Here is a 144,179-nt window from a genome sequence, read left to right on the forward strand (position 1 = left end):
CAGAGTGTAGGAGAGCACAGCAGGTAATTTACAACCCAACAAAGGCTCAAGGACAGACTTACATATGCTAGTGTTATGTTTCTGATAGCTCTTTTTGCAGTGAATGTCTCAGTAGAGTCGATGGCCTTAACAGGGGAACAAAACCAAAGTGCTTCGAAGGAGTCTCAAATGGTGAGCATACACCAAAAGTTGTTCTTGTTTCTTGAGCCTGCCGTTCGGGAGGATCATCTTCTTTGGGTGAGGCTGGGTACATTTATACTTTTTTAGCGCCGCATTTTTGCTGCTTTTTGATGCAAAAACGGCGCAAACTTACAAAATACAATTGTATTTTGTAAGTTTGTGCCGCTTTTCTGTAAAAAAAGGCCACAAATGCATTGCTAAAAAAGTATAAATATGGGCCTAAGTACCTCACAGAGGTGTAGGTCATGGCTGGATCTCAGTGCTCCACAAGCACAATTTTCATTTTTAGCACCACTGAGCAGCATATATTTTCCCTCAGCCCTAGGGAGTGATTTCTCTATAAACAAAGAAAGCTTTTTATTATACCTTTTATTCACAGTTATTTATGTGTGCCAAGCTGAATATGCACAAAACATCACCTAATAATCAGAGTCAGCCCCAAATCATAAAGGTGAATCAATCCTGATGGGTGCATTTTCTTTTCATGTGTTCCACCCTTCTCCATAGCAACATGCCACAGAAGAGCTAGCACATTGCTGTATGGCCAGTCAGACATAGTTACTCTAGCCTTCTCTCTTTGGCAGGGATGAACACAAGATACTGGACATGTATTTAATCTTCTTTCTATTAGAGGTGTAGATCTGGCGATGCCTTTTGTCTACTTCACTATATCTTGCTGGTACTAATTTGGTCCAGGACCAGGGAGCAACAAAGGTTTCTTCCTGCTTCTCTCTCTTTATTGAACTCCAAACCCCAAGAGATGCACATTGTATAACAATTGAGTTTATGTTCTGGTGGAATTATAAGACACATAGCAGGGGGACCTGTAGAGAGACGGGAAGACAGCAGCACTTACTATCTGAAACCCCATGAAGCACTCTTTAACCTTAGTAGATGTATTAATCCATATTAAAGATGCCTTATCTCCCATTTACCCAAGCACTCACCTGCACCCACCATAAAGTCAGGGAGAGAAGGTGGATCACCCATGACATACTGCACATATTTACCATGGAGAGCCATTAAGCTGTCTCCCCACTAGGATTTAGGTGGAGAGGCATGTGCTCACAGCTGCAATCAGCTGTCAGAGGAAACAGCAGTGCCACGGCCTTACAAGGGGGTAGTAGCCAACCAAATCAAATGGATTATTAATTTGCAGTATAAGCATATCACCGAATAGTGTCTAGCACTAGTGAACACCAATCAAAGTCATTATAGAGTGCTTGTCATTAGAGAAGTGACATGGACGATCTCCTGCTAAGAAAATGGCAGAATAATAAGATGCAGAGCAGGTTGTTAAATGGCACAGCATCAGGGCCTTTCAACCCTGCATCTGTGGATACAAAATGTGGAAAAGACAAATGCAAAATGCAATATTCTTTGTAACTCTAGCATATTCAAAGGGACAGCTGCTGAAGTGTTTGTAAACATGCACCAAATATAGAGTACTCAGCACTAATCTTAAATATAAATAAAGGGCCATGACCTAGGTTATAGGTATTGCTATGACAAATCTTTGATTTGACCAGTCGGTAAGCTAGGTCCAGCTTCATGTTCCTCCTCTTCTACCCAAACACACATACAGTACTGTTAGACCTGGCATTCTTGGTGTGGTTTCTCCCTGACCTTTTGCCTATTGACCTCTTGTTTTGCTGACTTTGTTTTTGCTGGCTTTAGGATTATGGTCTCTTCACCACTACTAATCAGTTAAAGTGCATGTGCCCTTTCCCTAAAACACGGTGACATTGGCCTATCCACAATTGGCATACTTACTTTACTTGTGAGCCCTAGTAATGTGCGCAACCCATCCCCAGGGCCAGTAAATTAAATGCTTCTCATGGGCCTGCAGCAATGGCCGTGCCACCCACTTCAGTGGCCCTTTAAACATGTCTCAGGCTTGCCATTGCAGAGCCTGTCTATGCAGTTCTCAACTGCTATGTCGACCTGGCAAGGTAATCCACTTGCCAGGTCCATACCTTTCCTTTTAATACATCTAAATCACCCCAAAGGTAGGCCCTGGACAGCTCCCAGGGCAAAGTGAAGTGTATTTAAAATGTTGGACGTATACTTGTAGGTTTTTCATGTCCAAGTAGCGAAAAACTCTTAAATTCTTTTTTCACTACTGCAAGGCCTATCTGTCCCACAGGTTAATATTGGGATTACATTATTACATTTTATGAGTGACATTTCCAATTGGGACAAGATAGATATTTCGAGTTTGATGTCACTGGACTCACAATTTACAATCACAACGTATGTTAAAACCAGTTTAAATTGTGAGTCTGAAAATGCCATTTTCAGAAAGTGGGCATTTTCTTACTTTGATGGTTCTGTGCCTTCTGCCTGTCTCTGAATACAAGTCTGGGATAGGTGACAGCTGGGCTTTGTGCATTCCCTCTAGATAGTCACACACAAATGGAGCTGAGGTGTACCATTCAAATCCTGATGGCTCATCACCAGGCTGATGGGTCTTCCTGAGCTAAATGGGATGGACTAGCTGCCACATGCACCTGAATAGAGCTGTGCCTGTCCCTGCACAAAGAGCAGCATAACACCCTGTTGTGTGTCTGGAGTCAGGGAAAAATGAACAGGGGTTTTGTGAACATCAAAGGTCTTTCTTTAAAGTCTCCCCCACTTGAAAGGCCCAACTGGGTATAAGTACTGGACCCCAAACCCCACCAAATCAGTACAGTTCTGTACCTGAGGACATTCTGCCAGGAAGAAGGACTGCTGTGCTGCTGAAAGGACTGTCACTCTGTTAGACCCTGCTGGACCCCTGCTTTGCTGTGCATACCCTGCTGCCTGCTGCCCTCCTTGCCTGGCACTGAGCAGAAGTGGACTTGAATCTCTACACCCCCAGAACCAAGTGACTCCAATGCCTTGCTGGCTTGCCTTCTGTTCTTCTGAAATCTCGGGGGCATCAAAAATTGCCTGCAACTCCAGCAGCACCTGGTCTCCACCATCTGTGGGTTCTGCCTCCCAAGTGGTTCCAATCTGGTCCTGGACCCTCGGAAATGGGCTTGGCAGCAGTGTTCTTAGAAAATCCACACATCACCCTCACTGCGCTGATCGGAACTGCTACATCTCTCCTCAATGCTGAAGCATCCCCACTGAGGATGATGACTTTGCATCAATGATTGCGAAGCTCAGGATCAACACATTGTCATCAGCCACGGTGCATCACCTTCGCATCACTGGCTGTGCGGCTCGATGATGACACATTTCCTTCATCTCAAAGGGTTCCATGACGCACCTTGAGGACATTGCATCAAGACATTGCTTGCCTCCTGTTCTTCTGCAATCTCAGGGACATCAAACACTGCTTGCAACTCCAGCAGCACCTGGGCTCCACCATCTGAGATTTCTGCCCTGCCAAGTGGTTCCAATCCAGTCCTGGACCCTCGGAAATGAGCTCTGCAGCTGTGTTCTTAGAAAATCCACACGTCACCGTCACTGCGCCATTTGGAACTGCCCCATCTCTCTTCAATGCTGAAGCATCCCTGCTGAGGACGAGGACTTTGTATCAGCAATTGTGAAGCTCAGGATCGACACATCGCCATCAGCCATGGCGCATCACCTTCGCATCGCCAGCTGCGCAGCTCGATGATAACACATTGCCTTCATCTCAAAGGGTTCCATGCGGCACCTTCAGGACATTGCATCAACGACAGCACAGATTGGAAATAACGCATTGCCTTGGCATTAGCACTCCTGCTCCTCACATCGGATGTTCGACGTTGACACAACCCTCCATACAAGGTACTCTTTCAGTGGGACAAAGTTTGATTCCTGCAGCCAGCTCGGCTCCATTATGATCAGCCTGAACTTTTGGATTTATGATGGTCTACGGTGACCAGATGACCCCGGTTGGTGCTTTAAGCTTTTAAGCAATACCTTTGCATATATACTTCACAGAATCATATCTCAATTTCTATTTATTGGGTTTTTGTCATTTTGGTCTTGTTTTGTCTATTAAATTAAGATCTACATTTCTGACTAGGTGTGGATTATTTCTGTGTGATGTTTCACTATTTTACTGTATTAAGTGTTGCACAAATACTTTACACACTGTCTCTTAATTTAAGTCTGACTGTCATGTGCCAAGCTATCAGAGGATGAGCGCAGGGTAATTTAGGGTGTGTATCTGACTTACCCTGACTAGAGTGATGGGCCCTACTTGGACAGGGTACATACATTTTACCAAATAGATACCCGTTTTCTACTAGGTACTGTACATATTTAGGGGCATATTTATACTCTTTTTGCACCGAATTAGCGTCATGATTTTTAACTCTAATTTGGTGCACAACTAACTCCATGTTTATACTTTGGCGCTAGACCCGTCTAGTGCCAAATTTATGGAGTTAAAGTAATTTTTTGGACGTGGAAACCTACCTTGCATTAATGAGATGCAAGGTAGGTGTTCCCGTGCAAAAAATGACTCTATGGCCTTGACGCCATGTTTATACTCCCGTGCAAAAATGGTGCACAGGAGGGGTAAAAAAATGGTGCAAAGCTTGCTTTGCCCCATTTTTTAACGCCTGGGGCAGGGCATGCATTAGGGGACCTGTGGGCCTATTTCCATGGTGGAACACCATGGAATAAGCCCCCAGGTGCCCTCCCCAGGCCCCTGGGACACTCCCACCCACACCAGAGGGACAGCGGAGGATGGGGAACCCCATCCCAGTTAAGTACAGGTAAGCTTTCATTTTATTTTTTAAAGTGCCATAGGGGGCCCTGAAATGGGCCCCATACATGGCACAGGGTGCAATGACCATGCCCAGGGGACCCTGGTCCACTGTTTTGGCCATTGGGGTAGTGGGCATGACTCCTGTCTTTTCTAAGACAGGCGTCATGTGGTATGGATGGTTTTGCGTCAGAAAATGACCCTAGGCAGGGTCTAGTCATTTGTTTTACTCTATCCTGTCTAACGTCAATTTTTTTGGTGCCAAACCCCCTTCTTCCACACCACCAGCCCCACCCAACTAACGTCATTTTTTTTACACTAGCCTACCCTTTGCACCGGCTTGCACCATTCCATGAATATGGTGCCTGGCTGGTGCTTAGAATTGGTGCAAGCCGGTGCTAAACTCTTTTGGTGCAAAACTGCGTTAGTGCAGTTTTGCCCCAAAAAGTATAAATCAGGGCCTTGGTGGTAGGTAGCCTATTTAGTTGCTGTATTTATTATTTATATATTTATTTATTTTCATAGTGTCGGAAAACCCTATTTGAGTAGCTATGCATCCGACAAAACTATAATAATAATAATAATAATAATAATAATACGTAAGCTATTTTCATACAGTGAACAACCACTCAAGTAGAATCATTATTCGAAAATATTTCTATCAGTATTTTTTTTTAAATGAACGCTGCAATATTAGTAAAGAATGTATATTCTAACACAGGATACTTAATGGGTCAAGGTCCTTGTCAAATACGGCCGTTATCTGTTAGAAAATTAATTTGGCTGGTGGGTGTATTTCGAGCATGAATAATGCATTGTCGTACTTGTAATGTTTGTCAATTCTGCACTTTATATTGCCTATGATGTCTCCATAATCACTGACTATAATCTTCCTTATATCTGCCCATTCAAATCTCTGAAATCTCTATCCGACCTTCCACACTCTCTGCATGCACTCACTTGTTCATGCATACCCTAAAGCAACGCCCATGTATACACATAAAGGCAAAAATTACTTTCTTCGTAAACTTTTGTGCGCTTTTGTGCTGAGGATAAAGTTTTATTTAGAAAGATCAATAAAATCTTTATGCGTAAAGCGCACACACAAATTTTTTTTGTGGCTAAGTGGTTCTTTAAGTAATACATAAGAGCAGCCGAAAATTACAATTTCCGAACAAAACATGTGTTTCATGTTTGAAAGTCTTGGGCAGACAAGGCTATAATAATCGGCTTGACTAACAACTGTACGGAATATATTTTAACAAACCATTGATTAATCTTTTTGATGTCGACTGACAGGCTACCTAGAGTTCTCCTATTAGAGGCAATTCTTGTAGCGTATTTTTAAAACGCTTTCCTAAATGCTAGCACTTACAGGTGCTATAAATGAAAAATGTTTCATGTTTCATTCTCTAAAGTGACATGCACTACAGGAAAGAAGGCGGCAGGAGCAAACAAACTGCATAACTATTTGTGCTGAGTAACAAGGAAAAAACACGGGGAGAGGAATAACTAGGGCAAAGTGATGTTTGGTCGCTTTAGTCACAACTGTAGGAAGGAAACAAGTGCTCTCCAGGCCTAACCGAAAGAGGGAGTGACACTAAAACCCTATAGTTGGGTTTATTTTCTCTAAAATGTAAATTGATATTGTTTAATTACGTATTACTCCTCCTTCCTCATCAATTTCTTCCTTCCCAGACTGAGGCATTTCCTGGGAGTACCATACTCTAAATAAACAAGCATTTGCAATGCAATGGGTCTCGCGTTTGCTCGAGTTAGAGCAATTAGCATTGTAAACTCCTAAACGGACTTTTCTTGCCACATAAATTGAAAATTAAAAGTAAAACAGTTTCACATAACTAACCGGACTTTTCTTGCCATGTAAACTGAAAAAGAAAAGTTTCACATGAGCGAGCCAATGGCCGCCATCAGCGCAAAGCAGACACACAAAGGGAAATAAAAGTTCACTGGCAGTGAAACCTATTGGCAAAAGTGCAATTATCCATGTAACTGGCAAAAGTGCAATTATCTATGTAACAGGGTCAATGTTATGCAAAGCGATCGACTACTCCCCAGGGAGATCGCGCTGCTAAATAAAGAGAAAAAGTAGTCCAGAAACCAGACGGAAAATATTGAGCATTGTATGTTTTATGTAGCTCTCGAGGAAAGCTAAACATCGGAAAAGACATGACGTATGCATGCCTTTCACTATTGAAAGCAAGTGGATTTTAAAAGGCAGGCCCACGAACCAATGAAAGTGACTGACGTGACATGGGTGTGGTTAGAAGCCCAAAGAGAGATTACAACACGGAACGGAGCGCTTCACACTCGCCCCTAAAGAGGGGAGGGAAAATGTAGGGCTGGGAGAAAGAAGAAGCAAAGACTTGGACCAGCGAGAATTGCCAGTAATAAGTAATAATAAGTAATAGAACACTGCCTCCTTGTCATCTTTCTTGGACCATCCAAACTATTTGAGGCTCTTCAAAGCTAAATCTCCCGTAAAGAATTCAGGAGAGTAGTTATGGATGGAGGGCAGTCTTAAAGGTTAACTGCACCCAAAACAGCATCAACAATAAAACAACATTGTCTAATACAAACGTGAAGCTTATAATGTTTTATAAATGTGTTTGGTACAGCCCATAACACCTCACAACATATTTCCTGAAATCAACTTCTTTTGCCTCTGCCCAGCGGTTGGGGAGTCTCCCCATAGAAATCAAAGTGAAAAGTAAATGACATTTATTTAACTAAAAGTATAGTGAGATATGTTTACATTAAATGATAATCTAAATTAATTACACTTTTTTTTAATGTAGAGAAGCAAGAAAAAATGCTACACAGCAGATAAACTTCATTTGAATAAATGTATAATTAATTAATTTAAATATTATAAATGAAATTAAAAAATTAAATAAAACATATATTTCAACCTAAAGTAAAATAAAGACAAAGTAATGTACCATAGTTTAATAAAAATCAATGTAAGATGAATTTGTAAATTCAAAAACAGTTATTAAAATATGGTATAATTAATTAATACATATATTTTATTTGTAAATATTTTTAACATTAATTTATATTCAATTTTAAACTACTTTAAAAACTAATTTAAGTTAACATTATTCCCTAAAGGGTTTTATTTTAACTACCTACCTCCATAATATTTTATGGGAGGGTGTTGGCCATGTGTGGTGCTGGACGTACTCCAGCTCTGAACTGGAGCAATCCACTACTGTTTTGGGACTTTTTTGAATGTAGATGTTTTATTTAATGAAAACAATGGGCTTCCATTTTGGGGTGGGTGCATGCCCTCCCCAAACCTCTCTCTAACCTTCCAACCTTACTTCCCCCTTACACCATCCCATTTCGTAGTAACTATGTCCCTTTTGCAGCCACTCTCTCAGTCTCTCCCAAATTTATTTACTACTTAGTAATAAACTTGCATGTGTAAGGATCTCCCCATGCAAAAGTTAGTTGAGCAGGAGATTTACAGTTGTAGGTTTCTGAATTGCATTTTGTAGTACTTTAGTAATAGTATTGTAGCATTATAATTTGTACTACTAAATGTGTTTTGTGAATAGGCCCCCCTGCATATATTACACATATATGAAATCAGGTAGCTAGAAATACATTTGGTGACACCCTCAGAACAGTTTACGCCCCTAGCAAGCTCTGACCCCACAATCACAATTCTCCCAACCTACACTAAATACAATATCACAGTATAAGGGAGTGTCTGTATCAATTAGGCAGGCTTACCAACTTTTTACCATATTACTAAAAGCATAAAACCATGACATAATCTACCATTGCAATGAATGGGAATAGGACCAACATTCAATACTATTCATTACCTTGAAAAACCTAGCACTGTCAACCATCAACATTGTCAATAAAGTATGTGATCAGGGTTTTATTTCTACGTTCACTATGATGCTATAGCAGATTTAGAAGTAACAGGGTCCCAACACTCCAGAACCTATGTAAAAAATCAGTCTCCCAGACTGCTTTAAATCATTAAAAGAACCTCCTGGAGATATGGATTCAATACCCTTACAGACCTAGGGCGATTTAGGGGAAACATTTCTGGAGGGCTGCTACAATCTCTGCAGCTCTCCAGGCGGAAGTTAAAAATATTGGGCCTGACCCTACCCACTCTCAGGGCACCAGAAAAAGACCAGTATTCTAATTTCAAGCCCTCAACAGGGCTTGTGATGTGCTCATCAGCCTCAGGGTTTAAATAACGGATGAACAAGGAATCTTTTTCTTCTTCTTTGTGAAGCTATCTCAACCACAAGAGGCAACCTAAGGGCCCTGCAACCCTGTTTGGACTGTTGCACTGGGTGTGATAGCCAGACATTTATCTTTCTCTCCCCCACATAGAGCATTGGTGTTGTGCTGGCTCCTGTTGGCTCTTAGACCCCCCCACCACCAGCTATGGTCACGAGGAGGAGGAGGCACACTTAAAGGCTCTCAGGGCTTCAACCTTCCTGGGAGTAGTGTCATTGGAGTGTGGGGGCACTCACTGCTTTGTTCTTCTGTTCTAGGGAGGTGGTGTCCACCGGGACAGCATTCTTGTGAAGAGCATTGAGAGATGGGGTCCCAAGGTCACTCTGGGGCAGGGAACATCATGCATTCCCTTTCCCATCTAAAATAATTAAAGGGAAGTTGTACAAACCTCTAGGGGCTTGGCCTTCTGAGCTTGATTGTAATGCCAATTTGTCAGCTGTGTCCTCTGTTTGGGCTTGTGATGCTTGCTCCTGCTTGGGGGTGGTTTCTGCAGCCCCTCCAAAGGTCACAAGCAGAACACTGTCCCTCTTGCACTGCCAAGTCCTTCAGCCTCCTGGCTGCTTGCAAGGCACCTGTGTTTCAGCACAGTCAAGGGCCAGTCTACAGAAGTCCAAGGAGAATATTCTAGGGTCTCCCAGCAGGTCCATTCCTCCAATTGTTCCTCAGGGGCCATAAGGGGGGGCAGCTTCACTGGCCCTGGAAACTCCTGGAGTCATCCTAGTCCTGGGTTCCAGTGGAGGTAGAGTCCTTTTGTCCATTTTTCTTATTGGGGTCAGGTGTCTTCTCCTTCCATGATGGGCATTCTTTCACAGCCATCTCTCCTTGGTCCAGTGTCTTTTGAAAAATATCTCTTTTGTGCAGGTTTTTTTAATTGGGGGTGAAAAGTTCTGGAACATAGGCACCTCTGCCCAATCCGAGGGTGCCCCATCATCATTTCACCCAAAACAATAAATGTAAGGACACTATGCCACAGACAAATTAAGCAAGAGTGGGAGCCCTACAACATACAAGTGAAGTTGTCAGACAACATCTTGGTAGTTCTGATCTAACTTGTGTGAACATGAAACCCATTTGCATGCTGCATTACCACTTCTTGAAGTAATTGTTTCTATCAAGCTGTATTTATGTGGGCGAGCCACTAAGAGGCAGTTTCTGTATTTACGTCAAATTTTCTTGCACACATATCTCTTCCACTATGTTGTTGTGTTGTCCTGGATAAGATCCTGACACTTGTACACAAATCTGAATCTAAAATGGGTTGGAACTTGCAATGCGGCATCTTCACTGGAAATAATACTGAATGCATTCTTCTTTCTCTGGCATTGGAACTGGACAAATTACGTTTTTCTAAAAACACATTTCCCTGAAAAGGGCTTCCTTTTTTGGGAAGAAAAGTTGCTCTCAAAAGTTTCTTTATTGGGTCCTGAAATTCCAGAAAATATCTCTCTTTTACAGTCTGAAGGACCCATTGATTTCTTATGGAAGTCTGCCAATCTCCAGAAACTGCAATAGTTTTGCATCTGGTGGAGATTCATGAGAACTAGCTTACTAACCAAGCCTTTGTGAGTGTTGGTGGGGCAGAGGTGACAGGATTGCAGTGGCAGATCTTTTTAGAACAGGAGAACTTCCATCCCAGGGCCTGTCTAGAAAATACGTCCTAAACAATTGTTCTTAAAGTTGCCCATCTCAACCAAAAAATCATTAGCTTGTCTAGAAACAGCCAATGGAAAGACCTTGATGAACGTCTTTGTCGTTGAGGTCTAAAAAGCAGAGATCCTAAAAATGGCAAGTGGGACAGTGCATTATGCTCTGCTGTTTGAAGCTTCTAGGACCTTAGTCAAATATGATGCTTTCCAGAAGTAGCCACCTCTGAGGTAACCAAAGTCAGACTGGCTGTAAACAGCTGTTTACCTGTATGGCTGGAAGTGTAGGGGACTGTTTTGTTACTGGGGGTGTGTGGTTTTGTAGCAATGCACTAGTTTTGAAACCACTTCAGAGTTTCTTGTACATCCAACAGTTTTTTAGACAACAATAAAAACTCTGGGATAACTCTGGTGAATAATATGCCTGCTGGAGAGGGATCAGACTTTCTTTTAGTGGCAGTTTTGACTCATCTAAGGTAGTGCATAGAGTTAATATGACTGCTGCAAAGAACATATACCATGCAGAACAGCATTTTATGTGCAGTGCTCAGTGGGATACAGCTTTTGTCACAGAGATCCTTTTGTTACTTTGCAGTTAGAAAGCAGGTCTCTAGTTGGCAGAGGTTTGCACTCTGTCCAGGTAGGGACCACAATCCTAGTCAGGGCAAGTAAGATACACACTAAACGTTTCCCTGTGCTCACCATTTGGTAGCTTGTCACAGAGCAGTCAGACTAAAGTAATTAGGCAATGTGAAAAGTATTTGTGCACACACACACACACAGTAAGACAGTGAAAACACCACAAAAGGATTTCACAGCAGTTTAGAAAAATAGCTAATATTTATCTGTCTCAAACTAGCCCAAAACAACAAAAATCCAACATTTACAAGTCAGGTTATGAATTTTCAAACATGAAATCAAAATGCAGTGCTTAGAAGACAATATCTACAACTAGGGTTATCACATGTGCTAGACCGGGACAAAACCAGAAGTGCAGTCAAAAAGTGATGGAGCGCGGATCGGGTACATAAGTCAAGCGAACCCGCTGGCAGTACCTTTGTTGTGTCAATGCTCAGTGATGATGCAGTGATCCAGAGGAGGGGATGCACTGTGCTTGCAGGAGATGCGTTGTTTCTTGATCAGGCAACGTCATTGATGGGTTGATGTCCAGAAGCGATCAGTACTGGTTTCAATGTGCCGTGCTGCGTCGGCCAAGCCAGGGCTGTGTTGTAAGTCATGGTCACTGGGTCGTGCAGTCAGAAAGTGGTGTCCGCAGCTTCTGCGTAGGCAGCAGAAAAGTGGTGTTTCTGAAGCAGGATGCATCTGTTCCAAGTGACTCACTGGTATTCTTGTGTTGCACCACCACACACACCGCCAAGGGACCAGGACTCAATTGGGCACAACTTGGGAGAGCAGGACACAAGCAGAGGAGCCAAGGTGCTGGTAGCAAGATGCAGGTGAAGTTTTTGATATCCCTGAGACTTCAGAAACAGGATGCAAGCTCAGTCAGGCCCTTGGAGAAACTTTAAATTGCGGGATGTAGAGAGATAGATCCAATCCTCTTACTCCCAGGCAAGAAGAAGTGGGCAGCAGGCCAGCACAACAGAGCAAACAGCAAAGTGGCAATCCCTCTTGAGAGCACAGTGGTCCTTCTTCCTGGTAGAACATCCTCAGATCAGAAGTGATCTGAGTATATGGTGTCAGAGGGCCTGAACTTATTCCAAAAAGTGGCCTGTCATGTAGGGGTATTTCAAAAGAATTCTCTGAAGTGCGCAAGCTCCCTTTCAACCCAGCCCTGTCTCCAGACTACCAGTAGGGGGTAATCGGTCCTTTGGGTGAGGGAAGGACACAGTCTATTCAGATGTCACTGATAATAGCCTCTCCTTCTCCCTGCCCAGGGCGACTATCAGCATGCAGATGCATCTTCTGTCACACCCATCCCTTCTTGTTTGTGACTGTCTGGAGAGAAAGCACAAATGTAATAGCTGTCACCTAAACCCAGATGTGTATTCAGAAACAGGTTGGGTCAAAGAATGGTTAAAACAAGGAAACACCATCTTTCCTAAAAGTGTTATTTTCAAATTTGCAATTAAAAAACCAACTTTACCAAAAGATGGATGTTTAAATTGCGAGTCTAGAGACACCAAACTCCAGTTTACTATCTTTTCCCAATTGAAAATTACACTTAGAAGATATTCCAAGCTAACCCCAGCATTAGCCTATGGGAGTGATAGTCCTTGCAATAGTGAAAAACAAATGTAAGGGCCTTTCACTACATGGACATGTTAAACTTGAATGTACATATCAAACTTCTTTAGTACCCCGCATCCGGCCCTTGAGGCGAACCAGAGCCTACCTTAGGAGTGACTTACATGTAATAAATAGGAAGGTTTGGGCCTGGCAAGTGAGTACACTTGCCAGGTTGAAATGTCAGTTTAAACTTCGCACACAGGCTCTGAAATGGCAGGCCTGAGACATGTATGAAAGGCTATTGTAGGGGTGGCACAACAAGTGCTGCAGACCCACTAATAGCATTTGCCTTACAGGCCCTGCACACACATAGTGCATTTTACTAGGGACTAATTAATACATCAAATATGCCAGTCATGAAGAAGCCAATGTTACCATGTTTTAGTCACAGAGCACAAGCACGTCAGCACTGAACAGCAGTGGTAAAATGCACAGATTCCTAAAGCCAGCGAAAACAAAGTTCAGCACACAGTCAAAACAGGAGGTCAGAAAGTAAAACGTCAGGGTAAACCACACCAAAAGATGTCAGGTCTAACACGTGTCCCCCCAGCACAAAGTGGGCAGAACTACTCTATCCCTTGAGAGTTCTCTTTACTAAGGTGGAAAAACCTGAAAAGACCATCAGAATTGCTGTGTTCTGTCCCAGGACGGTGTTCCACCATAAAGTCCATTATCTGTAGGGAGATTGACCACTTCAACAGTTTAGGATTCTCACCCCTCATCTGCATCAGCCATCTGAGGGGCCTGTGGTTTGTCAGAATCCGGAAGTGAGTCCAAAAAAAGTAGGGTTTTAGATTTTTCAGCACTCAGACCACAGCAAAAGCTTCCCTTGCTATTGAGCTCCACGTCTGTTCCCTGGGAAGTAACCTCCTACAATTGAAGGCTACAGGTTGATCCAGGCCCGCTTCATTTAGTTGTGAAAGCACAGTCCCCATGCCATGCTCTGAGGCATCAGTCTGCACCACCAATTCTTGAGAGAAATCAGGGGCATTGAGTATGAGTGTTGTGCACATAGCCTTCTTCAGGGAGTCAAAAGTGGTCTGGAACATCTCTGTCTAGATCACCTGATGCAGCTTCTTCTTGGAAGTCACCCCTGTCAAGGGGGCAACAATAGTGCAATATCCCTTGCAAATCTCCTGTAATAGCCAGTGAGGCCTTAAATGGTCCTCACTTCAGTCTGAAAATTGAGGGGAGTGTTCCTAAGCCAGAATTATGCCAATCTTGGGTTGCGAGGGCTGCACCTTGCCAACCCCTACTTGGCATCCCAATTAGGTCATAGAGCCCTGCCCTATCTGGCACTAACTGGCCTTGATAGTGAGGCCTGCACTCTGCAGGACCCTCTACACTTTCTGGAGGGAGGTGGTACAAATGATCCTCCCAAATAGAGCTGAAGACTGCAATTTGTCGAGGTAGACGGCACTGAAGTTCTTCAACCCAGCCAGGACCTGTTGACCAACCTTTAGAAGGTGGCAGGGATGTTCTTACCCAAAAGGCATGTGATGGAACTAGTAGTGCTCTTCTTGGTTGAGAATGCTGACCTCTCTTTTGCCCTCTCGGTCAAGGCTAAATGCTTGTACCCAGACTTTAAATCAAACTTGCTGAGGAAGTTGCCAGTTAAAAGCTGAACAATTAGCTCATCAGCTCTGGGGAAAGGGTGTGCATCAGTCTTAGTGACTGTATTCAGCCCCCGGTAGTCTACACAGAATGGGAATTTGGGTGTGATACTGGGTGGGGCAGCCTTGGGGACCAGAAACACTGGACTGTACCAAGGGCTGTTGGAGTGCTCAATAACCCCAAGCTTTAACATCTTGGCAACCTCCTCCTTGTTGCTAGCTCTCACCCTGTCAGACACCTGTAAGTTTTGTGCCTGACAGACAGGCTATCCCTAGTATCTATATCATGGGTGTACCAGTGGGTGACCCCTGGGGTGAGTGAGAACAAAGGCAAACTTTTCCAGCAACTGGTGACAGTCTCTCCCCTGATCTAGGGGCAGAGTAGGGGAGAGGCTCACACCTTCTACTGACCCATCCTGATTTTTGAAAGATAGGTCAGGGAGAGGTTCACTCTCCTCTTCCACCTCATCATTAGTGACCAAGACCATGGTCAACTAAGACCTCTCACAGTGTGGCTTGAGGAGGTTCACATGCAGTTCCCTGAAAAGGTTCCTAGAAGTCTGCATGTGCAGCAGGTGGGTTACATCACTCGTGCTCCTTCACCTCAGAAAGCCAAAAGTCAGAGGAAACCACTCCAAAAGATGCCAGATCTAACAACTGCAATCAAAGAGCTGCATGCAAACTGCAAGGGTAGGTGAGAAAGTTGTGTTCTTTCCCAGTCTTTGATTATTTAAATTTTGCTTAAAAAGATTTGTTTGATTAGAAATAAATTATTAGTAAAGTCAACCCTAACCACTATGTTACATTCTGAATCCTGGGTTTATGCTTCCCCAGACCAAGCACTTTTAAAAAATGCCTCCCAGTAAGAATGACATGTGAATCTTGTGCCTTGCAGTACCCTTTGTCTTATGTAACATTTCCTATACACTGATTTACACATGAATAATTCATGTGTGTGTGTCTAATGTAAAGTACTCCTACACCCTACGCTGGTAAGAGATGAGTTATAAAACAAATGAAACACATGTGAAAGAGGGGCTATGGAGAGATGAGAGGCACTGTTAGTTAGTGATGGGGAGGGAATCATTGACAAGCCCTAATAAAGATTGCCGTATCCTGGTGCACTGTAAGGTCATCATTTACTATGCTTTAAAAATAAATACAATTAAATATATAAGGAAAATTGTTAGAATGCACCGTTTTTGCAATTTTTCCCAAATTTTCTTGGGAGGGAGAACACCCCAAGCACCATTGTAGTGGCCAGGCTCACTCGCTATGCACCCTTTGGGAGCTGGCCTGACAAAAATTTGCCAACACTGCTTTGGGTTCCCAGTCTCTCTCTGGAGGTAACAGAAGCTGAAAAAACTTTGTCAAAAGTGATGTCAGATTTCATCACAGCTAGAACTGACCTGCTCCTCGATATTTGCAAGACATGGAACAGGATCTTCACCCTTCTGTGAGACTTCAAAAATGTGTGAAGTACTCTATCAGTGATTGTATTGTGGAGGTAGCATAGGGAGAAAATGCAGAAGTAGAGAAGAATCATTTTGAAGCCAGATTAACCTTTTTATCAATTGGATATGAAAGAGAAGCGTCCTCTGAGGCTAAAACAGTTTGCAATGAGCCACTTGACAATAAGGAATTCACTTTTGTAGCTGATGGCACCTTCATGTTAAAACCCTCGATTTAAAAATTCCTTGAGCAAGAAGTATGGAAAATGTTTTTTTTTTTTTTTTTTTACATATTCCACTCTTACTCAAGAACTTTTTTGTAAAGAAATTTGGAATTGTAGACTCTGAAACAAGCAAACAAAAACCCTGACAATTTTACTGTGAAGAAGGAAGCCCTAGGGTTATCCATAAATGTTTCAAAACTGCCTGGACATCTGCCCCTTGAGTATATATCCCTTTAAGCAACTCTTCTTCTGCCATTCATAGTTGGCAGTCACTTTCTGGATTAGAAATATTAGGAATCTTTTACTTAACAGCATTGTCAACAATAGATTAAAGATCAGCACGCATAAACAGAGAAATGGTAGCAATGGTAAACAAATGCACTTCCCATAAGACTCCCAACGTACAATGGTGGTAACCTCTTAATTATGAGGTTCACCTAGGTGCTAAATGGCCGTCTACCCTGCTACCAACAAGTAGAAATATGCACAAAAATACATAATAAATTAAAAAATAATACAACCGTAGCACACTGTGGATTGATAGAAAAGGAGTCCACAAACATATCTCTTTGACCAATCCCAATGGTATTGTCAAGTTCTCTGTGTTTCAAAGAAATGTATACCATATGTAGTCAGTCCATATGTAGTTATCTTAAATGAACCAAGTCTTCCCAAAGGTATGTAAGAATAAATGCAAATCAGTATAGTTCAAATCGCACAGGCCATGGTAAGCCCAGTGCTCTGTAATGAAAGAAGAATGAAAAGTAAAAATTATATGGGAACCGAAAACACACAGGGGAATATTATTTCCACTAAAAGAGGGTTTGGAAGTTCGCATTGGGAATGCAGTGAGAAGTAAGGGATCTCAAAGATGTGAGGAATTAAGACTACTCGAAAGTATGTGAGTAGTCCAAAGCTATACTAAAAAAAACGCCCAAAAGTAAAAACTAATACAACATATGTTAAAGAAGTAACGCTAACGAAAAAACAGGCGGGAGGCCCATCATCCGAGTAACAAGGACCATACGAACACGGTACTAACCAGAGGGTTCTAAATTACTCGTAACATCATTATGTTTGATAGATATCGCTAATAAATGCCAGGCCGGAAGCCTTAGTCACAAGACATGGACCGCAAACACAAAGTGCTAGCTGCCGGGTTGTAATATCGCGTAAACCAAAAAGTGCAAGATAACTTATTAAAAAAAGCAGCCGTAGCTGCTCTAGGATGACGTGACTAGTATTCAAATGACTAAATCGATCAACAGAAAAGAGAGAACAAGGCCAATGCTTTCCGCATAGTGCGATTCCCCCATCATAAGTAGTTAGGTGCTGGCTATGTATGATACATGCTAAAGGCTACATGCTGTACCTAATGTGTGTTTAAGTAACAAAATAAACGTAATAGCCCATGACGGCAGAAAGGAGAGGTCCAATCTGACGGCCATCTTGGAGTAGTAAACATAATATGAGGCAGACAAAAAAAGTTAAAATTTAACAAATAAAATAAAAAGGAAAGGATCAAAAAACTGACATAGTAAGTCCACATAAAATAAATTCTATAAAAGGGCCGACTATTTCAAAAAGGGAGTAGTCGCAAGAGAAAAAATAAATAATGTAGAAATACAACAAAATATAGTAAAGAGAGGACAGGAAAGAAGTCAGCCATAGTGGAGTAAAAGTTGGAACTAGAAAGTCAGTCGAGCAAAGTGAAATGGGAGTAAGACATGTTAATTCAAAAGTTGGAGAAATTTGAGTAGTTGAATAATGGAGAGAGGTAGTGAACAGTATACACAGTGTAGGAAAATTCCTAATGCTGGTACTATACTAAAAGAGGGAAATTAAACAACAATTACAATACATATTCACAACAATATGAAAAAGTGTCTGAACAGCAGCATGAGAGCCATGACAATAGTACAAATATGAGGAAAATCCCAACTGCTATATACAAATTAGTAAGTCATCATGTGAAACATCAATCTAAGAAAACATACAGTTCTCTATCCATATTGAGACCATGTTCCACAGCTCGTGGTTTAGTGGTCCATCTGGCTTCTTGTTTTCTAAGTTCTTTGTTTCGATCTCCAGCCCTTGGTTTGTTGTGGATATGTGTAATACCATGAAATTTGATGTTCAGCATTTCCGTGTTGTGATGCTTGTTGTTGTAATGTACAGCTATGGGGCATTTTGCATTAGCATTGAGGATAGCTCTGATATGTTCTTGTATCCGCACTTTGAGAGGATAGATAGTGCTAACAACTTTGGGAGCTGGCCTGACAACATTTGCCAAGGCTGCTTTGGGTTCCCAGTCCAGCTCCCGAGGTAACAGAAGCTGGAAAAACTTTGTCAAAAGTAATGTCAGATTTCAGCACAGCTAGAACTGACCTGCTCCTCGATAATTGGAAGACATGGAACAGGATCTTCACCCTTCTGTGAGGCTTCAAATAATGTGTGAAGTACTCTATCAGTGATTGTATTGCGGAGGTAGCATAAGGAGAAAATGCAGAAGAAGAGAAGAATCATTTTGAAGTCAGATTAACCTTTCTATCAATAGGATATGAAAGAGGAGTGTCCTCTGACACTAAAACAGTTTGCAAAGATCCACTTGCCAATAAGGAATTCACTTTTGTAGCTTATGGCACATCCATGTTAAAACCCTCTATTTAAAATTTCCTTGACAAAACAGTATGGAAAATGTTTTTTTTTACATATTCCACTCTTACTCAAGAACTGTTTTGTAAAGAAATGTGTAATGGTAGACTCCTGCTGTCTGAAACAAGCAAACAAAAACCCTGACAATTTTACTGTGAAGAAGGAAACCCTTTAAATGTTTCAAAACTGCCTGGGTATCTGGCCCTTGAATATATATCCCTTTAGGCAACTTTTCTTCTACCATTCGTAGTTGGCAGTCACTTTTTGGATTAGAAATATTAGGAATCTTTTACTAAACAGCATTGTCAACGATAGATTAAAGATCAGCAGAAGGGAATTACAGGGTCATATATCTCTGGGTTCATCTAGAGTGTGACTAACGGGATAATCTGCCACAATCATGATTGATGGTACGTCTGTGTATTACAGGTGTATTATAGTCTAACAACTAATTTTCCATCTGCCAAACTGTAAATAAGGGCCTCAATGTCTTCAGATTCTTGTACTCATTCACCCAGAGGCTTTCACATTTCTGTACATTTATTTCCACCGCCTGAAACGTCCATGGTAGCAATTTGCAATGAGACACCAAAATCGCGAACAACTGGCTTTTAAATACTTCTCTCTCTACCCAGTTCCTGCATCCTCTGTGTTGAGAGCAACAACAGGGGCTATAGTTGTTGGCTAAATGGTTGGCTGACATCTACCTTGGGTGTAAGGAGGAAACCAAGGGATAGCCACTTTAAGAGTCTATCATACATCAGGGCAAAGATACAGCTCTTCCGAATTGCCCCCATTGTGACGGGCTGAAGATTAGAGGTGGTATGGGTAGGTCGCTCCACCAGCCCAGGTTCCTGAGACCTCCTAGCAAGCCCAGCTACCTCACAGTAAGTACCCCCCCACCGCCCAGCCCCTCACCCTGCCCCGCGCTACTCACCTCCTCTCCTGCTTCTTTTCTTCTTCTCTGTTCTTCCTCTGTGCTCTTCTTCTGTAGTCTTCATCTGCACTCTTCTTTCTCTCCTGCTCCCCGTCTTCTGTCTTCATCTGTGTGCTTCTCTCTCTCTCCTTTGCACCGCGACCTGCGTGTGCCTCTTCCTCTCTGTCCCTCTTCTTGGCTCTTCCCTCTGCTGCTCGTCGCTCCTCTTCTTCTTCACCTTCTTCTGTATTCTTCTGTCTTCTGCGCTCCTCTTCTTCTTTACCTTCTTCTGTGTTCTTCTGTCTTTAGTCTTCGGCTCCTCTTCTTCTTTACCTTCTTCTGTGTTCTTCTGTCTTCTGTCTTCGGCTCCTCTTCTGCTCCTCTTCTTCTTCTTTCACCTGCTTCTGGGTTCTTCCCGCGCCTGTCCTCCTGCTCCTGTCTCTTCTCTCTCCCTCACTCGCCTCCTCCTCTGTAACCCCCCCATCTTCCTATCCTTTCACTCTACCTCTCACCCTCACCCACCTCCACCTCTACAACCCCCCCTCCCCTATCTTCCTAACCTTCCTCCTAACTCTCTTCCTAAACTCTTCCTAAACTCACCCCCCACCGTCCTTAACCCCCCTCCCCATCTCTTCTCCCCTCTACCTGTCCCCCCTCCCTCTGCTTTCCCGCCGCCACCTCCTGCACGCCCCACCCCCCCAGCTCCCATTCGCCGCCCCACTCCCGTCCCCCGCCCCCAGCTGACCCCTCCCCCTCCCTCTTATGGCGGCCCCTGCGCGACAGAGCTAGCGACCCTTGACCCAAGGGTAGGTCGCTCCCCCTGCCGCTGCAGCTCCCCCAGCCCAGGTTCCTGAGACCTCCTAGCAAGCCCAGCTACCTCACAGTAAGTACCCCCCCCCACCGCCCAGCCCCTCGCCCTGCCCCGCGCTACTCACCTCCTCTCCTGCTTCTTTTCTTCTTCTCTGTTCTTCCTCTGTGCTCTTCTTCTGTAGTCTTCATCTGTACTCTTCTTTCTCTCCTGCTCCCCGTCTTCTGTCTTCATCTGTGTGCTTCTCTCTCTCTCCTTTGCACCGCGACCTGCGTGTGCCTCTTCCTCTCTGTCCCTCTTCTGGGCTCTTCCCTCTGCTGCTCGTCGCTCCTCTTCTTCTTCACCTTCTTCTGTATTCTTCTGTCTTCTGCGCTCCTCTTCTTCTTTACCTTCTTCTGTGTTCTTCTGTCTTCAGTCTTCGGCTCCTCTTCTTCTTTACCTTCTTTTGTGTTCTTCTGTCTTCAGTCTTCGGCTCCTCTTCTGCTCCTCTTCTTCTTCTTTCACCTGCTTCTGGGTTCTTCCCGCGCCTGTCCTCCTGCACCTGTCTCTTCTCTCTCCCTCACTCGCCTCCCCCTCTCTAACACCCCTATCTACCTATCTACCTATCTCTCTATCTTTCCCCTCACTCGCCTCCTCCTCTGTAACCCCCCCACCTTCCTATCCTTTCACTCTACCTCTCACCCTCACCCACCTCCACCTCTACAACCCCCCTCCCCTATCTTCCTAACCTTCCTCCTAACTCTCTTCCTAAACTCTTCCTAAACTCACCACCCTTAACCCCCCCTCCCCCATCTCTTCTCCCCTCTACCTGTCCCCCCTCCCTCTGCTTTCCCGCCACCACCTCCTGCACGCCCCCCCAGCTCCCATTCGTCACCCCACTCCCGTCCCCCGCCCCCAGCTGACCCCTCCTCCCTCTTATGGCGGCCGCTGCACGACCGCGCAGCGGGCGTGCGCAGAGGGCGCGCCAAAGGCAAGCCCGTCTGTGCCGGTCCGCGCCTGGCCCGCGCCCAGCGCCACAACCCCTGGTCCTCAGCACTCCAAAACCCCGCAGCACCGCTACGACCCCATCACCCTCCACCCCCTCAACCCAGGGCGCTCCAGCACCTGCTTCCAAGCTAACCCGAAACGTACCCATGGACCTTTCGCATGTCACACCTGCAAACTTACCTTCCACCACGAAACTACCACGACCACCAGCCCACGCGCCATCAACCACCTCAAATGCATCCTGATCAACGCCCGATCCGTCCACAAGCACGCCGTCGAACTCTGGGACCTCCTGGACTCCACAGCACCAGACGTCGCCTTCATCACGGAGTCCTGGATGAACGCCTCTTCGGCCCCCGACATCGCCATAGCCATCCCCGAAGGCTACAAGATTTCCAGGAAAGACCGCACCAACCAAGTAGGAGGAGGAATCGCCATCGTCTTCAAAGACTCCATCAGCGTCACCACCTCCACCGAAGACACCCCCCTCGCCGCCGAGCACCTGCACTTCCAGATCCGCACTGACCCCAGGACCACCCTCAGAGGATTCCTCATCTACCCCCCCCGGACCGCACGCCCTCTTCAGCGACTCCATCACCGACTTCATCTCCCCACACGCCCTCGCCTCGCCAGACTACATCCTCCTCGGCGACCTCAACTTCCATCTAGAACAGAACAACGACCCCAACACCACCGCCCTGCTCGACAACCTCACCAACCTCGGCCTCAAGCAACTGGTGAACACCCCCACCCACATCGCCGGACACACGCTTGACCCCATCTTCTCCGCCAGCAACACGTCTCCTTTAGCCACGCCTCCGCTCTCCACTGGACCGACCACAGTTGCGTCCACTTCACCTTCCGACGCGAGACCCGCCACCTCCGCACTCAACCCATCCCTCGTCGACAGTGGAACAAAATCCCCGAAGAACAGCTTTTCTCCACGCTCATCGACAACCAACCTACCTGCACCGCCGACCCCAACGACGCAGCCTTCAGCCTCACGAACTGGATCACCAACTGCGCAGACAACCTCGCTCCCCTCAGACGCCTTCCCAGACAGGCAAACACCAAAAAACCTCTCTGGTTCTCTGACACCCTTAAGGAATCAAAGAAAACCTGTCGCGCCCTCGAGAAAGCCTGGCGTAAGGACCACACCGCTGACAACATGACCGCCCTCAAGAACGCTACCCGCGAACACCACCACCTGATCCGAGCAGCCAAAAGGAATTTCTTCACAGACAGACTGGACAAAAACAGCCACAACAGCAGAGAACTCTTCAGCATCGTAAAAGAGTTCTCCAACCCCAATGCCAACACCAACGGCATCACGCCCTCGCAAGACCTGTGCAACTCCCTCGCCGCCTTCTTCCATCGTAAGATTACCGACCTACATGACAGCTTCGAACAACAGACCCAGCCGACCAACACTGAACCCACACCCCCAGCCATCACCCTCAATGCCTGGACCCACATCAACACAGAAGAAACCAAAACCACCATGAACTCAATCCACTCCGGTGCCCCCTCGGATCCCTGCCCACACTTCATCTTCAATAAAGCCGACGACATCATCGCCCCGCACCTCCAGACCATCATCAACTCCTCGTTTTCGTCTGCTACCTTCCCCGAAAGCTGGAAGCACGCTGAAGTCAACGCCCTACTTTAGAAACCTACGGCTGACCCAAGTGACCTGAAGAACTTCCGCCCCATCTCACTCCTCCCCTTCCCTTCCAAAGTCATAGAGAAGACCGTCAACAAGCAGCTTACCAACTTCCTTGAAGACAACAACCTTCTCGACCCCTCATAATCCGGATTCCGAGCCAACCACAGCACTGAAACCGCCCTCATCTCAATCACAGACGACATCAGAACCCTGATGGACATCGGTGAAACAGTCGCCCTCATCCTCCTCGACCTCTCGGCTGCCTTCGACACCGTCTGTCACCGCACCCTAATAACCCGCCTCCGCTCCATCGGGATCCAAGACCAGGCCCTGGACTGGATCGCCTCCTTTCTCTCCAACCGCTCTCAGAGAGTCTACCTCCCACCTTTTCGCTCAGACCTCACTGAGATCATCTGCGGCGTCCCTCAAGGCTCCTCGCTCAGCCCGACACTCTTCAATGTCTACATGAGCCCCCTCGCCGACATCGTACGCAAGCACAGCATCCTCACCAAGGACCCCACCAGTGCGAAGACCGACCTGCAAGATGGCATGAAGGATGTCGCAGATTGGATGAGACTCAGCCGTCTGAAACTGAAATCAGACAAAACGGAAGTCCTCATCCTCGGCTACACCCTGACCACCTGGAACGACTCCTGGGGGCCCACGGCCCTTGGCACCGCACCGACCCCCTCAGACCACGCTCGCAACCTCGGCTTCATCTTGGACCCTCTCCTCACCATGACCAAACAAGTCAACGCCGTGTCCTCCTACTGCTTCCTCACCCTCCGCATGCTCCGGAAGATCTTCCGCTGGATCCACGCCGACACCAGAAAGACCGTTACCCAATCCCTCGTCACTAGCCGCCTGGACTACGGCAACACCCTTTATGCCGGGACCACCGCAAAACTCCAGAAATGTCTGCAAATAATTCAAAACGCCTCCGCCCGCCTCATCCTCGACAAACTTCGCAACAGCCACATCTCCGCCCACCTGAGACACCTGCACTGGCTTCCCGTCAGCAAAAGGATCACCTTCCGACTTCTCACCCACGCACACAAAGCCCTCCACAACAAGGGACCAGAATACCTCAACCACCGCCTCAGCTTCTACGCCCCCACCCATCTTCTCCGCTCCACCAGCCTCGCTCTCGCCGCCGTCCCCCGCATCCGCCGCTCCACAGCGGGTGGGAGGTCCTTCTCCTACCTGGCGGCCAAGACTTGGAACACCCTCCCCACCATCCTCAGGACCACCCAGGACCACTCCATATTCCGGAGACTCCTCAAGACCTGGCTCTTCGAGCAGCAGTAACCCCTTCCCCCTAGCGCCTTGAGACCCGCACGGGTGAGTAGCGCGCTCTATAAATGTTAATGATTTGATTTGATTTGATTTGATTATGGAAAGCGGGGTAAATAGAATACCATTAAATAATTCACCACACAGCGAGACTACGATACAACTTCCCTGAATCACGGCTGACTTATGAGTGTGTTCTCTGCACCCCCTCTGTCCCCTCCATCAGCTAAAGCATGACATCTGGAGGACCGACCACAGGTTCCTGAGTTAAATCTCTAGGAAAGTAAGTCTTCTGTGGGATATGGAGGTAACATATCATATATATTTATTAAAAAAAAAAAAAAAAGGAATTGCCTGTAATCTAGGTAGAAACTATTGCTAGTGAATGGAGGAGTAAAAATAAAAGGGGGACATAGGAAGGGTGCAAAAGAGGGAGGCCTGTCTTTAGGGAAAGGATCGTCACTCTCAGACTTAACGCACAGACATGGCTGACGCAGTGTGTCCGTGTCTGTGCAGGAACGGGGTCATCATCGAAGTACATTGTTGAAATGTGAATGGTTTCCTAGATAGACCAAATTTTTTTGGGCCTCAAAATAAAAAAATTGTGCTCGAGATGTCACAATGTGCTGTCATTTTGTGACAAGCCCAAAATATGTCTATAGTAAAAAATGCTGTTGCCCAGATATAGAACCAGCAAACCAGCAATACACAGCAGGAGTGAGCTAGGAAGAGAGATGACTGGCAGTGCTTAATTTGTAAATACTGTGCCAGTGCCCAAATCTCTCCTCTATAACACGCGGCTGCTGCAATTAAATGTGCAAGAATGGAATACTGAGGCAGTATAATCCTGAAGCTATCTCGGGCCTCTTTATTCCATCTACAGTCACTCCCCGCTCCTTCAACTCAGTCTTGCAGCTTCCTTTTTCCTTTTTCTCTTCCTCCGTCTTTCCCATATGTGTCTTTTGCTTGCAGCAAATGCTAGAGGCAGAAAAATAAGTGCCGGCCCTCAAAAATAGTTGCTGGTGCCCCGCATCGGAAACCATTGGCTCAAATTAAGTCCTGAGGACGCACAGAGCGTAGATATCAATTTGTGGCACCACGCAGACATCTTGCTTCCTAAGGTGAAATACATAGTGCTGGGGGACATTTACTTTCCTCCAACCTCCTGTCATCTTAGTATAAGGTAGCAGTGCTATTGATGAATGAGGCGGGTGCAGGAGGGTAGGAGTGGGGTGGGGGAGAGCACAGCAAATCAGGGAAGGAAAAATTGCCAATATGGGTACAGTGGGTAGGAGGATTACTTCCACGGAGGGTGGAAAAACAAGTGACAGATTGGGAAATAAATGACATGGGAGGAGTGGAAAACAAGTGACAGGGGAAGATGTGGAAGACGAGAACAGGGTGACCAGTGCAAATGAGGTGGAGGTGCATTGAAACAAGTGCCAATGTGGACGGGTCGGTCGGGGGATGATTGTTACTGTGAAGGAGTAGGTAGAAGTGTGCCTTAGTGAAGGAAGCCAGGAGAATGACTGTTAGGGAAAGCCAGAACATTGATATACCTACTGAGTGCCAGTGCACATGGGTTTTTTCCTGCAAGCTGTACTGGCAACAGCTTTTGCGCTTCCCAGAGACAGGCTCTGCCTCCTCAGGATGCTTGTAGTAGCATCACATAGCATAGGAGAGACAGGTAGAAAACAAATTCCTCTGCACAACCCTCTTTTACCAACCCACCAGCAGTGCAGGATCACTAAAATGAGAGTTGAAATTTTTGGGGGGGATTTTGGAAAGGCTTCTCCAAATTTCCCAATTTGTTACAAGCCATGACATTTCTGAAGTGTCTTTCTAAATGTAATAATTAAGTAATATATGAGATATTTTACCCCAATTATATTTTATGAGGATATTTTAAGTCAACAACGAGTTCCATGGCTATGTCTGTCTGTCTTTATAAGAGCATAAAACACTAAGGTGACCTTGGAGATGTGTTATTCCATATGGTAAAGTAGACCCACCACTTATGGACTTCTTGTCAGACTTCAGGTAGCTGCATTGTGCCCTGGGCTGGGAATGTTGCTGCCCTGTGTCCTGCAGAGCTATGCCCCATATCCTTGAAATCTGGCTTCTGTTGGCAAGACAGACCAAATCAAACAATAGATCATACAACACAAATCAAGGATACATTGAAAACCCAAGAAAGCTTCACAACTAACCCAGTAGACAGTCCTTCTCGAATGAAACCAGGCATTAGGGGTGGCAACCTTGGGCAACTATTATTTCAAAAAGGAATTCGGAGGAGCCTAAAGCTTCGACCATTTGTACTGAGGCTCAGTGTTGAGTCTTCTGCTGTCATCATGCACCACTTCCCCTTTGCTTTATATCCAACATATTATCAATATGATATACTCACACATCACCTAGAGAGGAGTAAAATAGTTAGCACAAAGAGCCAGACATCACATGGCTCAGGTACACAACAAAAATGCTACCTAAAAACGAAATACAATATGTGCATAACAATGGAGTTAATGAACCCGAGCCACTTGCCGTCTATGTCCACAGAAGGAAAAGTTCAAGAGGATAATGAATGGTAGAAATCCTTAGCAGCAAGTTCTCAAGTTTGTGTTAATTCAAAAAATGCACACTCTAATCACTGTTCTTAAACCCATGAACAATATGCCTTTAAATTAAGTAAGAAGAAATACCAGCATTCATATTTCCGCATGCGAACTACATTCTCATGAGAGCACCTGCACAACACACAATGACAATCCCTAAACACTGAAAGCACTACAAGCTTCCCAGCTTCACCGCTGAGATGCCGACTGACGCAGTTTGTGTAGATGTGACCTAAATATTTCCCTCACAGCCCACCTCATGAAATCAAATCTGTTGTGGGCTTCCTTCTTTTGTATCTAGGAAGTTAACTGAAAAGGCTGGATCAGACAAGACCAAATGCAGCCTTCCAGCGGGCCACCTTACCACTGCCAATGTTGGCATAATTTGCATTAAAAGTGCTGATAGATGGATCAGGGCAGTATGTAGGTTCCAAAGGATGAGAGCCCTAGACATAGAATTACAGTATAACCCAGAGAACCTTCATAGAAAAATCCATTCAATCCCCTTTGAAAAATGTACACAGAACAAGGTTCTAGTACAAAGAAAGACGGTTTATTTAGAATTTAGAGATCATTACAGAAGGCAATAATGCAAATGGTTACTCAATTCAAAATACCCAAAACTGTAAATAAACTGATACCTTTTACTGGTCAATAGCAAGTACCAAATATAGTCCAGCAGAAAACAAATAATAAATCAAAGAACAAATATTCATAAGGACTGCTCAGTTTAAAGACAGAAATAGGAATACATTATAATTGCAAAATGAATATGAATACCAATATAAGGTCTACCTCTAGAGAACCCAGTGACATGATCTTGGCTCTCATTCCAATTACGGAATTTATATATGTTTCCAGACAGAGAAATCATACGGTCAGTGTGGAGGAAAGCATAAGCTAAATTGTGTGGTCCAATAATAAAACAAAAAAACACAGTATATTGAAAATTACTCTTGCTTTAATTTTATAGAATCATCCTGTACTAAGTCCTACAATGAACAAAAGCACATTCAAATTATATAAACAACCTTTGTTGAGCCACTGGAAATGGCCTACAAATGATACAATAGAGTTCTTTCTTTCTTTGAGGAACATAGTAATACTAGTTGAATTAATAATTTTTAATACTGAAGTATACCAGTGCAACTCTTGATGTCCAGAGAAGCAGAAAGCATGTACACTTTAAAATAATAATGTAGTCAAGTTATTTGCAACCAATTCATCACAGTAAATGCATGCAATTAATTTTTTTTTAAATTCACTCGGCCAGCATACTCACAGAGGTAAGCAAATATAACTCCAGCATCAAACAATTGTATGTTCAGGCTGCAATTCACGTAAAACATTTCTGCAATCAAATTACTTAAGCTTACTCCAAGTTACTGTGTTCTGGGTATGTTTTCTGAAGGTTACCAATGGCTGGGTAGTCTGCTTAAATCCACAGGTATTAGTGGAAGGTTACATGGGACTTTAAACCGTCCTTTGTGTAACCACTTCACTGTCTCTTTGCCCCATCCTCTCAACCCTAACTTCCCCTCACCCCCTAAAATAGTGTATGGTCACGTTGCCACCTTCACCCCTCTGCCAGGTGCTATATGGTGCCAGCTTGCTTGTATGTTGACTGGGACAATACTAGTTCAATTTCTTCACAAGCATTGACAAAGCAAAACCATTCTAAAATGGCCGCTGTGTTTAAGCATGCATAAATGGTAGCCATCATGCAAAGGTGTTTCAATTAGACTTAAGAATCTCCATTATAACATGCTCACCATGCATATGTGTGCATATGGTGTTATATACTGTTTCCCTCAAACAGCAGAAATTTGAATCAACTTCAGGTTTTGTAATCATTGTTTTGTTCCCTCAGTGTTATCAGAATATTATAGATGTACCTTGTTACTTGTCTACGTAGGTCCTTTTGTTAAAATGGGGACCACGAGGGAAAAAAATTTCCCTTCTGAAATTTTTAAACAGTTCCCTGTAGGGTCTTAATAAGATACTTACACTCCATGAGCCACTAATTTTGTTATTACGCTAATTTATCGTATATTCCTATTACAGATACACTTGTTCTATACAATTTGGATTTTTGCAGACTAATCTATTTGAGTTGTTATAAGAGAGGTAAGCGATTTTGACATGGGGATGATAATGATAAGGCAGCATGTACATTACATTATACATATTATCACATTTTTATATTTAGGTACTTAGTCAGTTTATTTTTTTTCATTGGATTTTAGTGATACTGTTCTGGAAAAGAGCTTTATGGATAGTTGATAAACAGGTGTTTTCTTTTATAGTAATTCCTATAAAATACACTTTAAGGGAGGATTTTTGGACTTCACATGTGTGTGCATGTTTGTAACACATTAATTGAATTAAATGTCACTGAGGTGATGGTATATACTGGATACTCATTAATATTAATTTATATTGTTTATATACTTATCGAGATTTCCACTGAGCAATTATTTTATATATATAAACACACTTTACAATTTGTGGAATAAATGTTTTGCAATTAATGGAAGCATTTAGAGTTGAAAAGAGATTGTTTATAGAAGGAATAGTTATTATTGTTTATGTTGTTGGCAGCCGTTAGGAGCCCTGAGGAAGTCAATGGGGGAGATTCAACCCTGATGAAACTCGTGCTGGCTTGGCTGGATCTGTCTTTGAAGAGAAAATAAAGAAGAAACCTTCTTGATACTCATTCATGGGACCGTTGATTTGTTATGATACTTGCCATTATACATTTTAGTGAACAAGAGTACTGTTTTTGTTGATGTTTATGATAGGACTAATCTTTTGATTGTCCATTTACAAGGTTTTTTAGGGGGGTACCTTGTTTAGCACCGTTCATGTATATAAGAGGGACCGTTGTGGTGAGCGCGAATATCTCCTATTAACCACCCCTGTCTGTATTTGTACCCTGTGGGGTCTACCCTACTAATAAGATGGTTTCTAGGGAAATATTTGTGTCCTTAGTAGGGATCCTGCAGCAACTGTCCTCTAATTTGCTTTTGCTTGTACGTGACCTCAGCTTCATTTATTATATTTCAATTGAGAAAAGAAAGGGTATGCAACTGAGTAGTCACTCTGCTTCCCAAGACAGCTACTCAAACCTTTCCAAATCACCTCTTCAGTGATTATTTTGTGCCAGTTGGGCCCCACCAGCATTTATTTGAGGGTGTAGGATTCTTTGTCCTCCCAATAGACTGCAATACATTGCTCAAAGAGACTGGACCACCTGTCATAACAGGCAAATGGCCTGACCATATAGCTCATGCATGTATTTGTGCAGCTAAGGCTCTATGGGTGTCACTCAAAGGTAACATTAGTCATGTCACGTCATTGTGGGAGCATCACCCACACGCCAATGTGCCATACCTTTGTCATCTGAAAGTGTGTGTCAATCCCTCCATGGTCAAGACAGTCTTTACTGCCTAAGGCAAGACTGACAAGGACTGTAAGTTGGTGAGTCTGGTAGGCAGAAAGCAAGAAGTGCATACCAACCCCTGCTCAGCAATATGCAGCTGTTGTCTTCCAGAGCTTTGTAACTACAGGTTGAGCTTAATTTGAGTGAGTAGTTGCAGGTGGGGATCACCAGCACTTATTTTGGGGGACCAGCACATAGTTTAATTCATCAGACCATGAGCTAGAGCAACAGTGGGAAAAGTGCAAAAGGGGGAAAGAAGGAGGAAGTGAAACACAGAAAAAAACAGTGAGAAAGAAAGAAAGCACGTATGAAAAATAACCTGAATTAGTGAAATAAGGAGGCTGAGAGTATTTGGTGGTGGGGGAAAGAGGCATTTGGGGGAATCTGCGAAGTCATGGTATTCAGCACCACTAAATTCAACAGCACCAGCTGCAGGCTTCTAAACATTTTGGTCCCCAGCACTGATTATTTTACAAATTAAGCTTTGGCTACAGTACAGGGAGCCATGTCTGTAGGAAAGATGAGGTTCATGACACCACACCAATCATGGAACACCTAAACTTCAAAATCCACACTGATGGCAAAACAACTATCAGAGGCACCCTCACCTACAGATCCCCAGGACCATGCCCCGGCTTCTGCAATGCCATCACTGACTTCATCCCTTCACTAGCCATTGAGTCCTAGCACTACATCTTCCTCAGCAACCTCAACTTCTACCTCAATGGCCCCACAGACACCAGCTCTGCTAACCTCCTGGAAAGCATGAGCAACATTGGCCTCACCCATCCAGTCACTGTTTCGCATACAGTGCAGGACACACGCTTGACCCAATTTGTACGTCCTGCAACAGGGTCAAATATAGTTACATCACAGAACTCACCTTGACCGATCACACCATTGTCCACTTCACCATCATAGGATCACCGTGCACTGCCACCAGGCCTCCCAACTCCTCCCTCCAGAGCTGGAGCAAAATGACACAGAGCCAATGGACAGAAGCTCTCTACCTCACTGAACTCCACCTTGCAACCAACCTAGAACAGGCCTTCAAGAACTTCACCACCTGGATTACCAACTGTGACAACCAAGTTGCCCCCATCAAACCAGCTAAGACCTACAGCCTCACCAAACAAACCAGCTGGTACTCACCAGAACTCAGATAAATGAAACGCAGCTGCAAACAACTGTAGACAAGATGGCACACCAGTAGAGTCACCATAGACTGAGCCACCTTCAAGTCAGCACTCAACGAATACTACTGACACCTCAAAAAGACAAAACAAATATCCTAGCAAATCACATCAAAACAAGCACCAACCACACCAAGGAACTCTACAGCATTGGTAGAGAGTTCTCCTGTCGGGGTACCACAGAGAACCCTATACCCCTTTCACACTCTGCGACAAGCTGGCAAACCATTTCCATAACAAGACAGTCACCATCTACAGGAACTTTGAACCCCAACCCTCCGACCTCTACAGCCTCCTCAGTCCTACAGATGCCACCCCTGACCATCCGCTCATCAAATGGGAACAGCTCACCACACAGAACACCACAGCCATTGTGAACTCCATTCACTCAGAAGCACCCAAGGACCCTTGCCCCCACTGCCTCTTAATTCTTGGAAGCAAGGAGATCAGCTTCCAACTCACCACCATCCTTAATGCCTCCACAGACCTTTTTCCCAACACATGGAAACAGGCAGAAGTCAGACCTCTCCTCAAGAAAACCTCAGACGACCCCAGTGAACTCAAAAAGTACTGCCCCATCTCATTGCTTCTTTTTCCTGCCAAAGTATTTGACAAAAGCCATCAATCATCAGCTCACCGAACACCTGGAGAGAAACAACCTGCTTGATGCCTTCCAACCCAGCTTCTGTGCCAAATACAGCACTGAGACCGCTCTGATTGCCACCTCTAATGAAATCCGCACCCGCCTCAACAGGGGTGAATCGGTAGCCCTGATCCCCTTAACACTGTATCCCACCACACATTCATCAAAAGATTGCACCACATCAGGATCCAGAGAGACACCCTCAGATGCATTACATCATTCCGCCTACCTCCTAGCTCATCCTCTCGCTCTTGGCAGACCCCTCCACAAAGAGAACCAACTTTCACAAATGCATGAAGTCTATCACCGACTGAATAAAGACCAACTGCCTGAAGCTAAACACTGACAAAACCGAAGCGCTGATCTTTGGGAACAATGTCCTCCCTGTGGAATAATACCAAGTGGCCTGCTGAACTCAGCCCCACTCCCACACCAACAGACCATGCCGGTAACCTCAGCATCATCCTGAACAGAAAACTCACCATAAAAAATCAGACTAACACAGTCTCCTCTGCCTGCTTCCACATCCTCTGCATGCTCTGAAGAATTTTCATATGGCTCCCCATCAGGAACCAGAAAACCGCCATTCAAGCCCCTGTCACTAGCCAGCTAGACTATGGCAATGTACTGTACACAAGAATCACCACCCAACTCACTCATGAGGGGAGTTCAGATGATACAGAACTCTTTGGCCAGACTCATCCTCAAACTACCCAAACTGACCCAGATCACCCCCTACCTCAGGAAATTGCACTTGCTCCCCGCCAAGGAAAGGTGCCAATTCAAGATGTTGACACATGCCTACAAAGTCCTCTGCAACCAAGGGCCAGCATACATCAACCACTGCCTGACTTCCCACTAACCCTCCAGTGACCTTTGCTTCGCATCCCTCGCCCTCCGCATAGGCACAGCACATCTGCCTAAGCCACAGTGGAGGCCGTTCCTTCTCCTACTTTGCCACCAAGACCTGGTACAGCCTTCCCCTTCACCTCCAGACATCACCCTCCCTGGCAGAAGTTTGAAAGAAACTCAAGACCTGGCTGTTCGAATGATACCTACAACCAAATGCCTGGATACCCTCACAGGTGAATAGCAGCACTGTACAAATATGTATTGATAAATATGTATTGAGATGTTGTGTGTGTCAAATGCGTTCAGTGACACTTGCCCATATTGAGGAGTCATTTGCTGCATACTCTGGTTTCTATCACTGTGTGTGGCTCTGGTTGTTTTTGAGCATTCCCTTTGGTGTGTGGCCTTGGTCCTCTGGTCTGCAGTGTAAAGGTGTACTTCAGTGTGTCATGCTACATTAATTTCAGTATTCGGTGACTGATCACGGCATCCTTACTGATTGCTCTGAATTCGGAATTCAGAGGTGAACGTGCAGCACTGTGACCATGCCCTTGAGTGATCTGTGGCGATCACTTTGTGCTGCAAGTGGCAACTGCGTCCAGCTGTGCCCCTGAATACCTGCTCAGAGCTGATAACCATTCTCTGTTTTCTTTTAATTCTGATGCTGCTGTTTTTCTTTATTACTGAGACACAGTAGGGTCCAAAGTTTTTAAGCTCCCAGTTCCCACTTTCTCTACTGGGGAATGTTGCCTTTGTTTTATATAAGAATATGACCCTCATTATGACATTTGCGGTAAATTCAGAATTCTGCCACGTTGACTGTCACCAACATACCGCCGTAGGGGGCGAACATACATCAGCCATATTATGACACACAAACACACACAAAACTGACAGAAAACAGCCACAACCACAAATCCACCAGACCCCCTGAACGTGATAAACTGACAGAACTAGCACCCATACCGGTATGCCACCAATAGTACTCCTTCCAAATAATGACCCACGAATCACCACAGCAGACATTTAACAATGGTAAACCATTGGCGGTGATCACCACTGTGGCGGATATGGCCACACAAATAGAAAACAAGTCAACTTTGGCCAGAACAAAAAATCCACACCTGACACAAATACACCCACCCAACACACCCACCAACAGCACCATAAAACAGCCCCCCACATCACCCACAAACCTCTGCAAACATGACAAGATGGCTACAATTTGCAAAGACAATCCAAAAGAGAACTGCATACACATCACAACTACCAATTCAGCCGACACGCACCACACACCCCACCACATCATACATCACCCCTACACAACCTACACACACCACACAACACCTATGTCCCCACAAAGGCTCCCCTGTTTCACCGATGAGGAGTTGCAGGTCATGGTTGAGGAAATGGTCAGGGTAGAGCCACAGCTGTTTGGAGAAAAAGGCACAGCAGATATCCATTGCCAGGATGATGGAGCTAGGGAGTAAGATCATGGACAGGGTGAACGCCATGGGACTACATCCACACACAAAGGACGAATCAAATCAAATCATTAACATTTATAAAGCGCGCTACTCACCCGTGCGGGTCTCAAGGCGCTAGGGGGGAAAGGGGGGGTTATCGCTGCTCGAACAGCCAAGTCTTTAGGAGTCTCCGGAAAGCGGAGTGGTCCTGGGTGGTCCTGAGGCTGGTGGGGAGGGAGTTCCAGGTCTTGGCCGCCAGGAAGGAGAAAGATCTCCCACCCGCCGTGGAGCGGCGGGTGAGAGGGACGGCAGCAAGTGCGAGGCCAGCGGAGCGGAGGGGGTGGGTGGGGACGTAGAAGCTGAGGCGTCTGTTGAGGTATTCCGGTCCCTTGTTGTGGAGGGCTTTGTGTGCGTGGGTGAGAAGACGGAAGGTGATCCTTTTGCTGACTGGGAGCCAATGCAGGTGTCTCAGGTGTGCGGAGATGTGGCTGTTGCGGGGTACGTCGAGGATGAGGCGGGCCGAGGCGTTTTGGATGCGTTGCAGGCGGTTTTGGAGTTTGGCGGTGGTCCCGGCGTAGAGGGTGTTGCCGTAGTCCAGGCGACTCGTGACAAGGGCGTGGGTCACGGTTTTTCTGGTGTCGGCGGGGATCCAGCGGAAGATCTTGCGGAGCATGCGGAGAGTGAGGAAGCAGGCGGAGGACACGGCGTTGACTTGCTTGGTCATGGTGAGAAGAGGGTCCAAGATGAAGCCGAGGTTGCGGGCGTGGTCTGCGGGGGTCGGTGCGGTGCCGAGGGCCGTGGGCCACCAGGAGTCGTCCCAGGCGGACGGGGTGTTGCCGAGGATGAGGACTTCCGTTTTATCAGAGTTCAGCTTTAGGCGGCTGAGCCTCATCCAATCTGCGACGTCCTTCATACCCTCTTGTAGGTTGGTCTTGGCGCTGGCGGGGTCCTTGGTGAGGGAGAGTACAAGTTGGGTGTCGTCGGCGTAGGAGGTGATGATGATGTCGTGCTTGCGTACGATGTCGGCGAGGGGGCTCATGTAGACATTGAAGAGTGTCGGGCTGAGCGATGAGCCTTGAGGTACGCCGCAGATGATCTTGGTGGGTTCTGAGCGAAACGGAGGGAGGTAAACTCTTTGGGAGTGGTTAGCGAGGAAGGAGGCGATCCAGTCCAGGGCCTGGCCTTGGATCCCGGTGGAGCGTAGGCGGGTGATTAGGGTGCGGTGACAGACGGTGTCAAAGGCAGCCGAGAGGTCGAGGAGAATGAGGGCGACTGTTTCACCGTTGTCCATCAGGGTTCTGATGTCGTCTGTGACTGAGATGAGGGCGGTTTCCGTGCTGTGGTTGGTTCGGAATCCGGTTTGTGAAGGGTCGAGCAGGTTGTTGTCTTCCAGGAAGGTGGTCAGCTGTTTGTTGACGGTCTTTTCTATTACCTTGGCTGGGAAAGGTAGAAGAGAGATGGGGCGGAAGTTTTTCAGGTCGCTTGGGCATAAGGAAGAGTTGGAATGACCTATGGGGAAAGGTGCGTTCCATTGCAGCAAGGCACCAGCTTACGATCCATAGGACTGGCGGTGGACCCCAACCTCCTCCCATAAGCTGACAGAATGGGAGGAGCAAGTCTTCGCAATCCTGCATCCTGAGGGACTCACTGGAGAGTTGCCGGAGGACTGGACACTGGTGAGTCAACGTTTACTACCTATCACCCCCCCACATTTGCATGCTATCTCGACCCCCACCCTGACTCTTATCACCAACTCCATCCCACACAGTACACCACCACAATCAACAAACCTAAATGCCAAGCCCTGCATGCCATATCGACTGCATGCACATCCCTTCCAGGCCTGCATGTACACCCACTACCAATGCATGTACAGCATGGAGAACTAACAATCCCACAATCCATCACCATTCACAAACAAAGGTGGCAGGGCAAAAGCAATAATATAGGGGAAGCTAGACATGTAGCATAAGACACCACTTACATCCCCACAGGTGCCCCAGCCAATCTCAGTGGCGAGGAGGAGCCACAGCTACCCAGTCCCCACCAGAAGATGCCCCGAGTTAAGACAGCAACTCTGGAGTTCTGGGTGAACTCCCTGGTCCACCAGGGACCACTAGTCAGTCGGCTACCCCAGCCCACACCCAGTCCATCACAGAGCCTCCCCCCTCAGTATCCAACACCAGAGCAGCCACCCAATGTCCCCAGACCTCTGTCCCCATGCCACGTCAATCAGCAGTGTGCCCACCTCTACAGGGACCCCAGTCCACACCTCACAGACAAGACAATGAGGGTCCAGGGGTCAGTGGCAGTGTGCACACCGTTCAGGGGACACAGGCACAGGAGGCCAGGGATGATCGGAGGAGAGCTGTGCACCAGGGGGAGGACAGGCCCAGGGAACCAACTGCCCAGGAGGCACTCACTAATGTCCTGGGGACATATCATCAATCCCAGAACAAGATGAGACAGGTGATAAACATCATGCAGGAGAACCATTGGCTGCAGGGGGAACACCACCAGGAGATCAGGCAAGAATTGCAGACTCTGAACACCACAATGGCCTCCATTGCAAGGTTGCTGGGTGATATGGCCAACATCATGAGGGACTACTCATCACACAAGCGGGCCCCTTCCAGTAGCCAGTGTGCTGACCAGCCCTCCACATCTGCTGCAGCTAGTGGACAGGAGGGCCTGCCACAGGACCCACAAGCCACCAGCACCCCTTCCCCTGCAGAAGGTGAACCTCCCCACAAACAGTCCCTGCGACCCAGACAAACACCAGAGACACTTGCCAAGACAAAGACCACCACCAGGAAATGAGGCCCTCCTGAATGTCCCCCTTGTGTTCCACTGAGGCACCTTGTCCAGTTTGAACTGCCATTGCTCCGCTTCCTATGGCCCCTTGGACACTGGACCTGAGCTACAAACAGACCGGCTCACTGCACTGGACTCTTCCCAACCATCACATCACCCCATTCTATTGCACTTCCCATTGTATACCAATTTTCAATAAACACCCTTGGACACAACTTGAGTAATATACAGTGTATTGAACTGTATTGCACTGCATGATCCTGTGTAAATGTCCAGTGACATGTTGATCCATCCTACAAGTGTGTCTCAGCAATCTGCACACATCACAGCAGTACACTGTTGGAACAACACCTACGTCTACATTAAGGGAAGGCATAGGAGACAGGTGGGATGCAAAGGTAATGACGTACATTTTGCTGCAGTCACACAGCACAACACTAAAATGTAGAAATGTCTAGTTCAACAGTCTTACCTGAGTTTCATTGAAAGTACTGCAGGATCATATGTGACCTGTTGTCCACATCCTCCTCCTCTTCCTGCTCCTCAATGTCCTCAGTGTCCACTGCTGCCACAGCTGCATTGTCACCCCCCTCCACCTGCAGATAGGGCACATGCCATCTGAGGGCCAAATTGTGCAACATGCGGCACACAAAAACAATTCTGCAGACCTTCTCAGGGGAATAGCATAGGGATCCACCTTTCAGAGGTAGGCCCCTGAACCTAGCCTTCAGGAGCCTCAAGGTCCTTGCAACAATCCTCCTGAAGGCATACCCTGACATATTTGTGTGGGGACACAAGCACACCTATAAGACACACTCTTTGCCTCTGTAGTTGTGCCACCAGATGTGGGACACTGCTATTCCTCAGGACAAAGGCATCATGCACCGACCCTGGATACTTGTGACGTGGGAGATGTATTGGTCAGCAAGGCACACCATCTGGACATTGAGTGAGTGGAAACCCTTCTGATTCCTGTACAATTGTTCATTGGCCCTGAGGGGGGGGTGGTAAGGCAATATGAGTCCCATCAATGGCACCAACTACATGTGGTATATATCCCATTGCATAGAATCCAGCCTTCATAGCGGGTAAATAATCTACCTGGGGGAATGTGATGTAGCTGCCCATGTGTTTGAGCAAGGCTACCAAAACCATTGCAAGCACAAAAGAGAAAACAGGCTGTGACATTCCTGCAGCCCACTGTCACCTGGAAAGAATCAGTTGCTAGGAAATGGAGCACTGAACGTACCTGCACAAGAGGGGGTATTACTGTGGGGCAACGGATAGCAGGTAGCAGATCAGGCTCCAATTGTGTGCACAGCTCTGTGATTGTGGCCCTGTCCAGATGATAGGTGAGTATGATGTGCCTGTCCTCCAGTGTAGCCAAGTCCACAAGGGGTCTGTTCACGGGTGGCTGCATCCTCCTCCTATTCCTCCGCAGTGGTTGGTACCCAAGGGACCCAAAGTAAGAAGGGAGTGACAACAGAAACCATGAACACACTACAGCAGTGTACACAGAGCATGCTTGTTTGTTGGACACTGGAATTGTATAGGTGAGTACATTTGACTACAATGACACACTTACCAATCTGTACTTGTGTACCAGCATTAGAAAATGGCTCCCGCCTGTCCTGTATTCAGGGACAGGTGGAAGCTACCTCATTCCACTGGCATTTGCGTCATGGCAGCGGGCGGTCTGCACCTCAGTGTAATTCCTCATTGGCTAACATAGCCCTCTGTGGAGTATGGGAACCAATGATGATCAATGCTGGCAATGATGGTGTTCACCGCCGCAGACGTGACTGCCATTTCATTTCTATCACTTCACTTTATTTCTGACTTTCCAAAGGACCACATCCCCACTGCGTGTGCTGCTGTGACCTGTGTCTGGAACCTGCCATGGGTTGTGCAAAAGGGGAAAGTGCCCCAGCCTTCATGTCAGAGGAGTTGGAGAGGCTTGTGGATGGGGTCCTACCCCTGTATGGGCAGTTGTATGGGCCTCCAGACCAACAGGTGAGTACACCATGGGTATGTTGCATGCAACATGGCTGCTTGGAGATGTGTGTGTGTGCTGGCAGTGTGTCATATGGGGGGGTATGGCTGGTGGCAGCGCTAATTCAGGGGTACAGGTCATGTGTGTGCCTGATGAGGGGATAATACATTTTGTAGGCCATATGTGTGACAGGCTGGATTTTCTGGTTAATGTTGTCCCACTATTTGGGTTTCCTCTGCAGGTCACTGCCGATCAGAAGAAAGGGTTGTGGTGTGCCATCGCCAAGGACGTGCGGACCCTAGGGATCTATAGCAGGTGGAGCATGCACTGCAGGAAACCTGAGATGATGGGCCCGGAAGTCCATGGAGGCCCAGCTGGGAATGGCCTCCCAACGAGGGAGGGGTGCCCATCAGAACCTGACCCCCCCTAATGGCCGCGTACTGGAAGTGGCCTACCCACAGCTGGATGGGCACTTGGGGGCATCACATCACCCACAAGGGGGTAAGTACAGTGTGTTTGACAACCATCTCTGATGCCGGGCATGGGATTTGGGTGCAGGGTACTAGTCAGTGGATGCCCCAATATGCCAGTTTAGACATTGCTGCGTGGTCCAGCTTAGGTCGATATGGCGAAATGGATGTTTTTGATAGCTTGGTAGCTGGCTTCCCATGTCAGACAGGACTTAGCTGGTCCCAGTTGGTGTGTAGCTAGTAGTGTTGGCTCCTACCTGCTGTGGTACTTAGCCAATGGTCTGCCAGTGTGGTCCATACTGCACATTCTCAGTCTCAGTGTGTGACATTGATGTGTATGGCATTTGCGCTCTTGGTGCTGCGATTGACCTTCTGCTCCCTTTCTTTCTCCCCCCTCTCCTTTTGTCATCCTGTCCATGTTTGCATCAGAATCAGCTGATGAAGGAGAAAGGGCACCGGCCCACGGGACCCAGGAGGCAGAGACTGCCGACGCCGAGGGGACCAGTGGGAGTGAGGGTGAGGAGAGCACCACGGTGGGGACAGGAAGTTATACCACTGACTCTGATTCCTTCTCTGATGGGAGCTCCCTGGTGGTGGTGGACTACTATGGGACCACTCCAGCTACAGGTTCTGCTGCCACCACTGTATCAGCACCGGCCTCCCAGTAGCCCCCCACCGAGTTGCCCATGCTCGCTCACCCAGTAAGGTGGGCATCTCCTTCGCTCCAGGCACCTCAGGCCCTGCCCCAGTCAGCCCTGCTTTCCTCAGTGAGGAGACTATTGACCTCTTGAGATCCACCTCTGTAGGGCAGGCAACCATAGTGAGTGCCATCCAGGGGCTGGCATCCCAGATGCAGCAATGCCATGCCTTCCTGGAGGGCATTCACAGTGGAATGGCAGCCCTATAGAGATCGTTTCAGGCTCTGGCCCCTTTACTGGCAACAGCCAGTGTCCCTGTTTTATCCATCCCCCCTCCAACTACCACTTCCAAGTCCCAGTCTCCTCACCCCCAACCCATCCCATGCACACATTCTGACAAGCATGCACCCAAAACAACACACAAGACTCACACAGACAAACACAGGCAGCACACAACATCATTCACTGACTCCACTGGCTCACCCTGCTCCTCCTCCCTCACAGTCACGTCCTCACTCATACCTGAATTCCCTGCAACAACAGTCCAAGAACCTGCCACCGGCGCAGCCTTGCCCACTGTCACCACAACAGCAGACCCGCAGACATGCACCCCACACACCACATACACAGTCATCACCATCACCACCTCATGCAGCACACCCACCTCACTTGTAGACACCACCCCAACATCCATCCACACATCATGTTTGCCCTCCCCGACCCTATCTGAGCCCCCTCCACAGACACACAAAATCTCACACTCAGACCCCCAACAGGCATCCACCTCACACATGCACACTGTCTATGCACCTGCACTCAAGTCCAGCACACCTCCTCCTCCTACAACCACTCCCTCTACCTCCACTCCTATCCCTTCTCCCACATCCCGCCCCATTGGCCCTAAGAAGCTTTTCCTTGCCCGCGTTGACCTCTTCCCTCTCCCCATCCTGCCCGTAAGAGGAAGGTCCCACCCTCCAGCCCAGTACTTCAAGCTTTCAGTCTGACACTGCTCCACCCCCAAAGTCTCCATCTGCCACTAAGGAGCACATGACTGAGACACCAGCCCCCACCCCAAGGACACCCCTCCCAAAAATGGAGGGCTAAAGTGCCACCCCCTCCCGAACAGTCTACCAAGACCATGGGGCCACCTCCAAAATCCTAGGGACAAGGAGGCCCCACCCAGATCCAAAGCCAAGGAGGCCCCACCCAAATCAAGGGCCATGGAGGCTCCACCCAAAACAAAGGCCAAGGAGGCCCTACCCAAATCCAAGGCCAAGGAGGCCCTACCCATAACCAAGGCAAAGGATGTCCCACCCAAACCCAAGCCAAATGAGGCCCTACCCAAATCTAAGGCCAAGGAGGCCCCACCAAAAACTGAGCCCAAAGACGCCCCACCCAATTCCAAGGCCATGAAGGCCCCACCCAAAACTGAGCCCAAGGAAGCCCCTCTCAAAACCAAGGCCAGGGAGGCCCCACCCAAATCCAAGGCCGAGGAGTCCCCACCCTAAACTGAGCCGAAGGAGGCCCCTCCCAAAACCAATGACAAGGAGGCCCATCACAAATCTGTGCCCAAGGAGCCCCATCCCAAACCAGAGGCGAAGGAGCCCCCTCCATCACCAGTGGGCAAGGAACCCCCTCCATGGCCAGTGGGCAAGGAGCCCCCTCCATCACCAGTGGGTAAGGAACCCCCTCCAGAACCAGTGGACAAGGAGCCCCCTCCATCACCAGTTGGCAAGGAGCCCCTTCAATCTCCAGTGGGCAAGGAGTCCCCTCAGTAACCAGTGGGCGGGGAGCCCCCTCCAAAACCAGTGGGCAAGGAGCCCCCTCCATCACCAGTGGGCAAGGAGCCCCCTCCAGAACCAGTGGGCTGGGAGCCCCCCTCCAGAACCAGTGAACACGGAGCCCTCTCTATCACCAATGGGCAAGGAGCCCTCTCCATCACCAGTGGGCAAGGATCCCCCTCAGTAACCAGTGTGCAGGAATCCCCTCCAGAACCAGTGGGCAAGGAGCCCCCTCCAAAACCAGTGGGCAAGGAGCCCCCTCCCAAAGAGATGCCCCCCACCCCCGCGCCCTGAGGTGCCTGCCCATTTCCAACATGATGCCCCTGAACAGTGGAGTCTCTATGTTGTCAGGAGTCAAGTTGGGGCTTGGACTTTGCCCTGTGGGCATTTGTGACTTTGTGACTTTGGACTGGCCCTTGGGCCTGTATGTATATATATATATATATATATATATAAATATATATATATATATATACACAGTTGTGTATCTTTTTGCATTTTGAATATTCATGCAACAGGAATACAGTGTTGGAACATTGTATGTGTCCTGGGTTTCTTTGCTCAGGGGTTCTGTTACTGTTGTTTTACTCTGAAGATGGTTCTGGGTGTGTGGTGTGTGTGTGTATGGTGTGTGGTGTGTGTGTGTGTGTGTGTGTCACTCTCTCCTCCGCTACCTCCCTCCCTTGTGTCCCTTGTGTGCTAGGTGGCTGTACTTACCGTTGTCATCTTCGTCGGCGTTGGTGCTCCAGGACAGCCATGGCATGGTACAACATCAGGAAGACTTGCAGTTTGGGTTCCTTGGCCGCCGACGACTCCTGTGTGGCTATTGGTGTCGTTGCTATCGCCCTGGAAATCCTGGCGGTGTGCTATGTCATAATATGGTGGGCAGATCCTTGTCTTCATTCTGCCTGTAGATGGCTACCACCATGTTCAGTGTTCGTTCCAAGCTGGCGGTTGGTGTGGTACATTGGCTGTCTATGGGAGGGTTCACCGCCATGGTCATTATTTGGCAGTCATTACCACCTATATGTCAGAAATCACTCAAGTGTACCTAATCTGGGGGCACCACACCTGTCTTCTGCGCCTTGTTTTTCATGCAGAAAAAAGGGGACGTGTGCTTCATACTATTTGTAAATGTATGGATGTAAGAGGATTGCAGCGTTACCATGCTGGTCCTGATGGTCATTGACAGGGCGCCACAGGTGATATAATGCGCTTTACAAATGCACATAACATTTCAACACATGGGAATCCACTTATCATACAGAAGGTGGCGATGGCACCATGTAAACCACATGGCTATTTCATAAGATGTTCCTCATCGCCTCAGTACTTACTTTTAGAGCCTTTGGTAAGTTCCTCAATGTTAAAGAAGTCACCATGGCGCATGTTAGGGGCAATAGAATACAAATGTTTATGCTATTGTAACGCTATACTGGAGTAGTGTAAAAAAATTACGCTAATCCAGTAGAGTGTTAAGATGCCCATTAAAATCAATGGGAGTCTCATTTTAACGCCTGCTTTAAGGCGGCGTTAAAAAGAATGGTAGATATGGCGCAATGGAATCCTGTATATTCCATTGCGCAATGTGTAGCGACCCTATACCGAGGGAACGCCCCCTTTGCATACATTATGCATATATTATGCATGATGTGGCTCAAAGGGTTTAAAAGGTGGCACCAACCTAGTTTGTGCCACCATGTAAATATGATGCAATGGTAGTGGCCCATTAGCGTCACATTTGCGGCAGAAATTTTGCCGCAAATGTGACGCTAAGGGAAGCAAGTGCCTTGTAAATCTGGCCTCTAGTATATTTATCGATGTCCTGAATAATATGATTCCTATTATAGCAGGGGTGTCCAGCAGAGGTCCAGGAGGGAGGATCCATGCCGTGTTATCAATAAATAAATTTGCAAACAATAAATCAGAATTAAAGTTTAGTGGTTATTTTGAAAATCAGAAATGAATTACCCATCTAGATTTATGTTGAACACACATGGATAATAGATATACAACAGTATTAAAGCTAACAGTGGGACTTAGAACACTATTTGAAAAAAAGCATCCTAGATCTTCTGGATTACATATTTTGTAGCAATTGTGTCCCTTAGAAATAGGGTGCAAATGTACACAGCTGGTTTGTCAACGTTGTATTGAGATGTTACTTATTTGATCAGTTGCATAGGATTATATGAATACATGTGCTTGTTGCAGAAGGGTGTCAAAAAATGAGACCAAATTCCCTATTGGTGAGAGAGATGCATCTTGTGAACAGGAGTGAATAATCGTAAAACAAATGTGTAGTCAAACGGTGGGGAAATGAGAAAAGTCATACCCTGGAAATGTTTTGATATCCTTGGACTTTTTACCCCTTCTGTCTGGAATGGAAATTGAAACCATGAGAGCAGGAGTACAGGGCATCCTCAAACATTTATTTGTGTAATCAGTGTATTCATGCTGCAAAGACTCAGAGCTTGTAAAAGCCTCACATATTATCTCCTTGGTGTGATCAAAACAAAATGCATGTCAAGTGCGAGCCTGGAAATAATTTTGGGTGGTCTACAGGAAGTTAACCCATGGACTTCACCCCCTACCCCTGGTCCTTGACTACCATCCAGACTGGGAAATGAAGTTTTGAAAATGGGAAAAACGAGATAGGAGAGGGTGTGTGGAAGATTAATAATGTATCTTGGCACAAGGCCGGAAAGAGGAAAACATTTTATATGGACACTGTTGCAGGTCTGCTGACTTGTCAGTCAAATATGCGCAACAGCTTGCATGATGGAGTACAACACATAAAACCTGCAGGCAAAACTGATAGAACCTCAATGCTACAGGCAGTATTGACAGAACACCGTAGCAGACGGAGTTTACGTATTGGTGCATCACAATAAGGCTTTTAGGAAACTTTGAGTGAAAATTGGTCTCTAAATTAACACTTTCACCCAATTTCTGAAAAATGGATATAAAGAAATTCCCTGAATCCCCTCGGAACACTGACAGGAAGGTAGGCGTGCTTGCTTCGGTCACTCACTGCAATCCAGATTTCGTCGTTATTAATGAAGTCAGTTGACCATGAGAGTGGCAGAAATTGGAGGCACCATTGGGGAAAGTGGGTGGTTCCTGTGAGTAAAGTGGGAAGCAGCCTCCTAGGAAGCGTGTGGAGCACCTGCTCTTTTGTTTTTCTCCAAATGAAGCACTGTTGCAGTTTCCAGGCAATCAAATGATGGGTTTTCCTCCAGAAGCTTCTGACCTTCTATCTGAGATCTCTGAACTACCATAGACAGGTTCTTAAATATACCTTTCTATGTTCCCACAAATGATATGTATGTCCCGAGCTTCCATTGTTCACCACTGGGCCAAAGCACATGGAATTTCCAATGAACCCTTTCACCTCTCATCAGTGTACTGCCTTATGGTGGAAAAGAAGGCTCTGACTTTTTGTGCCAAAGGTTCAATAATCAAAGATAATCTCTTTTGTGCAGCATAATTTCTCTAATGGAAAAAGACAAAGTAAGCATGCATCAAGTTACAAGCATTTGCTCCTCAATTAGATCCTTGCTTACAAATGCGTGAAGAAGGAAGGCATCAATTTATTAACAGACATACTTCTTTATGAAGACTGCTTAATGAGGCTCAACTCCAAGGGCACCTTACTGACAGTTTAGCCACCACCTCACTGTTTCCCTTACTTTCTGAAGTTAGCGAAGAAGGGGATGACCACTTGCTGTCCTTATGGTTTATCCTCAAGTCCTTGGTGTTTCACAAAGGAGAGGAGTTGTGCTATTACATGGCTACACGCAAGAGGGTCCTCTTTTTTGTCTATTTCAATGATATTTGGTCCATGGCTCAGGATTGGCTGGCACACAGACTACATTAATGTGGCAACCTTGTGTCTTCCATGCTTTTGCTTTGCTGTCAGCTTAAAGATTTTAGGTGTATCCAATTTGATAAAAAATTTGTTAGCAGGTATCGTCATGGACATCATCCTCTGAGCCTTTCGCTCTAGAAGGTAACCAAGATTTGGAAAATCATTTTAAGTTCAGCGCTTACAATATTCTCATGCCCATAGGAAAATGAATTGAAGCAATTCTTATTCTTACAAGAACTGAAATGTATCTTCAATGCCTTTCTCAGCCTGGAATGAGAATGCCATTTTCATTCCCGTACTAAACTAGACTTTTGTATGAAAGTGGCCCCAGCTGAGAAGCGTATGCTGTTCAGCTTTCATTATAATCATTGTTTGCAGCTCATTTTGCAGGAAATGTGCAGCGATAACCTCCTTTTCATAAAGGAATACCCATGCTCAGTGGGGGTGGGACTAGTGTCTTCTGACTTTGCCTACTTTCCAGCAGCAGAAACGCTTCAGTCAGGATGTGCTCACACCTACATTCAGATTTGTCTCTGGGAGCTGAAGTAGACCTTAATCATGTCTACAATGTCAAGCATCTTTCGTGGCCTGGGATTCCTCCTCCTGTTTGGCTATCTATCCCCTGCCCTGTCCACTTGTGTTCATATACTTCCTTTGCTGTGCATATGTAATACACAAACCCTAAATACAGCTTTTAGAATTCAGGCTTCTCGTGGTGCAGGGTCTATCCACAATCTCGGAAGTGCTTCAGCACAGCCCTCAGCATTTCATGATGCTCCCGATGAAATGTGACATACATGAAAATGTTATCACTAAACTTCAACCAGAGTTTACATTGTTATTTTCACATACCATGGTGCAACGTACAATGATAGGGCTTACCTGCAGAATGTGATGAGGGGGCCCTAAGTCTCCCATATCTCATGGGAATTCATTGACCGTGGCCTGAAGGGTTAGCAGGGCCCCTGAATGTGTCGGGATCGCTCTGCACCAGAAGTGGAGATAACTGCATTCAAAGCTACAACTACTTGGCTCCATTTAGATCTGGAACTCTATCATCACTGGTGGTGATGTGTCGGTATGTCTCTTTGAATTTTTGGCATCTCACAAATACTTGCAGATTCTCACAATTCCCAACTACTTTGCAGTTTTTAGGTTTAAAAATCCCATCTATGAAAAGACATTTGTCAATATTGTCAATATTGCAGGTCCGTATGGTATACTCTCTCATTAATGCATAGACGGGCTTTCTCGTGGCCTCGAGACCCACTATCAGTGACATAGCATCCAAATTCCTTTGAAAAGTCATAATCTACATCACTGCTAAGGACCCCTAGAGCAAAGTGAACCAGTTACAATCCCATTGCAGTGGGGCAAGTTAAAAGTATACTTGTCACACTAAGAAACAAGGGCCATATTTATTTATTAACGCCGGCTAACGCCATTTCTTTGTGCCACACGGGCATCAAATATATACTTTGACGCTCCGTGGTGCAAACCACGGGTTAGAGTCATTTTTTTTTACTCAAACCATTGCACCACATTGTAAAGAAAAATGATGTTAATGCGGCCATAATGACTTTAATCCGGTTTACGACATTGCAAACCAGATACGTGCCTTTTTTTGCCGCAACAGCATCAAAAAGCGGTGCAAACACAGCAACTTGTGCAAAGGAGCCCCAAAATGGATTCCAGAAGCCATGAGAGACCCCAGGAAGACTACAACCTACCAGGAACCAGCCAGGAGGACCCTGGCAAGACCCAGGAGAGGGAGAAGAAGAAAAGGAAGTGCCGGTTCAGTGCAGAGGAGCATGAAATACTGGTGAAAGAGGTGACGGAACACCAGCATAAACTTTTTGTCACCTCAAAATTGCCAACTGGGAGGAGAGACGCAATTTGGCAACAAATTGTTGACAAGATAAACAGTGTGGCAGAAGTATGGAGAACAGTCACTGAGTGCAAAAAACGCTGGCATGACTGCAAGCGCAGGACCAAGGAAAAGATGGCAAGGAATAGGAAGGCAGCACTGCAGACTAGAGGTGGGAGTCCAGCACCGCAGGAGGCCCTGGACCACATGGAGGAGATGGTGGCAGCCGTCATCCCTGAAGAGATCATCACAGGGATTCAAGCACAGGACAGCACAGACTACCAGGAAACAACACAGATGCAGGGTAAGTTGCATGGGGACAAAAATGCCTAAATGTTAACTGTAAACGGGGGGAGCATAGCTACTACACAATACATGCCAGCCATGATAATCAGGTAGTGGAAAGGGCAAAGGGGGACAGCACGAGTGCATGGGCTGTGCAGGGGAAACCTGGGGCACAGCACAACACTACACCAACAACCTTTGCATGGGGGTACTCTGCCATGCCAAGGCTGTTGGAAAGGCAAAGGCAGTCAAGGAGGGTAGGTTATAATGTAAAACTGGCCTTCTGTCACACGACAGCTGTTAGTGTCGCTACATGGACTAGGGCTCAATTACCAGTCTCAGGACAACTGTTGTCACTACCACCTGTGCTGTGTGTGCAGGTCAAGTAGCTTATGGCAGTTAGGTGCCCATGTATCAAACACACCCAAAATAGAGGGTTCAGGATGATGACATTATCAATCCCCTGTAATTCCTAACAAAGTGCAAATCCTGTCAAATGCTCATGTCTATAGGTGCTATAAACATCAGGTATTGTTACTTACATTATGAAGTACACAGCAGTAATGGCATACCCATGCTGCACATTTCAGGGTCTACCCTGTGCCTATGTTACAATAGCTGCAATGCCACCTTGTAACATCCCAACTGTCATACTGCTAAGACAACAGCATTGTGGGGGAGGACATATGTGCCTAGCTAGTTAAGCACACCCGCACAGTCATGAGAGGAAATGGAACACTGCCTGGACCATCACTGCAATCCAATGTAGCACACATTCCCCAACATCAACATTACACACTACCAATGCTGACACCTGTATAATGCCACACCAATGCTATATATAGTATATGCTAGGTCTCAGCAACATGTAGGTGAATATGAAATATCTGAAATGGGTCAGTTCGAGATTGTTAAGTGTGGTGCAAGTGGCATCAGAACACCCACAGCCAGTGCAAGGCCTCACCATCATAATGGAAGTAGACAGAGGGTTGAGTAGGACAATAAGGTGGTAACATACAATTTGGACAGAACCTACACCTAGAGGATGTGACGCAGACAATTCCCCAAACTGCCCACACTACATGTGACATGCAGGTGGGGCATAGGTCTGGGAGAATGCTAATCCTAATGACAGGACAATGAACAGGAACCAAGATTACAATGTTCCACTAATAGGAAGTCAGTAATGTCACATTACAAATGCCACAACACAGAGACACACTAATTGTACAATATCTCATTGCAGAGGACGATGGCTCTCCTGGGGATATACCTGTACTGGACTTCTCTGATGACATGGATGACGAGCTGACAAACATTAACCAGCAGACCCTCCAGGATGTCCTTGGAACCCTCCAGACCCCACCGTCAGTCGCAAGAAGGAGCACAGAAGTAGCAGCCATCACAGAGGACCCAGCCAGGACCTGCCAGGTCCAACCCAGCTAAGGACTCTGAGGACACTTGTACTACCTTTGAGAGGATTGTAGTTGGAGTACAGTGGGAGCTGGCCAAGGAGGTGTGGGTGAGGATGCAAAATATGGCAGTCAGCCTTGAGGGGATGAGCACGTGCATGATGTCATCTGCAGAACAGGCATCACTTCCTGTCTTAAATGCGGTCCATTTTTATTATGATGCGTGGAATTTTGTGACTCTTACGGGCTTTGAGTCAATATTTTTTGACGCATATGCTTCAAAATTCCCTCGCATTCAATGATCAATATTTTTCTAATGGATAACCGATTTCATGGGCTGCAGTGTTGGAATTAACGCTAAGGATCAATCGATTTATAATGGGTGTGAGCGTCATTTTTTAATGGATATGCGTCATATTTTGGTGCATATGCGTCTTTTTTTACACTTTTGCATCAAAATATCTGCCTATAACTGTGTTTGTGTCCTTTTTCTGTTTTTTAACATACATGAAGGATATAACTATACAAAGATAGGATGTTATGGGCTGCTGTGTGTGTTCTAGTGTTTGGGCACATGTGGCAGACCACACTACTGCAGACCATAATACTCATGTTGTTGTGCCGAATTAGCACTCTTAACTGACGCAACAGCAACTCAAACTTTTTGAATTAAAATTGGTAATTCCTAGTTTGAGCAGGTGTTGCATCAACACAGGATAGCAAAGCCACGGAACTTAAATAATTCACTCATGGCCTGTGTGTTTATGTCTGTGAATTGGCTATATCAATTGTGGTTGTGCCTCTGTGTGAACGTCACAAGAAGTGTTTTGCATAATGTGCTTGTATGCATGTGTTGTAATTGTGGATAATCATCAGATGCCATTCATTGAGGTACATCAGTCATGATATGTGTTTGTCATATCTGTTGCGTCTTATGCTGTGTGAACTTCCCTGATTTTGGGGACAAAACATCTCCCATGACAAACTATACACAGGATAGATAGAGGACGGTTGATAATGGCATTGTAAAAAATGTAAGCCATCACATATAATGAAATGTTGGATACCACTTCATGGTCACTTGCGTGCGTACTACCCATGAGTCAGGCATTTGAACATGCTAGGTAGGTACTGTGTTTGTGACACAGAGTCCTAACTCCAATCCAAAAATGTTGTGGTACACCACAGTTTGAGTCATGTAAATGACCTATGTTTCTCCTGTGGCTGTGGAGGACCAGTAGAACATGCTTCATGTGTTCACATATTTCCAGTGGTTCATTGCACAAAGGTGTCCAGTTCAAGTGTGTGGCCATGTGTACCCTGTGTCAGTATTGGCCTCCATGTTGTCATAGTTACGTGCAGGTCCAGTCATGAGTCTGTGGAGCCATTCCCTCAATTAACAGAGTATCCTTCAAAGCAGATTTGCCCTAAAACCAAAGATAAACTAACAACACACATGGTGATAGCCCAGCTAAGGCACAGCAGAACGTTTAGAAAGCTGACGACAGAGCAACCTTGGTGTGCTCAAATACGTTATGGATCAGTAATAGGAAACAGGCAGGTTTCTTCACAACATTTGTACACAGGGTGGACTCTAAAATTCCTACTGCAACAGGGAACATCAGTGCCTCTGCGCCGATTAATCTCAAGCTAGTCACAACGTAGGCCCCATCAGAAGGTGACGGCAGAAGTGAATCTGTGTGTGGACCGTCAGGGCACAAAGATGTTTTGTCCTTACATACACATTAGCAACCCTTGTTTGTTGTGCTGTAGGCACCGTGCCAAATCCAGGCATGCAGCCATAGCACACTGGCACTGTTTGGCACTAATGAATACATCCAAAACCAGACAAGGGATGGGGGGTGGAGTAGGCCATTTGAATACATGTCCCAGAATATGATAAGGAAACTGATTAACCTATACTGTACATTTGAGGATTCATCGTCAACCTACCAGACACAATATCCCAGGAGGAAACAGAGGGCATGAAAAGCAACTATGAGACAAATGTAGCCACAGGGAACCTCTATGGTTAATGCAAAGTTGGAACCAGTCTGGCTAACAGGATGCAGGCTCTGTCAGGAACAAACATGAACAAGGCAAATACACAGTGAGCAGACTCTGACTGGGACAAGCAGGAACAACACTGTGGCAACAAAAAAAAAATTCTGCTGTGGTCTGCACTATCACAAAATCCCCCAAGGGCTCTGGTACACAAGTGATTTGTACGCTAATGCACAACAAGGAGATTCAGAAAATGGCAACTTCTAAGAAGTTCCGGGCAGCAGCAAGGGCAGGGCAGAGTCAAATGCCTGGTCTGCATGGTAGTGCTCACAGCTGTGTGCAGCTTCAGTCTCTCACAAGTTGTGGAGTTGAGAATCAAGTTCAAAGGGCCAAGTGGACCTTTAACATGAGAAGGAATGGGGAGCTGATAACAGGTCTTACCGACTACCAGGCAGTGCATTATTTGACCTGAAGTCCATGCAGACTGATGAACTATGACTATGACATGCTATCCTGAAGTGGTAAGCACACAGGAGTCAGAATGGGAGTCTCGGTGAGTGTAGACGGCTCTCAGGCTACAGATAACAGAGCCCCCTAAAAAAGTATGGGGAGAGACTTAAAACATGGCAGTGGCAGGACTCATTACCTGGGATGGACTGCGGAGGGCATGTTTTGTGAGCAATGCTTGTCATACTTGGGACACTCGTACTATCCGTTTTCAGCTTAGATGGACTTCTTGTCACACATGCTCCTTGCAGAGATAGCTGATGTCACACTTACTGCTGTCAAGGGTCTGGTCATACATTCCTGTTACCAATGCAATTGCACATCCACTGCGTCATGTATGAGACACTTTATTCTTTATGATTGATGGTGTCTTAGTTGTGTGTCATATGCTGCAATGGACCATGTTGGCAACATGGATGTGTCTCATAGCTGCGGTCCTCTGATATTGCCCTTCACATGTGAAATAGACAGGATATATGTCATTTACACTGTTTGTGATGTTGGCTGTACATTCATACCCATCAAATGTGATGTGGGTATTTCAGTATCCTAATCTGTATTTCTGCTCCATGAGGCTAAACTCTGATTATGATTCCTAGGGATCATGTGATGCCTAGAAATTACCCAGAGCATGATTGAGTGATGAAGGTATGTGTTTAATGACATATGATAACAAAGTGGTGATGGTGACTATAGTTAGAAGAAGTTTTGTACAATGTGTTGTCTCCGACGCAATGCTGCAGCAATGTTTGGATGGTCCCCCTCATTTTCACGGACAGCATCCTCCTCTTCTTCCTCTTCAGGCATTTTTGGGCCTGATTCATAGGGGGGAATGTTCCTCCTCACACAAATGTTGTGCAGGATGGCACAGGTCGAATAGATCTTGCAGACCATTTCAGGTGAATATAAGAGGCTGCCTCCAGTGATGTCGAGGCACCTGAATCTGGACTTCAGGATGCCAAAAGTCCTCTCAACTATGGTGCGTGTCCTAGGATGTGCCTCATTATAGGCACACTCTGCTGCTGTGCTTGGGTTGGCAAATGGGGTAATGATCCATGGCTGGATCAGTAACCCTGATCAGCTGAAAGAGAAAATGAGGATAAATATTTGGTTGTTGGTTGCACCTTGATTATCACTTTGCATGGCAGTTGTTATCTTGTGTGGTCTGTGACTCATCTGTGTTTGTGTTATTGTGTGGGATCCTAGGCTTCTAAGATGTTCTTTCTGCATTAGGTTGTTTAACTATTAAAACTGGTGTTTGGCTGATTGACCTGATATCAACGGTATATTTGTAAACTTGCAGTTCATTGTGTGTCTCCCATGCGTTATGTAATGTGAAAGAAGTGTCTGTGTGCCTTCACTGGAGGTGACATGATACTTCCACACACACAATCGATTCCACTTTGGTGGTAACACGGTTGCACTATATGGGATGAACATCCCATCCAATTCGTCATATGTAATTGCATGTGAAATACAACAGTGAGGCCCTATGATTTGGCTAGGTGACAATGTACAACACATCTCCATATGTTGGCAGCACTGAAGTGTTCACAATTGACAATGCACAAATATCCCATGTGTGACAAGTTCTATGCAAACCTATTTTTGTGCCCTCACCGAGTTGGCTCATGTGCAAACGTTTACCTACACTACTGAACCTGCTTCAGGTAAGTTGGCTAAGTTGGTTGTGGGGGTGAAGGTTTAAGTGTCAGAAGAGCCATGTGCCTGTACATCTGTTATGTATATGTGTAATTGTCTCAATCCGTATGTGTAGCAGTGTGCACTTTGCATTAGCGTCACATCAATATGTGTTCATAGCACAGTCCACTTCCTTATTGCTAGCGGGCAATGTCACCCCAGGAGTTATGTGAGATTTTGGTACTGCCTCAATGATTCCATGTCACCTTCATTAGAGTCAGCATTATCATGCTATGTGTCTCATGGTGTTTGAGCAGCAGCAAAACACATTAAACATCCCTTACACAGTATGTATTGCTTGGAAGGGTGTGTGATTGAGTGTTATTGATGTGATATTGGAAGAGTCATCTTCCAAGTTGTACTGCCAGTTAAGGCCATGTCATTGTCACTGTGTGGTTTTAAATTGGTCCCTTGTGGTTCTGGAGTGGCATCTGTTGTTATTTGCATCTGTCATTTGTACATAGGTGTGTATCCCATTGGGTCAGCATATCACACATGACTACCAGTGTCACAACCGCAATGTCTTCCTGGCCACATGTCAATGTAGTGGTGTATGTGATGTGTGTCCTACAGGTTTGCTGTGCTGTGTGTATATTACTCGGTTTCTGTACTTACCAACAAGTAGGCCATTGCCATATCATCCATCCTGGAGTGTTGATTGATGGTGCTGTGGCGGAAGATGAATGAATCATGTACACTGCCAGGATACTTTGCCATAATGTTGGTGATCAATCCACGATGATCCACCATAGCTTGCACATTGATGGAGTGTGTGTGCTTCCTGTTGCGGTATAGATGCTCTGTTGCAGGAGGCTGCACAATCCGTACATGTGCAGTCAATGGCACCAAGCACATGCGAGAAGCCATTGATTTGATAGAAGCCCTGTTTAGTCTCCTGCTGCTTCTGCTGTGTTTTGGGGAAGCTGACATGGTGAGGTTTGAGGGAGATGATGGCATCCAGTACCTTGGGAAGGAAGGCAGAGAATGACAGCTGTGAGATCCCGGCAACGAGGGCACCAGTGGTTTGAAAAGAGCCACTTGTCAACATGTGCAGGACAGCTAGCAGCTTGGTCTCTGGTGGAATGATGTGGGGTGTCTGCAAGCTGGGTGCCAACTGTTGCTCAATGTGAGTCAGCAGCTGCGGTATGGCTTGCCAGTTTAGTCTGTACTCTGGGTGATGTCATGTTCCCTGAGGCCCTGAAGGGTTGTCCTGGTCCTGAATATCCTCTCCTATTTTGGCTTTGGCTTTGGGGTCCCTGTTGGTGTGGTGGAAGCTGTTGTGCTCTGCGTCTTCGTGCATGCTGGATGAATAGCACCTCCATGTCTTACTTTTTGAGCTCTGATGTTGCTTCTGTGTGTTTGCCCCATTTTAACGCCTGCCCTGACCCAGGCGTTAATTTTTGGCGCAAATCAGGATTTGTGCCATTTTTCTACTGGAAAATTTCTCAGCACTAATGATATTGACTGAGGCCTATTGATGAAGGACGTTAAAGCAAGCCCATGAATAATTATTTTGTATTTTTGGTCATGACCTGTGTTTTATTTCATATCCTATCAGGGAGATGAACATATCTTCAGAATCCCCATATGTCTATTAAAATCGTGCATCTCCCTGTCTAGCTGCTTACAGCACACACATTTTGAGCTTTCCTTTTGGCGTAAGACATCCTTTTCTGCTTCCCATAGCTTGGCATAATGGTTCAACCAGCCAAACGTGAAATGTTTTCCCAGGGATACAATGTAATTCACCTCATCTGTTGAGTTCCTGCTTGGCAGTGACCTGAATGAGAACTTTGTAATGTGTGTTGCTCTTTCTTTAAATATCTTACATGAGCTATAAAATTCAGCATGAGCTACAAAATTCAAGCATGCCAGGAAGAAATGTGCATGGACCTCACAGAATATTCCTGTGCATCTTTGCAGATCTGCAACCCTGAATATATGATGCGAGCACCTCTTGCTCCTAATTCCCTAATATGCACTTGGTGATGTTTTGGTGCAACCCCACAAGGAAAAACGTCATTGAACTCATTATGGGTAAGCCTGACTTGACTAAACATGTAGCGCTTACAGCCTGAGCCCATCTGGTGCCTAAAATAAGTATTGATGGCAGCCCTTGCTGAATCTTACTCATGAGAAGCCCCCATTTTGGGCAAAATCAAGAAAAGATTGTGTACTTCATTATCCCCAAAGGGGTGGAGTAGTAACCTTGAGACCATTCATTGCTTTTTTGTGTCCACAAGCGAATTGGAGAGGCGCTCCAATGCTGTCCAGGAGTGCGCATTTAACAATGGTGCTTCACATGGGAGAAAAGAAGGGAGAAGATGGAAGCCCAATTTCACTAAGGGCTTACATCGCCCTTTGCATCATATAAGGTAATGCAAGCCCTTCTTCTGAGTACCCTTTTAGTACCCGGGTTAGGCACCCCTGTTCTAATTTAGTTTTACAGTTTGTGCTCATTCACTTTTTATAAATGTTTTTATTCATGTTAGCAAGACTGATCTTTGGTGATGGTTTACACATTTTGACAGTGGCTTTATTCTAAGAAAGCAAGAAAAACCCTGCTCATTTAATCAGCCTTTGTGTTACATATAATCAGTACTCTTTGACAAGGCTCTTACAACTAGTACATGATATGCAAAATTGTGTTGTCAATCCAGGAGCCAGTGTCTGTCTCCAAGCCAAAGCACTGCATCAGAACTGTGGTCACAATGTAACATGGGTTATTATAAACACTGAACACTGACCTAAAGAGGGTAGAGGGCATTCAAGTCATGACAATCCTGGGACGCATACTGCACAATAGACATTTTTGCTTATGCTGATCTTCCAACCTACCGAAAGGTGACGCAAGCCCTTGTTGTGAGGACTCTTTTAGAACCCAGGTTGGGCACCCCTGTTCAATCTTAGATTTACGGTTTGTGACAAAATTCACATTTTATAAATATTTTTATTCATGTTAACAAGGTTGCTTTTTAGTGGTGGCTTTACACATTTCATCAGCAGCTTTATTCTAGGAAAGCAAGGAATACACTGCACATTTAATCAGCCTTTGTGTTACATATACTCAGTAATCTTTGTCCCAGGATGTTACAAATGGTACATGATATGCTAACTTGTCCTGCCAGTCCAGGAGCCAGCTTCTATCTCCAAGACACAGCATCACACCAGAACTGTGGTCACAATGTAGCATGGGTTATTATATTAACTGTACACTGACCTACTGATCTATCCAGCTATGGGGCATGGGGCCAGTCCTTTAGATTGGGCCAGGTTGAGGGTTACAACCACTATGCTCTCAGTCATAGGAATGGCATAGGAATTTCTAAAACCTCTAGAACATCTAGAACCACTTACATCATGGCGGGATTATCATTTTCCTTTACCCTGACTGTAATGATTGCCTTGCTTTGTTTCATTTGCCTAATTATCACAGCATGTGCTTTTTATACTAATTTGCAGTTCTTTGAATAAATGTATTGAAAACGCATCTTGCATCTTGTGTCTCACGTTAGCATGTGTGAGCAATTGAGCAAAATGGGGTACAACCTGTTTCCGTGACTTCCCTGGGGAGTCGGAGTGTCATGTTCAGGTGGCCATAATCACCACTTACTCCTGTGGGTTAGGAGGTTTGGGTGAGGCACTGTAACCTAGCCAGGTGTTCGTCTGACAGCTACTAACAATGTGGGTCGCACCCAGTCTCCCACATTTGGCAGTGCTGCCACCCTAAATACACAGTCCTATTACCAAAGTAGGAACGGCATAAACACCATTAAGTCAGATTTATTATGACACACAAAGCCCCTTCACATGGCTCTACATAGCATAGTAAATGTGGGGTAACGCAAGACAGCACAAGCAACTTCCTTCTGTTACTCTGCATTGGAAAGGCATTCCAGGGGAGGAACATGGGTGTTAATACGCATCCACCTATAGTTTTGGGCGCATTCCCAGATTTAGTAACATTTGCAAAACTGGGAATGTGTCAAAATGCTACACCTTCCCAGATGAAGCAAAGTGATGCTCGTCGGTAGTTGAAGTCAGCTTCAAGTGACAGTTTTATATTGGTGTTAGGGGCACTGTGTTGCCCATGGACTGATGGCATCTGCTATCAAACACACATAGAAACATCACAGGCGGGATCTAATGAATATCATGCACCTGAATGAGGAAACCTCGTTTCAATTTCCCATGTCACAGGAGCCTAGTGTATGATGGGTGTGAGTGGGTCAATCCAAAAACAGTGATTCTCAGAGGAGACACAATAATTAATTTGCAAATTCATAGGCAAAATATTAGTTTTCAAATTTATAATACAGCCAATGTATATAGAATATTACATACCAGTGTAATAATTCACGAGTTGGAGTAAATAAAATGTAACGAGAAAACGTATCCAGTATCATTGTTTATGTTGCAATAGATCACAGTCATAGGGAGCTTTGAAAAATAAGTGAAGAGTGACAGTGTAGTTAAAAATTAGGCTGGATCACTTAGAACAAATGTTAAAAGAAGCAAAGTTTCCCAAGGGAGGAGCAGCCGGGACTGTTTCACCCAGGGCTCTCTCTTTTTAGGCCCCAAACTTCTACTGTTAAGTATATTTATTTGTTGCAAAAGTGGTAAATTTGTGACACTATGATGAGGTAGACAACGGCATATGATGGGAGCGCTTCCAAATGTGTTCTTGGACATTGTTTTCATTATGAACGATGTATTCATGCTACCAGAAAACCAGAGAAGGTCTCTGTATAACATTTGTGTTCTCGTCACTAAAAATCTCCTGACCCTCCTGGAAAGAGGACAGAGCATCAATTGCTCCTCTTCCTGGGCAAATGAATGGCTGGATCGCCCATGCTAAGGGAATGCTGTGCTCATATTTTTATTTAATACGAAAGTGTCCAGAAGACTACTGCAGGGGTCACATGACCAGACTTCTCTGTCCACCATCAACTCGGTACTCTACCGTCCCAAGACAAAGAGTTTTTAAGACTGATGAATTGTACATTTATTGGACAGACCAATGCAAATAGGGCAAATAAGTGAACCTATATAGGCGAACAAGCTAGAGCCTAAGATCCTCAATAGAATATAGAGATGTTGCAGAACACTTATTTAAGGAAACTACACTCTAAATTAATATGAAATTATAAATCTCCAAGACTGAAAAAAGATTAATAGTGTTACAACAAATAAAACTGTTACCTTATTAGTTCTTGGGCTCGGGTTACACGAATCCCACCTTTTCATGCGTAGGCCATTTGTGTACAAGTGGCATTGTGCCCGATCCAGGTCTCTGCTTCAGGTGATGCTTCAGTACCAGAGTGTGGTATATTTTGTAACGCTTGTTGTTCGCCTTTTACAATGTCCTCAAGGCTTAGTATAAATGTCCCACATGATAAAAGGAACAGAAAATCTGCAAATGCTTACATTTCGGTTCTTAATTGTTAATAATGGGGCCCATCTCTTGTGAGTGAGGAAAAAACTTCTCTTTTAGAGAAGTGCTGTCTTACAGGCTTATATTCAGACACATCAGTGACTCCTAAAGGCTAGTGAAGTTGGATCAGAGTCAGTTGTGTGTCATTGTGAAGGCTGGCATTGACCTGATCTAGAACTGCTACTAGAGCAACTTTTGAACCTGAGGAGTCTTGAAACCCTATTCATTGTAAACACTCTAAAGTATATTAAGGGTCAATTTGATTTGTCAATGAAGACTTTTACATATAAAACCAAAACGTACTAACGGAAGCTATACAGGCTGTAAACTAATTTTAAAAACAATTGTCATGGTGTCTGACCCTCAATATGTATACAATTGAGAGCGATTGTATTACTGAATCCTTCCTTTAAAAACAATAACTAGAAAAAGTTGTCAAATGCATTCAGTATTAGCACCTTCAGGTAGTTCATCACAGAAAAAGTTACAACCCAGCAGATAGTCTGAAGCTGGTTCCCTCGTAACACATTTTAACTATTCAGAAACGGGCTCCATGCCTAGCTTCTTAAAAAATGGGACGAAGGCCTTCGCTTCCCATTTGAATCTGGGTATGAATATGGTAAGAGGGAGAAGCCTTTGCCCCATCTTCACACAGTCTGAAGCAACTTATGGCACTGGGAAAATGTATTCAAGGTAGCTGATTTTGCTTCATATGTAAAACTCATCACAATATCACAGAAGGACAACCATTTTGAAATTATTGTCAATATATTTTTTATAGAAATTAGTAATTATCTCTGAAAACAAGGACATTGAAATCCCAGTATACTTACGTAGGCCAAAAAAGTAAGATAATCAAGGAGTTGTACTTAATTCTCTATTTTTCAGAAGTTGATACAAAATCAGTTACATAGAGGTGTCTGCTACCTTCTGACACATACATGTTATAAATATTGGGCACCCTGCATACCGGAGTGTAACACTAGATCAAATTTAAGACTGAATAAAACGTGATTCTGTTCGATGAACCAAACAATTTCTGTAATAAAAAAGCACTCAGTTGCGTTCAGCATTTTCTATTCACTTCCAACCATTCCGGTAGGTTCTTATTAGGCTTTCTACGCGTTTCTTCCATCCTTTGTACAAGAAGAGAAAGGCTTCTTCTAATCCTTAAAATCAGATATGATTCCCTCCTGCAATGAATTATGACAAGCAGGCCCCACACCTATTTAGGCCAGTATTTTGTTGGCTATAACATGCTTCTCTTCACCAGCAGCAGGTCCTTCCTCACTCCAGAAGATAGCATTAGTCTAAACACAGACCAGGACTAACGGGATGTTAAATGTTGGTATTGATTGTGCTTGATAGCAAATTCAACTATATATGGGTTTTGTCATCTAGTCAGGAACAGGGACAAGACTCGATCCAAGCACTGAGCACTCACCATTTTTTGAGGTTCTGGTTTGAGAAACATTTATGTATCAGAGGGATAACCGTAATAGGTGGGTTCGAAGCAGAACCATATTTAGGGAAAGGACTAGAGGGACCAGGCCCTGAGATATTTTAGTCTGCTCCACCCAAATAACTTTCCAAGCCTGGGCCTAAACGGACAAGGAGTCAGCACTATGCCCAGCTCACACAGTGAGTTTGAACTGGTGTATCTGTGATGCAACAAATGTAAATTGGTGCTGCTACGCCTCCATATTTGCAGGAAGCATCAATTCTCCATCACATTTCTCCTGCTTTAGTCCTTTCCCTACTCCACATCCCTTGGCTTCTGTCCTTCTTCTTTCCTCTTTCCCCTTCACCCTGTGGCCTTTCTCACTCATTGTCCTGTTTTCGTCCTACTCTCACTCTGCTTCTCTTCTTCCCTCTCCTTTCTTCTCTCTCAGTACCTGGTTTGTGCATACTAGCTTCCTAGTTAGATGACCTGCGCATGCTTTAAGATTTTTCTGGGTTATTTTCTAAGACTCGTGTCTTTGATTAAACACTGGTTGATGGAATTTACTAACATTATAGCTCTTCATACTGCATGCTTCTCATTTCTAAGTGCGGTAAATAACAGTTGTTATTGTCAGCAAATATAATGTTTGCCAACTTCAGATGGATGGAAGACTGAGTTGGATAGGACCAGAGCAAACTCATGACCCTTGAACTGCAGCATATATCGGCGCCCAGCATTTCACTCGGTGTTTCATCTTCATACATATAGTGAGTACAATACTGCTGATATCTTCCATAATTTGAAAATCACATGTGCAAATCACAATAATGCCACTTCAGCCTTCTGTAGTCAATGAATTAGATACTATCACATTGTGTAATGGTCCTTAGAAGTGCAGTACAAAGTGTTATATTTTAAATATATATATATATTTCTTATCGTGCTACTTGAGTACAGATGTTTCTGCTGACTGTGCACAAAGTCTGGGCTAAGCATACAGACGAGCTTCGGCATCTTTAAAAAATGCATTGTCATTTCGTATACATGGTATACTGCTGCACATACACATCAAATCATGTGACTGTGGCACAAAAAGAGCAATAAAGACAAAATGTTTCTCCAACTTCAATTAAAATATATTGAATTGTGACAATAGTCAGGCATTGTTTCTAAACACACATTTCAAATGATTACACTTGAAGCGGCTGAAAGCAAAAGAAGAAGGGGTCTGCTCCAAAACATGAGGGATGCTGAGTTTTAGCATATTGGAGAGCTCCCAACATATGTTGAAGATGCAGAAAATCAAGAGAAATCGTGGCAAAGAGGCTGCCAGTGATAATAACCATGCTAACAATATCAATTTGCTTTGTGTTTAGTGCTTCGTTTTAATCTGCCACCAGTCCCAACAGATGGATGCCAACTTTGCCCGGATTCAAATAATGACCTCCAGATGGCCCCGTCTTTGGACTACATCTTAAAGCAGCAAGCTTTCAACTCACTCAGCTAGTCTGCTGATCAATGGAAGATAACAAAGAGCCTAGAACGAGCAAGCTAGTGTATGTCATAACTATGAAGGAGCATGTTTTAAGCATGAGGGTGGCACACCAAGGACATAGCAGTCGCAGACTGAATCAGCCACTTCCAGCACATGGATGTCTTCCCATGTTCACTGCTAGATCATTGGGTCATATGAGGATTTGGGTGTACTATGATATGGCTATTGGACCTTATCATGCAGCACATGCTCAAATACCATCTTGGGTATAGTCAGGTATGTTTACTTAACCATGAGATCAACCCAGGGTAGCTGTATCTGCGAGCAGTAAAACTTAGCAAAGGACCAATGTATAAAGCATTTAACAACACCAAATAACAGAATAAGAAAGTCACACAACAAGAATGAGACACAACAGTTTAGAAAAACAGAGCATATTTTATGAATGTTTAGAGTCCTTGATCATCAATATCTACCAGAGAGTTCGGTAGATAGGAATTTTTAAAGCATTGAATAACATTTATATCAACCGTAAACAAGCATTGGCCAATGAAAAGTTTTCAAACTTTTGAAAAATTTGAAAGAGTAGGGAGCATATTTATACTCCATTTGTGCCGAATTTGCGTAATTTTTTTAATGCAAATTCGGCACAAAACTAACTCCATATTTATATTTTGCCGTTTGTCCCGTCTAACGTCAAAATATTGGAGTTTGCACCATTTTTTAGATGTGTGAACCTACCTTCCGTCAATGAGATGCAAGGTAGGCATTCCCATCTAAAAAAATGGGGCTAACCTCATAGCCCCATATTTATCCCCTTGTGCTAAAATGACACCCATGGGTGGGAGGAGGTGCTAAATAATGGTGCAAAACTTGCTTTGCACCATTATTTAACACATTGGTCCGACCAGACGTTAGGGGACCTGTGGACCCATGTTCATGGTTAATATCTATGGAATGGGTCCAAAGGTGCCCTCCTCAAACCCCAGGAACACCCCCACCCACACCAGAGGGACACCGCAGGGTGGGGGACCCATCTCAGGTAAGTAGGGTATGTATAGGTAAGTATTTTAAAAAAAAATGAAAGTGCCCTCGGGGGCCCAACTTGGGGCCCCCTGCATGGAACAGGGTACAATGGCCATGCCCCGGGACACTGGTCCCCTATGCTGGCCCCTGGGGTGGTGGGCATGAGTCCTGTCTTTTCTAAGATGGGAGTCATGTGGTATGGATGGTTTTGCGTCAGAAAGTGACACTAGGCTGGTTAGAAGTGTTTTTTTGCCTCTAACCATCCTAATGTCATTTTTTGGTGCAATCCCCCTTCTTCCATACCGCCAGCTCCACCCGGCTAACATAATTTTTTTTACACTACCCCACACTTTGCACCAGCTTGCGTCATTCCACAAATATGGCCCCCGGCTGGTGCTCAGGAATGGCGCAAGCCGGTTCTAAATTTTTTGATGCAAAAATGCATTAGTGCAGTTTTACATCAAAAAGTATACATAAGACCCTTAGTCTTTCATTTCTGACTCAAGTTGGGTGATCAATAACAACAGGCCGAGTTTTAGAAGACCAGTAGGGACAATTTGGACAGTTACCTGGCCATCAGAGATTCTTTGAAGCAAAATCTATACCTTACAGGATGACTGTCCTAGACGATGATGGACTTTTCCAGATGCTGAAGGATGCAGGCAAGGGATGCTCAAGGATGCTCCTGATGTTGTACGGTTGATGGGGGTAAGTTCCAGGTGAGTCCTCAGTCCACTGTTGAGGTGGGGCAGCTTTGCCCATGGATCTTGGGGTCCCATGATGTCCTCTTTGCACAGGTAGATGTGGTTGCTGCAGCAAACCTTCGGTCCTTGCAACACAGCGGTCACGCTGCAAACATTTGGTGGGAGCTAGCATCCCCCTTGGTTGACAAATCCAAGTACAGACAACACCCTGTGTCCAGCAAACACAGGTGCAAATGTTGACTATCTCAAATGTCTCTTGAAGGGCCTGGTGTCCATTAGTGGTAAAACATATGCGGTGGCTCCCTATTTGGCAATTTGGGCTCTGGTGCTGTTCCAGGGACCAGCCGACTGACCCCTGAAGTCACTGCTTCCAGGGCTGGGATTCAACTTTTCTCCAAGCCAGGAGCCACAGACATGATCCAAACTTTAATAGCTCAAAGTGCAGCGGGTGCAGTCCTTCCAGCAGCGCTGCCTCTCTTTGTGTGCTTCTAATGTCAGCAGGATGGTCCCCCCTCAGTCCTTTCTCCAAGGCCATGATGTACTGAAGGCTAGGGTGCCAGGCATGCCCTATTTATAGCAGGAAAGTCACCCTAGAGCCAATGGGCTAGTGGGTCCCCTCCTCCTGGGTGACAGAGTTCCTGTTTGGTGTGGCATCTGGCTATCACGGAGTGCAACATTCTTGCCCCATTAAAGATGGCACCACACTTCCTTGGACATCAGGAGCGTGGTAGCCGACCAAGTAGGTGTGGCGACCTAAAGGCTACACGCCCATGGGAAAACTGGTTCTGACACTGGTTTTCCCTCTCTGTCCCTGTATCCAACCTGTAGGAATAAAAGGAAACCTGCTCACGAATGTCATTACCGTTGGCCCTTCAAAGGTGACTTCCCCTTTGAAGCTCACCTTTGGAACACCCTGAGTGGCCATGCTGGGGGAGGAGTTCACATCTCATTCTGCAGCAACCAAATTTCTCCTGAGTCTGCAAGGCATTCACCCTCTCCCCAGGTGGTCAGAAAGCTGCCTGTGTGCCAGGGCCTTTGTAAGACAACTAGATTAGTTGGGGCACAGAGTGGCAACTTTGTAAATGTTGCTTAACTTTAAAAGTGACATAAATATTTACTTGACGATCAAGTCACATTTAATGCCATGATTATTTTGATACCTTACATGACCCAGTTACTCAATTCCATTCAGGAGCTAGCTGAGTTGAAATGCCAACTGGTAACTCTGTGTTAGTCAATGGGCCTACTAACTTTATCCATAGCAAAAGGACGATTTGGAAGTGTTGCTGTTAAAACATATCAAAAATATATGTAAAACTTAACAAAATAGAGCTCCCTATCATAGGGCTCTATAAGACTTCCTTAGGTTAGGCTTATATATATTATTAAGGGATGAGTTGTTTTTGGCATTTATAGCAACTCAAAGTCAAACTGGCAGTGTGACACTGCCTTGACAGTCTGCAAAGCCAGACTGGGGGATATGTTTTCACTTTATCACACACAGGATGGCACAAACAGTGCTTCAGCCCTGAGGAAACACTCTGCCCTACATGCCCGGGTACCCTGATTAAAATATAATAGGGACTTATAAGTAAGTGTGTACTTGCCAATTTGGGTCACCCAATTCAACATAACTTTTGAAAAGGGACTGTACACTGTCACTGAAGTCTGGACAACAGGTCTCAGTGCACTCTCAGAGTAAAAAAACAGAGGCAATAGACCAAATGGGGAAAACAGTGGTGACTAACCTGCAAAACGCCTGTTTCCTTACAGGTCAGAACGAGGGCCATACATTGCCACCTGAAAAACGCATTGCACAGTCTAATTTCTGAAAATGTAGTGTTTAATTTTCTTCCATCATTTCAATATTATGATCTTTTGTACCAAGAGGCTTTTCATGTGAGTGCTTGAGGTCCAGTGAAATTCTGTGAATACTGGACTTTAGTATTGTTTGTACTGTTTATATTTGGAACCTTATGGCCACAAAACTGCTCATTTCAAACAAATAGCCAATTTACTAACATTAAGTACTTGACTCTTTGAGATAGGGAGAATGAAAAGTGATGACTTACTCTAGTAGGTGGACTGAGTTGGAAACTAAAGGGTAGATTTATAAGAAAGTGATGCATAGGTCTCTTTTCACTACTTTTCTTGCGCCCCCCTACTGCCACCTAACGACTCCATGGTTGAGCGTTATTAATAATACAGTGCATCATGGAGGTCGTTAGCAAAGTAGCATCAAAATATTTGATGCAACTGTGGTGCTTTGCTGCACTAGCGTAAACAATGTTGATGCTAGCTCAGTAAAGCACAGGGAAGCCCATAGGTTACTATGGGGGAGTCACTTTAATGGATGCCATGTACAGGTGTTAAAAATGACAAAAAATGGCGCAGTGAAAGTTATAAATGTCAGTGTGACATTTTTTCAGGGGTCCTTGAATGGGAACGCCCCCCTTGCATATATTATGCCTGGCGCAGGCGTAATATGGCACAAGGGGTTACAAATTGGCACAATGCATGCTCTGTGCCACTGTGTAAATATGGTAGGGGGAAAAGGCCTCCTTAAAGCCACATTAGAATTAAAACAAATACACTAGTGTGGTGCAAGGGGCATGTAAATAGGCACCTAAAATTTAGTATGACCCAGTAAATAATACTCCATAAAAAGAAGGTTCATGCAGTGTTCAAGGAGAAAAATAACTATATTTAACAGATAAGTACATAGTTAATTTAAAAAAGGTACATATACATGTCCAGGTTAAGTTATGACTCAAAAATCATTATAACTTCTTATTTTAGAATGTGCCCATCAGGATTTGTCTCAGACTGACTCAAAAGGTTTTGAAAGTGCTCAGCCACCTACTTCTTAGTCGAGCACACCTCTTGCAAACGTAAGTCTGAATTTGGGCAACAAATATTGATACAGAGACTAGGGATCCTGGTCTTGGGGAAGAATACTCAGAGATATCACAGGATGAAACAAAGAATGTCACCTCTTAAAGCAAAAGCAAGCAAAAATAAAAGGTGTCACCTGATAAAATGTTGGGCCAGCCTATCTCGTGCTCACTCTGCTCATTCTGGTGATACTGTGTCCTTTTACCAGTCTCTATTGTAGAGACACAGACCACAGTAAACTGTGTTAAGGACCCAACTAGTATGTTTGTTTTTATGGTGGAATAATGGAAATAGTGGGTCAACTCTCTCTATTGAGCCCAAAATATTACTTATTTTAGGGGCCTGTCCCTTGAGATGTACCAGCTTCCACCAATATTTTTTGGGGAAGGGTTACCCATGTGACTAGCGACACTCACTACAGTTCTTACTGGAACCAGTCCCAACATGCATTGGTTAGTTTTATCATTAGGGTTAAGTGTGACTTCAGCAAGCAATGTTTACAGAACCTTAAAAGCAAGAAAGCTGGCTGAGGGCCACCACCTCCCGCTAGCACAACCAGAACCTACACTGAGGTCCATTTGGGGATGTATAAGGGGTGATATACCCTTCAATGTGCAGGATGATTTGGGGAAGGTGCAGGTTCAAACTGATATCAACAGCTCTCTCCTTCCACAGTGGAAACATGCAATCATAAAGCCGTTGCTCAAGAAACCCAACCTGGATCCCTCTGTACGAAACAACTATAGACCTATCTCAATGTTGCAAACCTTGGTTAAGATTCTTGAAAAACATGTCAATACTTATCTTTCCACTTTTCCGGAAGATAACCACATTCTTCACCCTTCCCAAATGGGTTTCAGACCCATTCATAGCACAGAATCAGGCTTGATAGGAGTTACGAAAGAAATCATGAGGCGATTAGACCAGGGAATGGTCTCAGCAATCGTGCTCTTTGACCTCAGTGCGGCCTTTGGCACCATAGATCATAGTATTCTACTCCCCAGAATAGGGGAAATTGGAGTTACAGGGCATGCCCTAAAATGGTTCACAGAGTTCTTAGATTCAAGATCATTCCAGGTACTCGACCACTCTTTCTACTCAAGTAGTTTTAAGAGCCACTGGGGAGTACCACAGGGCTCATCCTTAAGCCCAATGTTATTTAACATTTATATGCTACCATTGGCAAGGATTTTTTATATGTATATGTATATATATATATATATATGTGTATACATATATATATATATATGTGTGTGTATATATATATATATATATATATATATATATATATATATATATATATATATATATAAACCAAAGGTAACAGCCGTGATAGTTAGGTTCTGAATTTACTCGCACAAAATCAGAGAAATGCAGCACATATAGTTAGAGTATATAAATAGTATATAAATCATGGCCTACGATAACTATAACTCGCCCCATTGCCATGCACTGCTAATTACCCCAGATATTACAGCATTCTTGAGAACTTTTATAAAGTAAATAAAAATATCAATGCAACATTATCAATAACATTATTGAAGAAAAAACTGTGCATGGCAGGGGATCGAGTGATAGTTACCTTAGGCCATGAGTTATAGTTACTTGAAATAACTCAAACTGTTGAATTTGTCTGGTTTGTGTTAATTCCCATAGGGCCTTTAGACACGTCTACAGCCCTTAACCACTTGACGGAATTACATCAAATTCAGTGGAAAGCTAGCTTTCGGTTCTCAGATTGTGCTTTCACTTATTCGGTGTAAATTAGTTCAGAAGGTTTTGAGAAAATGAAGGGAAAATACATTTGTATACCTCTGGCTGTAAATAAATCACAAAAAAATTGTGAATTTTTGTTAATGCATGTGCGAATAGAAGAGCTGTAATTGTCTGGCCACAACCTGACTAGAATGTTTCAGTCACCATTTTATGTTATGGGAGAGAGTCCCTGGGGGTGAAAATAGAGATGATGAGTGGCATAAGGGGTCAGGGTGGAGATATCCTGACACCAGGGGTGTGAAATAGGCGTGTTTTAGGGTGACATTCTGGGTTTAAAATGATTTTTCTTCACAATTTGCGATATTCGCGACGATCCTTCAATAACCATGAATATTTATGGATATTCTTGAATATTCAAAGATATTTTTACAACCGCCTGTGAAAAACCTACTCTCTTATATTTAAGATACAGGGGACTTCCTGAGGAGAGTGTATGACATCAAGTGGGATGATGCCTTTGTGTTGATGACTTTTGATTTGTCTTCCTCATACACATCAAATGCATGAGAAAGGGTTGAGGACATTGCAGCACTTTTTGAGCACCAGACACATCTCTTTGTAAGCATACCCAGATAGTGTTAGAGATGGCTTGTTGGTGCCTAGAGAACAACTTTTTCCTATTTGGGAAGAAGGTTTACAAGCAGCTAAAAGGCATGGTAATGGGCACCTGCTTCACCGCCAGCTATGCTAATCTGCTTATGGGCTGGTGGGAGGAGCAGTTACTCACATATGAGCTTGAGAGTGCAGACAAAATTATCCTGTGGACGTGCTTCATCTATGGCATTTTTGTCATATGGAAGGACTGAACAGTCAGATCACTGCTTCACTGAGTGAATCAATCGTAATAACTTGAATCTCCATTTTACTGCCCACGTGAGTAAAGAAATGGAATATTTGATTGACCTCACAATATTAGTGAGGCAGGGCAAGATTCACTCTAAAACCTACTGCAAACTTACAGTGGGTAATAACATATTACACATTAGCAGTTTTCACCAGAACATAGTGAAATATAGCATTCCATATGCTGAGAACTTGCCAATGTGCAGGAATTGTAGCAAAACAGAGCAACTTAAGATTGCTCAGGATGAGCTGGCTAGTAGATTTGCTGAGAGAGACCACAATGGAATGGTCGTAGGATGAAGCGTTAGAGCCAACTAGAAACCTAGGGAGGAACTTCTTTTTGGTGGAAGGCATACAGAGCAGACAGAGAGACAACCACTTTGTATGATCATGGGTTATAGTTTGGAACACAGTCAGTTTAGAGCTAGCCTCAATAGGAATTGGCATTTGATTAAAAATGACCAGTGATTGGAGACACTACACCTGGCAGCCCTCTAGTTACTTTTTGCAGAGCCAAGTCCATGAGGCAGGACCATGTAGTCAGCAGTCCCAAATGCATTAAAGAGGGAACTTGGTTTCCACACAGCCCGGGATCCAAGAAATGTCACAAGTGTAAGTCTTGTGTGTTTGGTGTCAAAACATCTTATGTGTCATCACAGCTATCACAGTACACTATATATATCAACAAAAGTCTGTCTGTCTGTCATGTCTGTGAGTACATGTGTGTCTCTGAGTGGGTCTATGAGTGGGTGCATATCACTTTCTGTGGGTCTGTGAGTGAGTACATGAGTGTATGTGTGGGTCTGTAAGTGGGTACATGTCTGAGTGGACCTGAGAGTGAGTGCATGAGGGTCTGAGTGGATCTGAGAGTGGGTGCATGAGGGTCTCACTGGGTCTGTGAGTGGGTGCATGAGGGTGTGAGTGAGTCTGTGACTGGGTGCATTAGTGTTTGAGTGGGTCTGAGAGTGGGTGCCTGAGTATCTGAGTGGATCCTAAGTTCGTGTATGACTCTCTTAGTGGGTCCGTTAGTGGGTACACGGGTGTTGCACTGCTACTATGAGCGAATTAATTAGTTTATAAATAACTCTCTGAATATTTTTTTGTTGTAGCTGATATTCAAGAATTCTTTGCAATATTACACGGGGCTAGTGCTGAGCATTGTCATATCAGCATTTCTGCGAATATCATGCTGCGTGGAAAAAAAATTCTAAGCTCATTTTTTGACATACACACAGTCCTATTTCACACTTCTAGGGTCAGGGTACATCCACCGTAACCCCCATGCCACTTTTCAATTTCATTTTTAAGCCCCGCATTCTGTGTTCCATTACATAAAATGGCAGCTACAAATTACTAGTCAGGTTGCGGCCAGCCAATCATACCATTCCTGTTGGCGCTCGCATTCGTGAGTATGCCGCAATTGCTATGAAAACATTGCGAAAACGCTACAATTAACTCACAACCAATGATATACAAAACAATTCCCCCTTCAATTTCTCAAAAACTACTGAACAGATTTACACCAAATTACCAAAAGCACAATCTATGTATCAACAGCTAGCTTTTTGCCAACTTTGGTGCAATTCCATCCAGCAGTTCAGGCTGTAGGCATGTTCAAAGGTCCTGTGGGAATTACCATGGGAAACACAACTTTTTTGCCCCCCCCCCCCTTTTTCTCAGCCCTGCTTGACAGATCACACTTTCCATGCACACCAATAATCACCAAGGCACTTTTCAGAAAATTTTGTAAAGATTCGTCAAACTGTGCCAAAGATATAGGCAAGTCAAAAGATGCTTTTTCTATGGAAACATGGTCCTAACTATGACTACCTACTGGTGACCACCAGTATATAAGATATACAGAAAAAAATACCCACACACCCACTAACAAAATGAAATGCAGCTGCTCACAGTCTCTTGCTCACTCATACAGCAACTTACACATCAGGTCAGTCTCCCGTACAGCAAATTATTCAACCACTCATTCATGCATAGACCTACTCACACATTCCCAGTCACACATCATTACAACCACTAACACTCACTGGATGTTGTCATCAGTGATGTCACTGACCATGCCATGAGTGAGTTAATATGTTAGGTCATAAGCAGTGCATTACTGGAGTGCAAGTTGCAGTTAACACAGGCAACTATAACTGCTGAATTTGTACAGTTTTGTAGAAGTAAATTCAAAACCGAACTATAACGTCCATTGTTTTTTTTTCAGTGAATTTCTAAGGAAAAAGGTGTTAGGAATCCTTTCATTGAGCTCTCCGTCACAATGAACTACACCAAACCTTTACAGTGTTTCAAATTGAATTGAAGAAGCCCAATCCTTCTTGTAAAAGTGCTGCTGATGCTGTTTTGTACATTATTCAGTATTTACACAATTCTAAAGTAGTATTGTAATATTATTATTTTTACTTTCTTTTGGAACTGCAGTGCCATCTGTGGTTCCATAGAAGCAGAGCGGCGAAGGTTTATGGTTTCGATTCCGATCATGTGAGCAGAATGAATCCCTTGTTCAGATCCGTGGATTCGCAATAAATTTTTTTTTCCCAGAAGAAAAAATTGCAATGTGCACCCCATTCTTTCCCATATAAAAAGAAGACTGAACATATTTACAACTCACCAACATATTTATTTTATTTACAATAGAACACAAAACTTATATTACAATGTTCCTGGAACCACGACTCGAGTTCAGAACTGCGGAGCCACCTGATGTGTGAAGAGCAATCTGGCATTTCATTGGTTACTTTTGAACCACACTTAGGCCCATATTTATACTTTTTTTGCTCTGCATTTGCATAATTTTTTTATGCAAAAGAGGCACAAACTTATAAAATACAATTATATTTTGTAAGTTTGAGCTGCTTTTAAGTAAAAAAAATGATGCAAATGCAGCACAAAAAAAGTATAAATATGGGCCTTAATTTTGGGTAGTGCCACTCCCTAAACAGTTATTATTCTGCTAGCTCTTGAGTGAGAAGCATCTCAGCTGTGATCCTCCTGCTACAGAAGTTTCCAGGATGGCTGAAGGGAATGCTCCACCACCACCTGGAGATTCTCAAGATATTCCTGAAGAAGATGATTCTCAACAGATGCCTTATTCATCTAGAAAAGAGAGTAATGTATGGAAATTGTTTACCAAACCTAGTGGGGGAAAAAGTCAGTGTAAGAATTGTGAAATGCAGCCTCTGTGAAAAAACTCTCTCTTGTGGTACATCAAAGAAAAACAGCCGAGTATGTGGAAACTTCTGCACACAATCCTTGAATGAGCATACCGATGAACGATGAAAGAAAAAGAACTGACACATTCCAATGCAGAATCTGGTACATCAGTGGTTCCCAAACATTTTCAACCCACGGCTTCCTTGACCTATGGGTCATTTGCTGCGTGTCCCCATTATGTTACTTTTTTTTGGCTGGTGGGGGGATTCAAGCCCGGCCTAGGGAGAACATCCATTTTTCTCCATGAAAATAATTGGGATGAAGCCGATGAGGTTATTGTAATTATTATAGATATAACTGTAACAAAATAAAAATATAACAGTTGTTTAATTCAGCATTCATAAGGCAGTTTAGTAAGGGAGCTAGTTTGGCTGATGGTAGCCCTAGTAAAACAGGGCAGGCTTCATATTTTTATTGTTATAACGTAATTTTTGGCTTTAAAAATTGTGACTCTCCTGCCTGGAGCTCATTTATGGGCATGCTTGCACCAGTGAGGTGACATGAGCAGAATAAAAAACATGCTTTGCACTATTGTTTAATGTCTGAATTTTACAGGGCTAGATCTGCTGGCAACAACACAAGCTATAAAATGAAACACCATCAACCAATGTCTTACTGGACCCCATTTGCTCTCTGCACCAGAGCATTATAAATTCTGATTAATGTTCACTTACAGAAATATTATGCACTTTTAAACAAAGAAACATATTAAAGGAACTTTTGAAATGTCAGTAAATCACAGCTAATTTATAGACTGGAATCTATTTCGCTAGAAGTGATTTTTTTATTTAGCTTGCTCACAGTACACTGCTTGTGTGTCACCTAGACGTTTGTTTTACTGGCACAAGTATTTTAATGTCCCAGCTGTTACAAATATCAGTGTTATTTTTTCCCTTATTAGTATATACCTAAAACAGTAAAATATAAGACTAAAACACTTTTAAAAGTGTTCTGGAACTAAAACGACTGGCCATTGTGCACTGCGCAAATGCCATGTTTAAAATAAATGCAGATGATATTATTAATCTTCTGAACAAATGGATGTTATTGACAAAAGAGGACAAAACTGGTGTTTCCTTTCACATTAAGTTTAAGGCATTGATTAAATAACTTAGGGCACGCTTCAATTCCAGACCACACTACAGCAAAAGCATGGCAAACTAATTATTAATTACTTTGCCATCTCGTGAATAAACTGTAGCAGGTTGAACAAAGTGACATAAATAATGTTTTTTCAAAATGCCGGTTCTAATGAGTTACGGAGGATGAGGCTTACTTTGTTAAACTTATGATACAGAACAACATTTCATACCTTTGAAAATACACGTGTTGCAGCTGCTTACCACTCATTTTCGCTGTATGCATTATCCAATGATCACTTCTGATGCAACTGTCAGCAAGTGCAGTAGTGGCCAGAGCGTCCCCAACCAAAACACACAGAAATGACAGACCAACTACAGCAACACCTAATCTCCTCAATGGAGACTGCAGGCAGCACTTCAATAATAAACTCCCTGTTAGTGGGAGTGTGTGCTGAGACAGTCACAAAAGAGGCATGCAAAATAAAGTCTAGTGGTTTCCAAACTGTGTGTGGAGCCCCTGGCTAGTTTTGACGACGCACTGGGGAGCCATGGCGCACAGATTGGGAACCACTGTGGTACATCATCGTCTAGCCAAGCTACTGCTCGGAAAATGAGTATGCCAGCCACATGCATCAAATTAGGTCAAATGGTGACATCCTATAGCACCTGTCATAATCTTGTGATTGCAAAAGTTACAAATGTCAATTACTTCTTTTTGCAGGTCAAAAATGGCTGCTGCTAATTTTTTTCACAAGGTTTTTTCTTCAAACTAGCTATTATTGCACACTGTTGTGCTTTCATAATGCAAAAGTATTACATTTAAGTTTTTCCCAAGTTTCCCTATACATTTTCAGAAATTAAAAAAAAAAAAAAAAAAAAACATTCTATTTAAAACCACCCAAAAAATTGGTTCTTGTTAGAACCACTACTAAATCAAACAAAGAGCTGTGTTTGAGTCTTTATTACTCATCAGTATTTCCATGCCTGCGTGAGTGCAAATATAACTTTTCATTTCCATGTATAAGTTTATTTATCAGTTTCTGTCTAGGTGTCTCAATCTATCCATAATTGTGTACCTCGGTATGTTAGTGTATGTGTAAATCTGATCCTGGGTATGTCAATGTGTATGATAGTGTCTACTTGTATGTTTGAATGGAAGCATGCCTACATAACTTGCCTTGTTAGTTTCTGCATTAGTGTCTGCCTGGGTCTCTCAGTGTATGCATCAGTGTGTATATCGGTGTGTTAGTGTATGTATTATTCGGTCTCTGGATGTATTAATCTATACATCAGTGTGCATCTAAGTATGTCAGTTTATGAAATCATGTGGGCTTGAGTTTGTCAGTGCATGCATCATTTTGCATTTGGGTATGTCAGAGTATGCAGTAGTGTCATATGGCTGTATCATTGATTGCATAAGTTTGCACATGTCTGTGTTAGTGTATGTATGAATTTTTGCCTGGCTATGTCAGTGTATGCATCAATGTGTGCTTGTGTGTGGTAGTTTGCACATCTGTGTTCTCCTAGGTGTTTGAGTGTCACTCTATTCACCTCTCTCTCCCTTGGTGTCTCAGTGTATCCATCACTGTAAATCTGAATGATTGTCTGAATGCATCAATGTCCACTTGGCTGCATCACTGTTTGCCCCAATATGTGCCTGGGTCTGATAGTAGATGCATAATTGCATCCCTGAATGTATCAGTATATGTAAGAGAGTGTGTCTGGATGCTTCACTATATACATCAGTGTGTGTCTGGCTCTCTCTGTCTATGAACATGAGTGTATCTCTGTGTCCCACTACATGCATTACTGCATACCTCAGTGTCTCAGTGTATATGTCAGTGTACCCCTGGATGTGTCAGTGTACACATAATTTTCCCCTAGGTATTATAGTGTATGCAACAGTGTATGACCGGGTGTGTCACTCTACTTATTAGTACGTGTCTGGGGATATTAGTCTATACATCACAGTGTGCACAGGTGTGTCAATGTACATATCAGTGTGTCCCTGATTGTGTTATTGAATCTATCAGTTTGATCCCTGGTGTATGGCTTGGTATATTAGTATCTACATTGGTGAATACACAAGTGACTTTATGACTATTTCACTAGATATGAGACTGATTGTAGTTTTTCCTTATTAGCTACATAAGTACCATATGTTCTAGTAGAGTGCATATGTACCTAGGCATAATCATCTACAACCTTTTTATCTCAGTCACTAAAACTTAGAACAAAATGATTAATCTTTTAATAAAAATACACTTTCTTCTATGGTCTACATGCATCTAATTTAGAGGGTGACTTTTCTTACAACACACAGTACAAAACTACTTAAACACGTTTTTAATGTCAAGTGTACTGAAAAATAAAAGTGTGTAGCTATGCTAACAATTAGTACAATAAGCCATCTTTAAACCACAATTTATATAAATAAAAATCTATATTATCATATAAAAAAACTACATATTGCATTCAGTATATTAATGCATGTTTTATTGCAGCCTATGTACTTAAATTCTCTATGTCTACATCAATATGCAAGTGGTTGTTAATGTCTCTAAATGAGTATAAGCCTCCCTTTATATTTATATTATTTTCTATCTCCTTAGCAACTTACATTAGACAGTATACATATATCTTAACATACCAAGGGGCATATTTATACTTTTTGATCCAAAACTGCACTAATGCAGTTTTGCACCAAAATGTTTAGCACCAGCTTACACCATTCCTGAGCACCAGCCAGCACCATATTTATGGAATGGTGCAAGTCGGTGCAAAGGGTGGGCTAGCATAAAAAAAATGAAATTAGCCGGGTGGGGCTGGCGGTATGGGAGAAGGGGGTTTTGCACCAAAAAATAACATTACACTGGTTAGAGGCAAAAAAATGCCTCTAACCAGCCTAGTGTCATTTTCTGATGCAAAACCATCCATACCACACAACTCCTGTCTTAGAAAAGAAAGGAATCATGCCCACCACCTCAATGGCCAGCACAGGGGACTAGTGTCCCCTGGGCATGGCCATAGCACCCTGTGGCATGCAGGGGGCCCCAAGTTGGGCCCCCGATGGCACTTTAATTAAAAAACAAAAATACTTACCTGTACTTACCCTACTTACCTGAGATGGGATCCCCCATACTCCGGTGTCCCTCTGGTGTGGGCGGAGGTGGTCCTGGGGCTTGAGGAGGACACCTGTGGACCCATTCCATGGTGTTTAACCATGGAAATGGGTCCACAGGTCCCCTAATGCCTCGTCTGACCCAGGTGTTAAATAATGGTGCAAAGCAAGATTTGAAACATTAATTAGCCCCTCCTCCCACTCTTGTGTCATTTTAGCACGGGGGTATAAATATGGAACTATGGGGTAGCACAATTTTTTAGATGGGAACGCCTACCTTGCATCTCATTGACGCAAGATAGGTTGACGCATCTAAAAAATGGTGCAAAGTCCAATATTTTGACGTTAGATGGCTCTAAAGTCAAATTATAAATGTGGAGTTAGGTTTACGTTGAATTTGCGTCAAAAATAATTACGCAAATTCAGCACAAATGGGGTATAAATATGCCCCCAGTGCACTTTTACCACAAAAAAAAAAAACACCCTTTTCTCTTTGTCCACAGCAACCTCCTCTTCAGCCTGCATACAATATATATGACCCCTTCACCTTCTAGAGCAAAAAACAGTTCAACCTGCTTTTTCTTGCCTTTTCAAATAATATACTTCACTCATATCAATTTCTAACTCATAGCGAAGTAACCTCTATCATCTTGCAATACGTTTGACTCTCTGCATGAATTCAACATTGTTTTTATACAGACTCATTTCTGTATGGAAAAACACATTACATTTCTACAACTCAATATAGCATTTTTAATCATTAAGTTACCCATTAGTGCATTCTCCATAATAAATTCAGCATACATGAGGGATTACTTTAATATACTGATAGAAACTGGAAACATCCATGAAACCCCATATCCAAGTTCAGCTGAATACTTTTCTTATATTATGAATTACTTGTATAATTCCTTTACATAAACCACAAACCTACTATATCTTTTATAGCATTTTGTGAACACACTGCTCACTTTCTGCAACCTAATATTAATATATTAATTTACTAACATTTTCCAAAATAAATTACATTTCACTACATGTACCTGAAGATTCTCTTTTGTGTGCTATATGTTTTTCTTTCAGTATCAGTGAGAATTTCTTCTCACTGAACAAATCTCAGAAAACCAAGGACAAGAATCGAGGTCCACTCTCATAGCAGGCAACCAGTAATGGCAGCCTCTTCAACTCTCCTTTCAAGGTTACTGAGTCAGTAAATCAATCACAATCTCCCTTTATGTTAATACAATGTTTTACAATGTTTTGCTGGTTCGTATAGTTAACCCTTTGCAGTGCTCCTGAAAAGTAAGCCAATACAATGTGAGTTTCGCCGGATCCATGGATCCACAGCCGTGCACAGCACGCCTCCCCCATGTAAATTTGTGGGTTGATCCGAAGATCCACAGGGAAGTTTGGATATTATTTTTTGATCTTATTAAAAAAAAAAAACACATCCATATAAACACTTTTTTTAAGAACACAAAACCAAATCATAACATTAAATAACCATTAGGAATCATTACTCCCTCTATATATATGGTAAAATAAAGTCACATTCTAGTCTTTCTTTATATTCTCTCTCCCCTATGCTCCTCTAGCTTTGTTACCATGGATACACAGTCTACAACATTCTGCTGCACAAGGTCACAAGTTCATGACGATGTCTGACTACAGCATGCTTAGTTTCAAGCCACATTTCGCAGGTGCAGTTGAATCTTTCAGAGTAAACAAATCACAGCTGATTTCACTGTTTTCCAATTTTTCTAAACCCAATCCAAAATATACTTACAATTCACATAACCTCACTACCTACCTTCACCCAACAAATATCTACAATAGCGAATGGCATCACTTCTTCCAGACTGTACCTTTTACCCTCTATTTAAACTGATTTTAATTTCATACCAGCCTCATTCAGCTGCAGCAATCTCCTGTGTGCTTCTCCAGATTACCTCCAAGATGCGCAGAGTGTGGAGTGTGGGTCACAGATTTGTGTTTTGGCCCAGAGAGAGTGCAAATGAAGTAGTATTGAAATGGACCTAGGTTTGTCTAATGTGAATATTACTTGAAGTGGCCACAGAGGGTTAAAATGGCATCAACTACTTCCTTTGGTTGAAACTAAAACGGATTTTCAATATCCAGGTGTTATGGTTGTACACTGTGGTGGCAATGACCTAGGTGTAGTCACAGGAGTTGGTTTAGAAAACCGAATGAAAGAAACCATTGGAAAATTCATGACACTCTTCCCACACACTGCCTTCGTTTTCTCAAACATTTGCTCGAGGCAGAAATGGAACTGGTCAACTCAGTTCTGCCAACAAATAGAGAAATCCAGGAAACATGTCAATAAAACTGTTTTGGCATTCATCAGGGACCATAACATGATTTCTATATACCACAACAACTTACAACTTAATATGGAGGATACATACAGAAATTACAGATTTCACCTAACAGAGAAAGGCATCAAACTTTTCCTGCATAACTTCAGAGACTGAATCTTCTATCATTGCAGTAATCACCTACACATTGTAAACACAAAGGCTCTTTTCAGAGCTAATCTATTGCGCATAGATCTAATATCCAAGGAAGATCTGAAAAGTGGGGGCCTAGGAAAAGGAGGGGTCCCAAAATGCATTTTCCCTGCATATTTCCAAAGGGATTTTTAACAGCAATAGCGCCCAAACCAAATTTGGCAAAGAGGTAGCTCTTGGTCCAGAAAGCTGCCTTTTTGTTTTTTTGGTGCCAACCCATTCAGTTGTTTTTGAAATATTAAAGAAAAATAAATTTTGTATAGATAGGGACAGGAACGCTCTGCGAACCCCCCTGATCTTGTGCTGAGATCTGATTGACTGCCAACACTTCAACAAGGAAGTGTTGGCAGCCATCTTGGGACTTGGCTTCAGCTAAGTCTCAGATAAAAATATGAAAAAGAAGAAAAGGGGCCAGGCTAGGGACATGCTGACCCCTTACCTCTGGTGCTGGGGACCCAGAGGGACCCACCCAGAGTGAAAAGCATTTTTTTTTAAAATGTTGTCAGGGGAAGTGGTGATCCCCCAGAAATTCCCCCAAAAAACCCAAGTGTGGGATCCCAGGCTTCTTTAAATGCAGCCCCAGGGTGGACCAGGAACTGGGGGCAGTGACCGCCACCTCCCTGGGGCTAATGTTTTATAAAATGATGGGGGGTGCCCGACCCCCCCGCATCCCCAAGGACTGCTACCTCCACCGGGCAGAATATGTGGAAAAAAATGAAGAGGGGCACTCAGCCCTCCCTTCATCCCCGGGGACCTAAGGCAGATTTTCCAATGAAATGCAGGGGGTCACCAAGCCCCTCCGCAACTTTGGGGACCACCACCTCCCTGGGGCAGATTTTCCGATGAATTGCTGAGGCTACTCGTCCCTCTCCGCAGCCCCAGGGACCGCCACTTCCCCAGGGCTACATTTAAATAAGATAAGAGGACCGTTTCATACCCCTTGTCCTGGGGACCACCACCTCCCTGCAGCTATATGAAACATTGGAGGGGGCTGCAAGCCAGTAAAGGCCTTGGAGTCCGTCACCCCTAGGGCTGACTCCTGCTATGTCCTGTGGTGTACACCCCATTGACATAGCTGTTTTCTGTGACTTAGTGGGAGCTGACAGTCTGCTTGTCAAACAGCTCCCCTCTGGTCCCCAACATTGTGGCTGGGAGCCCTGGGGGGCACCCAGGTGACATGGTTAGGCCCTGTGGGATGGGATCCCTGACGCCAGAATCGGCCTGGGGAGAGGGGCCCTGCAGCTCCCTGCCCCATAAATCAAATAAAATGTTTATAGTGGGACCTTGGGGATGTGGACCCAGGGGCCGAGATCGGCCTGTGAGAGGGGCACGTTGCCCACCTCCCCAGTAGAAGATAATAAATTAATGCTGGGCGCTGGGGTCCCCAGGTCCAAAATCGGCTAGGAGTGGGGGCAGTGTGGCTCTCTCTGTATAATCACATTTTTCACACTAAAGTTAATGTTCAGTTGTTACAAATGCATGTTAAAATACTACAGCTCCCATATTTACTTGCCAAGTCTGATAGTCTCTTTATACAAACATCTGTGCTCAAATTCCAAGACCTGTTGACTCCTTTCTCAGTGCACGGGCTGCATCGGTCTCCTTGACAGATATGCAAAATACCCCTGCAGAGTTATATATATGTATGCAAAACGTTCAACAATTTTACTGCAAATATTACAGTGATGCCAATGATGACATAGAAAATGTTATGAGTGATTTAATATCTGGTCTAATTAGCAGTACATGACGGGGGCATGAATTATGGTTACCTTAGGGTACGAGTTATAGCTACCTTAGAGCACGAGTTATAGTTATTTGAAATAACTCAAACTATAAAAGCTGAATTTCTATGTTTTTTGCGTGTAAAATCTGAATCCAACTATAACACCCCTGTAATCTTTGTTTTTTTTTGTGAATGTCTACGTTTAAAAAAATGTAAGATGTTCATAGCAATGCACGGTGGGGGGGGAGTTGGACGCAGGGTCTGGCCTGGCATTGTGCTGCCCCATTCAAGCTTGCTGCTCCTGTCCCCCTTCACCTTTCCATCCATCATCCAAGTCCATAACCCTGCTCCTCCATTACAGCCCTGTGTGGCAGTTGTTCTGCTACTGCCCTTGCCGTCTGTCCTGAACAGTTATCTTGCTGCCCCATCCACCTCCTCCCTTCCCTCTGTTGTCTGAGTTGATGCACCTGCCTCATCCCTTTGCCCTGCATGGTCTGATATGCTGCCACTACCCTCCAGCTAGCTTGATGTCCCTGCCCACTTCTCCTGCCCTCTGTTGCCCAGCTGTATGCCTCATCATTGCCATCCTGCTTTTCCTCTGTGCTTAGCTTGCTGTCCCTGCCCTCCTTCACCCTGCCCTCTGATGTCTGTGTGCATGCTCCTGCTCCCTCCTTTTTCCCCACATGTTCGATGGACCCGCCACTACCCATCTATTTATTCTGAGTGTTCTGTTGAACTACCACTGCCCCTGCTCCTGCCTGCCTATCATGGCGAGATGGCTGCCGCCTGTCCCTGCCAAGTCCACCCTGCTTGTCTGAATGCAATGCCCCTATCACCTCCTTCCTGTCCTCCATGTTCCATTTGCTTCCATTCCCTTCTGCTTCCATGCTCTGTTGTGCTGCAACCGCTCTTCCTCCCTGCTCAACGTGATCTGTTGGGAAGCCCCTAGCCCTCCTTTCTGTTCTCCATGGTCCTTTATGCATGCTCCTGCCCCTTCCTCTGCCCCACCATGACTGACGTGCCAGTAACCCTCCCGCTTACCATGCAGATCTTCTTTGTTACAGCAGCCCCTCCCACCTGCCCGTTGTGGTCAGCTTGCTGCCCCTGCCCCTCCCACATTCACTCCATTGTCTATGTGTATGCCATTATAGTCTCACTGTTGCCTTCCATAGTGTGATCTTTTTCCAGTGCCAATCCAGCCTGACCTCCATGGTCAGCTTGCTGCTCTTGCCTTGGCCCTTGCCCCTTTGCCCTCTGTCCTCTGTATTTCATGTGCATGCCCCTACCCACTCCCTCCTGCTTTTCATGGTCCATTATGCTGAGTTCTCAAATAGTTACAAAGTACTTTTTAATTATTATTACCCAGTTGAAAACTTGATTATTTGTTATACTTAGGGGAGAGGATGTGGCATTAAGGCTAGAGCTGCAGACTTTGCAACTGGATAACCAGCTTTGAAGTTTGACGTCAGTTTGACATCCTATAATTTTGGGTGAATCACTTAATTTCCCCATGCCTCAAATCAAAATGCATGTGTCCTTGTGTCATGTAACTGCTGCTCATATAAAGCACTCCAATACCTTTGGGTGAAGTCTGCACTATATAAAACTGCAAAAACAACAAAAACATTAAGGGGCATATTTACAAGAAACTGGTGCATCAGCACTGATGCTTCAGTTTAGTTGCATCGCCCCTGCCACACCAAACAACACCATAGGTGTGCCGTATTTACAATACGGAGCACCCTGGTGGTCGTTAGGCCAATAGCGTCAACATTTTTGACACTATTGTGGTGCTTTGGTGTACTGGCTTCAAAAATGTTGACGCTAGTGCAACAAAGTGCAGGGAGGCCCATTGATTTCAATGGGTGTGTCATTTTAATGCCTGCTCTGATCAGGCATTAATAATGACAGAAAAAATGGTGCAGTGAAATCTTGTAACTGGCGCCACCGCCGTGCACAGTTATTTTGCCAAAACTTTTACTGCAAATATTACATTGAAATTATCAATGATGTTATCAAAGAAGTTATGATGCCTTCATTTGTGGTATGTTAATTGTGCATGGTGAGGGCGCAACTTATAGTTACCTTAAGACACGAGTTACAGTTACTTGAGATAACTATAACTGGTGAATTTCAATTTTTTTGTACTTTTAAAATGTGAGCCTAACTATAACGTCCCTGTAGTCTTTGGTTGTTTAAGGGAATTTTTGTAATGTTTTTTTAAATTCTATTTCCTAACTACACGTCCCTGTAACCATTGGTTTTTGCAGTATATTTTTATGTTTTTTAATTCTACTTCTGAACGATAATGTCCCCGTAACCTCGGTTTTTTTCGGTGAATTTTTATGTTTTTTTAACATATGGAAATTTCACTACTGTACGCTAATCCAACAACCACTGCACACACGGCGGTTGGCCGCAGGGCCTTGCCTATAGCCTGGCCCTGTGGTTAACCCCCTGTAACCACCCAACAAAGAGAGAGGAAGAGAGAGAGAAAGTAAGAGATTGAGAGAGAGAGAGATTTAGGTTTTGGTGAATAATATACTTAGAATGAGATATTTCTGAACAAATTTGAAATAAAAATGTTTTTGTCAATCAAAAAGAGTGAGATCATCTTTCAGTATATAACTCAAATATTTATAGTTGAAAAGAAACTAAAACAGAAAATGACTACAGACTCACCTAGACTAAAACCCTTAACCGTTAGTATGCATATCTGAAACCTTAACCACTATGCCAGAGATGATGCCAGTCTGTGCAGTGTCCAGACTTAGCTATGACATTCAACCCACAGAGTTTGAGGGTAAGAAGAATTCAATGTGCCATCATTAGGAATGTTTAACAGTGAAAACACTAGAAAATTAACGGACACACTGCCAAGGTATACTAGAATTTGAACCTTCAGCCTACTGAGTGACAGCACAAGATCTTGACCATTAAGCCACAAGGGACTCGTTTCTGCATCCAAACATAACTTTAACATTCGTATGGAACATATTGCTAGTCTGATTCTTTGAAGTCATTGTATGGAGAAACCACTGCAATGATAATCGCTCTCTCTCTTCCATCTCCCTCTTCCATCCCTTTACAGGATGGGAGAGTGAGAGAGAGAGTACAGGACCGCTGGGGGAGCATCAAGGCCCCTGCGGTCCCAGCCGACTATCCAGGTCCTGCGGGAGCTGGCACTGCTCACACAAGCAGGGAGTTGCTATTTAAAGTGTTTTCATCTGTTTTTCTGCATGCATATTTTCATGCAGGAAAACAGATGAAAACTTCACTTTCTGCAAGCGAGAGCTGTTTGACAGCTTTCACTTGCAGAAAGTGAAGTATTTGCTTGGACTTCGCAGGACCTGTCAAATCTCCTGCCAAGTCAGATCAAACAGCTATGTCCAGGGGTGGGAACCCTGGGACATAGCAGGAGCTGGACCTGGGAGGTGGCGGTCCCCTGGGCCACCTGTGGCTCCATTAGGGGGACCACGCCACCCCCTCCAACCTATATAGCCATGGAGAGGTGGTGTGCCCTGGGGCAACAGGAAGGACTACGTGGCCCATGCAATCTTTTTCTTTAAAGCCCCTTTGAGGTGGAAGTCCCCGGGGCTGCAGGGTGCAGGGCAGCCCCGACATTCAATTTCATCAAGCCCCGGGAAGGGCTGGGCGATACCTTCGCATTGGGTGATAATTTGTGCCCTGGGGAGGGGATGGTCTCCAGGACTGTGAGGGGGCGTTCAGCCCCCCACATTCAATTTCATTAATTCCCAGGGAGGTGGCAGTTCCAGGGGCTTCAGAGGGGGCTATGCCCCCCACATTCAATTTTATCAGGCCTGGGGAGGTGACAGTCCCTAGGGCTGCGGGAGGGGGGCTGGGCAGCCTTCTCACATTGGTTAACAATTTTTGCCCCGGGGAGGTGCCAGTCCCTAGGGTTGTGGGGGGGCTGAGCACCCCCCTGCATTTCTTTACAAATTGTGCCCTGGGGAGGGGGGTGTCCCTGGGGCGGCAAGAGTACCGGGTGCCCCCCCCGCATTCAAAATGTCAATGCCAGCAGGACCTGGCCCACCCGGGATCTTCATAAAAACAAGTGCAGCAGCCAGCACTTGTTCTTTTTTTTAATTGTCAGTGATGTCATTTGAGAAGTCATCAGTAATGTCACTTGAGATGTCATTAGTGATATCACTGACCATGTCATAAGTGATGTAATATGTGAGGTCATAAACAGTGCATTGCTGGGGCGTAAGTTATATTTAACTCAGGTAACTATAACTGCTGAATTTCACTGGTTTTGTACAAGTGAAATGTAAGCCTAATTATAACTTCCCTATAACATTTAGTTTTTCACTGAAATTCCAAGTTTTTTTAAATTTGATTTCCTAACTATAACATTCCTCTAGACGTCACTGTACCCTTTGGATTTTAGGCAAATTTCTAATTATTTTTAAATTTGATTCCCTAACTGTAACCACTAACCTTTGACAGTGAGTGTGTGATTGAGTGCATGTGTCTCAGTAGGTCTGTGAGTCGGTGTGAGAGTGTCTTTGTGGGCCTGTCAGTGGGAGTGGGAGTGTCTGAGCAGGTCCGTGACTGGATGCATGAGTCTCTGAGTGGGTCTGGGAGTGGGTGCGTGAGTGTCTAAGTGGGTCTGTGAATGTCTGCGTGAGTGTCTGAGTAGGTTTGTGAGTGGGTACATTGGTCTCTGAGTGCATCTGTGAGTGAGTGCATGTGTTTCTCAGTGGGTCTGTGAGTGAGTGAATAAGTCTCTGAGTGGGTCTGTGAGTGGGTGCATGAAAGGGTCTGTGAGTGGGTACATGAATGTCTAAGTGGGTCTGTGAATCGGTGCATGAGTGTCTAAGTGAGTCTATGAGTGGGTGCGTGAGTGTTTGAGCGGGTTTGGAGTGAGTACATGAGTCTCTGAGTGGTTCTGTGAGTGGGTGCATGAGTGTCTCAGTGGGTGTCTGAGTGCGTCTATTAGTGGGTGTGTGAGTGTCTGTGTGGAAGTGTCTGTCCCTGAATGAGTGATTCAGCCACAAAAGAACCACACTGCCCATTTATCCAACTAGAGTCTACAGTTTCGCACAAAATGTCTACCCTACAGAGGCACTTTTTACTGGTTAGTTAGTAAGTGCTACCTAACTTTGTAAATGTCCAGTGTGTATTTTACACTACAGCTGCATAATGGACCAAGAGGAAATATCTCCAGTGACCTTGTGTGCATTTAGGAATGTGATTGCTCCTCATGTGTCTTTCCCCAGAATTCTGTGATAACATGAATCCTCCTATAGAGAGGCCAATGAGACTGCAAAGACGTAAATCTCCACCATGTTAGGGTCCTTCCTCTTAGCTATAAGATGTAAGTGCTTCTTTGTTTTGTGGAGATGTCCTCCTCTCCAGGCTGATTTTGGCTTTGGGACCCCATCCTCTTGGGATCACCAAAATTCAATGGGGGGGGCACATAGCCACATTCCCCGGGCCAATATTGGTCCCGGGGACCCAATCCTAGAGGGCCCAGCCATGTGTCCTTGGGTGCCCTGGCTGGCCTCAAGCTCCCCGCAGTCCCAGTCAGCTCCCTGCCTCCTGTGGGAGCTGGCACTGCTAAACATGCAGCTCCCTGTGTGCAAGAGCAATAGTTTCATGGCATGTCAGTGGGCAGGGAAAGAGATGAACTCCCCACTTCCAGAGGGTGGGAGCACTTCGACAGCTCCCACCTGCTGGAAGCTTAGTGTTTGTTCTGACTTGGCTGGAGCTGTCAAAGCTACAAACAAGTCAGAGCACCCTGGGGCATAGCAGGAGCCAGCCCTGGGGGTTGACAGTTCCCAGGGCCATTCATGGCTCCAAGAGTTTGGACTGCGCAGACCCCCCTCCTTCTGTTTTCACTGGCCAGCTCTGGTGAGCTGGTGGTTTCTGTGGCCGGATATGGCCTGGGAGGGAAGCCCCCCTGGGCCTCCTCCCTCATTCTTTGAAAAAAGAATTGGCCCCGGGGAGGTGGTAGTCCCCAGGGCTGGGGGGTCTGCGTGGTTTCCCCTGTTTTTTTTCAATTTTGGCCCCAGGGAGGATGGTGGTCCTTGGGGCAATCCGGTCAATTGTGACCCTCATTTACTTTTTTACATTGTGACCCGAAGGAGTTGGTGGTCTCCGTGGCCCGGGAAGGCCTCAAGGCCCCCCGAGTATAATTAACAAGACCTCTGGGGAGGTGGTGGTCCCAAGGGCATAAAAATGCCCATGGAGGGGAGCCACATGAGCCCCATCCTTTAGTTTAATAAAAGAGAATTGCCCCAGGACCTGGCCCACCCAAGGGCTCAATTAAAAACAAGAGCATGAAACTACACTTGTTTTTTTTCAATTTTTGGTATGAATTCACAAATTTTGGAAATTCGCAGCAAAAGTGTATTTAAAAAAAATGCTTTTTTGCCTTGCCAGGGTCCCTCCCTCTGGGCCCCTGAGATCAAGACCTAGGGGTCAAGGTATTGCTACCCTGCCTCTTTTCTACTTTTTTCACTTTTTGGGGGGGACTTGACTGAAGCCTAGATGGCTGCCAAGACTTTCTGGTTGAAGTGTTGGCAGCTAATAAGAGCTCTGCATTTCCCTGCACAAACTCGTCATTATTTACGAAGACGTCAAGGTCACAGATTTACAGAATTGGATTTCCTTAAATTTCTCAACAGCTACTGAACAGATTTACACCGAACAACTAGTCGCACTATCTGCAAGACAAAATCTACCTTTCTGCCAAATATGGTGTAGTTCCAGTTTTCTCAGCCCCCGCTTGACGGGTCACCCTGAAACATTCTCTGCACAGCAAGAATTACCAGCACAATTCTATTGGAAAATTTCGGGAAAATCCCTCAAATGGCATCAAAGATATAGGCAAGTCAAAACACGCTCCTAACTATACATACTGGCGACCATCAGTAGGATCTCAATACATATATATATATATATATATATATATATATATATATATATACATATATATATATATATATATATATATATATATATTGCCTACTGGCGGTGGCTATAGAAACATTTTTTTTGACTTGCCTATATCTTTGGCAAAAATGTGTGCCAGTGATCCTTGTTTTACATGGGAAATTTCGGGTTGATCCATCGAGCGGGGCTGAGAAAAAAGGGAGGGAGGTCAAAAAACATGTGTTTCCCATGTTAATTCCCATAAGAATTTTGAACAAGACTACAGCCCAGAAAGCTGGACAGAATTACACAAAATTTAGAAGACAGCTAGATTTTGTTCCACAGACTGTGCTTTTGGTTAATGAAAATTATTTTATATTAAAAAAATATAGCAATTCACTGAAAAAAAAACCAAGAAAATGATTCATACAAAACCATAGACATTCAGCAGCTATAGATATAGTATTATCTCAAGTAACTATAATTCACACCCTTAGGCAACTATAACTTATGACTTATGACTTTGCATGCCTTGCTAATTACACCACATATTATATCAGTATTCACACATTCTGTGACATCTTTGATATTATCACTGCAACATTTGCAATAAAAATATTGATGAGAAAACTGTGTTTGGCCAGGGCGCGAATGATAGTTATATTAGAGCTCGAGTTATATTTACTTGAAGTAACTCTAACTATAATTGCTGAATCTGAATGTTTTTATACGAGTAAAGTCAGAACCTAACTATAACTTCCCTCTAACCTTTGTTTTTTTTCAGTGAAAAAAAAACCATATATATATATATATATATATATATATATATATATATATGTAACATAGTGACAGTCGTCACTAAGGCCCATATTTATACTTTTTTAGCGCTGCATTAGCGTAATTTTTTGACGCAAAAGTGGCGCAAACTTACAAAATACAATTGGATTTTGTAAGTTTGCGCCACTTTTGCGTCAAAAAATGACGCAAATGCGGCACTAAAAAAGTATAAATATGGGCCTGAGTACTTAAAGTTGGGACCAAGTTTCTATAGAAAGAGTGTTTTTTGTTTTGCTAAGAACTTTGGAGCCACTTGAAAAATCGTCACAAATTTCAAGAAAATACGACGCTCACTTGAGCTGCTGTCTAGAAAGTTTCAGGGGATCAGTTCATGGAAGGCCAAGAAAAAGTGGAGGTCCCAAAACACTTTTTCCCAAATTCATTTTTCCTTAGGGATTTTGAACAGTGAGAGCGCTGAAGCTACTAGACAGAATTCCTGCACATTTGGCAAAAACTAGGTCTTGATGATTTGGTGTAAATCCGTTCAGTAGTTTTGGAGAAATCAAAGAAAATTCAAATTTGTATATCTAGGGTCGTGATGGATTAGCAACCCTTCCCTATTTCGTACTGAGATCTGATTGGCTGACAACACTTCAACAATGAAGCAGTTGAAGTGTTGTCAGCCATCTTGGGACTTGACTGAAGCAGAGTCCCAGAAAAACAAATACAAAAGGGACCAGGGTACGAACACCCTGACCCTTTAGCTCTGGTGATGGGGTCCCAAAGGGAACCGCCCAGGGCTTAAAAGCTAAAAAGCATGTTTTTAAATGATCACCATCATTTACAGCAGATCCACGGATCTGGTGAAAATGTTTGGGTAAATGAAGCGCTGGCTTCCACTCTTCATCTTTATCAAGCCCACGGGGGGGACAAAGCCCAAGAAACAACTTTATTTGTAATAGGGGGCCGTCTCACCCCCCCCCCATAGTCCCAGGGACTGCCACGTCTCCGGGACAATGATCAACATTAATGCAGTGGAGATGTCCGCCCCAGAGTCCTGAGGATCACCACCTCCCTGGGACTCTTAGCAATTAATACGCGGGCCACCCGGCTCTGGCCCCAAGCCCCACAGACCACCACCTCCCCAGGGATTATAACGATTAATACATGGGGGGCACCAAGACCCCCCTACAGCCCCAGGGACCACAAACTTCCTAAGGCTTATAACAAACAATACGCAGGGGCACCCGGCCCCCCTGCAACCCCGGGGACACCACATTCCTGGTACTATATTTAAAAAGTGAGCAGGGGGGCCAAGTGCCTCCCCTGCAGTCCCAGTGACTACCACCTCCCCAGGGCAAATAGTTAAAAATGGAAAGTTGGTCCGTTTCGGACCTCCATCCTCAGGGACCACTACATCCCAGAGGCTTCTTCCACATTGGAAGGGGGCTGTGTAGCCCACCTCGTGGAGCCACTCATGGCCCTCAGGGCTGGCTCCTGCTATGTCCCAGGATACCCACCCCTGGGACACAGCTGTTTGCTCTGGCTTTGCTGCAACTTTGACAGCAACAGCCAAGTCGCAACATACACTCGGCTTTTTGACAGAGGGACCTGTCAAACAGGTCCCGCTGTCAAAAAGCAGAGTTTTCTTCTCTGTTCCCTGCATGGAGATATGCATGCAGGGAACAAAGATGAAAGCATTGCTCCAGCAACCAGGCAGTTGCTGTTAAAAGCAGATGTCTGCTTGCTGGAGCAAAGGGACTGCTAGGGAGACCTTGAGGCTTCCCCCCAGTCCCAGATAGCTTGTAAGGGCATTTTACAAAATAAATGAATTAATATAGTCAGTCACTACTAAGGACACCTTGAGGTTCCCCCGTGGTCCCAGATAGCTCATAAAGGCATGTAACAAAATAATTTAATAAATATAGTCAGGGACCACGGGGGAGGCCTTGAGGCTCCCCTTGCAGTCCCACAGAGCCCAAAAAGGGATTAAAAAATGTTAAAAAAAGGAAATAAATAGCTGAAGTGTGAAGACCTTCACACTGGGCATTAAGGGTTCAAATTCAGCTGAATCACTAGTCGTTTCTCTCATTTTCTTTTTTTTATTCAAGTGTTTAACTCTCATACTGAAAGGTGATCTTACTCTTTTTAATTGAAAAATACATTCTTATTTTTTAATTGTGAAAACATATCTCATTCTAAGGATATCATACATCAAAGCCTAAAAACTCTTTATCTCACTATCTCTAGTCCTCTCACTCTCTTTCTCTCTCTCTTTCAATCCCTTTCTCCCACTCACACATCCACTTAGACCCTTACGCACCCACTCACAGACCCACTCACACCCTTGTACACCCATTTACGCACCCAGTCACAGACCCAAAAAGACAGATATGCACCAACTCACAGACCCACTCAGACTCTCACACTCCCACTCACAGACCCACTGACAGCCTCATGCACCCACTCACAGACCCACACACATACCAACACACCCACTAAAACACTGATGTACACACTCTCACACCCAGACAAACACTCTCACAGGCACTCTCACCTGCAGATACCCCTCTCACACTTATTCTCTATGATCTACTCCCAACTCACATCGTGCATGGCCAAAGGGCTATGTGCAGCATGGGGTTGGGTGGTTAGGGGGGCAGGACAGGTCTTGCAGGCAACCTCTGCTGCGCACGGGAGAAGGCTGTGCATGGTGCAAGGTTGGGTGCTTATAGGGGATTGACCTCAGGCCCTGGCCACAGGCCAGGACCTGTAGCCAACTGCAGCACTGCATAACCAAAGGCCATGTGCAGTGAAAGTTGAATTCACATATAGTTCAGTGAGCTAATTATAATTTGCACCCATGTCATGTGCTACTTATGAGCTCACATATTGCAACAATCATGACATGTTAAATGACATCATTGATGACATCACTGATGACATCTAAAATGACATCATTAACGGTATTGAAGAACGAATGTGACTGTTTGCTATATGCTTTTCGCACTGGAAGTTCTTCAGAGATCTATGCCTCGGCTCAATTTTCTATCACTTCTGGTGTGCTAATGGGTGTAACCTCTTGCAACATCCATTAAATATGCATGTCTGTTAAAACACACACATTTAGTAGAGATTCTACTCTTTTCTTTCCATGTATTTCAGGTGCTTAAAAAACATAGTGGCATATTTACAAGCCCCATAGCGCCACCAGAGAGACATTTTCGTGATGCTCCGGTGGCACTGTGCATTAGCATATTTACAAGGTGGAGCTAAGCCACACAGTTTTCTGCATCAGAGGGGTGTGCAACCTGTGTTGCTTTGGGCTTTCCACCACAACATCCACTGCTTTTGATGCAGCCCCAGATTTACAAGAATCTGTAAATGTGTGGCAGTGCCAAAAACTAATGCACCCCCACGGGTGGGGTGGCATTAGCATTGCATAACGAGGAGAAATGCTTTCATGTCTCCTCGTTTTTGCTTTTGCATTCTGCAGCACACATACAAAGAGCAAAACCACCATAAATGATTGTTTATGTGCAGGAAGGGACACCTTCCTGCACATAAACAATCAATCCCCTCAATGCAGACACCCTTGCACTATGGAGCAAGCGTGCCCCCGTTGATGCTGGCAGCTAAATTTAGCTCTGGCACAGGTGGAAATGCAGGGGTGCACTTTATTGGTGTAAATATGGCACATCCCTAAGTTTCAAAACTGGTCCAGCACTGCGCTGCTGATTTTGGTGCAGCACAGTGCTACCCCCAGTTAGTTGTAAATCTGGCCCATAATGTCTGTGTACACATGAATGAAATCAGCAATTTATTAAATCTTAAATGCCATTCAAATGAGCGTATGGCCATTTCTTACCTTAATGAGATGTACCTGTTAAATACCTAATCCGATGTCGAATTTTAGATCAACAACATTAAAGCTATTCTTTAGCCACTGATTACTGGTGTTTGTAAAAATGCCTTACACATATTCTTGAAATGAGCAGAATGGTGTACACCATTACAATAACAAAATCCTCCTTCTACTTGGACTGTTTGTGAGCTAACCTATAGATTATACGTTCTTCAACCATGCATAATGACTTAGCATTTTCTTTGAACCTCTGGAAATAAATATCTGTACATTATAAATCTCCAGTTTATATAAAAAGTGGTCGATGCCACTACATAACAACTCTTTAATGTCAACATGTAAACAAAAACCCACAGGTAAATAATGTACAGGACACATAGGGGCATATTTAGGAAAAGTGGTGCTCCCCCCTAAAGCCACCACGTGTGTGCCATATTTAAGAAATGGCACACCATGGTGCAGGGTTGGGGTCAATAGCTTCAGAATTCCTGACACTATTGATGTACTGTGCAGGAGTAGAACCCAAATTGTGGTGCTACTCCTGCAGAGTACATAGGGGCCGATTGTATTAAATGGCATGCACCTTTGTTAATGCTTCCATTAAAAGTGAAAAAAAAAAATGATGCAAGGAAATTTCTTAGATTTCTTTGCACCACTTTTTCAGCCCCCCTTACAGGGGAACCTCCTCCCCCTTTCATACATTATGCAGGGCGCAGGCATGATGTGGCGCAAGGGTTTACTTTAATGATCCGGTGACGCTAACCACTGCTCCACATTTACAAGGAGGTGTAACGTCACTTTTTGTAGTGTTATGCCTCCTTGTAAATATGGGCCCCTTTGACACAGTTCTCTGTGTCAGAGGGTTGTGCAATGGGTGTTGCAGTGGCCGTTCCACCGCAACATAGATTGCTTTTGACGCTACTTCAGATTCATGAGTTGTTGTAAACCTGAGGCAGCGCCAAAAAACAATGCTACCCAAGGGGTGGCATTCGCATTGCAAAATGAGGAGGAATGCTTTTATTCCTCCTCGTTTTTCTGCATTTTCCATGTGTCCTGCACTCGTAGACACATAGAAGAAGCAAAATGCCATGGATGATTGTTCATGTGCAGGAAGGTGTCCCTTCCTGCACATAAAAAATAATTCTGAAATTACATTTTGGTACGTCTATGTGTGCTGCAAAGTGCCAAATCGCCATAATAGATTGCATATGTGCTGAAAGGGACACCTTCCTGCATAAAAACAATCTCATCCCTCAACGCAGACACCCTTGCATTATGGTGCAAGGATGCCTGCATTGGAGCAGGCAGCTTAATTTGGTGCAGGGGGAAATGCAGGGCTATGCAGCATTTCTGAAAATATGGCGCATCCCTGTGTTTCAAAAGTAGCACAGTGCAACACTGCTATTTTTGTTGCAGCACCGCTCTGCACCACTTTGGCACAAATCAGGACCTTAGTTAATTTCAGTGAACGTCTGCAGTTTTTTTTTTTATGTTAGGAAAGATCATGTTAACATACATGGTTATTACGTATATTTGACCTCTGTTTTTTTCAGGGAACTTCTAGTGCTTTTTGTAAATACTCAGCAAACATCTCCACCGTGCACAGCCTTCACTCATTCTTATCAGAGGGCTGATACAAGACCTTCCCCTGCAGGTTGCCAACCCACTACAGCCTGCTCTCAGTGGCCAGCTTGCTACCACTGCCCTGCTCCCCTCCTGCTTATCTGCCATTCTCCATCGGCATGCTCATGCCCCCACTTGCTGGCCCCTTTGGTCAACTTGCTGTCTCTGCCCACTTTTCTGCTTAGACTGAGGTTTTTCAGCTGTGTGTCAATGGCTCCTTGTGCATGCCCTCCTTTGCTAGCTTGCTGCCCCTTCCTACCTGCCTCTGTTCTCCATCTGCTGGCCCCTGGCCACTACCACCTGCACTTTTTGATCTACTTGCTACCACTGCCCCCTCCCTTCCCTCCGTTCTCAATGTGCATGACTTTGCCCCTCCCTTCTGCCTTCCATGTTCCATGCCTTTTTCCCCCTCGCTCCAGCTCTGTATGGCTGTTGCACTTCCACTGCCATTCCTGCCTAACTTACATGGTTAGCTTGCTGACCCTACCCTCTGCCTCCTTGCCCTCTGTTGTCTGAGTTCAATATCATGCTCATTTCCTCCTTCCTTGCATGGCCCGGTGACAGTTACTGTCCCTCTCACTTGCTCTCTGTGGTTAGCTTGCTGTCCTAGCACCTCCTCCTGCCCTCCATTGATTGAGTCTATGCCTCTGCCACTGCCCTCCCTCTTGAACTCCATGCTAACTTTGCTGCCCCTACCCATCATTCCCCTGCCCTCTGATGTTTATGCAAAAACAACAGATGATGGACAGAACACAGAACAAATCAATGCCACTGCCCCGGACTTCCCTACTCTCGCTCTGTTGTCCATGTGTGCCTTTATTCCCTCTCTGCTGCCCACCATAGGGCGCTGTGCTTCCACTGTTCCTCCTGCCATGTCGAGCATGGTCAGTTTACTTCTTCTGCCCTGCCCTTCCCTGCCCCCTACCATCCTTTATCTTTGTATGAGCTCCTGCACCCTCCATCTTGCCCTTCCACTGTTCCTCCTGCCTGTCAAGCATGGTCAGTTTACTTCTTCTGCCCTGCCCCCTCCTATCCTTTGTCCTTGTATCAGCTACTACACCCTCCATCTTGCCCTTAATGATCTGGTATACTGCCACTGCCCCTCCTGCCTGCCCGTGTCCCTACCATTCCTCTTCCTGCTCTCTCTCCATAGTCCATTGTGCTGTCAGTACCTCTCCCTCCTGCCCCACATAGATTGCTGTGTTGCCACTCCCCTCCCACCTGCCATGAATGGTCTGGTGTGCTGCCACTGCCCCTCCTGCCTGCCATGTGTGGTTAGCTTGATGCCCCTGACCTTGTTTCCTCCTGCCCTCCAGGAGTCCATGATACGCTCCCTTCCTCCTGTCTTCCATAGTCTGTTACCGTGCCTCTGCCCCCTCCCTTCTGCCCTCCCTTGTCCATTGTGCTGCCACTGTCTCACCTGCCTACCCTGCATGATCAGCTTTCTACCCTACCTCCTTCCCCCTCCTCTCTATTGTCTGTTTGCATGCCTCTGCCCCCTCTGTGGTTCTTTGCGCTGCCATTCCGCTCCTGCCTGCCCTGTGTGGTTTCACTACTCCCGCCACCTGCCTTGCATGGTCAGTTTGCTTCCCCTGCCATTTCCCTCTGCTATTCCATTATCCAAGGATGTGTCCATAACCCATTGCTCCTGCCCTCCATGGTCCATTGTGCTACCTCTGTCCTTCCCACTGGACTTCTATCAGCCATTGTGCATCAAAGCATTTCTCGCCTATCCTGCAAAGCTGGCTTGCTGCCCCTGCCCCACTTAACACTGCTCTCCATAATCCGTTGTTCTGCCACTGACCCTCCTGCCTGCCTTATGTGGTCGTTGTGCTGCCACTGCCTATGTCACCTGCCCAGCGTGGTCAGCATGCTTCTTCCTCAGTTATCTGAGTCTGTGCCCCTCCCCCCTCCCAGTCCACAGTGTTCTAATGAACACCTAAATTGATAAATTAATTTTTTTTAAAGGTGTGCTACACTTGAAGTCAACAAAACTGTCAGTCAAAATTGTAAAACCTAAAGCATTTCTTTTAGAAATGAACAAAATAAAGAGGTTCTTCATCTGATAAAAATTCTAGCTATTGCTCCAAAAAGCCAAACTGAAGACATATTTTCTGAGTTCTCAAATAGCGACAATGGGCTATTAAACTAGCTCTATTTTTATGTTTTTATATTCAGTTAATCACTTGATTATTGATTGCATGAGTTAGTTAAGCATTTTGAAAACCTTTGTCACTTGGCTATATTTTGGGCCATATTAGGGACAAGGAGAGATGTTTGGGTTACCTTGGTACTTTTTTTCTCTGGTGGCCACCTTGGGAGACTATTTGTTTTCAGTCTCCCTTATGCCCTCAGTTACTGCACTATCCTCTGTAGAAAATGTTTTCAGTTTTACAGCTTTGATTCTATCAATGTGGCATTTAAGTGTGCCACACTTTAGCCACAAATTTAGAATATTAGCATGCTAGTTACTCATGAGAACACTGTGGTAAAGCTGTAAGTGATTAATAGAGTGTTAAATAGCAGGCTGCTGTTGGAGTTGGAAGTACATGTTTCAGTGTACTTGTCAGAAAGTTTTACTGAAATGATGAGGAAAATATTTGACAGCTTATAGAAAATGTGTGTTGATTTTGCTTTCAACAGCACTAACGATAATTTCTATGACAAAACAAATCCCCTCACTTTGTTCATTTCTAATGGAAATGTTTTAAGTTCTACAGTTTTTATTCAATCAGGATGACTTCAGGTCTGCCACATTTTTGTCATAAGTAAGAAAGTTAGCGCAACAGTTTGACAGCACAGGGGAATGAACTGACAGGTCGCTGCTTTCTTTGAAAGTAAATATTTCACTCAGTATGCTGAACTTTAATCTCACTGAGGAAGATAGTGTGCAAACATAGCAGAGGATTAGCATTTTACGCAGAATAAATTTACCTTAGAATACACTACATTTCCTAAAATTAGTATGGTACCATCAACAAATGAGTTATAACATGATTAAAATCTGTTACTGAATTATACAAAATTTGGCCTAAAGCTAAATCTTTACCCAGAAAGTGTGCTTTTGTGATTTGGTGTAAAACTGACAAAATAAGGTTCACAATTTATGTGTCTATAGGAATGCAGTAGTACTGCGGGTCTGGGAGATCAAAAGATTACATCTGAATGGAGACTCACATCAGCAAGCATTAGGCATCCATTTTAGGACCCAGGGATTCAGTCTCCCTATCAGAGCAGAAACAAATGCTGCTTCCATTGGGCAGGAGCAAACCAATACATCCGGTTCCAGCCGACACTCAGGATGGGTGCTGGCAGTGGGCCGGCAGGGCTACTGGGGCCATTGCTTCCCCAGGCCCAAGAGTTCTAAATGTAGTGAGAGGACCAGATGGGACTGAGGCTACAAAGAAAAGAATATGTCTGCTCCTGCCCGCACACTGAATTGGTGCTGGCTGGGGAGGGAAGCCAGCCAGCTGTGTGAGCCCTGAGCCATGAGATTTCCCCTACAGCCCTCTATAACTTATTTAAAGTGGGGGGGTCCCAGGTGGGACTGGAACACCCCCAAACAAATATGGCTGGCTTCCTCTCATGGGCAAGGAGGGGGCCAGTGGCACCATGGGGACATTGGGCCTCCCCAGGGGCATTCAAAGTTTGGTATAGTTAAAAAATGGCACAAATATGAAATAAGTAGGAGGCGAGGTGTGCATTTCACATTTACTGCTTCTGCCAGGGTGGCTCCCCATCATGCTCTGTGAGGATCATTTGTAGACATTAATACATCCTCATGGTGATCCTGGAAGGGTCAGAAGAACCACGTATCATGTTTTAAAATATTATCAGGGTGCGGGGATCAAATCAGGCTCCTAAGAACATTTACAAAATTATTGCAGTATGGCTCCTGTGTCATTGAATACATGACCCCAGGAGAGCTTAACATAGCTTTATTTTTAAAAAAAAGCAATCTGAGCTGGAGGTGTATGCTGTTCATCTGGAATGTAGGGAGCCCTTGTGGTTCATTTATGGCACTATTTTGTGACCTGAAGAGCATTAAAGATGACTAAACACATGTTTATGGTTTCTTCAGAACAAAAGTGCTTTATTAAAATATTTTTGGGACAGTAGTTATTACTAAATATTGCAATGCTCATGGGAATGCATTGAGATACAAATATTAAAAAGGTATTGTGGTGATATATTGTCAAAGCCGATATGATTGCTGTGTATATGTTGATGTTTCAACCCCCTAATATATTTTGGACTTCTGGCCCTTTGACAAAGCCATTAGGTCTGTGTTTCATAAGAGGACAGACTTTGGCCCTCATTACAACATTGGCGGTAAAAGCCGCTTACTGCCGTGCAGAAGACTGCCAACACACCGCCGCGGCTGCGGAATTCCGCAACAGCTATTATGACCCACAGTTCTGAATCCGCCAAAATCTAGACACCCACACAAGTCTGCCACACCAAAAGTCAGTGATAAACTGGCAAAAACAAAACCTCCACGTAACGCCAACAGAAATATGCCCTCACTATCACAAAACACAAATCCACACGGCGGTCTTTCAACCGCGGTATTCCATTGGTGGTACACACCGCCGGGCTCAAAATACACACATATTAACAAAACACAGCCACATTGGACAAATCAAAATACACACACCTGATACACATACACACACCACTCCCACACACCCAATACAATATAAAACACACACCCACATCACCCACAAACCCTTACGACAACAAATCACGAACAAAAGCCAGAGAGAGACAGCACCAGCAAGAACAACAGCATCCACAGGCACACAACACTATCACCCACGCACCTCACACAACACCCCACTACATATCAGAACACTTATCACCCCACACTCCACCCCACACATCACCTACACCACCCCATGGCACGGCAAAGACACCCCAGGTTCTCAGAGGAGGAGCTCAGGGTCATGGTGGAGGAAATCATCCGGGTTGAGCCACAGCTATTCGGATCACAGGTGCAGCACACCTCAATTGCAAGGAAGATGGAGCTATGGCGAAGAATAGTGGACAGGGTCAACGCAGTGGGACAGCACCCAAGAAATCGGGATGACATCAGGAAGAGGTGGAACGACCTACGGAGGACGGTGCGTTCCGTGGTCTCAAGATACCACCTGGCGGTTCAGCGGACTGGCAGCGGACCCCCACCTCCTCCCCCACAGCTAATAACATGGGAGGAGCAGGTCTTGGCAATTCTGCATCCTGAGGGCCTCGCAGGAGTAGGTGGAGGAATGGACTCTGGTAAGACAAATCTTAACTATTACATCCCCCACCCTACCTGCATGCCAGCCCATACCCCCACCCTCGCTCTCACCCCCAGCACTCCAACTCCTCACATACGTCCCAACATCACAAACCACCCATCCCAACACCAAGCCCTACATGCAACAACAAAGCATAGACACCCATGACTAAAGCAGGCCTACTGCACATACCCATACACCCCCCTAAACCATCATCACACAAGGTCCCACACAGGAATGCTAGCACTGGGGTACATGGTCACCCACCCATTGCACACCATGCCACACACAGATGTAATAAACATCCTTTTATTCCCCTGCAGGACCCCTACCCAACGTCAGCAGACAGGAGGGTCCACACATGTCCACACCACCAACAGAAGAGGCCCACAGTGATGACAGCAGCTCTGTCCAACTGGATCTAGATGACCAGCCCGGCCCATCGGGACCTCGGGACAGTCGGTTCCCATCACACAGTCACAGGCCACTACAGAGCTTCCCCCTCTGGAAACACCAGCACAGCACCCACCCAGCGGGCCCATACCTCCGTCCCCAGGACACGTCAATCAGCTGTGTGTCCACCACTACAGGGAACCCAGGCTAACCCACCACCCCAATAACAACAGGGACCTGGGGGCAGTGGCAGTGGGCACACAGTCCAGGGGACGGAGGCCCAGGAACACAGAGGAACTGGGAGGGTTGCTGTGCAACAGGGGGCGGACAGGCCAAGGGAACCCACTCTCCACAAGTTCCTCTCCTCCATCATGGGAGCCTACCACCACTCCCAGGAGACGATTGCAACGGTACTGGCCAAGTTTCAGGAGACCCAGCGCCTGCAGGAGGAACAGTATATGGGCTTCAGGGAGGAACTCAGAACCATCAGCTCCACCCGGGGCACCATCATAGGGGTGCTGAAGGAAGTACTCAACACCAGGAGGGACACTGTGGCACTACAATGAATTGCCCACCACCTCCGCCGGCGCTAGTGGACAGGACGCCCCGCCACAGGACCACCACACCAGCACCCCACCCCCTGCAGAGGGAGAACCACCCCACAAACTGACCCTGAGAACCAGGAACAAGACAGAGCATGATGCCAAGACCCCTGCCAAGAAATGAGACCACCCTGATTGTCATCCTACTGTCCCACTTTGTCACCCTGTCCATACTTAAACTGCCCAGGCTCCATTTCCTATGCCCATATGGGCAATGAACCTGTGAGACTAATAGACTGGACTCTGCCATGGACATTCCTCTGCCATCACCCCTCACCATTTTACTACCCCCTCCAATATTGAGCACTTAAATAAACACACTTAAAGCACAAAACAATCTGGAGTCTGTCTGTGATTTTGAAATAGTGTATTAGCAATTACAGTGACAAAATGCTCTTTCAATTGTAGTGTCAACATACCTATGTCACACATCTCTAGTCCATGAGGAATCTAAGCAGATGTCACACAGTGGGACCCACATCTGTGAAATCGTAAGGGAAAGTGACAACTCAGTGACCATACACTGGGTGAAAACGACAGACAGTAGAGAGGCAGTAGTGTATAAGTACATGCAGGTCTGTACTCTTACCTGTGTCTCATTGGAAATATTGCTGGATCACTGAGTCCCTGTTGTTCTTCTTACTCTGCTTCCTCGTCTTCACTGTCCACAGACTCCACAGCTGCCACAACACCGCCATCTGGACCATCCTCCTGCAGAAAAGGCACCTGTCGTCGTAAAGCCAAGTTGTGAAGCATACAGCAGGCCACGATGATCTGGCACACCTTCTTTGGTGAGTAGAATAGGGATCCATTTGTCATATGGAGGCACCGCAACCTGGCCTTCAGGAGGCCAAAGGCCCGCTCGATCACCCTCCTAGTTCACCCATGGGCCTCATTGTAGCGTTCCTCTGCCCTTGTCCTGGGATTCCTCACTGGGGTCAGTAGCCATGACAGGTTGGGGTAACCAGAGTCACCTACAAATGGCGAGGGACAACTGTTAGACATGCACTAACCTGTAGGGATATCCCCAGACCCAGACAACCATTCCCACTGTCTTGCTTCAAGGTGCTCACCTAATAGCCACACACGGTGCCTCTGGAGTTGACCCATCACATAAGGGATGCTGCTAGTCCGCAGGATGTAGGCGTCATGCACTGAGCCAGGGAACTTGGCATTCACATGGGAGATGTGCTGGTCTGCCAAACATACCATCTGTACATTCATTGAAGATAACTCTTCCGATTTCTGTACACCTGTTCACTCCTGGGGGGGGGGTACCAAAGCCACATGGGTCCCATCAATGGCACCTATGATACTAGGGGTATGTCCCAGGGCTTCGAAATCACCTTTCACTGTAGGCAAATCCTCCACCTGAGGGAAAACGATTTAGCTCTGCATGTGTTTCAGAAGGGCAGACAACACTCTGGACAACACGTTGGAAAACATAGGCTCGGACTTCCCTGATGCTATGGCCACTGTTGTTTGAAATGACCCACTTGCAAGGAATGGAGCACTGACAGCACCTGCACTTGAGGGGGGATTCCTGTGGGATGGCGGATTGCTGCCATCAGGTCTGGCTCCAACTGGGTACACAGTTCCTGGATTGTGGCACAGTCAAGCCTGTATGTGATAATCACATGTCTTTCCTCCATTTTCGACAGGTCCACCAACGGTCGGTACACCGGAGGATGCCGCCATCTCCTCACATGTCCCAGCGGACGGTGCCTATGAAGGACAACAGCGAGCGCAGAGTCAAACAACTCAGAGGTACGTACCCACAGTTTACACAGAACACCATTCATACACAAAAAGTGGCCTGTATGTGTGTTGAGTCTAGGCCTAGGTATGTGTGACGCAGTTGAAAATGAAGCCATGTGGGCCCCTGAAATGGCGGCTGCCTGACCTCTAAAGTGGGACAATGGGATGTGAGGTAACTGCGTTGACGTTGTACACCGTCGCGGTAGGCGGTTGAAGACCGCAGTGCAATGCAGCATTGGTTAACATTGGACCCTATGGGTCCCAGGAGCCAATGACAATGTATGCCGGCGGTGACGGTATGCACTGCCACGGACGTGACTGCCATTTTCTATCTGTTCAATCACTCGATACCTGATCTTCGACAGGAGAGGACCTACACTGCTAGTGCTGCTGTGACCTCGGTCTGGAAGAGACAATGGCTCGAGTGTCTGGGGAAAGAGCCCCTGCCTTCACATCGGAGGAGTTGGAGAAACTCGTGGATGGGGTCCTCCCCCAGTACACGCTACTCTACGGTCCTCCAGACAAACAGGTAAGTACACAGGGATCATGATGTATGGGCTATGCCTGTGTGGAGAGGGCTGGATTTAAGAAGGAAGGGGGCAGAGTGCGGCGTGCATGAAACAACGGTGAATGCATGTGCCACATGGCAAGGGTAGGGATGGGGGCCAATCACTTTGACGGTGCAGTTGGTAATAACTTACTCTTCCCCCTGTACATTTCATGTAGGTCAGCGCCCACCAGAAAAAACATATTTGGCGTGCCATCGCCAAGGACGTCCGGACCCTGGGGGTCTACCACAGACGGAGCACCCACTGCCGGAAAAGATGGAAGGACATTCGCCGCTGGAGCAAGAAGACGGCAGAGGCTCAGCTGGGGATAGCCTCCCAACGTGGGAGGGGTGCCCGTCGCACCATGACCCCACTTATGTTCAGGATCCTGGCGGTGGCCTACGCGAAGTTAGATGGGCGCTTGAGGGCATCACAGCAGCAACAAGGGGTTGAGTACACTCTCATTCTGCTGACTTTGCACGCAGTGGAGGGGTCTGAGTGGGGGAGGTGGGCTGTGGGTTTCCCTAGGCCAGGGCGACTTCCGTAGGCAAGGTCCCTTCGTAAGGCAGGCCATGTGGCAACCCACCCCACCTCTGTAGAGTGCCAAGTACACCTAGTCATGCCCCTGTGTCATCTATGTGTGCAGATGTCATCCATAGCCTTGTTGGCCATTTCCCAGGAATTGAACAGTGGAGCCCAAGACCGCAGCGTAGTGAAGGGGGCTTCTGTGTCTGTCGTGTCCGCCAACGGTAGTGGTAATCAATGCACTCAACATGTCTTTCTTCTGTCGCCCCCCCCCCTTTTTGTGGTCTCCCTGTTCTTGTGTGCATTAGCAGTGGCACCGGAGCACCAGGGGGCTGCATCCCACATGGCCATGGAGGGCCACACTACGGACTCGGACTTCACCAGTGGGACGGAGTGCGAGGGGAGCTTCACGGCTGGGACAGGAGCTGAGACCAGTGACACAGACTTGTCCTCTGATGGGAGCTCCCTTGTGGTGGTGGCAACATCTGTGCCACCCCCATCTACAGGCACAGCAGCCACCACCCCTTCCAGCACCGCCCTCCCAGCAGCCCCTCAGCCTTCGCCCGTGCCCTCTCACCCGGGAGGGTGGGCATCACCTTCGCCCCAGGCACCTCAGGCCCTGCCCCAGTCACCCCTCCTGCCCTCAGTGAGGAGGCCATTGACCTCCTCAGGTCCTTCACTGTTGGGCAGTCTACCATTTTGAATGCCATCCAGGGTGTAGAAAGGCAGTTGCAACAAACAAATGCATTCCTTCTGGTCAGGCGGCCATTCAGCAAGCTTTTCAGACTCTGGCCTCAGCACTGATGGCAGCCATTGTCCCTGTGTCTAGCCTCCCCCCTCCAACTTCCTCCAATCCCCTGTACCTCAGCCTATCCCAAGCACACCTACAGACCAGCATGCACACACAACAACACACAAGGGAAGCTCAGGCAAACATAAGCACCACACATCCCACAGGCACTCACGCAAGCATCACACACATGCAGACACACCAACATCCACTGCCTCCACTGTGTCCCCCTCCTCCTCGTCGCCCTCCTCCCTCCCTGTCACATCTACACTCACACCTGCATACACTACCTCTACAGCCACTACGTCCCTCTCCAGCACACCCACCACCACACCCCGCTCACATGCACTCACCACCCCACTACCATTCACACGTCCCCTGTGTCCTCTCCCAGTGTATCTGTGACACCACCTCCCAAGATACACAAACGCAAGCACACACCCACCCAACAGCCATCCACCTCAAAACAGCCTCCAGCGCATGCAATTTCACCCAAAGTCAGCAAACGAAGACCTCCTACAACCACCACCACTTCCTCCACTCTCAAACTCCCTCCAGCTACCCGTCCCAGTGTGTCAAAAATCTTTTCCTGTCCAACCTTGACCTCTTTCCCACACCTCCCCCACCCTGTCCGTCTCATAGGTCCCGGACTAGCACCTCAGCCACAACATCTCCGGGACCGGTGGTGCCTGTAGTCACCGGAATCTGGAGTGCACCGGCCACCAGGGCAGCCACTGTGGCACGGAGCCACAGCACAGACCTGTGAAGCATCAGAAGTTGGCCAGTGCCCAGCGGAAGAGGGGGAAGACTCCAGCCACCAAAGACGTTCCCAGGGGTCCCGGTGGGAGGGTGGAGTCAGCTGTGACACCTTCCAAGGTGGGGAAGGGCCACAAGAAAGCCGGCAAGTCTGGGAAGAGCAGCACGGCGGAGAAGACCGCCATCATCCCTGCTGCCCAGGAGGCCACCTCCAGCACCAGCCCAGCTTCCCAGGACAGGACCGCCAGCACAAGCCCAGCTGCCCAGGACAGGACAGCCAGCACAAGCCCAGCTGCCCAGGACAGGACCTCCAGCACCAGCCCACCTGCCCAGGACAGGACCGCCAGCACCAGCCCAGCTGCCCAGCACAGGACCGCCAGCACCAGCCCACCTGCCCAGGACCGGCCCACCAGCACAAGCCCAGCTGCCCAGGAGGCCAGCACAAATCCAGCTGCCCAGGAGGCCACCGCCAGCACAGGCCCAGCTACCCAGGAGGCCACCGCCAGCACAGGCCCAGCTGCCCAGGAGGCCACCGCCATCACAGGCCCAGCTGCCCAGGAGGCCACCGCCAGCACAAGCCCCACTGGGCCATGAAGGACCAGCAGCAAAAGCCCCGCTGGGCCATGAAGGACCACCAGCAGCTGAGTCCCTGCAATGGAGACCGCCGCCTCAAGCACTGCTGTACAGGGCACCGCCATCTCAAGCACCGCTGAACAGGGCACCGCCGTCTCTAGCACCGCTGCACAGGGCACCGCCGTCTTAAGCACCGCTGAACAGGGCACCGCCGTCTCAAGCACCGCTGAACAGGACACCGCTGTCTCAAGCACCGCTAAACAGGGCACCACCATCTCAAGCACAGCTGAACAGGGCACCGCCGTCTCAAGCACCGCTAAACAGGGCACCGCCGTCTCAAGCACCGCTGGCCCATGAGCGGCAAGGGCACTGATGCAACTGAGTCCATCACGGGGTGAATGATGCACTCTGGGCACAAAGCCCCCTCCAGAACCAGTGGAGAAAGTCATCCACTACCTCTGTCCTTAGCAGGATGAAGCACTCTGGGCACAAAGCCCCCTCCAGAACCAGTGGAGACTGTCATCCACTACCTCTGTCCTTAGCAGGATGAAGCACTCTGGGCACAAAGCCCCCTCCAGAACCAGTGGAGTATCACATCCTCTACCTCTGTCCTTAGCAGGATGAAGCACTCTGGGCACAAAGCCCCCTCCAGAACCAGTGGAGAAAGTCATCCACTACCTCTGTCCTTAGCAGAATGAAGCACTCTGGGCTCAAAGCCCTCTCTAGAACCAGTGGAGTATCACATCCACTACCTCTGTCCTTAGCAGGATGAAGCACTCTGGGCACAAAGCCCCCTCCAGAACCAGTGGAGAAATTCATCCACTACCTCTGTCCTTAGCAGGATGAAGCACTCTGGGCACAAAGCCCCCTCCAGAACCAGTGGAGACTGTCATCCACTACCTCTGTCCCCAGCAGGATGAAGCACTCTGGGCACAATGCCCCCTCCAGAGCCAGTGGAGTATCACATCCACTACCTCTGTCCTTGGCAGGATGAAGCACTCTGGGCAAAAAGCTCCCTCCAGAACCCGTGGAGAAAGTCATACACTACCTCTGTCCTTAGCATGATGAAGCACTCTGGGCACCATGGCCCCTCCAGAACCAGTGGAGACTGTCATCCACTTGAGAGACTGGCTTTCCCTCCCCAGGATTGAACAGTGGGCAAACCGCCACTGTAGAGACTGTGGCTTTGCACTCCCCAGGACTGAACAGTGGGCAAACCACCCACTGTAGAGACTTGAGAGACTGTGGCTTTGCACTCCCCAGGATTGAACAGTGGGGAAACCATCCACTGTAGAGACTTGAGAGACTGTGGCTTTGCACTCCCCAGGATAGAACAGTGGGCATGTGGCCCCCTCGTGGATTTGTCGTCGTGCACTCAACCGGCTGAGGTGCTCCCCCCTTTCCCTCCCCCTGAGGTGCCTGTTTAGTTGCTCTCTGATGCCCCTGCAGTGTTCTCTCCATCATGGTCGGGATCTTGTGTGGGCTTCGCCCATACCGTGTGGTCCCAGTGTTCCACGGACTTTATGAGAGCACTACCTGGACTACTATGCTTGGTATATATTTTGTACATGGTGTATATATATATTTCTGCCTACTTGCTTTTAATTTATTACAATGGTTACACTGATTTTCTATTGTCTTTGCATTCTTCCAGGGGGTTTGGAGGGTGTAACTGTGATGTATTGATATGCATTAGTGTGTGTGTTGTAGTGGGTGAGGGTGGGGGTGTTGCATGTGTATGTCCCTGTTTTTTCCCTCCCCCCTCCCCTGTGTCGTAGGTGCAGTACTCACCGTTGTCTTTGCCGCCGGCATTCGTGCTCCTGGTAGAGGAGCAGGAAGACTATTGCAGGTAGAATTTGGAGTTCCGGATCCATGGCATCCTCGTTCCTCATGGGGTGTGTAGAGGTGAGCGTTTTTTTTAATGGGTATTCCAGTTTCCGCCGTGTTTTTATCCGCAGTGAATCCGCCCCGGAAAAGGTGGCGGATTGGCCTCTTGTGATACTGTCGGCGATATATTGTCCTCTGCCTGTCTGTTGGCGGTGACTGCCAAGCTGTTTGTTTGTACCGCCGTGGCGGTCGAGTGTTAAAGTGGCTGTCTTTGTTGGCGGTTTCCGCCACGGTCATAATTGCACATTCTTTCCGCCGGCCTGTTGGCGGTCTTACCGCCGCTTTATCACCGTCCGCCAAGGTTGTAATGACCGCCTTTATATTGTTACTTGGTGTAAAAAAAAACCTTAGAAATTCACTAAAAAGATGCTTAAGTGACAGGATAGTTAGTTATTGTATTAACATCTTACTTTACATTTAAAAAAAAACTTCAGTAATTCTCTGAAAAAAAAACAAAGGTTAAAGTGATGTTACATTTAAGTTAAAACCTAAGGTTTTACACTACAACAAAATACAGAAATTAACAAATTATATTTAACTGAAGTAACTATGACTTGTGCTCTCATCATATACTGCTTATGACCTCAAATATTATATTACTCTTAACGTGTTCTATGACATCATTGATAACATCACTGAGACTGCTGAAATGCATAGCTGCCAAGTTTTCAGATTGCTCGTGTAACATTTCTGTATCTCCAGTGCGCTCATGTGTGGCATTTTAATGTATGTTTGACCTTCTAAGTAGCACTTTACTATGAGCAAAACAAAGCAGTTATGACCATGTAGTGAGACAGACTCTTGAAATTAATCCCTTTCATGCAATTTAATGGGCTTGAAAATGCTTCAGAACAGGTGCCCTGCTGCTACAAACTATACACCAAATAAAAACCCAGACAACGCTCGCTGTGTTCTGCCAGTCATGCAATGGCAGCATTAGTTTACAGTAATATGAATACTTAGAAATGCAGATTGGCATAATATACATCTCGTATGACTACCTTGCTTTCTCAGATTTTGGCAGTGGCAGCACATCTACAACCATCCTTCCATTTCCCTTCTCCGTCCTCTGGGTCAGTCTGAAGTAGTTCCAAGCGTGAACTCAATACGCCTGGATCTACCTCAGACAGTATCCTAACTCCTAACACCACTGGAAACTTTCAAAATAAATTACTGGGCAGATTAAAATTTCCCATGCCATGCAAAGGCGTCAACACTGTAACCGAGGGCTCACTTCCTGTAATGCCATGAGCCTCAATTTCAGAGAAAGGGTGATGAGGGGCTTGCCTAGTCGTAGGCAGAAGCAGCAAGAAGATATAACAAGCCTCTCTGTTCCCATGGCAACCTAACCTTTCTCCGACCTCTTTCGAACGACCTGGGCCACATAGCAGCCTAACATCAACAGACAAGAACTTGCGCCTTGGGCACTTCGAGCATCATGTAAAGATGCTGGCAGAGGTGTAATAGGGATAGGTAATTTGCGTGACTAATGCATTTTGGGTGCAGTGATGGGGGGTCAGACACTGAAACGAGTTAGTCTAGCCAATGATGCCTGGCACGTGGCAGGACTGGAAATAACATCATTGATGACAAAAATGTGCATGGTGGGACTGTGAGTTATAGTTATGTCAGTTAACTACATAAGGTGAATATAAGAATTTTTTTTACTTCAAAACAATAAGGGCCAGATTACGACTTCGGCAGAGGGAATTACTCCGTCCCAAATGTGACGGATATCCCGCCCACTGAATTACGAGTCCATTATATCCTATGGAACTCATAATACGGCGGGCGGGATATCTGTCACATTTGGGGCAGACTAATCCTCTCCGCCGAAGTTGTAATCAGCCCTTATGTTTTAGCTGACATTTTCTCCTTAACTATATTGTCACTTTAATTCACAAGAGCAGAAAAAAACAGTTATTGTTAACTTCACCGCACTCGGTATAGTTCCCACACAAAGGTGCTCCTCTCCCAGGGCTAACCGTCCAGAAACACACTGTAAAATTTACAGATGTAACAACAATAGCCCAGTAGGTAGTTCAATGTCATTTTCCTGAGTAAAAGGTACAAGTAATGTGAACAGGTCGTATGGAACATGCGTTTTGCCAATACTTTTCTACAGTGTAATATCTCCCACTTTTGAGATCACAAATCCCAGCATAATGCCATAGCGGACATAGGGGCATCCTCATTGTGCACACATGGAGGGTGCTGTTATACCATCTATGGCTTTATGCTACCTACTTGTCTATTCTCTATATATATTAGTTGCAACATCTGCCCTGAAGAAGTCTCAACATTTAGAGATGAAGGGCCTGATTTTGACCCTGGCGGACGGCGGAGGCCGTCCGCCAAGGTACCGCCGCTGAATGACCGCACCGCGGTCAAAAGACCGCAGCGGCCATTTAGACATTTCCTCTGGGCCGGCGGGCGCTCTCCAAAAGAGCGCCCGCCAGCCCAGAGGAAATGCCCCTGCAACGAGGACGCCGGCTCAGAATTGAGCCGGCGTAGTTGCAGGGGTGCGACGGGTGCAGTTTGCACCCGTCGCGTATTTCAGTGTCTGCTTAGCAGACACTGAAATACTTTGCGGGGCCCTCTTACGGGGGCCCCTGCCGTGCACATGCCATTGGCATGGGCACGGCAGGGGCCCCCAGGGGCCCCGCGGCACCCCCTACCGCCATCCTGTTCCTGGCGGGCGAACCGCCAGGAACAGGATGGCGGTAGGGGGTGTCAGAATCCCCCATGGCGGCGCAGCAAGCTGCGCCGCCATGGGGGATTCTAAGGGCAGCGGTAAACTGGCGGGAGACCGCCGGTTTGCCTCTTCTGACCGCGGCTGAACCGCCGCGGTCAGAATGCCCTGCAGGGCACCGCCGGCCTGTCGGCGGTGCTCCCGCCGACCCTGGCCCAGGCGGTCTTGTACCGCCGGGGTCAGAATCACCCCCGAAATGTGTTGGCTGTGTTTTGGTCTAATTAAGTGGAGGATTTTGTATTGGTTTGGTGGGTGATACTAGATCTCCTTTCTTTTGGATGTAAGTAACTAGACTGCAATTGAAAGAGTGCTTCTCCCCCATGTTGTTTCATAATGTAACTTTAATGTTAGTTTTTTTCAGTGATATATATATATATATATATATATATATATATATATATATATATATAAATATATATATATAAACATATATATACATATATGTATATATATGTGTAGATACATATATGTATATATATATAATACATATTCACATATCTATATTTACAGATATAGGGTGCCAAAGGCATGCCAAAGGAATGCCTATCTGTGCCTGTCAGCACCTGGACTGTACCCAGCGCCACGGACCCTAGTCCTCACCCCAGTGGGTGACTTGCCCACTTGCTCTGGATGGAGCAACATGCCCTGTGCTCTTGGTCCTGGGGAGTATGGGTTGGGTGGGTGTCTTACCCACAGGTTGTGGAGGGGGCATCGTGCCCTGTGCTCTTGATCCTGGGGTGTCTTGGGTAGGTCGGTGTCTTACCCACTGGTTCTGGAGGGGCCATCGTGCCATGTGCTCTTGATCCTGGGGAGTCTGGGGTAGGTGGATGCCTTCCCCACTTGTTCTGGAGGGGGCATCGTGCCCTGTGCTCTTGATCCTGGAGAGTACAAGGTCACAGTCTCTCAGGTGGGTGTCATAGCCACTGGATTTGCAGGAGGCAGTCCGCACAGCAGCCCAAGGAGGCAGGATTACATACCGCCTGTCGGCGTTGATGGCTGCTCAGTGGTGGTGCTGCTGCTAGTGTGGGGAGGCCCCTGTCCATCCACTGGCCACTCACTGGAGGTGGTGGTGCTGCTGGGGGGGAGGCTCCTGCCCATCCCCTGCAACCTCGGACGGCTGCTCATGGGAGGTGGTGATGCTGCCGGGGGCGGCACCTGCCCATCCCCTGCACCCTCGGACAGCTGCTCACTGGGGGTGGTGGTGCTGCAGGGGGGGAGGTTCCTGACCATCCCCTGAAACCTCAGACGGCTGCTCACTGGAGGTGGTGGTGCTGCTACTGGGGGGGATCTCCTGCCCATCCCTTGCAACCTCGGACGGCTGCTCACTGGAGGTGGTGGTGGTGCTGCTGGGGGGGAGGCATCGGCCCATCCCCTGCAACCTTGGACGGCTGCACAACCATGGTTGTTAGTGGGGGCTCCATCACAGTTCCTTCCCCAGGCCCATTGCTCTGCCTGCCTGCTGGTGCGGGCTCCTTTCCCTTCTTGGCAGCAGCTTGGGCAGGCTCCTTTCCCTTCTTGGCAGCAGCTTGGGTAGGCTCCTCTTCCTTCTTGGCAGCAGCTTGGTCAGGCTCCTTTCCCTTCTTGGCAGCAGCTTGGGCAGGCTCCTTCACCCTCAGGACATGTGCCATGAGTGGATGTGGTGACGACTGGGCCCGTAGACTGGGCGACCGAGGTGCTTGGCTGGGTTCTTCCCACCCTGGCCAGATGTGCAGTATGGGGGGAGGGGTAGGGAAGAGGGCAGTGGTGGATAGGAACAGTTTTTAGGGACACTGGGGTGGGATGAGGGAGAAGGTTTGGGAGTGAAGGAAGAGGGAGTGGTTGTTGGAGGTGTCTGTCTTCTGATTTTGGGTGCAGGTGCATGGGCTGGATGCTGTTGTGAGGTGGATGGCTGTTGGGTGTCTGAGTGCTTGCGTTTGTGTACCTTAGGAGGGGGGGCAGACACAGTGGAAGAGAACACAGGGGATGTGTGCATGGCTGTTGTGGAGGTGTCTGCCAGTGCTGCTTGGTGCGGTGGTAATGCTGGTAGTGGATAATGATGTAGTGCATGCAGGTGTGAGTGTGGACAGAACTGGAGGTGGAGGAGGAGATGGAGGGGGAAACAGTGGAAAAGTGGATGTTGGTATGTCTGCATCTGGATGGTGTTTGTGTGCGTGTCTGTGGGATGAAATGTGGTGCTTCTGTTTGCCTGAAACACTCTTGGGTGTTGTCTTGAGTGCATGCTCATATTCCTGTGTGCTTGGGATGGGTTGCGGTTGAGGAGAGGGGGACTGGGAAGAGGAAGTTGGAGGGGGAGTGTGGAAACAGAGACAATGGCTGCCATCAGCGAGGAGGCCAGAGCCCGGATCGTTCTCTGTTGGGCTGCCAAGCCAGTTGACTGCCCTCCAGGAATGCATTAGTTTATTGCATCTGTGCTGCCAGCCCCTGGATGGCATTTACAATGGTTGACTGCACTACAGAGATGGATCTCAGGAGTTCAATAGCCTCCTCACTCAGGGCAGCAGGGCTCACTGGGGCAGGGCCTGAGGTGCCTGGGGCAAAGGAGATGCCCACCCTCCTGGGTGAGCGGGCACGGGCAACATGATGAGGGGCTGCTGGGAGGGCAGTGCTGGTATGGAGGTGGTGGTGGTACCTGTAGCTGGGGTGGTCACACAGGTGCCCGCCACCACCAGGGAGCTTCCATCGGACGAGGTATCTGTGGCAGAACTGTCCCCTCCAGTCTAAGCCGTGGTGCTCCTCTCGTCCTCCGTCCCACTGGTGCCCTCAGCGTCGGTGGACTCTGCCTCCTGGGTCCTGTGGGATGCAGCTCCCTCCGTCACTGGTGCCTCTGCTCCTCCGCCAGATTATGCTAATACACATAAGGGCAGGATGACAAAACAAGAAAAAGGGGAAGAGAGACAAAGGACACACTGGGTCAATGCCTGCACCAACACCACCATTGGTGTACAAAGCACCCTCACACACAGGGAACAGGCCTACGCAATATGCATTGCACTACCAGAGAAATAGCATGCCTCCAAGGCATGGGGAGGGGTACACACTGCCAAGTGCAGCAAACTTGGGACCCACGCAGCCCGGACCAGTAGTGGATGCCTACGAGCTAGGTGGCTAAATTTGCCCTTCTGCACCCTAGCCATCAGTAGACCTATGCTGCAATGTTAGGGCTGACCTAGGAGCACCCACTGACACATCCCTCACCCGGATACCACCCTACCATACGTAAGTTGTAATGATGGGCACTGTAATCACCACCTTGTGGCTGCTGTGATGCCCTCAAGCACCCATCCAGCTCAGGATAGGCCACCGCCATTATGCAGGCCATCGGGGGGGTCAGGGTTCGATGGGCACCCCTTCCTTGTTGGGAGGCCATCCCCAGCTGGGCCTCCGTCGTCTTCCGTGCCCAGTGTCTCAGGTCCTCCCACCGTTTCCGACAGTGGGTGCTCTGCCTGCCATAGACCCCCCATGGTACACACTTCCTTGCGATAGCACACATATTCCCTTCTTTTGATGGGTGCTGACCTGCAGAGGCAATACACACAGGGATAAACCATTAGACAATAAGTCCAACCTGTTACACATATGGCCCCCCATACCTGTTTTCCTCACCATTGGCACACACATATCCCAGCACACAACCTGTACACTGCCTAGAGGACTTCCACCCACCACTCTTACATGAGGACTTCACACACACCACTCCATGCATTCATGCCATATGAATTGTGCCCAATGTGTACTCACCTGTTGGTCTGGAGGCCCATACAGCAGTCCGTACTGGGGTAGGACTCCATCCACCAGTCTCTGCAACTCCACCGAAGTGAAGGCAGGGGCCCTTTCCCCAGTCACACAGGCCATGGTGGGTTCCAGACACAGGTCACACCAACACATGCAGTGTAGGTCCTCTCCTGTGGATGATCAGGTAAAAAATGAGGAATCAGACAGAAAATGGCAGTCACGTCCGCCGCGGTGCATACCATCATCGCCTGCATAGATCCCCATTGGCCACTGTACCCGATAGGGCCCAATGTTACCAAATGAGCAGTTGCACAGCAGTTCCTGACCGCCTGCCGCAACGGTGCACACCGTCAGCAGGATTACCTCACTTCCATCTGTCCCTCCATACAGGACAGGCAGATGCCATTTCAGGGTTGATGGGGAGCAAGCCATGGATATTTGCTGCATCACTGTTGGAAATTGGACATACTATACTAGTCACACTTACCCATTACAAGTTAACAGCATGCACAGTTCTGTTGTAACCCCATTGTTCATTTTGTGACCGGTTCCTCACTCTTTTGCCCCATAGATTGCTACTGCTGCAGATAAATAGGAGATGGAGGCATACTCCCGTGTACAGACCCCTGGTGGACTTGGCAACAATGGAGGACATGCACATCATCATCACCTATAGACTTGACAGGGCTACAATCACAAAGCTGTGTGGCCAATTTGAGCCTGGCCTGATATCTGCTATCTGTCACCCCACTGGGATCCCCCCTCTTGTGCAAGTTCTATCAGTGCTCCATTTCCTGGCAACTGGTTCTTTCCAAGTGACAGTAGGCTTGGCAGCAGGAATGTCACAGCCAATTTTCTCAATAGTGCTGACCAGAGTGTAGTCTACCCTGATTAAACACATGTGCAGCTACATTGTTGGCCACAGTGAAGGCCGAGTTCTATGCAATGGGACATACCCCAACATAATTGGGACGATTGTTGGAACACATATTGCATTTGTCCCGCCCCCCTGTCAAAATGAACAGGTGTTCAGATATCATATGAATGTACAGATGGTGTGCTTGGCGGACCAGTACATCTTGCACGTCACTGCTAAGTATCCTGGGTCGGTGCATAAAGCCTTTATCCTGAGGAATAGCAGCATTCCAAATGTGATGGCCCAACTACAGAGGCACAGGGTGTGGATAATAGGTGAGCCCTGGTCCCCACCCAGTATATGTTGGTGTATGGGTATGGTGTGGGCCATATAGGAGAGGGAGTGGCTAAATGTTTCCCTCAATATTTCAGGTGACTCTGGTTACCCAAACTTATCATGGTTGCTGACCCCTGTGAGGAATGCCAGGACAAGGGCAGAAGAATGTTATAATGAGGGACGTGGGTGAACTAGAAGGATAATAGAAAGGACCTTTGGCCTCCAGAAGGCCAGGTTCCGGTGCCTCCATCTAACAGGTGGATTTCTGTGCTACTCACCCAAGAAGGTCTGCCAGATTATAGTGGCCCTGAGATGCCATGTGCCTTTTCTGCAGGAGGAGGAGGCTGGAGATGCCCGTGTGGCAGCAGTGGACCCTGTGGAAAGTGAGGATGAGGAGGCAGAGGATAAGCATGAGGACAACAGAACATCAGTCATCAGACAGTACTTCCAATGACACACAGGTAAGACAGTGTTACTTCACATTTCAATTAATTTTTTTGGAATATCTTTGGCACTGGCATGCTGTTATTTCCCTCTTCTATGCCCACTTAGAGTACCCTTTGGCAATTCATTTTACAGATGTTGGTGACCTCACATATGTTCCTGGTGTGATCACTGCAGCAAGCTACAGGTCATACACCTATGCTAATTTTCTGTACAGTTGAATTGCAATGTCTGTACCTGTTGAAATGAATGTACACTTGACATATTCCAAAATTCTTTTTCTTTCCAAGGGAGTTTATTGAAGTGCTAAATTATGGAGGGGCAAGTGCAATGGGATGGGGTGATGATGGAGGAAATTCCAGGGTACAGTTCCTGTCTATTTGTGGCACAGGTGCATTGTCAAAGGGGACATAGGAAGGGGAGCAATGGCAGTTCAAGGTGGACAGGGTGACGAGTGGGAAACAAGGGTGACAATAAGGAGAGTCTAATTTCCTGTCGGGGTCTTGTCAAGTGTCACTGGCTTCTGGCGGGATCACAGGGAACGTTTGAGGGGTGGTTCACCTTCTGCAGGGGTGCTGGTGGCCTGTTGGTCCTGTGGTGGGGCCTCCTGGCCACTAGCGGAGGTGGAAGGCTGTTCAGTTATCTGGCTAGTGACAGGGGCCCGCTGGTGTGACGCTGCCTCCCTCATAATGTTGGCCATGTCTGCCGGCACCCCTGCAATGGAGATCAGGGTGTTGTTAATGCTCTGCAAGTCCTCCCTGATCCCCGTAGTTGTCCCTCCTGCAGCCGCCTGTTCTCCTGCACATTGTCCCGGACCTGGCCCATCATATCCTGGGAATGCTGATATGCTCCCAGGATCTCTGGACACACTGCTGATTGACATGTCCTGGGGAAAGAGGTGTGGGTATGCCGGGTGGGTGCTGTGGTGGTGTTTCCTGATTGGGAGGCTCTGTGGTGGTGTGTGACTGGGCCTGGGTAACCGGCTGTCCAGAGGTCCCTGATGGGCCAGTTGGTCTTCCAGATCCAGAAGACTAGAGTTGCTGTCATCAGTTTGGGCCTCTTCTGTGGGGGGACTGGATATTGCTGGCACCTCCTCTCCACTGACATTGGCTGGGGTACCTTTGTATTTGCTCTTATAGCTTTCACTTGTGTAAGTTGGTATATGGTGGGTTGGCTGATTCTCTCTAGTGTGCATGCTTTAGTGATAGGTGTCCATGCATGTCTGTGAGTGGTGACCATGCATTGGTATGGCATGCAGGGCTTGGAATTGGGATAAGTGAGATGTGATGGTGGGGTGTGTGGGAAGTGGTGGAGTGATGCTAGTGAGGGTGTGGGTGAGGGTATGTGATGGCATGCAGGTATGGGGGTAGTAGTAGTAGAGAGTTGACTTACCAGAGTCTAGTCCTCCTCCTTTCCGGCCAGGCCCTCAGGATGCATGATTGCCAAGACTTGCACCTCCCATGTTGTTAGTTGTGGGGGAGAAGGAGGGGGTCCACCGCCAGTCCTCTGTACAGCGATTTGGTGTCTTACTGCAATGGAACCTACCTTCCCCCATACGTAGTTCCACCTTTCCTGATGTCATCCCTAGTTCTTGGGTGCTGTCCCACGGTGTTGACCCTGTCCACGATTCTCCGCCATAGTTCCATCTTCCTAGCTATTGATATCTGCTGCACCTGTGCTCAAAATAGCTGTGGTTCTACCCTGATGATTTCATCCATAATGACCCTTAGCTCCTCCTCTGTGAATCGGGGGTATCTTTGTGGTGCCATGGGTGTTGTGTGAGGTGTGTAGGGTGATGTGCTGGGGTGTGTGATGTGGGGTGCGTGAGTGGTGTATGGGTGTAAGTAGTGTGTGGCTCTGGTTTTGTCTGTGTTCTTGGTGTCTGTCTTGTGCCAATGGTTTGTAGTCATAAGGGGTTGTGGGTTTATGTGGGTGTGTGTTTTATAATGGTGTGGGTGTGGTGTGTGTATGGTTGTCAGGTGTGTGTTGTTTGAATTGTCCAATGTGGGGTTGTTTTGTATGTGTGTGTGTATTTTGAGCGTGACGGTGTGTACTGCCAATAGTTTACCACCATTGAATGTCCGCAATGGTGATTCGTGGGTCATAATGTGGTGGGTATAGTTCTGTTGGCGTAACGGTGTGGGTTTTGATACTGCCACTTTATCACTGACCTTTGGACTGGCTGATTTGTGTATGTGGCTGAATAGTGACGGATTGGTGTGTGTGTCATAATATGGTGAACGGATATCCGCCACTGTGACAGTATGTTGGTGCCAGTCAGCATGGTGGTAAGTGGGATTTACCGCCAATGTCATAATGAGGGCCATGGTTTAGTAGCGTACAGTGGAGGGGGGTATAGTGAAATAGTTTAGACTGGAGTGGTGTATTGTGCGGTGGGTGGGTTAGAGTGTAATAGCATGCATTGAAGTAACATACAGTGGAGTGGGGTCAAATGGAATACCATACAGTAGAGGGCAAAGACTGAAGTTGAGTACAATGTGATAGCATAGATTGGAGTAGAGCACAGGGGAATAGCTTAGTGTGGACTACAGTGGAGTGGCATAGAGTAGTATAGCACAGAGTGGAATAGCGTAGAGGAGAACAGCATGAAGTGGAGTGGCATATAGTGAAGAGGTGCAGACTGGAGTAGTGTACAGTGGAGTGGGGTACAGTGAAATAGCACTTTGTAGAGTGGCGTGGCATCCAATGGACTAGCATAGAATTGAGTGGAGTGGGTCAGCATGCAGTGGAGTGGCATACAATAGAATAGCATAGAGTGGAGTGGCATACAGTGAAATTGCGTAGAGTGGAATAGCATATACTGGATTAGCATTTAGCAGAGTGGCATACAGTGAAGTGGCACACACTGAAAAGGGGTAGATTGGAGTTGCATACAGTGCAATAGCATAGAGTGGGCTGGTGTTGATTGGAGTTGTGGACAGAGTAATAATGTAGAGTGGAGTGGTGTAGTGTGAACTGTTGTATAGTGGAGTGGTGTAGGGTATGATAGTGTATTTGTTAAGTAGCGTATAGTGGAATGGCATAGAAAGGAGACTGGAGTGGCATACAGTGGCCTGGGGTGGAGTGCACTAACATACAGTAGAGTGCCATACATTGGAGTGCGGTCCAATCATATAGTGTAGAATGAAGTGGCATAGAGTGGAGTGCCATTCACTGGGCAGGCGTAGAGTGGAGTAGCGTACAGTGGAGTGCACACAGTGGAATAGCATAGAGTGGCATGGCATACAGTGAAATAGCATATTCTGAGGTAGCATACAGATAGCAGAGTGGCACACAGTGGAGTGGCATACACTGAAGAGGCGGAGGGTAGAGTTGCATACAGTGTGCTAGCGTAGAGTGGACTGGTGTAGAGTGGAGTTGTGTACAGTGTAATAGCATGGATTGGGGTGGTGTAGAGTGGAGTGTTGTACAGTGGTGTAGAGTGTAATAGTGCATAGTAGTGCATAGTAGAGTGGCATACAGTGGAATGGCATATATTGAAGTGGTGTTGACTAGAGTGGTGTACAGTGACATGGGGTAGAGTGTGATAGCATAAAGTGGAGTGGTGTACATTGAAGTGGGGTCCAATTGAATACCATAGAATAAAGTGGTGTACAATGGAGTGCATACACTGGAGTGGCGCATAGTGTAGTAGCATACAGTGGAGTGGCACACAGTGAAATACCGTACAGTGGAGCTTTGTAGAGTGGGGTGGCATACAGACAAATAGAATAGAGTATATTGGCATACAGTAGAATGGAGTGTTATAGCGTATATTGGAATAACGTCCAGTGGAGTGGCGTACTGTGATGCGATGTAGACTGGAGTGGCATACAGTGGAGTTGCATACAGTGTAATTGCATGGAGTGGAGTAGAGTGGAGTGACTACAGTGGCATGGCATATGGATGTATGTGAAATTTGGCAGCAATGTAGATTATGGTGTACAGAGTAACACAAAACAGTGAAATGTGCTGCCTTGCATTTGTGCAGATTTACCAGTCAATGCATGACCACACATGGTGGCCTAGTATTCCTTTGTTAACCTGACTTTAGTATTGCATTGCCCCTGCAACACCATGAAAGATGCAGGGGGACTGCAATATTACAGCTAGGTCTCAGTTATATTTTGGACCATGGTATACTGTGATAACTTTGCAGTATACTGTGGTACATGGCGATGGCAAGCCAGTATATAATTGGGCAACGGCTCTTTTTGAGAATGAAAAGTCACCTGTATTGTTTTTACAACACTTTGGCTCTGTTCAGTGTTCGGGCTTAGAAATAGGTAAGTAGTAGGTCGCTACCTATTAATATGTTATTAAAGTGATAAGAAGTAGGGAAATTTGTTTATTTTTTAATGCATTTTTAAATAGCTTTACAGCCTTGTGCAGCAGTTGTTTCACAAAATTTAGTGAAATTATGAGAAAACACAGCAGTAAATGACATCACTAAGTTTAAAAGTATCATATATTAAGGAATACTTACCCTACTTAATTGCACTACCCAAAAAGCATCATATCTGGACTATAATGTATAATCCTGCAACATTTCTGGTAAAGCCATCTCAAAATGTAGAAAATGGTAGTCGTCTTAGAAGGTTTGTGATGATTTGTCGAATGGGTGGACAGTTATGAGAGAGGTAATGTTCCAGGAATTCCTATCTTTGGCAAAGTGAACTATAATGGCAATCAGATTTAATGTGATTTTGTTCTTTATGTCTATTGTATTTGTTAGGTATTTGTTGATTGGTTTACACAATCATGTGACAACAAATGTGTCTTTTAGTTGTTCATGTAGTAATTCTGAAACACTACATGTACAGTCTAGCTGATTTTTGGCTTCTTTGCTTCCTTTTGAAGGATTGTGCTATGCATGAAGCCCTAAGTGAATGAAAGCCAATAATAGTTGTTATAACATTTAAGTGTTTTTTTTTTCCGGATGGCCAATTATCAAGTTCTTGTGTAGCTCACTGATAGGCCACTTTTCCAATTCATTTTGTTGTGCAGGAGTACATGAGGAAGATTATTTTTTTTTTGGCTTATTGGGCCCAGTTTTATTTTGTGAGCCATACAGCATGCAAAGCAAACTTATGGAGATTATGATGTATTCTTTTCGTTATGTATTTGTTTATAGATTTCCAATAGTATGTGACCATAAATAGGTCTTTCAGTTGTTCATAGTAAATCTGATACTTTACATATGCAGTGTATTTTAGTTTTTGGGGGGATTCCTTGAGACTGTTTGTAGTATTGTGCTACAAGATATCACCATGTTGAAACACCAGATAACAGAATATTTACTTACTCTACTTACCTTCAGTACCCCACAGTCCAGCTGACGGTTATTGAGCTATGAGAAAAAGTATTTGGAAAATTCTTTGGATTTGAAGCCCGTTTTTGGACCCCTTTTTTTCTTTGCACCCCCTTGACCAAACAGTGTGAAACTTTCAAACCTCCCAAAATTAAGCACGGTCAGCAGGTCTGCAAAGTTTCAAGCATGTCAAATGGGTGCAAAGTTATAAAGGGACCAAAATCAATATATATAACAAGACTAGAAAACAAAACACCTAAATATTTACAATTCCAGCAAGTCAAAAAGATAACACCTAAGAAACTGGGATACATCCAGTACCTACTCTGGATCTTCAGGTATATTACAGATGCACAGGAAAAACGCAGGGTAAGACACTAATCTATACGCAACTTTACTGCAAAGAACACCCCAAAATAACCATTCTACAAATCTACCAATGTTAAACTTCCTATAAAATATGGCAGTGATGGTAAGTCCGGGGTTAAGATTTCTGCAATCATGTCTACCATACTTTACGCTACAGCAGATAGTTTGCCCTATGTAACAGCGAAATATTACTGCAAAATTCTCCTGGCAAGAAAAGTCTGTCAGAGATTCCAAACCCCTTTCTGAAAACCAACAGGAAAATGTGCAGTATTACTAACACATATGCTGGTAATTACAGGAGTTTTTTTGTAACTGTGCAGGGGAAACATTGGTAGTAGTCTGATCGCCTGATATGTTTTCTTTGCAAAAGCAAGTTTGAGAAGATTATTAAAGTTTTTAAAGAACACAGTTGAGGCTGTTAAGGAGAAATAAGAATAGCGAGCAGACAGCAAAGCCACAAGAGAAGATGCCCCTTTACAACCCAACAATAGAAAGTAGAATTAGCACTTTGTTACCCCAGGGTGCAGAAGAGCTATAGAGATTAGCATAACACAAAATTATCAGGCCCCTTGCAGAATGTAATGAGGGACCCTGAATCTTCCATATTTCAAAGATGTTCATTTGTTTTGGGCTGAATGGAAGCCCATAGAAGGGTTGGGACCCCCGTGAAGGGTGGGGGTCCTTCCTTTGCCGCATTGGTTGCGGGGGCCTGTGTTACATCAACAGCTTAAGAGAGGATAAGTAGTTTAGCACTGAGCATTGCCAGTGAGTATCAAACGCACAATGAAGCGTAAGTAATCTAGCAGCAGCCCATAATTAACCATCTCCAAATTTAGCTATATAATTCATATATACCTTGGGAAAACCTAGGATTAAATTGCAATGTTTGCCCGTATCATTTTGCTTCTCCCTGGGACGTTATTGCTGTAATCCTCCCTCCATCCTCACTGGGACAATGGACTCTAAGTCCTGATAGAGCGGTCCGTAGTAATAATTTACCTGTGTTCGGACGCTCTTTAGGCCGATGAATCTTTTGACTAAGTGGGAACTCTTTGTACTCTTAATCGATCAGTTTCATCAAAATCAATAATCAATAACGAACATAGGCAATACCTTGATCAACATAACACTTGACAATTAATGCAGAATACATCTCGGCGAACCCTGACCTTTCAGTCAGGAATAACCACACCAGTTTATTCAAAGTTAGTGAATTTTATTTCCCTATATTAACAAAGCTAGCACAATATAAATGTGTCTCAACACCAAATGATAAACATAAATGAACATTAATAACTGTCCATAACGGCGGAACAAGTGCAATCTATGTAGCATTTGAATCACAAGGCATTCGATAATAGCAATGCAAATCACTAATACGATAATCTGTAATGAACTAATGGCATACATTTAGTCAGCATAACAAGATCTCAAATTGCATCGTGCGACATATGGAATCCTCGTCTAATCTCAAATTAGCATCGGCATGTGGGACTTCATGCAAAAACAATTTAGCAACATTAATTTAGAAAAAACTCCTAACTAGGGATCTTATCAAAATCAGCAGTTGGTTACCTAAAAGAAACACAATGCAATTTTACAATTTCCTTTCATATTTACCAATTACGATCAGCATACAAGGAAGTCTTCGTCTCACAGGTACCGTTCTTCGGTCATCATGGGTACCGTTTCGATCAGCATAGGACGGGGCAAAAGGGGCAGGGGTGGACGGGGCAATTGCCTCACGGCGGCAAGGTAAAACTACTACTTCATGCAAAGGGATCAAAGTTAAAGTTTCTAGGGCAAGAATCATCTAAAGTCTCTTTCTCTCGATTAGAGAAAGAATCAAAGTCTCTTTCAAAATGGCGTCGCAGCAAAGTGGGCCATAATAGCTACGAAGTCTGCAAAATGGCGGGATGTCCAATAATGGCCTAATTTCTCCTTGTGCACCTGGGTTTTATAGACAACAGTTCAAATCCAGTAGGGTCTTCCATTGGAGGGTTCATAGGTTAGCTTCAAATTGTCCAATCAAAAACGACAGTTCTCAAGCCTTTACTTAAGCATACATTATCCTTGGAGATGGGTACGCAAATTGCAACATAGTATACCAATTAGCTCACTTTCAGAGCTTCCATTGTCCGCACCTGCAGATCGACCTTGGAGTAAAGAGAAAATATGCCAGGCTGGCACGAAACCTTAAGATAAGCATGTGAACGGTTTCTGTGGAAAAGTACAGCTTCAAGCAAAAATACACGTTTATTAGCACAGTGGAAAAATACGAGCATCTAAACCGTGAGACCAGGCCACTAGGCCGAAGCCTCCGCTAAAGTCATGCTAAGCTAAAGCATTTCAAACAAGCAAATCATAGCACACGTTTACGATTATGTCGGATTAGTGCAGTTCTAATACATCACGTTATATAAAGCACGCTTATAAATGTTGGCAAACTACTCTGAGGGCACATTTTGTCCCCGTACAATCTTTATTAGTTCGGTTAAAGTCACACATGATTATTTCACACTACGTTTACGCGTTAATAAATCAAAACCTTCATTTTCTGCTTCATCAATCCCTCCTCTGATGACTACTAGTCATCACACCAAACCACGCCCACAAATTTTATTTCATTAAAATTCTGTCAGTTCCCTTTTCCTTTTAATTCCCCTAGTTTGCGCTTTGTATTCTTCTGCCATTCTTTTCATAATTTTCTCTTCTTTTCTTCTTTTAATTCTTTCCATAATCATTATTATTCCCCTTTTTATTCCCCAAATTCCAAATATGCAAATTATTACTATTAATATCCCCTCTATTATTTTCAGCAATATTTTGTTCCAAATTCCCCCAATCCAATGTCCCACTGAAGCAATTCCTTTTCCAACCTTCTCCCACACTCCTGGTTCTTTCAATTCCTTCAAATCTGCACTTTCCTTTGTTAGATTAGCAAGCATAGTTTTAATCTTCACACTATTGTCAGGTATATAGGTACAACAGTGGCGCGCACCAAGCATTTTGCAAACACCGCCATCCTTTGCTAAAAGAATGTCTAAAGCAAGCCTATTTTGAAGAGTCATAGCTCTTTCCGCTGCAAGTTCAGCAACTATCAGGATTATAGCACCTGAAAACTTTGTCAACATGTTATCCACTATAGTAGACAACTTTCTTATCTTGATGGAATTCAGCACAACTCCCAATGAAGGAATCATGGCTCCAAATATATCTCCTACCACAGCAGCTGCGGTCTCTCTTTTCTGGATACGATGGGATCCAGGTGTCTTTTGAATCATCGATAGGTCATCCAGTTGATAAACCTTTGGGAACACTGTACCCAAATAACATCTCCCCCACCATCCCTTTGGAAGACGATAATAGGCATTATACCCACAAATGTAATATACACCTGGAATGACAGGGTCAAGTCCGTTCATCATGAATGTCCATTTGGCCTTAAAGATAAACGTATGTTTACACTCACTTGATCCTACAAAAATATTATCATAATAAGATTCACCTCGATATATACAAAATTTCCCTACATGCCAAGCATCTAAAGCTATTTTCCCTTGTGTCTTTATTGCAGCAAAATCATAATTATCTACTGAAGTCCTCTTATGTAACTCCTTTTCTAATTTCGCCTTTATTTGTGCTCTTCTATCATCTGTGCGATCTAAAAAGCTTATTTCTACTGCAGAGAGCGAGCAGGTAAGATTTTCCCTATGAGCGTGAGCCGTTTCAAAAGGTTGCATTGGCTCGAAAAATTCCCTCATTATTTTAGCATCCCAATCTTTAGCAATCTGGCTTAGCTGCGCTATTATAGGAACATATGCAAAGGTAACATCATAATTCGAGTAAAAATACTGTAAGTTAGTTTGACCATAAAACCTAGACATTACTATACTACATGTAATCCCGTATGTAAGAGGCATGTGGTGATATGTCACCCCTTCCTTCACTGATGTCGGTATCTGTGTACACACATAACAATCTTTCGCATCCATAGTCTCAACATATTCTGTTAGCAAGCGGTAGAAAACGTTATACGAAAGCTCCTTCTTATCGTGCAAGAGTCTCTCATCTAATGCTAGTCTTTTCAATGCGGTTAGTTCAGTGCCAGTAACAGGAGCAATAGTAGAAGCATCTATTTTCTCATCCTCACCCTTTCCATGCATTCCAAGCACTATTGCCATTATTATTATTACACATGTGATTACCAAGCCTATACACACATATTTACAATATTTCTTTCTATTGTTTTGCGTCATGATCTATATAGAATCAGAGAGCTGGAAGCACCTATAAAATAAAACTATTTAGCAATTTGGTTACAAAGCTGAGCGAGCGCAATGTTCACACCGTCTTCTTCAAAAGGCCAGTCACTTTTCTAAAGAGATCGGGAATCCGAAACGTGGTATTAACTCTCTTAACAATAGCTTGGCAACTGTAAGGCTGTCATTTCTACGTGTGGGGTATGCCTCAATCCAGTGACAAAAAATGCACACAATCACCAACACGTATTTCAGACCCCCATGCACAGGCATCTCAATGAAGTCCATCTGCATACGACTAAAAGGCCCGCTTGCCCTACCAATGTGGCTCGCGTTCACAACTGTTCCCTTTCCTGGGTTCATCTGCTGGCAAGTGACACATCGATGGCAAACTGCTTCTGCAGCTTGACGAAATCTGGGGTTAAACCAATCAATTTTGAACAATCTTATCATGGCATCTCTCCCCAGGTGAGCTTGCCCATGATAGAACCGTGCAAGCTGTGATAACAGACTGTTTGGCAAAACAAATTTTCCCTCATGTGAAACCCATAACTCGTCTTGTCTCTTTATACATTGTGATTTAATCCAGGAATCTCTCTCATCTTCCCTGACATTATTTTGTAATGCTTTTAATTCATCTATTGTATCTACGACCTTCAAGGCAAATGCTTCAGCTGGTTCGAGTTCTGGCTCATTTATGGTATTCCAATCATCCCTGAGTAATATACAGTTCAAGGCACAAAATCTTGCGACTTGATCCGCATATGCATTTCCCAGAGAAACATAGTCCTGTCCTTTCGTATGAGCACTGCACTTTACCACTGCAACTTCGGCTGGCACTTGAATGGCGTGTAACAATTCCCTTATCCTTTCCCCGTTCTTCACTGGGGATCCTGAAGAAGTCAGGAAACCTCTCTGTGACCATAGTTGTCCAAAGTCATGCACAATCCCAAACCCGTATTGACTATCAGTGTAAATGGTGACTTTCATCAATGCAGACAGTTGACATGCTCTGGTAAGGGCTACAAGTTCTGCTACCTGTGCAGAATAGACTCCTTGAAGCCATCCCGCTTCCAAGACCCCTGTTACAGTACATACAGCATATCCTGCTTTCAAAATCCCCATCCCGTCTCTTAGACATGAACCACCAACAAAAAGAATTTGGTCATTTTCATCAAGCTTAGTATCCTTAATGTCCGGTCGAGGTTTTGTGCAAAATTCAGTCACCTGAAGGCAGTCATGCTCGACGTCTTCAGCGTTCTCAATTTCAGCATTTTCACCAGGAAGCAAGGTTGCTGGATTCAACGTAGTGCACCTTTTCAGCTGCACATTCGGTGAGCCCAGAATTATCGTTTCATATCTTGTGAGTCTTGCTCCGGTCATGTGCTGCGTTCGGGAGCGGGTCAAAAGTATCTCGACTGAGTGAGGGACCATGACTGTTACTGGGTGTCCCATCACTATTCCTTCACTCTGAGTGAGGCTGATACCAACTGCTGCTACGGCGCGCAAACACCCTGGGAGTGCTGCTGCGACCGGATCCAAAGTAGCTGAAAAATACGCTACTGGTCTGTTTACGCCACCATGGGCTTGGGTCAAGACAGACAAAGAACATGCATCACGTTCATGACAAAACAACGTGAAAGGCTTTGTGTAATCAGGCATACCTAAAGCTGGAGCCCTGCACATGCATTCTTTCAGTTCAACAAAAGCATCCATCTCATCTCCTTTCAGCTCAATTTCATCCAATGCATCCTTCTGGGTCAGTTTCAGTAGAGGCTTTGCTAGAGTCGAGAAGTTGGGAATCCACTGGCGACAATAACCCACCATTCCCAAAAACTTCCTCACCTCCTTCCTTGTCTTTGGTGGACTCATTTGGAGTATACTCGTTATTCTTTCCTTCATTATTCTCCTTGACCCTTTCTCTATCTGGTGACCCAAGTATTTCACCTTCTTCTGACAGAACTGCAATTTGGAAGGAGATACCTTATGTCCATTCCTCCCTAAATGGTTCAACAGAGCAATGGTATCGGCTGTGCAGCCACTTTCTGTCTTTGATGCAACCAGTAGGTCATCAATGTACTGTACTAGGGTTGACTCGAATGGCAATTCTAATGCTTCCAGGTCTTTCTTTAGGATCTGATTGAATATTGACGGTGACTCAGAAAACCCTTGAGGAATTCGACACCAACTGTACACTCTGTCTAGGAATTTAAAACAAAAGAGGAATTGGCTGTCCTCATGAAGAGGCACTGAGAAGAATGCTTGTGACAAATCGATGACTGAGAACCACTCAGCATCACAAGGGACCTGGAACATTATCACAGCTGGATTCGGTACTACTGGGCAGCATTTGACTATGATGTCATTTATTTTCCTCAAGTCCTGCACGAGTCGGACCTTTCCACTCGGCTTTATTAGTCCCATTATTGGCGAATTACATGGACTGCTTAACACTTCTTTCAGTACCCCCTGTTTTACAAATTCGTCAATAAGTTGAGCAACTTTCATGAGGGTGTCTTGTGGCATGTGGTATTGTGGGGTCTGGGGAAAGATTGCATTGGGCTTTACAGTCACCTTCACTGGTTCCACTCCTTTCATCAATCCCACCTCTTTCCCTGTCATATCCCACACTTCCTTTCCGACTGTTTCCCGTAATTCAGCTGGGATGTCTTCTTCAGTTATCATCGGGAAAAGACAAATCAGAGGATACTCTTCATCTACAGTTTCCACCTCATCCCCCTCTACACTGTCCTCTTCTTCCCCATCACTGCTCGTCTGTATTGTTATTCCTTCGTTCGAACACATGATCGAACAACCCAATTTACACAATAGGTCTCTCCCTAACAGTGCTATCGGGCTTGAGTCACATACCACAAACTGATGTACCCCTTGATAGTTACCGATGCTGACTGGTACCGGATCTGTAATTGGGTTCGTCAGATGTCTGTTTGCTACTCCCACCACTTGAACTGTTCTCCCTGAGAGTGGCAAATTTGGTACTTCACTGCTCTTAACAGTTGAACGTGTGGCTCCCGTGTCAACCAAGAATGAGACACGATGACCCATTACTCTTCCCTCTACGTACGGACCCTTTTGATCAACTTCCAAGGATGCTGCAAGCACACAATCTCCTTCTTCTTCTGAACTTTCGCTCTCCCATACATTGTTTATTCCACTCTCACTGTGTAATGGGAACTGTTGTACGGTGCCATTTGTACTCATTACCTGACCCGAGACCTGTGGAGGAACCATCACTTGCTGCTGACTCATTGGTGCCAAGGGTATTTGCATTTGCTGATTAGGTACCATAGGTAACTGCTGTTGCATTGGCTGCATTTGCGTCATCTGCATACGGGGCATCTGCATCTGCTGCGGCTGCATAGGTTGAAATCCCTGCAACTGATTTACGGTCTGAAAATTTGGGTTTGGACCTCTCATTTTCGGTCCCCTCATTGTCTGAAATGCATTGACATCATTGTTTTGCTGACCAACACCTGCACCTACACCTGCACCTTCCTGCACCACCATCGGGCACTCGCGTTTCCAATGACCGACGATTCCGCACACGTGACACGGCATCACCTTCTTCATTGCCTGCACACCCGTCACAACAGTGTTCAAATCCGGACCATTATTCACAAAACCTCCTCTGCCTCTGCCTCTGGCCTGTGGCTGAAACGCCATATTTCCCTGCAACTGCGGCTGCGGTTGCGGTACCTGCTGTTGGAACCCTTGCATCCCTTGCAAACCTTGCAAACCTGTCTGAGCTGCCTTAAGCTGCATCATCATCACCTTCTCTTTCAGCTTTTTCTGTTTCACTTCAATCTCGTCGCTACAGTATTTCGCATAATTCAACACCTCGTCAATCGGTTTCGACTGCCAGCAAATCAAATGCGACTTTATCATCTGACTTATCTCTGGTCTCAACCCTTCCACAAATCTGAAGACAAAATGGAGCATGTCCTTCGCCTCTATTGTTTCCGTCCCACTGTAGTTCTTAAACGCCTTCAACAACCTCTCATAGTAACTATGAATCGATTCTTTAGTCTCTTGGGCAGTTCGATCAATCTTCTGCCAATCCACATTTTTCGCGGGTACCTTAGTCTTCAAATGCTCAATCACCTTATAGTACAAGCTCATCACCATAGGTGATGGTGCACCCGTCTCCCTGTCTCTCTCTGGTTCACTCGTCGGCCAACCTACAGCTCTTTTGCAATCCTCCCACAAATCTGCCGGAACCACAATCTCAAATAGAGTGTTCAGGTCTTCCCAGAGACATTTCGCAAGCTTCACAAACCTGTCAGTCTGCTGATACCATTCAATCGGTTTCTCTCTCAGTTTGGGAAAATCATCCGTAAAAGACTGAATGTCGCTTCTGTGCCACGGTACATGTATTAATTTTCCCCCTGCTGTCTCCCTCATTGGTAACATTGTTACTGTCTCGGTGCTTTGTGGTCTTTTCTCATTATGCTCTGTAGCACTGTCCCTCCTCTTTTCCTTTCTCTTTACCCACCTGCTTTCCCACTTGTCTAGACACCTCCACACTTGGGCACTCTGCAGCAATTCTCTAAGGTGTGTCTTCATGCCTGCTGACCTCATGTGTTCAAAATCTGTGGCCCCAAAATCAAACCTGTAGCTTCTGCTCAAGTGTTTCATCTTGACTATGTCAACCCCGTTTCTGTCAGCTGCTTCCTGCAAGCTCTTATGTACCTTGTTCACTTCCTTCGTAATCCTGGGACATAGATACCTCAGCTCTTCTTCCGTGTAGGACTCTAACCTATTCACACCCATAGTCCCTTCCACCAATTCTTGTGCTTCCATGTTCAACCTGACCCTATTCATATAGTCTTCTCCTTTCTCACTGGCTGAACTTTGTGTAGAATTCAGACTGTTGAACCACTGTGTCAACTGTTGCGCATTCAACCCCATCAGTGTAGCGTTCACATCGACTGCCATCGATGGTTACGGCAACTTTTCAGTGTTCGATGTGAGAGGTATTATCAGTGGGGGACTCGACCTCACCAGTGTCGACTGAGCACATATGGGACTAAACTCCATCAAGGATCCGGGTCCATTCGGCTGAGCCGCTATCGGAGTTATCCCTGGAGTGTTTTCTATGCACCTTCTTTCTGTCCCATTCTGCAGCATTGGTCCCTGACTGCTCATACCTAAGTTAGGCTGACTATACAAAGGTACCGGTGGACCTACAGTAATGGGTAGTGATATCGCATCTGGGTTTTGTCCATTTCCCATGTTCTGGGGCATATTCATGCCCACACCATGGGTCATCATTGCCGGCATGCCCATCTGACTCCCCGTCATTTGAGCATGTGCTGTTCCCCCCTGCATCTGCTGTTGGGGCATCAAAAACTGGGTTGATTCAGCTTGTGCCAATGTCTGGTTGTGACCATTCTGTACTCCCCTTACGGTTGGATCTAGAATCATTCCCGTACTATTATCGCTGCTGTAATACCTTGGGACCTGCGACTGGTAATTTTCTGCTGGTTTCAACACGGGCACATCTGGATATATTCTCCTAACCTGCGGTATCTGCGGGGTGAGCAATAAACTCGGGTCCTTAGACCCCGATGATGCTCCTGAACTCTGAGTTTCACTGTTCTGTACCGATGCCGGAGGGGCAGAACTGGTACTTGGACCTTGTCCATTCTCCGCATAAGGTGGTGGACGGTCGTTCAGCAATTGCATTATTAACTCCTCATCCTCTAACTCCTCTTCTCTTCTCAACTTTTCCTCGTCCTCTCTATCCTTGGAACACTTTCTGTCTGTCTTACAGGTAGCTTTCTTACCTGTCTCCTCTTCTTCCTTAGTAATTGCTGGAAACAGTTTTATCCCCTGCAATACATCTGACCTCCACACCTTTTGTGCATTATCCCACCTAGCATCCGCTAGTGTCTTTTCTACCTTTCTCATCCTGGTCTCAAACTTCTTCTGCTGTTGCTGTCTGGCCATTAGTTCCCAAATCGCTAGAGCCTCGAACTGGGCTGGCCTTGGAGGCACCTTCATGTCGTACATCGTGAATCTCAAATTTTCTAGGATCCTTATATTGAATGTCCCATGTTTCTCTGTCAACTTGTGCCATTGCTTTAGCCAAAGGCACGGAGCTACCCCCTTCTCTTCCATTACAATGTAAGCTGGTGTACCTTCGGGCGGCGTCTCCTCTCCTACGCTCGCTTTAATGTAAGACTCCCCCTTCATCGCGCTCCTGAATGCCTTAAAGAATTTCATTTTCTCGTCTTTTATTTCACAAAGTTGTAATCAATAGGTGACTTTAATTCCCGGAATACTCTTCACCTGCCTTTCCCCTTCCAATCGGGCCCCACGGACTGCGTCCAATCCGTGCGCGACCCTTCTCTGCAACCAACCTATCCCAGCGCGGCTCCTAGTGACGTCACTCACACACACTGCGGCTGACAAAGCCTCGCGGCTAGTCTTCCTCCACTCACCTCCTCTCGTAACAACTTCTTGCATGTATCGCGAGCTACCAAAAACTAAAACAGATCTGTCGGTTTACTACAGGAAGGGTAACACAGTCGCTTCAGGACCTTAGGGACCTTTCACTAGCCTCAGCCGCTATTCCGTCTTTCTCGGTCCCCGCGTTCGCAAGCAAATCTGACCCGCAGACCTACTCTCAACTTGTCAATGATCTATTCTAGTGCACTTAGAATCTTGTCAAAGCCCGAAGTCGAAGTTTCTTTCACTCCCTAACACACGTACCGACTTGTTGACCACGCCCGATCAACCTACTAAACCGCCCAGACCACAACATGGATCAACATACTCCGGAGTCTCTTGACCTCGCAGGGCCCGTCTCAACAACAACAACCACGTGGACCTTTTTATGCACAAAGCGCCACACGCACATGAAGTTCGACGACTTCCCTACTCTCACACTCGGAGTCGCACCTCCGCTATCTCTATGAAGTTCGACGACTTCACTACTTCTACACTCGGAGTCGTACCTCCGCTATCCTCTAAAAGAAAAAAAAAAAAAAAAAAAAAAAATCCCTCGCAACCTTTTCACACACCCTGCGGCAATAAGCTGTGCAAGCGCAAAACCCTAACTTCACTCATACCATCACTAGTACCGCCAACGCTGATTCCACACCTCCGTTCTCTCCATTCGCAAGCTCCGAGATCCCGGGAAAGTCGCGGTGGACCTAGCCCATCATCATTCTGTCAATCTGTTTTATCCAAGAAAAATCTAATTCAACTTGTCAAGTGGGGTCTCAAAATGCGTAACCGTTAATTCAACACCATGTACTTTAAGAGTACAAGGTCCCAAAAGACGTAACCGTCCTCTGCTACCATCTACTGATAGAGCGGTCCGTAGTAATAATTTACCTGTGTTCGGACGCTCTTTAGGCCGATGAATCTTTTGACTAAGTGGGAACTCTTTGTACTCTTAATCGATCAGTTTCATCAAAATCAATAATCAATAACGAACATAGGCAATACCTTGATCAACATAACACTTGACAATTAATCCAGAATACATCTCGGCGAACCCTGACCTTTCAGTCAGGAATAACCACACCAGTTTATTCAAAGTTAGTGCATTTTATTTCCCTATATTAACAAAGCTAGCACAATATAAATGTGTCTCAACACCAAATGATAAACATAAATGAACATTAATAACTGTCCATAACGGCGGAACAAGTGCAATCTATGTAGCATTTGAATCACAAGGCATTCGATAATAGCAATGCAAATCACTAATACGATAATCTGTAATGAACTAATGGCATACATTTAGTCAGCATAACAAGATCTCAAATTGCATTGTGCGACATATGGAATCCTCGTCTAATCTCAAATTAGCATCGGCATGTGGGACTTCATGCAAAAACAATTTAGCAACATTAATTTAGAAAAAACTCCTAACTAGGGATCTTATCAAAATCAGCAGTTGGTTACCTAAAAGAAACACAATGCAATTTTACAATTTCCTTTCATATTTACCAATTACGATCAGCATACAAGGAAGTCTTCGTCTCACAGGTACCGTTCTTCGGTCATCATGGGTACCGTTTTGATCAGCATAGGACGGGGCAAAAGGGGCAGGGGTGGACGGGGCAATTGCCTCACAGCGGCAAGGTAAAACTACTACTTCATGCAAAGGGATCAAAGTTAAAGTTTCTAGGGCAAGAATCATCTAAAGTCTCTTTCTCTCGATTAGAGAAAGAATCAAAGTCTCTTTCAAAATGGCGTCGCAGCAAAGTGGGCCATAATAGCTACGAAGTCTGCAAAATGGCGGGATGTCCAATAATGGCCTAATTTCTCCTCGTGCACCTGGGTTTTATAGACAACAGTTCAAATCCAGTATCGTCTTCCATTGGAGGGTTCATAGGTTAGCTTCAAATTGTCCAATCAAAAACGACAGTTCTCAAGCCTTTACTTAAGCATACATTATCCTTGGAGATGGGTACGCAAATTGCAACATAGTATACCAATTAGCTCACTTTCAGAGCTTCCATTGTCCGCACCTGCAGATAGACCTTGGAGTAAAGAGAAAATATGCCAGGCTGGCACGAAACCTTAAGATAAGCATGTGAACGGTTTCTGTGGAAAAGTACAGCTTCAAGCAAAAATACACGTTTATTAGCACAGTGGAAAAATACGAGCATCTAAACCGTGAGACCAGGCCACTAGGCCGAAGCCTCCGCTAAAGTCATGCTAAGCTAAAGCATTTCAAACAAGCAAATCATAGCACACGTTTACGATTATGTCGGATTAGTGCAGTTCTAATACATCACGTTATATAAAGCACGCTTATAAATGTTGGCAAACTACTCTGAGGGCACATTTTGTCCCCGTACAATCTTTATAAGTTCGGTTAAAGTCACACATGATTATTTCACACTACGTTTACGCGTTAATAAATCAAAACCTTCATTTTCTGCTTCATCAGTCCCCACCGTGACCATTCTGTCTCAGAGGAAAGGAAAATGGTCTACCAGAAGTCGATATCCTTCCAGTATATGTTTACTTCTTGACGTCTTGGGATGATTTCACTTCACTAAAAGGGACGTCACATCCTAATTAACATTTTCACCGCTCCATTCATCAATTCCTTTCCTTTTTCGGACTCGTGAAATAAGATTTAGACTTGTTTTTAAAAGTTGGAATTGGTTGCTGAACTCTATTGCTCTAATTTCTAATGTGGAAAAGATTCTCACTATTTTCATTTTAGTGGAACATTTTACCCGAGCCTGTTGCATTACATTTTTTAAATTGACATACATTTAGAAACATTGCACTTTGCAAAATAAATGTGTTTGCAATGATGCAAAATTTTGCACATGAAACCAATATACTGTCGTTGTGTGCCACTGAATGTACATTAGCATCTAGTATTGGGCGTCCATCATTCCTTTCTCTTTATCGACTTATTCCACCCGTGATTTGCACCGTTTGCCTGGACTCGAGAACCTCGTACGGAAGCCTGGAGTGCATACAACCAATTGAAATATGTATAAAAAAAAGGTTTTTTTCTGAAAGAAATCACTGGCATAAGCAATCCTGGTATTTTTTATGGGCATTTTCAGAACTCGGAATGACAGTGAAAATGGAATGCATTTATGACAGTGATATGGTTTATGGAAAAGGTTATTTCCATATTTACAAGGTTCCTTCTCTCTCTCTCTCCCCTATTTCAAGTAGGCAAGCTAAAACCCCTTGGATTGTTTTAATGCCGATATCAATGTTATTTTCTTCGTCATTGAAAGGTGAGTCACAATTTTTAATTTCGAGAATTTAGAATTTAAAGGGACCAAAACGATCAAGTTATTTTTTAAGTGATGCAAATGAAATGCGTGTTTAGGTCGAAACTGAGGGCCCAGAGTGGAAATAATGTAAGCAACAACACACCAGTTTCGGTATCCAAAGATTTTGGTGTGCTGAAAATATCAACCCCACAGTGGGAAGTATTTATCGGGTGTCGGATTACTGCTCCAATCTAAATTCTTATCTCTCAGTGGAAATAACATGGCAATTACTGCGTTCTTTTCTGTTCTAAGGTATACATTTATAAAATTCGAGGCTTTTCCGCTCACAAACATCGCCAGGTTTTACCTGCAAAAAATGAGCATGGGAAAGCTCTAGGGGGATGGTAATTCATGCTAAATCCTAATTCCCCCGCTATTCACACGGGACTCAGAATGAAGAACAATGTGAATACATTACTGCTGCATTATTTATGCAAGACGAAGAACCGTACCCTGTAGGTAAAACATATTGGTAGTTGGATCTCTCTGATAATGCTAGCCTGCCTTACCCTTAGACAACCACCTCGATTTCAGCTCATGTGGAAGTACGAGACAGGTTGGTTTATATCCCAGGGGTACCCAACCATCTACCACAGTCAAATTGTCTCTAGTCTCAAAGGGAAGCAATTTTCTCCAATAGAAATTCTGGGCAGGCATGGGGTGGAGGCCATACTTTTGGCTTATGGCAATGACTGCAAATGCATCACTTTTCCCAGTTTTCTTGGGTAAGCAAATGTTGTGCGATTGCCCTCCTAGGGTCTAAGCACCCTGTACCCCAGGAACATAAATAACATATTAGGAAAATGCAGAAGAGGATAACTTATATCTTATGACTTGCCTTCCCACATTCATTAAACTCTAGTGCAGTCCAGTTCATCTGTTTGGGCCTCCAAGGGAATCTGAAGCTCCACCAGACCCCTACGACTCGACTCCCAGGTGAAGGCAGATTAAGGTCGTTGTTGTGAGTGTCCTAACTTCTATGGGGTTACCACATATTATCATACCACAACTGCTCTGTTACTAGGGGATTATGAATGAATCTCTTCTATGTGCCTATACTTGTACAAGTCCGCGCCAAATGATTGTGCATCAGTCATTTCAGAACTTTTCCCTTGCCAAAGTTCTCCAAGTTGACCATGAGGATTGTTCTTGAAAAACAATGCAGTAATATGGATTGTCCTGTGGTAAGATTCATTTCTTCCCCAAAATGGTATTAGGAAGTCAGTGACTATGGGGTTCTAAGTGGATGTAGCTCTCATCTCCCAGCATCTGTACTAACTAAGCCCGTAGGATGGCATGCCTCAGTCTTTATCAGCTGATTAGGCACTCACATCTGCACAGGTAACTTCATATACATATATTTCTAGGGAAATAAAGAGTATTATCCTAAATATATTAAAGCCTCCATCCTGGTATAGGGGGTGTGGGAAACCCTCCATGTGAATTCACAGTAGTGAGTAAATAAACATACATTGACGGATAGCTGTCATGCTCTGGAAGTGCATTTACAAACATCTTTGACATCAGGGCAAAATGCGACCATCCACAACCCATCAACCCACAGGAAAGCCGAGTAACATACTCTCTGTCAGAAAAAAAGACATCAAAGGCTCCCGCTCTGAACTGATGCTCCCCATGACATTTCTAAAATGGCTTCACATCTCAAATGAAGCAAGGGAGCCCATCATGACTACCTAGAAATTCCCTGAACAAACATATATGAGCCTGAGCATCCTTGTAGTGTGCAATTGTAAAATTTCTAGTAGGGTACTCGAAGTCTCAGAATTCCATGAGTGGTGACCATCTTGGGTGTGGACCTCAGTAAATACGGAGGCCACACACAGATTAATGAACTCAGGCCCATATTTTATACTTTTTTAGTGCTGCATTTGTGTCATTTGTTGACGCAAAAGCGGCGCAAACGTACAAAATACAATTGTATTTAGCAATTTTGCGCCGCTTTTACATAAAAAAATAACGCAAATGCGGGTGCTAAAAAAGTATAAGTATGGGCCTAATTGTATTTTGTACGTTTTTCGCCACTATTGCTTAAAAAAATGACGCAAATGCGGTGCTAAAAAAGTATAAATAGGGCCTCAGTGTTAATTGCGCTGGCAAACACCCGAGGAAGAGAAACAGGCTTACTGCTGAACTTAACTGCATTTCCTGCATTGACCCTGAAACCCACAGACTTTACATTCCTTTGATAATTTATGACACATAGCAAATCTAGTTTTTAAAAAGGCTCTTACGTATCTCGGATTGTAAAGCCCGTCATCTGATCCATTAAAGGAAAAAGAGGCTTTGAGGTAAATAACTGAAGTCAAAATTACAAAGACCGTTTGTTTTGCTAAGCAAGAACAATTCACGTCAAAAGTCACGATACAGGACCTGAACCCAGGAGGCAATAGGGCTATGAACTACGAACTTCAGTGCAAGTGAGAAAGAAGTAACCTGATTAAAAGACCCATTATGTATAATAAAAAGGCACAAGTTAAATAGACTGCAAGCTAATCCTTAAAATAAGACCACATTGAATTTTATCGTTGTTCATTGGATGTATATATATATATATATAAAGGGCCAATTAAGTTGTATAGATGATGCAATAGTAATTCATATGCTAACCTTTACAGTTAATTCCCGAACATGGCAGTAAATTAGATCCAAAGCGCTCCTACAGCTGGTGTCCAAGTAAAGCTGGTGACAGAAATTGCCAGTGTGTATGATCTACATATCTCATGTGTTCTGCACAGCCTCCGATGGAACTCACAATGATATCTCCCTCTTGTTTTCCAGTTCTCCTCCCCTGCTGTTCCTATGCCCAACCCCCGCTCCTCTCACCTGACCACATCAGTCCTCTGCAGTTTCTTAATGTCAGAGTTAATGGTGTCAGACGGTGGGCCAAACTGAGCATCGAGTCACTTCTGGGGAAAACGTCAGACCTGACACTCGTATTTAAGAACCCATAAACACACACTGGGATTTACTATCTCTGGCTCTTGTGCTTACCATCAAATAAACATATAAATGAGGATACATTCCTTCTGGAGATCACCATGGCAGAGGGACTTCTTCCCTCTCTGGAGGCTTCCAGCAATTGTCTTAAACATATTTTGGGATGATAGCAGAATAAATGTTGAGATGACAACAGTTATGTTGTTAAGTAACTGTGAGGTCAGTCCCTCCAAAATCCTACGTAGGGCCATCTAAATTACCAGCTTTGCCTAGATTTAATGTGTGAAACCCAAAGTCTGTTACCAGGTTCCAACGACTGGTAGTAAACCAGACGTCTCACCCAAAGACCTAACCTTGATCACCTGGATCAAGCTTTATCGTCATGATTTGCTGGGTGTCACCCTCCCACTGCCTCTCTGCATCTCACAAGGATATAATCCTCAAATGGAGGAATATACCCACCAGTGCTCTACCAGGCCTAGTGCGGAATCTGCTCAGCTTTTGAATCTGAAAGGAATCAGGTTATCACTCCAAAAGATGGCCAGTCCCATCTAGTATGACCTGCTTCCCATACGAGACCTGGCAGAGAGAATGCCCTACACTTTGGGTTATACCTTCACCACCTTTTCCGGTCTAGCTGTAGGCTGGCTCCAACTACTTTCCTTGGAAAAAATCCACCCTACTTATACTTAGCTCTTGCTAAGCCAATCAATCAAAAATGAAACAATTCTCTTCAGTTGTCTTGGAACATGTATAAAATGTTGCGCCTTACCTCACACATTTTTTTCCTGAAGGAGATTAGTTTTTGTATTCCGCCAGGGCTTCCGATCTTGTAGCTTGATGTGAGGGTGAATATTGCAACTGTTGCAAGTGATCAACCCTCTGCTGGTATACTCAACCATTGTAAGTAATATAACCCTACTCTATTTTGCCTCAAACCCAGGCTGGCAATTTGGACCAGTCACTGACACATGAGGATACCAGTTACCATACCTGATACACGTGCACTTACATGAGTGTCCAGAGACCCCCTCAGACCTTAAGTCACACATCCAGGCAACTATGGAGATGTCCCATAACTGCACCAACCACACTGTCTAGATCTGCTCTCTTCCAGCCTAAGCACATACATCCCTTGGATACACTGTACAAATCCTTGCATATAAATCTTTCCTACCATTCTCACTTCTTACACTAATAGGTGTGCTAGCTACATTGAACCAGATGTGCAACCTTAGAAGTCCTGCTAGATAAGTTACGTATCCAGGCTTGAAACTTATTTTCCTGCAATGCATGTGCCATCGAAAGCCTTGAGACCCTTATGGGTGAGTAGCGAAGTAGGGACTCCAAAATCTAATATCTAATTACACAACAGTGGGAACAATTAACGAGAATCTGGCCTCCTGGCAACTTAAGAACAAATCCTGCATGACTGTGGGCAAGTACACTTGGTTAATGTACTACAATACAAATGCCACTCCCTGCAAGCTACTACCGTGCCTCCACTTGGATTATGCCAGTCAATCCAACCATACATCCTGGTCTGTACCTCTCGGAATCTCACTTTACGAAACAGCGCGTACATACCAAGTGAAATGGTTGTAAATGGTGCGGATGTGGTGCTCGTTATCATATTTGATGCTTACAGCTGTCCCCAACTCAACTGGGTGGTCTAGATATGTAATACTTCAGTGCAGCTTCTCACTCATTTCTGGCATTTCAATTAAACCCTTTCTCAAAGCCAGCCATTGTCTTGCCAATGGTACACGGAATCGAAAAGAGCATCGTGTATCGCCAGTCTTCCACGGAGCTCAGGCTTGGCAATCTCTCTATTATCTCTTCTATGGAGATAAATAGTTGGTGGCTGTGACACACAGTCAAGTGAGCTCGAGACAGGTGACCTAGTGACCTGCCTGCACTTCTATACCCCTGTTATCAGATACACAGTCATACGTATTACATGACAAGGTATCAGTTTCGTAACTGCATCCGGGCAGGTTCACTCTGTCTCCCCAGAACTCTGTGCTGGTGTTTCTTTGTCTTTTGTCATCGGTGGTGACCCTGTGATAATTTCGGCCAATTTAACACTGCATGGCGCAGCTTAAAGGCACCTAGGTGTCCCTCATGGTGTATTTTCAAATTGCGCACTCACATGTTTACATCATGCAGTTATGTTGCTTTTAGCCTGAAAGTAATCTGTTTATCTTATTATTCGCCAATTGATAGGTTCACTGTGGCATCCCAGAAAATCTTATGCGCATCAGTGTATTCCATCACCCTCATTCTGGCAACCTTTCTAGAAAGTTCCATACAACGTGAAGCTCAGTATGCCAACTTACTCATGATACGATTGTTGGACATCTGCTCCTTTAAATGCTAGTTCAATACCATAAGCTTCCAGCCGTATTTAGTGAGGTTTGTCATGATTCTTCATTGGCTCTCCATCTTATTTATTTTGTGCGCGCAGTCCTCATCATCGAGATTCTGTGGGTCGAAACCCACCTGCTGCTCTGGTGTCTACGAGTCTGGCTCCGCCTCCAGTTATTCACTCTCCATTTGTACCTCTTCTGGTAGAGCACTCTCCGACACAGCTTCACTGGGCTTCGCACCACACATGCAGACTGTTCAGTCCCCTTGGTGGGGTGCATGGGGCAAAGCAGTCTTTCTGCCTTTTCTACTTATCCATGTATAGCTTCACATTGAGCACACATGCAGACTGTCTCTCAACAGTCTTCTGTCTTTCTCGTAATATGCATCCTAGAATGAACCCGTAACTTGTGGTTTCTTATTCTTCCATCACAGTGCCGTGTAATGACTTACAGTTCAGGATGGTAACTTCTGCCATCTGTTGAAACACTACACCATTGCCTGGTTTACAAATGCGTAGTCCTTTCAGGGGTCACTCAGGCTGGGGACTGTCCACCACGTTACAGGCTCTGTGCACTGCTGATGGAAACAGCACTTCCCAGGCTGATTTTTTCCTTAAAGAACTACCCCTGGGCCTGACTTGTGACTGAAAACCAATCACAAAGCACGGGTCTCAGTGTAAAAAATGTGGGCGGCAGTCCCTTCTCTGCAAAAAGGCAGCACAACTAGTCTAGAAGGTCCCCTCAACAATGTACACTGCTCTATGTACCCTCATACAATGCACTGTCCAACTCTTGCCCTCTTAGTGGGACTAGTTTACCTTGGGATTGAGCAACAGGTATCTGTCTCCCTCTGGCACGCAGCACAGTCACCCACACACCTTTGGGCACATTTATCAACAAGTTACACAGTGCACCAAGTCACCTTGCGGTGCAGTGCTGCTTGACAGGGAAACAACAGGAATGATCCATATGTAAAATTATACAGTGCATTCCTGCTTTTTCACAGCACTGGGCACAATGTGCTGCCTAGTGCCAACGCAGGCAATCTTGCACCGTGGTGCAAGGGTGCCTGCATTGTAAGCAGGCTTGTTTTTGTGCAGGAAGGGGGACATTCCTGCAAAAAAAAAAAGAAATCCTCTAAGGCATTTTCCTCTTTCTATGTGTGCTTCAGAATGCTGAACACACATAGAAAGAAGAAACAAGAAGGAGAAATAAACATACTTCTCTTCGTTACACCTCACCTTGATAGGCACTGCAGGTTTGGCACATTCCCAGGTCTACCACTTATGAAATATCTAGGAATGCATCAAAATCCATGGGAGTTGCATTCCAACAAGTCCCCATCCATGGAACACATCTCTGTGGCAGAGTAATGCAACACAGCAATTTGCACAGCATTTGCATTACTCTTGACTTATCAAGCCACTCAGAGCCACGCAAGGTGGCCTTGTGTGACTTGATAAATTGGATTTTGAGGGTTGCATCGCTGTTGCACCCATTTGTGTGGTGCAAACACAACTCAAACCTTTGTTAAATTTTCCCCTCTATTTCCACTCACACCACCATTTGTTCTAAAAGCACAGTGTCACAAATATTCTTTAGCATTGGCATCCACACATCAGCACTAACTGTGCCCTCTTGGGTAGCATGTTATGCTCCGTGGATCTGATTTGGCAAGATCCCATTGTGACGTAAGTGAACCCACACTTAAGTGGTACCATTGTTCATCAGGACCACTACAAGGTAAATGAATGAGACCAATGTGAATTTATTCCGGGAAGCTTCAGATGTAAATGGAAAGCATTTGCTAGTTTTGAGGGAAAAAAGCTATATGCAGGACATTTTGTATAGGACGTCCTTTTATAACTAGAAGACGTCATATTTTGAAAGGTCTTTATGTTTTCGAGGTAGTTGGTTTCCTTAGGCACGTCTGTCATCGACATCAAACTGCACAAAGATAATTAATAAAACGTGAGCGAAAAAGGGTGTCAAAGTGCAGGGAACATGGCTGCAGGTTTTATTTTTCTCATCCCATAAGGTACGTCTGCCTCCAACCCAGGTGCAACTTATATTGAGAAGAATGTGCCAATGTAACATAATATCACATTAACTGTTTCCAAGAAAGTCATTGTTTCATTTGAGAAAGAATATCAGATTTTGGTTTGATTTATGAATTAAAAACTAAATACAGTCAGTACAAACCCTTTCTTGCTAGACAAAAAGTGTTGCTAGACATTTTTAGGGGGTAGTCGACACCACAGATCCTCTCCACGTAGCGTAATTTCTTTTTGTTTATACTGGGAAAGTTTTTTTGCTCTGGAGTTAGCCAAGATCTTTTGATTTTACTAAAATTATGTATATAATACACTCACTTTCCTAGGATTTCAGTCAGGCCTCTTCCTCCATTGCTTTGTTGTTGTGTGATGCACATTTTGCTTTTGCCATGTAGTGGAATTTTTGTTTTTTCTTATCCCATGAGGGTTTTTGAGGTCTGGTACTTCCCAAGACATTTTGATTTCACTAACATCATATATATATATGTAATTTAATTACCTTTAGGGGCTTTCAGCCATCCCTCTTCCTCGTATGGTCCATTCCTGCGTGATGTGCATTGTTCTCCTGCCCAATAAAGCATACTTCATGATGCAATAAGTTAGCCAATTTCAGCCAGTGCTTAAGATCACTGTGGCACATTCTGTAGGAACCAACAACTGCTCCTTCCCACCAATGGTCTGTTGTGTGATGCACATTTTTCATCTGCACAATAAAGAGTAGTTCATGGGGCAATGGGTTAGTCAACTTCAGCCATTGGTTAACATCACTATGAGTGATGGCATATTGCTCTTTCACTAGGAGCACATCTGTACATAAAGTAGTTCCTTTCAGTGGCAGGGACTACTATGGCAATGTGTGCTTTTTGGAACCAAAAACATTTTTATTTTTCACAATTCTTTTGTTTTAGTGAGGGTCCAGAAGCGACCACAACAATAACATTTTACAAAAACCTAGACTAAACATCACAAGTATTGAGAAAGCCAAAAGGTTGTTATCCAAAATCAGCCCAATTGACTTTGTCAAGACAAGTAAGCTTTATTGTATCAGCAGTTCTGCTATAACAATTAAAAACTTTCTCTTCTAAAAATACATACTGTATTAAGACAATCTTAAAAGATATCGAAACTTAAGGCAACTTGATCA

The sequence above is a fragment of the Pleurodeles waltl genome, chromosome 3_1 (genome assembly GCF_031143425.1).
Source record: "Pleurodeles waltl isolate 20211129_DDA chromosome 3_1, aPleWal1.hap1.20221129, whole genome shotgun sequence".
Lineage (NCBI taxonomy): Eukaryota > Metazoa > Chordata > Amphibia > Caudata > Salamandridae > Pleurodeles > Pleurodeles waltl.